Genomic DNA, 108016 nt, shown 5'->3' with positions numbered 1-108016 from the left:
CTCGCTCAAAAGTGTTGTTGGTGTTTCCGGTAACTTAAAAATGAAATTTCGCCACTTTTTAAGCAGAGAAACCTTAAACGGAAGCGCGCCGCCACCGAAGCCCCGCCCCCAATGCGACAACTCGCTCTGCTAGTGGCTATGGGGCTGGACCCCTGGGAGTAGCTGCTGTAACTGTGTTTGCCAGGGATGGGGGATGCGCGAAAGGAACTTCGCCGCTTCAGGAGGGAGGAGTAAGAAGCGCTCTAGTAGAACAAGACTTAGGAGAGGGCCTCTGGTTTTATTGGACTGGGGAAGTGGGCAGGAAGTGGCTGTTTTAAGCCTGCCCTGTAGCCATTATTTGTCTTCAGCCTTATAGCATCCCTAAGGACAAGGCTTGACAAGTACACTCTCTTGGCTCCATTTCCCAGATAACTAAAATCGAGGCCCAAGGAATTTTAAGTTGACTATCCAAGCTCCAAAACAGCATTGTCTCTCAGTGTAGCCCATGCCTCTTCCATATGCATTATCTCATCTCATTCTCAGGACAACCCTTTAAGGAGCATTAAGGCTAAGTAAGAGGTAGAGTGAATTCACTCCAGTGTCAGAAAAACGATAGAGCCAGTTTTCAAACCCTATCTTAATAAGCTCAAGGAATATTTTCTGGAGTAAGCTTTTCCTAACCACACAACTCCCCACCTGGATCTTTTCCTCTAGGCCCTCACGACACCCTATGGTCCATTCTGTCACAGCACTTAATCACCTTGCACAGCTACCATTGATTTCTGTTTCTGTCACTAGACTGCCAGCAACTTAAGAGCAATGACCAGTCTGATTCATATCGTTAGTCCCATTCCCTAATATAGGGGATAACATATATTACAGGAGTCAATAAATATTTGTTGAGTGAATGAACAAAGGGCAATACAAGAGCACCAACAGTTTAGTGACTTGTTTTTGAGAATACAAAAATAGAAATATTAGACTTATCCAATGTCCAGGGTAAAGCATACCTTTGCATCCTTAGGTTCCTCACCCAGAATTGCAGCATAATTATTTTCCCCCCAGAATTCTATAGCCTTGGAGTCATCGTCCTCAATGTCTGCAGAAAAGACCCAAAGAGATGCTTTTTCTCCTGGAGGACTTAAAGGTTACCTTGCAGTTTTTGCCATCAGAAAATAGCTCTGCAATTATAATTAAAATTTGGTGCTTTGAACTTTTCCATGCTTTGGTGGTTATTGGTTCAGGATTGAGTTCAGGACTGGGATAACTAGGACAAAGGAAACAAACCTCTTTATTGCTCTTACTTCATATTGCCAAATCACTTTCCAGTAAGAAATCGTGCCCACTTACCCTGAAGAACAATCTGAAACAGCCCCAAGGAAATACAGATCTTGCCTGTCTCAGTTGCTGGTTTTAATTTCCCCTTTCTGCAGTGGCTTGTTAATATTAGTTCTGACCTTTGGGGCAATGTGAACACATGGTTAGCCTGAAGAGAAAAGGCTCCGGGTGGCTCAGGAACTTCTTTGGCAACTACAACAGCTGATATTTCAACAAAGCACACACACACACCTCTTACCAAGGATACTTCCCCAGCCTTCCCAGGAAACCAACGAAAGGCTCCAGGATCCCTCTTTGACGCCACCCACTGGACCCGTTTGGGGGTTCTAAATAGAAGAGGACTGACTGGTGTTGGGATAATTAGCAATGGAAGAAAAAACCTTTAGGAGAACAGGTAGGTGAAACAGAAAAAATGAGTTACACAAATCCCTATCCATTCTTTAGGCTGTCTGGAAAGTTTTGGGGGTTTGTTTGTTTGTTTGTTTGTCTTTGCATAGGTGGTCACTTGAAGTGTGCATTAAAGGGTGTGAGAAAGTTAGGGAAAAGATGATACCTATATCGAATTATCTATCTATCATCTATCTCTCTACCTATCATCCTCCTGACCTGTATTTGTGGGACACTAGCCCAAAAGATAGTTCCCTAGGGCTTTCAGAAGTCTCTCTAACTTGGTCTACTTAAGTTTTGAATGACCTGGGTGATAGAGATTTTATCTTTAATTTCCCCCAGTGTATGAGGTAGGGCTGGTTTGCTGTGGCACTTGAACAAGCTTTTTAGATTCTCTGGGTTTCAATAGCCTCCTCACTAAAATGGAAATTGAAGTCTTTCACCTACTTCCCCTAGAGCATTGTCTCAAGGTTAAGAGATATGGAAGGACAGGAACCAAAGCTTTTTGGAGATATTTCAAGACTTCTATGCTCTGTCTGACACTAGTGATCCTACTTTTTCTGCAGCCTCAGCATGCTATACCATCCACAACCCTCTAGTTGCTCTTCTCCCTGAGTGACTGAGGTCTGTGAAGTCACTCCTAGAACTAGAATGCAGTGAGCCTTGGGTCCAAGGCATGAGGTTGAAAGTAGTGGGGGATGGTGAGCAAGAAAGAAATTGAATCCTAGGCTGCTGCCACAGAAGACCTGATAATTATATATAGGCACCTAACCTGTAAGCATGTGGCCAAGCTCCCCTCTCCAAATGCATTCACACCCACACACTCCAAGAATTACCAACAGGGAGACCCCATTAGTGATTTTGTTACCCATCAGTCCTATCTTGATTCTTTCTAACATACCTCATACTTCAGAAGGATAATCAGGATCTGTGGGCCTGAGGATGTCATACTATATGCTTTTCCTCCCCAGAGTTAACCCCATTTTAGAATTTGTGGCTCAGCTTTTGGTCTTGAGTGAGTCTCTAGTACTGAGTGAACCCTTGTTCTTTAACCAGTTAATTGGACCTTTTCAGGGAGGATGTCCTTCTTTTACCCATTCAAGGTTGAGAAACTTTCTAGATGCCACATTCTATCTTCAACCAAGTTAGTTCCCCCACCCAGGGCTCTGCACAGCTCTCTGTATAACATTTACCTTATTAAATGGGGATTATTTGTCCACATGTTCATCTCATCTAGGGCAAAGAGATGTTGTAGAATATACAAACATTCATTGAGCAAGTGTCTCCTCTGTGCCAAAGCCTTAGCTGGACACTGGAAACACAGATCACAGATAGCTTGAGGTCCAGTTCTCATTCTCAAGGATCTCACAGTTTAGTAGGGAAGTAGACTGGTGAAACACAGGTGGATACTTGCTCAGACAGACAGAAAGATATAGACAATATGAGAACCAAAGATAAAACCTGTCCTGAAGATACAGGGAAGCCTTCCAAGAGGAGGTGAACATTGAACTAGACCTTGAAGAATGAGTTGTATTTTGTTGAGAATGGAAAGGAAGAGAAGGCATTCCAGGCTAAGCAAAGGCCCAGAGGCAAAAATAAGTGCACAGCATGTTTTGGGCCCAGTGAGTCAGCTAGCATAGTTTAAGCATGGGGGTCAAAAGAGATACATGCTATAAAGGTAGGTTGGGACTTGAATGACAAGAGCCAGGCTGAGGCCTTTCCATAAAGCTTGTTTAGTTCTCTTGCTTTGGCGACCAGAATTGTTAACGGTGGTAGAAATAAATAAACAAACAAACAAACAAATAAATAAATAGCTTGCCAGCCAATTCCAGGCAGTTTTAAGTTGGGTTTTCAAGACTGGATCCTGGGTTTACCATTTCAGCTTGCTAGCTTCCTATATCATATTTCCTACTGCTAAAATTATCTTCTGCCTCTTGGCAGGATCATGAGGACAAAATTGTAAACAGATGAGGGTTCATGTGACTGGCTCAATTACCTTGGACAAGCCCCTTCCCCTCTCTAGACCTCAGTTTCCCTGTGAGGCTAGTGAGAATGTTTATAAGGAGCAACTAGGATAGGAAATATGTTGCTGCTTTGTCGGCCATGGAAGACATACATGTAAAGAGTTATTAAGATTATTAGCATTAGCAGAGTGATATTTATTAAGGGTCTTATTAGGATTTAAGAGAGTTATATATCTTTCAAAGTCTAGTTCTAAGACTAAAATTTCTGAGTTAATCTGAAAGACCACATTCTTAAATCAAGCTAGATTGATTAATTAACCAAAGAAAAATCCTGGACTGGGAGAAATCAGGTGCTCATTGTTCTATTCCTAACTTGGTGACTTATTTGCTACAGGGCCTTAGGAAAATACTTCCCCTCTCTAGGCCTCCATTTTCTTACCTGGGAAGGATGGATGAAACAGTTTCTAGGAGGCTTCAAAAAACTAAAAAAGTAAAAGTGAATTCACCTTTCTAGCTGATTGGCAGGAGCTCTTTATTTATTTTGTTAACCCTTTGTCATAATGTTATAAATTTCCTTTACCAAGTGTTTCCTGTATGCTCAGCATTACCTTTGCTAAAAAGATGATTGATCATTTACTTTACAAAGGGGATCACAGTGTTGGATATGTATATTGAGTATTTTCCAGGTTGCTTTACTTGTATTAACATGTTGAATCTTCAACAACAATAAAGGGGTAGGTACTCTTACCAGATGAAAAAAACTGAAGTACTGAGAAGTTTGCCTTCTGCCCTGGGTCTCATGACAAGGAGCAGAGGTAGGATTCCTTTCAGATAATATGTCTCCAAGAGCCCATTGCTCTTAACCACTGTGATCCACTGCTTCAGGAGATTCATTTATATGGGCAGGCTCTGAAATGTATTGAAAGTTTGGTACGATTTATACACAACAACTGGAGGGAATCTAACCCTTGTGTAGACTAGGACACTGGGACTGTACTTTAGGGGACTTCTTAAAAGGCAAAGTGGATGTAAGAGCATTGGAGGGAAGGGACTAGAGATTTCTATCCCTAAGAGATTGCCCCTCTATAGCTCAGCTCAGTAGAAGAAAGTTGAGCTTTCTTGTAGCCAATAAACAGAGTTTCATCAGGGGGTGGGAAGGTTGCAAAAGAATGAAGTAAGAAACATTTGGACATATTCCAGGTAAGCTGTGCTTTTAAATGAGTTCTACACATAAAAGCTTCAGTACAATACAGGGGGAGAAGGAGGGTAAAGTAGAGATATCAGGGTGGTTATCCTACTTTGAGTTGATTGCTTCCTGCTCCCTACACTCAGCCTGCTGCAGATTCCACTCTAAACCTCCATTTCTACGGCTTGACATGAGGAACTTTATCCAGGTTCTGAATCAGGTCCCATCTGATAGCTGCTGGCAGCCATGTGGGCAGCGCTTGCCATCTCTCCCCCAGCCAGGGCTGCACTCATTCCTCCTCCCAGAGGTGTCAGGTTTACTCTGATTTATTTAGCCTAGGCTGGAGAGAGCATAAGATAGAATAGTGCCCATCTCTCCAAGAGTGTCCCAGGCAGCACATTTTAGGAGGAGAGTCCCTCCAATAGTAAAGGCAGAAGAATTGGGGGGAAGACAGGTGTTGCAATGCCGTTTTGTAGGGGAGGTTGGGGTGGTAAGGCAGTGGATCTTCCACTTCCAGTTTGGGCCTTTGATTGCTAGATCAAAACATTGCATTCTTCATTACTTGGGAACCTTGCATTTCTGATGTGGATCTCTGCTTTCAGGTTGAAACCTGACATTCTACTTGGGCCCATATTTTATTTCAAAGTGTGAAAGCTACTGAGACCTGCTTCCAACACCTTTGCCTCCCCACCCTACACAGGGTGTAAGCACATGATCTTTGGTCTTTTATTTGCATACTCTAATAGTCCTGTCTTCATTGGAGGGAAGTGGCTGGCCAGACCTGGGCTGTCTTGCTGGCTGCCCTCCTTTGCTGGAAGGAACTTATCTCCTATGTACACAGCCCTTGGAGTTCAGAGGCCTCTGCTGACCTCTGCCCAACCTCTCCCTCTCTGCACTCAAGCCCTCACTGGTACATACAGGAGCAAAAGCAGGCAAGGACTAGGAAAAAGGAGAGGAGGCTGGAGACAGGCTGCCAGAGGGCTCAGAAGCCCAGCTCTTCTCCCTACCCCAACTCTCTCCACCTGCTTCTGTGGCCACAGCAACAGAAGACAGTTAGCAAGACAAGAAGCCCTGGTCCATAAGGACCGGTACCTTATGGAGAGTGGTGTCATTAGCTGTGACACCTAAGATGTCTCAAGAGATGGAAGAACTCACCCAAACCAGGTTGCAGAAGATCTGGATTCCACACAGCAGCGGCAGCAGTGGGCTGCAACGGAGGAGGGGCTGTAAGTGGGGTTTGCTTCCATAGGTTTCAGTGTGGTGGTGGTAAAGTGGGTATAGAAAAAGAGCAAAGACATGGCCCCCCATCTACTCTCACCCCAACCTGAATATTGGAATAGATGAGCAGTTAGATGAAGTAGCTGTAAGATAACAAGAGGATAATGTCAGAAAAGGTAGAGAAAGAATGACAGAAAGACAAAAAGTGAGAGATAAAGACAAAGAATGAGAATTGGATCAAGATAATTTCATCAGAGGAATTTTTGACTAGGAACTTTTCTTCCTCATCTCGACCTTATTTAGAAAGGTTCTTGTTTGAAATTTGACACTGCTAGTTTGGAACTATTCATTGCTTAGCCTAGAATGTTTCATTTTGGTGATCTCAGTGAAGTGTCTGAAAATTGGTCCTGTCTGATAGTGCGTGAATAGAATTAGGTGATGGTTCCTAAAATTGATTCTCAGGGGATGGGTGCTGGGTACATAACAGTACCATATCATTGGTCAGTTTTGCTCCTCCCCTTTCTCAAGTCTCTTCTAATAAATCTATACCTGACTCAGTTGGGAAAGGCTGGGTATCCTGTCTCCTGCATTGCATTCTTGTCACATATAGACACTTGCTGCTCTCACCAGAGAGGAAGAAGACACTAAGTCTTCTTAGGGACAGGCTGTTGGTGTAATGTTCACTTTGAAAATTAAAGAAAAAAGAGGGGTGAAGGAAAAGTAAATGAAACCTGTAAAAAATTTTTTTAAAAAAAACTGCAGTATACCATTTCCCATAGATAATAGGGGACAGTGTGAACCAAGGTGCTTCCAGCCCAAGGATTATGGCCTAGGAGCCATAAGGTGGGCAGAGATAAGACAGTTGTGGACTGTTGGACTGAGACAACTCAAGGTCAAGCTGACCAAGCTTCCACTATGCTAATTCTACAGAAGGTCCAGGGTCAGGGATAGTTGGTTGGGGGGGGTAGTTGCTTAGAGGATTAAGGAAGATATAGGGTGTTAAATAAAGTATATAGGATGTAGGGTATAGATGGAGGAAGAAGAGAAAGAGAGGAGAAAACCTCATGTTTTCCTCTCTCCTTCTTTCTACCAGCAGTTTTACTTACTCATTTGGAGATCTAGGAACCTGGATGAGACAGAATTACATCTCACTCCCACCCACCCAGACACTCTTGATCCTTTCTAAGTGACTGTTGGGTTTAGCTGGCATGCAGGCAAGCCACTCTCTGCATACCTGTGTTCTCCAGAGTTAGGATCCTTATATTTCCTGGAGCTTTTTTCAGGTTGAAGAATTCATATACATCAATCACCTAATATAGTATCTGTCTCATAAAGGATGCAAAATAAATATGTGTTCACTTTAGTTCTGAGCCTCTCTTTCCTCATCTGTAAAACAGGATTAATACCTACCTTCCCATATTGTTGGGCTGATTCAGTGATCCAGAGGTTCTGGATTTAGACTGCCTAGGTTTGAGTCCAGCTCCTGCCTCTGTGACTGTGGACAAGTCTCTTTACTTCTTTGTGCTTCCATTTCCTCACCTGTAAAAATAAGTTAGTAACAGGTGTTGTTGTGAAGATTAGAGAGCTAAAGTATATAAAATCCTTAGAAGAGTGTCCAGCTTATAGTAAGCACTCACTAAATGTTATTATTATTTAAATAAAAAGGTAGGTGTGTGGTCTTTTTCCCATTGTATCCCCAGCATCAAGCCCAGATAGATGTGTTCAGTAAACAGTCATTATGTTACTTTCTCTACCACTCACCAAAGCCAAGCATGGGGCCCTGTGTGTGCAAGACTAAGGCATTGATTGTGTCAGATTGCAGACACAAAAAACTGAGATAGTGTTTGCCACATCCTGCCTGAGCAATGTCTGCCTCACCTTTTTACTGAGAGGGGCAGATTATTTACCCTGGAAATATTTTAATCATCTTGTGCTTGGAACATCCTCTCCAGAAGACCTGCCTGGCCCCAAAAAGGGTGGTGGGGGAGGGGAGGTACACAATCACTTAATGAGATTGTTCTGAGGATTAAATGCATTAACATGTATAAACTGCTGGAACAGCTGTGTATATTCATCTATGACTTGTTTTTCTCACTCACCATTGTATTTTCTTGGCCATCTATATTATCATTGCATGCAATTGTAGTTTGTTTATTCTTTCTTGCTTTGTAATATTACATTTTGTGAATATCCACAGCTTATTTATCCATCTTAATGTTCATGAGCATTTATGTAGTTTCTAGTTTTTGGTTATAAAATATAATTAAATAAAATTAAATGTCGTCCCCATAAATTTTGGAATCAGCTATTCAAGTTACACCAAGTTGTACACTGACAAAATTTTGGGGATTTTGATTGGAGTCACTTTCAATCTGTAGATCAATTTAAGGAGAGTTAACATCTTTGTAAAGTTGAGTTTTCTGTAAACATGGTACGTCTCTCCATCGATTTAGACTTTTTTCATGTTATTTGAGTAAAGTTTTGTAATTTAAAAGGGCTTCCACATCATCATAAGAAGTTTTTGTTTATTTTTGTTGCCATTTTAAAAAATACCTTTTCAGAAAATTACATTTTACAGAAGTTTATTGCTAATATATACAAATATAATTGAATTTTGGATACTGCATTTGTAACTAGCAAACCTGACCTAATACTTAATTTTGATAATTTGTATGTAAATGACAGTTTTCTTTTTCCCCCTCCAATCCTTATTTTTGGGGGTCACTTTTTCTTTTTTTTAAAAATTTTATTTATTTATTTTTAGACAGAGGGTAAGGGAGGGAGAAAGAGGAGAGAAACATCAATGTGTGGTTGCCTCTCCAGTATCTCCTACTGGGGACCTGACCTGCAACCCAGGCATGTGCCCTGACTGGGAATTGAACCGGTGACCCTTTGGTTCGCAGGCTGGTACTCAATCCACTGAGCCACACCAGCCAGGGCTGGGTCACTTTTTCTTATATTACTGCACTGCTAAGTCCTCCTACCTCCAATACACACATATCATTTTTAGTACAATGTTGAATAGAAATGTTAATAGTGTACATTATGTTGATCCTAATTTTAAAGGGAATGCTTTTAAAGTTTCACCATTGAGTAAATTTGCTGTAGTTTTTTTGTAGATACCATTTAACAGGGTAAAGTTGTTCAGTTTATTCTTAATTTCCCAGTAGGATTATTTTCAAATGAGTAGATGCTGAATTTTATTAATGGTACTTTCTGTATCCACTGAGATGACACATTGATTTTATACTTCAATCTGTTAAGGTGAATCACATTAGAGATTTTTTTATTGTGTTGAACTAATCGTCAGTCCCATGAAAAATAAAAACTGCTTGCATTTAGTTCATTAATATTTTCTTCAGAAATTTGGAATTTTGCTCATAAATGAGATTGATCTGTAATTTTTTCACTCCGTGTTTCCCTATTTGATTTTGGTATCATTAAATGAAGTGGGAACTATTTCCTTTCATTCCATGTTACGACAGGGGTGGTCCAAAGAACTATCTGTTCATTAAATATTTGGCACAACTTTGGGGCCTGGTGTCTTCTTCATAAGAGGTATTGTAACTGATACAATCTTTTAAATACTTATTGAATCACTGCACTTTGCTATTTCTACTTGTCAGTTTTGTTAAGTTATGCTTTTCTAGAATTCTATTTCACATCACTTTTCAAATTTATTTGCGTAAAGTTCCTATCTTTATATTTTTATATTTTTAGAATCCATGTTGCATTTGCAGTTATTTCCTCTTTTGTTCTAATATTGTTTATTTGTATCTTCTCTTTTTTTCTTTCTGATCAATCTTTCCAGAAGTTTGCTACTCTTACAAGTTTTTTTAAAAATAATTGACTTTTGGATTTTTTATTCTTTCTGTATGTCTTCGTTTTCTGTTAAACTATTTTTCTTGTCATTATCTTATTTCTTTTGTTTTCTTTGGATTTATTCTACTGTTCTTTTTTAATCTCTGGAATTGTATGCTCAGTTCATTAATTTTCAGACTTTATTTTTTTTAATATAAGTTTCTAATGCTATAATTGGTCTACTAAACAGAACTGATATTCCACAGATGCACAGTTGTATGGCCATATAAATTTGTAAAATATTTCCATAAAATTAAGTAAGTAAGCATGGCTCCAGGTTTCTTAGTTTCCCTGCCACTTAGCCAGTTGTCCTGACAATCTAAGTCCCTTTTTCAGGATTGCTGGGACCTACTCTTTATTATTTTGCCACTAAAGGGTTAATTCCTAGCACAGCAGGAGGCCTCCTGTAATCTCTGCCAGACCTTGGGCCAGGGCAAGCTTCTGTTTGAACAGATCAGTGCCCTTGCCATTTCCAGTCTGATTTCATTCTCTTCTCAGAACAAATTTTGTATGATTTCAGTTCTTTGAAATCTACTGACATTTGCTTTATGGTCTAACATATGAAAGTTTTTGGTGAATGTTCCACAAGCACTTTGAAAAAATATACATTTTACAGTTAAGTTCACTGAAGTATATACTTGAGTCATGTTTGTTTATCTGGCACAAATGCACTATATTTTTCTGCAGTTTTGGCTGCATAATATCAACTATGCAAATTTTGTTAATATTGCCTTGTAACTATGCCAATTTTGAAGCTTTGTAAATAGTTACACATAAGTTTAGAATTGTTGTATCTTCCTGGTGACTTGAACATTTAATTGATGTATACAGAGCTTATTTATTTTTGGTTTTATTATCATTGGCATTTTGCCTTGCAGCAATTTCTTTCTAATATTAATAAACATATATTAGTTTATTTAGCTTAATATTTGCCTGATATATATTTTAATATACATTTTAAATTTTTTAATAGAAATATAGTTTACATACTATAAAGTACCATTTTAAAATGTACAACTTAATGGTTGTTAGTATATTTTTTAATATAAATTATATATTATTGTTTATGCTATTACAGTTGTCCTGATATTATCCCCTTTGCCTCCTCAACTAAGAACCCCTCATTTCCTCAGGCAATCCCCACACTGTTGTCCATGTCCATGGATCATGCATATATATCCTTTGGCTACTATATTCCCTATGCTGTCTTTTACATCCCCATGACTATTCTGTAACAAGCAATTTGTACTTCTTAATCCCTTCACATTTTATGCCCATCCACTTGTCGCCCCTCCCATCTGGCAACCATGAAAACATTCTCTGTATCTGTGATTCTGTTCTTGTTCTGCTTGTTTGTTTATTTTATTTTGTTTTTTAGATTCAATTTTTGATGTATGTATTGCCATTTTACTTTTCATATTTTTGATATCTTCCTTCTTAAAGAAGGCCCTTTAACATTTCATATCATAATGGTTTGGTGGTGATGAACTCCCTAGCTTTTTCTTGTCTGGAAAACTCTTTATCTGTCCTTCCATTCTAAATGATAGCTTTGCTGGGTAGAGTAATCTTGGTTGTAGATCCCTGCTTTTCATCACTTTGAATATGTCTTGCTAATCCCTTATAGCCTGCAAAGTTTCTTTTGAGAAATCAGCTGACAGTCTTATGGGAGCTCCCTTGTAGGTAACTAACTGCTTTCCTCTTGCTGGTTTTAAGATTCTCTCTTTGTATTTAACCTTTTGCATTTTAATGATGTGTCTTGGTGTGAGCCTCTTTGGAACTCACCTTGTTTGGGACTCTCTCTGCTTCTTGGAAGTTTTGTTCTTTTCTTTCATTTGGGCCATGATTCTTTGTCTCCTTATTTTAGCAGCTTTCCTGTGTTTGTTTCTATGTATTCTGTAGACCTGCTACAACTACCTGGTTTGGTAGAGTGGCCCTAATGTAGTAGATGTCCTGTATAGTCCAGTGGCACAGCCTCCCCTATCATCCAAGTTGGGTACTTGAGGTGTACCCACTGTGTGGGCTATGTACACCCTCCTCTTATAGTTGAGCCTTGATTGCTGTTGGTAGGTCAATGAGGAGACTTACCCAGGCCAGTCAGCTGCAAGGACTGGCTGTGACCGCTCACCACCAACCTCCAACCACTGTGGAAGATCAGCTGTGCAGGGGCAGAGTGGTGGCACTCCGATGTGGTCTATAGCTGTCCACTGTGTGTGCAGGCTCTGGGGCTTCCCAGGAGGTGCAGGCTAAGGTCAGTCACTGCCTGTGTTCTGTCTGGGGCCACCCAGCATAAACTACAGAGCAATCTGCAGATAGTTGCTACTTGTGCTGGGCTTGGAGGTGCCCAAACGAAGCCAGGCTGTGAACCAAGGCCAGCTGCTGCTAGTGGCAGGCCTGAGATCACTTAACAAGAGGTATGGGGCTCACTGAAGACTGATGCTGCTTGTTTGAGAGAATTTAGGATAATCTGAAGCATAAACCAAGACAAGCCATTCATATGGAAAAGCCACTGGAAACAGCTTGGGTGGGCCTAAAATTTGGGTGTAGTGGAGCCTCAGTGAATCACCAGGGTGGGGTAAACAGTGTGAGCCAGGTTGATGGAGTCTCAGATATGGTACCCACCTTCAGTCTCTGTGGTTTTGTTGGGGGAGGACTCAGTAAAGGAACAATGGCCTCTGCCAGCACTTCTGTCTGGGAGAAAACTGCCACCCAGCCCTTGCCCTGATGCCAGGCACTTCAGTTCCTCCCTGTATGTCTCTGATGCTTTTCAAGCTTCTGAACTGGTGCTGGAGCTCAGAGGGAGTGAGTCTGAGTAAGTCTGTGTGTGGGCCCCTTAAGAGGAACTGCTTGAGAATACAGAAGTTTATGTCTTCCACAGCTTCAATCTTCACTGGTTTTTACCACCAGAAGTTATAGGCACTTATCTTTTTGGCACTGAAACCTTGGGGTGGGGGCCTGATGTGAGTCTGGAACCCCTTGGTCCTGAGATATCCCTCTTTTCACTCACCACACGTGGGTGTTGGACAAGCCCCTTCTGCATCTCTGCCCCTCCTACCAGTCTCAATGTGGTTTCTTAATTCCATAAGTTGTAGGACTTCCATTCATCTTGATCTCTGGTGGTTCTGAATGATGGTTGTTCTTTAATTTAGTTGTAATTTTGATGTGGTTATGCAAAGAGGCAAGTTGTGTTTACCTACCCTGCCATCTTAGCTTTCTTGGTTGTTAGTATGTTCACATGGTTGTATAGCATCACCACTAATTCTGGGACATTTCATCACCCCCAAAAGAAACCACATACCGTTTAGAGTTACTGCAGATTCTCCTCTCCCCTCAGCCCCTGGAAACCACTAATCTTTTTTATTGTCTCTATATATTTGCGTAGTCTGGACATCTCATATAAATGGAATAAAAACTTTTGTACTTGGCTTCTTTCAGTGGGCATAATATTTTTAAGGTTAATCCATGTTGTAGCATGTATAGGGACTTCATTCTTCTTAGTAGCTGAATAATATTTCATTGTATGGCTATACCACATTTTGTTTTCCATTCATGAATTGATGGGCATTTGGGTAGTTTTCAATCCTGGCTACTGTGAATAATGCTGCTGTGAACATTCTTGCACAACTTTTTGTTTGAACATAATTTTTTTACTTTTCTTGGATATATACCTAGGAATGGAATTATTGAGTCATGTGGTAACTCTATCTACAGTAGTACCCCCTTACCCCCAAGGGATATGTTCTAATACTTCAGTGGATGCCTGAAACTACAGATAGTAGCAAAACCTAAATATAATTTTTTCTTACACATACATACCTATGATAAAGGTTAATTTACAAATTAATCTCAGTAAGAGATTAACAATGGCTAGAGAGAGAATAAAATCATTATAACATATATCATAATAAAAGTTATGTGAATTTGGTCTCTCTCTCAAAATATCTTATTGTACTATACTCACCTTTTCCCTTGAAGGAATCACTTTCCAGTTTCTTTTGTCATATCCAGATTGCCAGCAATACTATTCTTGTGCTTTGGGGACCATTATTAAGGAAAATAAGGTTCACTTGCATACTAGAACTTTGATACCATGATATCAATCTGATAATTGAGAGGTCTATTAAATGTCTAACAGGCAGGTAGAGTATACAGTGTGGATATTCTGGATAAAGGTATGATTTATGTCTTGGGTAGGACAGAGGTGTATCGTGTGACATTTCATCATGCTACTCAGAATAGTGTGCAAGTTTGAGCTTATGAATTGTTTATTATAGGGATTTTCCATTTAATATTTTCAGATGATGGTTGAGCATGGATAACTGAAACCATGGGAAGCAAAACCCAGCATTAGTGAGGACTACTGTATAATATATTGAGATACTGCCAAACTATTTTTCAAAGTGGGCTCACCATTTTACATTCTCGAAAGCAACATATGAGGGTTACAGTTTCTCTATAGTCTCATTAACACTTGTCCACTTTTTGTTATAGCCATCCTGAGTGTATATGAAATTTCTCATTGTGATTCTCATTTGCATTTCATTAATGACTAATGATATTGAGCATTTTTACATGTATTTATTGGCCGTTTCTATCTCTTCAGAGAAATGTCTATTCAAATTCTTTGCTCATTTTTTAAAAAATTAAGTTATTTGTCTTTTTATTTGTGTTGATTTGTAAGAGTTCTTTATATATTCTGGAAACTAAACTCTTAACAGATATATAAATTGCAAATATTTACTCCCATTCTCTGGGTTGTCTTTTTATGTTCATGACTGTATCTTTTGAAGCACAAAAGTTTTTAATTTTTATGAAGTGCAATTTACATATTGTTACCTTTGATGTTTTTGCTTTAGGTGTCATATCCCAGAAAACATCTAATCCAAAATCACAAAGATTTATGTATAGTTTTAGCTCTTATATTTAGGTCTTTGACCCATATGGTGTGAGGTAAGGGTCCAACTTCATTCTCTGCATGTGGATAGTCAGTTGTCTCAGCACCATTTCCTGAAGATTGAAGAACTGAATTGTTTTTGGACCCTTGATGAAAATTAATTGACCATAAATTCGAGTTTATTTGAGGACTCTTAGTCCTATTCCATTGGTTTATATGTCTGTCTTTATGCTGGCACCACAGTGTATTATTACAGTTTTTTAATTCAGTTTCTAAATTGGGAAGTGTTAGTCCTCCAATTTTGTTCTTCTTTTTCAAGATGATCTTGGCTCTTCTAGGCCCCTTAAATTTTCATGTGAATTTTAGAATCCACTTGTCAATTGCTGCAAAGAAGTCAGCTGGGATTTTGATAAGGATTTTGTTGAATCTGTAGGTCAAAGAGTACTGAAATCTTAACAATTAAGCCTTAGGTCGCTGAACACGGGATTTTTTCCCATTTTTAAGTCCTTTCACCCCTCCTCACCTGAGGATTTTTTTAAAATTGATTTTAGAGAGAAAGGGAGAGAGAGAGAAAGAAACATCGATGTGTGAGAGAAACATAGATCAGTTGCCTCCTGCATGAATCTGCAACCTAGGTTCCAGTACCTATGTGCCCTGACTGGAAATCAAACCCACAACATTTTGGCTGATGCTCCAACTGAGCCACCTGGCCAGGGCCTCTTTTTTTTAATGTTCCATTATGGATCAGTTATTTTATTTTTTAGCTTTATTCTTATTGTTACTATTTGCCTACCTCCACCCAATTCCCATGCCCCGCTTCCCTCTTGCCATCATGTTTTGTAGCTTTTCAACATTGTTAGAATCATTTATTAGTCCTAATAGGATTTTTAGTGGACTCCTTGGAGTTTTCTGTATACATGATCATGTCATCTGCAAATAGAGAGTTTCATTTCTTCCTTTCTGCATGCCTTTCATTCCTTTTTCTTACCTTATTTCCATAACTAGAATCTCTAGTACAATGTTGAAAAGATGAGGTGAGAACAGCCATTCTTCTTCTGTTCCTGATTTTAGGGGGATGACATTCATTTTTTCACCATTAAGTGCCATGTTAACCATGGGTTTTTCATAGATGTCCTTTATTAGGTTGAGAAACTTCTGTAGTGTATTACATTACATGATTTTCAGAGATCTAATCATTCTTGCATTCCTATAAAAAAGCTAATGTGGCAACAGTGTATAATCTTTTTTATACTTTGCTAGATTCAATTTCTAGTATACTATTAAGGATTTTTGCATCTATATTCATAACATATTGGTCTATAATTTTCTTTCCCTCTGATATCTTTATCTGCATTTGGTATCACAGAAATATAGTCCCCAAGGAATGATGTGGAAAACATTCCCTTCCTCTTCTATTTTTTTTAAAAGAGCTTTTGAAGAATTGTGTTAATTCTTTAAGTGTTTGGTGGAATTCATGAGTGTAGCCATCTAATCCCCAACTTTTCTTTGTGGCAAGTTGTTTTTGGAGGTTTTTTGTTGTTATTGTGGGTTTTTTTTTTTTAATTACTCAATCAGTCTCTACTTGTCACAGAGCATTTCAGTTTTCTTTTCTTCTTGAGTCCATTTTGGAAGTTTGTGTTATTCTAATAATTGGTCCATTTAATCTAAGTCATCTATTGTGTTGACATACAGTTGCTAATAATATATATTTCCTTATAATTCTTTTTATTTCTGTAAGGTCAGGAGTAATACTTCCTCTTTCATTTCTGAATTAATTTGAGTTTCTCTTTTTTCTTGGTCAATTTAGCTAAAGGTTTGAGTTTGCTAATCTTTTTAATGAACCAACTTTCTGTTTTATTCATTTTCTCTAATGCTTTCCTATTCTCTGATTATTATATCTTCCTTCTGGTTCACATTTGTGAATTTCCAAAAGATCGCTCTGATATTAACTTTTACTTTTACTCCATTGTGATTGCAGAACATACTTTACATGATTTCAATTATTTCAAATTTATTGAATCTTGTTTTTATGACTTAGGATATAATCTATCCTGGAAAATACACAATGTGCACTTAAGAATAATGTGTATTCTGCTGTTTTGAGTTAGAGTGATTTATAAGTATCTATTAGGACTGTTTTGTGTTCAGTGTTTTTAAGTCTCTATTTCTCTGTTGATCTGTGTAGTTGTTATATTCATTATTAAAAGTAGAGTATTGAAGTCTCCAACTATTGTCATTAAATTGTCTATCCCTGAACTCTATCAATTTTTGCTCCACATACTTGGGGACTCTGTTCTTAGGCATATATATTTGCAATCACTATATATATTGGATGAATCAACCCTTTTGTCATTATAAACCATGCCTACTTATTTCTAGCAATATTTTTATCATCTAATTCATGTAATATTAAAATATGTATAGAACTCCAATGTTCTGGTTGCTGTTTGCATTATTTTTTTATCTTTCAGTCTATTGTATCTTTGAACCTAAATTTTAACTCCCACAGAAAGCATACAGTTAGATTTTGTTGGAATTTTAAAAATCCAATGACATTTTTCCACATTTTGATTGAATTCCTTAATCTGTTCACATTTAATGTTGTAACGGATGTCATTGAATTTTTATTTCTCTTAATTACAGTTGATATTTAATATATTAGTTTCAGGTATACAGCATAGTGGTTAGACATTTATGTAACTTTCAAAGTGACATAAGACCCAATAAGTCTTGCACCCACCTGATGCCATATATAGTTATTACAGTATTAGACTATATTCCCTAAGCTGTACTTCACACTTCCATGACTGTTTTGTAATTGCCAATTTATATTTATTAATCCTTGACCTTTTACACCCAGCCCCCCAAACCCCCTCACATCTGGCAACTATCAATTTGTTCTCTGTATCTATGAGTTTGTTTCTGTTTAGTTTGTTTGTTTACTCTGTTTTATAGATTCCACATATAAATGAAATAATTAATATGGTATTTGTATTTCTCTATCTGACTTATTTCACTTAGTATAATACCCTCTAGGCCCGTCCCTGTTGTCTCAAATGATTTCATTCATTTATATGGTCACATTTTATATATATACATACACATACAAACACACACACACATCTTCTTTTCCATTCACCTTTTGATTAGAGCATTAGAGCATTCAATCCACTCACATTTAAAGTAATTATTGATAGTTATGTAGTTATTGCCACTCTATTAATTGTTTTCTGATTATTTATGTAGTTCTTCCTTGTTCTTTTTTCATTTTATTGCTCTTGCAGGTTGATGTTTTTGTAGCATTGTGTTTGGATTCCTTTCTTTTTATTTTCTTGTATATTTGTTGTACATTTTTGGTTTGTAGTTATCATGTGCATCATATATACCAAGCTATGTTTATAGCAGTCTATTTTAAATTGATGGTTGCTTAAGTTCAAACACATTCTGTAACCACTACCATTTTGGCTCACCCCCTGCATATTTATGTTTTTGCATTATTTTTTATTTCTTTTATGTGTGTGTCTGTGTGTATTTTTTGATCTACTATTGTAATTACACACAGTCTTCCTATTTTTGCCTTTTAGCCTTTGTACTAGGTTTAATGTTGTTTGAGTCACTGCTTTAATTATGTGTTTACCTTTGTCAGTGAGAATTTTTTCTTTGCAATATTTTCTTATTCATATTTTTAATATTTTTCATCTTCTTAAAGAAGTCCCCTTAACATTTCTTGTAATATTGGTTTGGCAGTGATGGACTCTGTCAGGTTTTTCTTGTCCTAAAAGCTCTTTATCTTTCCTTTGATTCTAAATAATAGCCTTGCTGGGTAGAGTAATCTTGATTGTAGGTTCTTGCTTTTCATCACTTTGAGTACTTCTTACCAGTCCCTTCTCACATGCAAAGTTTAAGAAATCATCTGATAGTTCTATGGGAGCTCCCTTGTAAGTGACAAAGTGTTTTCTCTTGTTGCTTTTAGAATTCTCTCTTTGTCTTTAACCTTTGGCATTTTAATTATTATGTGTCTTGATGTGGGCCTCTTTGGGTTCGTCTTGTTTGGGACTCTCTGTACTTCTTTGACTTATGTGTCTTTTCCCTTCACCAGGTTAGGGAAGTTATTTTTCCAACTAGGTTCCAGATCCCTTGCTCTCTCTCTTCTTCTGGTAACCCTATAATGAAGTTGTTGTTGTACTTCATATTGTCCCAAAGTTCCTTAAACTATCCTCATTTCTTTAAATTCTTTTTTTTTCTGTTCTGATTGGGTGTTTTTTTTCTACATTGTCTTCCAAATCACTGATATAATCCTGTGCTTCATCCAACCTACTTTTATTCCTTCCACTGTATTCTTCATTTCTGACTGATCCTTTTTTTATGATCTCTATGACCTTTTTCATGCTCTTGAGCATCTTTATAGCCATTACTTTGAGCTCTAAATTCCTTTTCTCCATTTCATTTAGCTCTTCTACTGGAGATTTCTTTTGTCCTTTATTTTGGGCCTTTTTCTTTTTCTCCCCATTTTGACTGCCTGTTTGTATTTGTTCCTATGTATTAGATAGATCTGCTATGACTCCCAGTCTTCATGGGGTAGCCTTATGTAGTAAGTGTCCTGTGGGGTCCAGTGATGCAGTTTCCTTGATCATCAGAGCTGGGTGCTCCAGGAATATCCCTTATGTGGTTTATGTGGGCCCTTCTTTTGTAACTGAGTCTTGATTTCTATTGGCCCATTTTTGCCTGGCTTCAACCCTCAGGCTGGCTGACTGTGAGGCTCACCCCCAATCACAGCATGTGAGCTTCTAAGCAGTTGCTGACCACATAAAACAGAGTTTGCTGCAGCATGGTTTGGTGCCTGCCAAGATCTCCCTTTGGATATACTGCTTGTGAGGCTTATTGGATCCTGCTCTGAAGTTGTCTGAAGCTGGACACTCCATGTGTTAGTTCTGTGTCTCTTGGGAGGCACTCTGGTGAGGCTAATGTCAGACACTGCCTGTGATTGGTCCTGAGCAACTTGTCTGATGCTATAAGTGATGCACAGTTTGTGGCTGCCTCTGCTGGGCCTGGGTGCACACAGGAAGGACCAAAGTGTACACCAAGGCTGACTTATACCAGCACCAGGACCATAGACAGATCAGCAAAAGTTCCAATGAACTCTGAGATCCACCCTTATCTGCCAACACCCGCTGACTGCTTATAAGTCTCAGTTACTGAAAGAGCCTCTGGCAGTGCTCAAGTTGCATGAAGCAGGTTCACAGTAAGTCACCAGGTAGGGGCAAGTAGTTGTCCTTTGAAGGGGAGGTGCTGGTCAGGCTTCAGGGAAGGTGGGAGGTATGGCCCCTGCCCAAGAGCCACACAACTTAATCTGTTCCAGATTTTTCCCTGACCTCGGTAGTGTGTAGGGACTAGGAGTCAGGTAGGTATTGCCTCCAGAGCCTGGAGGGTGGTCTGTCCAGAGAGTGATTCTAGTAGATCCCCCATGAGGAGGAAGTGCCAGTCAGGTTCACAGAAAAGTAGGGGGAATGGCCCCTACCCCAAAGCCACACAACTCAGTCACTTATACCCCTGAGTCTGCCCAGACCTCTACACCTTGGTCAAGGCAGGTGATCCCTCAGCAGGGCCTAAGCTCTGCATGGTGGAGTGAAAAGGATGTCCAAAGGGTAGAGCCACTGCTTTCCCCAAGGCTGATACCACACAGAGGGGAGTGATCCACCAAGAAAGATGGCATCTGCAATATGGGAGAATGACTTAGCACAGGGATCTTGGCAGCTGTCCCTTCAGCTCTCTCCCCAGAGCCATAGACCCCAGACTCTCCTCATGTGACTCTCATTCACTCTGCCCTCTTTCTGCCAGAGTCCAGGGTTAGTGGTTGCAAATGAAATTTTGTGTTTTGGCTCTTTAAGAGGGTACCTGTGTCTCTTGTGGACTCCTGCCTCTACCTAGTGGGAAAAAAACCTGCTGCTTTTTAAAATGTCCCCACCCCAGGATATGTTTATTGATTTTAGAGAGAAAGGAAGGGGGGCAAGAGATGCAAGAGATAAACATAGATTGGTTGCCTCTCATACGTTCCCCAGCAGGGAAGTCAAACCTGCAACCCAGGCATGTGCCCTGACTGGGAATTGAACCTGCAACCTTTTGGTGTACAGGCTGATGCTCTAACCAGCTGATCCACCGGGCCAGGGCCCCACTACTTTTCACAGCCCAGTGCTACGTGGTACTCTGGGCTGAGGGGCCAGGCTTGGGTTTTAGACCCCATACTTCTCAGGGGGAACCCCTGAAGCTGAGATATCTCTTTGGAACCTCTGCTGTCCCCATTTTGGAGATGCAAAAAGGGAGTGGGGTCAACCCTTTTTGCATCTCCCCACTTCCTACCAGTCTCAATGTGGCTTCTTCTGTAAATCTTGGGTTATAAGACTTCTATTCAACTAGTCTTCAGTTGGTTGTTCAAGATTATTGTTCTATACTTTAGTTGTAATTCCAATTTAGTCTTGGAAGGAGGTGAGTGTATGCTCCACCTAGTCTGCCACCATCTCAGATTATTTTTAATTTTTTATTTTGAAGTAATTTTAGATTTACATAATTACTATATACAATTTATCCAGTTTCCACTAATGTTAGTAGCCCTTTATATAAGCATAGTTCATTTGTCAAATCTAAGAAATAAACATTGGTAATGTCTACTAACTAAACCACAGAATTTATTTGGCTTTCTTTAATTTTTCCACTAATATATTTTTCTATGTCCCAAAATTCAATCTAGTATACCACATTGTATTTAGTTGCCATGTCTCCTTAGAGTCTTCAAGTCTGTGACCGTTTTTCAGTCTTTCCTTGTTTATCATAAATTTGACAACTTTGGTCAAGTTTGTTCAATCAGGTATTTTGTAAAATAACCCTCAATTTAGGATTATCTGATATTTTGTCTTGTTTAGGGTATCGGTTTTAGGAGGAATAGCATGGAGATGAAGTGCCCTTCTCATCACATAATATCAATAGGAACATGATATAAATATGAGTTTTTTAACTGTTGTTCAAGTACAGTTGTTTCCATTTTCCCTCCACCACTCTACCCTGCCCCGCTGACCCCCACCTCCCACCCTTAATCATACCCCGCTTTGGCTCAATCCGGTAATTCCACTGCTGGGATTATACCCTAAGAACCCTGAAACACCAATTCAAAAGAACCTATGCACCCCAATGTTCATAGCAGCACAATTTACAATAGCCAAGGGCTGGAAACAGCCTAAGTGCCCATCAGTAAATGAGTGGATCAACAAACTATGGTACATTTACACAATGGAATACTACACAGCAGAAACAAAGAACTCCTACCCTTTGTGAAAGCATGGATGGAACTGGAGAGCATTATGCTAAGTGAAATAAATACGAGTTATTTCTGATAATGTTATATATTTGGATTAGGTGGAATGTGCCAGATTACGATTTTTTCCTTTTCAGACACTGTTCTTTGGAATTGAGTCTCTAAGTCCAGCATTCACTTAAGAGAAGGGGACTCAAATACCACCTCTGAGTGGGAAGAGCATTAATTTGTAGAAATATATTAAAACCACCACAGTAATTTGGGAATAATTATTTGGGGATATGCAAATATCCAGGTATTCAAAGTTTAACTCACCAATTTTAGCAATGCCTGCAGCAATTATTGCTTTGGTGTTCTAATGATGATTTCCTGTTTATCTTCATTTCTTCTTCATTTATTATTTGGAATCTCTCTGTGAATAAGATTTGTCCCTTCTCCCCTATTTGTTTATTCAATTAATTATATATGATTGTATGGACTCATAAATATTTAGTTTATTCTTTAGGTTATAACTCTATAATAATTTATTTTCTTCCTCAACTTATTTCAGCTTTAGTCATTAGGAACCCTGTTAGGTCAACTCCTGTGTCCTTTTGACATGCCTTCATTTTCCTAGTCCCCTTTAAAAGCACTTCTTACTTTATCACACTACAAGGTACCCCAACAATTTCCCCAAAGATTCATTGTTCTTTTCATTGAAGAATGGTATTTAGAAACCAAGATCTTGGTGTCAGATGTGCTTTTTACTATTGGAGGGTCACTATTTCTAGTCCTCTCAGCAGACAGGGCTAGGAAAAATATGTGTGCATACTAACACATGCATACACAACTATATTTCTTTATCTATTTGTGAATATATTAAAATAAACAGGGCTTAATACTGATATTTCTGACTTTAATTCAGCAGTACATGGTTCATTCTAGACTTTCTCCCTTTTTTATTTGTATCTTCTTTCTTGGACAGTGAGATATCAGGTTTCCTTTATTTATTTATTTATTTATTTATTTATTTGATTTCAACACCACCATAGTGGTAGTTTCAGAATCCTTCACCCATATCCCTGTTAGAAATAAATTTAATGATTAGCATATAGTGTCTATGTACAGTTATTTTCTGTCATTGGCCTTACAGTATCCAGTCAAAACACCACATTCCATAGTTACTTATTTCAGGTTTTCTATCTCTAACACATCCAGTGAGGTTATACTATATACTTGTAATACAGTGACATTCATTTGTCACAAATTGCATTCAATACCATGTTACACAGATTTCTTAAAATTTTAATACAATAAAATTCAGTTCTGTGGGTTTTGACAAATACATATTATCAGGTATCCACAGTACCATCCAGAACAACTCTACCACCATAAAAATTGTCTTGTACAGCCCATTATAGCCAACACCTATGACCTCCACCAAACACTGAAAACTACTGATCTGTTCTCGTTTCCTATAATTTTGTATTTTCCAGGATATCATATAAGTGGAATTATATTAGATATGTCAGTCTTGGACCTGGCTTTTTTATTTTAGCATAATGCATTTGATATTATCCTAGTTGTTATGTGAGTCAATGGTTCACTTAATTGCTGGATGGGGTTCTATTATTTTTTTAAAGGTTATCTTTATTTTTTTATTTAATTAATTTATTTTTTGTTCAAATACATTTGTCTCCACCTTCCCACCACCACCTTCCCCCTGCCATCTCCCTCCCTCAGTCCTTCCTGGCTTTGGCTTTGTCCATGAGTCCTTGATATACATTCCTTGACTGGACCCTTCCCTTCCCTTTCCCTGCCCACCCCTCCTTCCTTCCCTCTTGACTCTGTTGGTTTCTTTTTTCTTTTAATGTTGCTGGTCATATTTTCCTTGCATCTTTGTTTTGTTGGTTAGGTTCTACTTATAGGTATAGTGTTCTACTTTGTAAATGTCCCACAGTTTGTCCATTCACATATTGAAGGACATCTTGTTTGTTTCTAGTATTTAGCAATTTTTTATAAGACTCTATAAACATTCTCATATACATTTTTGTATAAAATTAATTTTTCAATTCACTTTCCTTTATGCCTTTCATTCCTAGTGGAAATGCTTGGTCATATAATAATCATTTGTTAAATTTTATAAGTAACTGTCCAACTGTTTTTCAAAATGCCTGTACCATTTTATATTTCCACTAGGAATGAATGAGAGTTCCTTTTGTTCCATGTCTTTGCCAGCATTTGGTATTGTCATATATATATATATATATATATATATATATATATATATATATATAAAATAAAATTTAGCTGTTCTAATAGTTATGTCTCATTCTGTACTCATTGCACTTTCAATTTGCACTTTCTTAATGATTGATAATATTGAACATATTTTAATATGCTTCTTTGCCATCTGTATAGGGTTGTTGGAATATTTATCCAAATATGTTGCCAATTTTTAAAATTATATTTTCTCTTTTACTGTTCAATTTTAAGTGTTCTTTACCTATTCTGGATACACAGATGTGTAATTTGCAAATACATTCTCCTAATCTGAAGCACTTACGTACCTTCTCTTAACAATGTCTTTCACAGGTAAATATTTTAAATTTTTGTTGTTTATTAATTTTTTCACGGATGGTTGTTTTTGTAATGTATCTAGCAACTCATTGCCAAACATAATATCATGTAAATTTTTCCCTATGTTTACTTTTACAAGTTTTATAGATTTATATTTAGACCAATGATCTATTTTGTGTTACTTTTTGCATAAGATAAAAGATATGTGATGATGTTCATTTGTTGCATATGGACTTCCAATTGTTCTAGCACCATTTGTTGAAAAAACTCTATATTCTCCAATGAATTGCCTTTTTCCAAAATCTGTTGACTATATTTGAGTGGGTCTATTTTAGGGCTCTCTATTCTATTCCATTGATCTATTTGCCTATGCTTTTGCCAATACCACACTATTTTGAGAAAATTAGTCCCTCATTATCTGCAGGGGATATATTCGAAGACTTCCAGTGGGTGCCTGAAACGGCAGATAATACTGATCCTTATATATACTATGTTTTTCCCTAAACATACATGCATGCCTATGATAAAATTGAATTTATAAATTAGGCACACTAAGAGAATAGCAAAAATAATTAATAAAATAGAACAATTATAAGAGTATACTGTAATGAAAGTCATGTGAATGTGGTCCCTCTCTCAATCGGAGGATATGTTATTGTACTGTACTCACCCTTCTTTTTCTTGTGATGATGTGAGATGACACAATGCCTATGTGGTGAGGTAAAGTTAGGTGAATGACATAGGCATTGTGACATAGGTAATCTTCAAGACAATCTCCTTTTTTTAGTTTTTAGCAATTTAATTATTTTATGTCTGAATGGATTTCATGGTTTTATCCTATTGAGAATTTACTCAGACTCTAGAATCTCTGAGTTTGCGTTTTTTATCACCTTGGGAAGTTTTCAGTCATAATTTCCCAAATAATTTTTTAGGCCCTTCTCTTTCTCCTCTCCATCTGGAACAACAATAACATGAATATTAGTCTTCTTTTACACAGGCCCCTGAATCTCTGTTCTTCTTTTTTTCCTTTACATTTTATTTCTCTGTTGTTCATATTAGATGATTTCTTTTGGTGAGTCTTTGAGTTTTCTGATTATTTATCATTTTTTTAATTGTTGTGCAATTACAGTTGTCCCCATTTCCCTCCCACATTCAATCTTCTCCACTCTGTTGTCTTTGTCCATGGGTCCTTTATACATGGTCCTTGATGACCCTTCCCCTCTATGCCCCGTTATCCCCCTCCCCCATACCCTCTGGTCACTGTCAGTTTGTTCTTTATTTCAATGTCTCTAAGTATACTTTGCTTAGTTGTTCATTGTTGATTAGGTACCACTTACAGGTGAGATCATATGGTATTTTTCTTTCACTACCGGGCTTACTTCACTTAACATAATAGTCTCCAGTTCCATCCATGTTATGGCAAAGGGTAGGAGTTCGTTTCTTCTTTCTTTTTTAAATATATATTTTATTGATTATGCTATTACAGTTGTCCCATTTATTTTTCTCCCCTTCATTCCCCTCTGTCCTGCATCCAACCTCCCTCTAGCACCCCCCCTTAGTTCATGTCCATGAGTCATACATATAAGTTCTTCGTCTTCTCCACTTCTTATACTATTCTTAACCTCCCCCTGTCTATTTTGTACCTACCATTTAGGCTTCTTATTCCCTGTACCATTTTCCCCCATTCTCCCCCTTCCCCTTCTCTCTGATCTCCATGTCTGTGATTCTGTTCCTGTTCCAGTTGTTTGCTTAGTTTGTTTTTGTTTTCTTTAGGTTCAGTTGTTGATAGTTGTGAGTTTGTTGTCATTTTCCTGTTCATAGTTTTTTATCTTCTTTTTCTTAGATAAGCCCCTTTGACATTTCATATAATAAGGGCTTGGTGATGATGTACTCCTTTAACTTTTCCTTATCTGGGAAGCACTTTATCCGCCCTTCCATTCTAAATGATAGCTTTGCTGGATAGAGTAATCTTGGATGTAGGTCTTTGCTTTTCATGACTTTGAGTACTTCTTTCCAGCGCCTCCTTGCACACAAGGTTTCTTTTGAGAAATCAGCTGATAGTTTTATGGGAACTCCTTTGTAGGTAACTGTCTCCTTTTCTCTTGCTGCTTTTAAGATACTCTCCTTATCTTTAATCTGGGGTAATGTAATTATGATGTGCTTTGGTGTGTGCTTCCTTGGGTCCAACTTCTTTGGGACTCTGAGCTTCCTGGACTTCCTGGAGGTCTACTTCCTTTGCCAAATTGGGGGAGTTCTCCTTCATTCATTTTTCAAATAAGTTTTCAATTTCTTGCTCTTCCTTTTCTCCTTATGGCACCCCTATGATTCAGATGCTGGAATGTTTAAAGTTGTCCTAGAGGTTCCTAAGCCTTTCCTCATTGTTTTGAATTCTTGTTTCTTCATTCTATTGTGGTTGAATGCTCATTTCTTCCTTCTGTCCCAAATTCTTGACTGGATTCCCAGTTTCCTTCCCTTCACTGTTGGTTCCCTGTTTATTTTTCTTTATTTAACTTTATGTAGCCTTCATTTTTTCCTCCATTTTGCAACCATACTCAACCATTTCTGTGAGCATCCAGATTGCCAGTGTTTTGAGCTGTGCATCTGACAGGTGGGCTAACTCTTCATCGCTTAGTTCTATTTTTGGAGCTTTGATCGGTTCTTTCATTTGGGCCATATTTCTTTGTCTCAGCGTGCCTCTTATGTTGGAAGGGGGGAGCCTTAGGTAATCGCCAGAGCAGAGCAACCCAGGTCACTGTGTTGTGATGCTGTCTGTGGGGGAGGGGTCCGAGAGGAAGCAATGCCGCTTGCTCGACTCTCCACTGGGTTTCAGTCACTTCCCCCCACTACCCACAAGTAAATTGGGCCCTTCTGGTGCTGATTCCCAGGTGGGAGGGTTTGTGTACATTCTAGGACCCTGTGGGCCTCTCCAACGAACACTCCTGTGAGGCTGGGAGTTTCTCCCATTGCTTCATCCCACACAAGTTTTTACAGCCAGAGGTTTTGAGGCTTTCTTTTCCTGTACTGGAACCCTGGATTGCACGGTCTGTCTCGATCCCCAGCTGCTCCTCCTGGTTTATACACACACAAATGTGGAACCACCTGGTTCACCAGCCACCACCTTGCCCACCTGGTCCTCCAGGTGCCACCTTGCCACACATCCTCTCTGCCCCGGCTGCCCATCTCTGCCCCTCCTACCGGTCTGGATGAATGTTTCTTCTTTAGCTCCTTGGTTGTCTGACTTCCATACGGTTTGGTTTTCTGACAGTTCTGGTTATTTTTTGTTTTTAAATTTGTTGTTGTCCTTCTTTTGGTTGTGCGAGAAGCCAAAGTTTATCTACCTACACCTTCATCTTGGCCAGAAGTTCTCTTTCTTTTTCTTTCTTTCCTTCCTTCCTTCCTTCCTTTCCTCCTTCCTTCCTTCCTTCCTTCCTTCCTTCCTTCCTTCCTTCCTTCCTTCCTTCCTTTCTTTCTTTCTTTCTTTCTTTCTTTCTTTCTTTCTTTCTTTCTTTCTTTCTCCTGCATAGTATTCCATTGTGTAAATGTACCCCAGTTTTTTGATCCATTCATTTACTGATGGGCACTTAAGCTATTTCCAGCACTTGGCTATTCTGAATTGTGCTGCTATGAACATTGGGGTGCATAGGTTCTTTTGAATTGATGATTCAGGATTCCTAGGGTATAGTCCCAGCAGTGGAATTGCCGGGTCAAAAGGCAGTTCCATTTTTAGTTTTCCCAGGAAATTCCATATTATTTTCCACAGTGGCTGCACCAGTCTGCATTCCCACCAACAGTGTACTAGGGTTCCCTTTTCTCCACATCCTCACCAGCACTTGTTGTTTGTTGATTTGTTTATGATGGCCATTCTGACTGGTGTGAAATTGTATCTCATTGTGGTTTTAACTTCTGTCTCTCTGGTGGCTAGTGATGCTGAGCATCCCTTCATATGTCTCTGGGCCCTCTGTATATCTTCCTTGGAGAAGTGTCTGTTCAGGTTCTTTTCCCACTTTTTAATTGGATGTTTGTCTTCTGGTATTGAATCCATTCAGTGAGGGTATTGTTTTTGGGGGTTTGTTCAGTTTGGTTTGGTTTGGTTATTGTACATTTCAGTTTTAAGATATTTCCTTCACCCATTTTTCCTGGCTGCCTTCAATATTTTATTTTTGCCTGATTTTCTGCAGTTTGAATTTTATATGCCTGGGTGTGATATGATTCTTTTTAAAATTTTATATATCCTGTTTGGTGTTCTCTAAGATTCTTGGTTCTGTGGCTTGGTATCAATAGTTAATTTTGGAATATTTTGGCAATTACTTCTTCAAATGTTTCTTAGTCCCCATTCTCCATCTCAAAATCTAATTACACCTATATTACACCATCTAATAATATTCCAAATTTCTTGAATTTCTCATTTAATTTTTTATTCTTTTTTAATCTCTGCATTTCAATTTGTGTAATTTCTACTGATCTATCTTCAAGTTCACTGATTCCACAGCTGCCACTGATGAGCCCATTAAAGGCATTCTTCAGATGTGTTACTGTTACTGTTTTTTTCTTGTATTTACATTTAATTCTAATACTTTCCATTCCCCTGCTGAAATTACCATTTTGGTCTTGCATTCTGTCTACCTTTCCAGTAAATCCTTTAACATAGTAGTCATAGTTATTTTAAATTCCTTGTCTAATAATTTCAACACATGTGTTATAACTAAGTCTGACTTGTCTCTTTAGACTGTGTATTCTTCTTGACTTGATTCTTCCCTTTGTGCTTCTCTCTGGAGACAATTTATTTCTTGAATCCTTTAAAGATATAGTCTATTATTAATTATTTTACTTATTTTTTTTAGCCTGGTATTGGGAAATAGGGAACTAAGGACATTCTATGCTACTCTGATTGAGCATAACTCTTAGACAGGCTTATCCTGAGTTTTAGTGGTGTGACCTTCCCAAGTGTTCTGCCCTTCCTCTAAATTTAATGGTGGGCTTAGCACATATTCCTGTTCTTCCTGGATTAGAACATTTTTTTTCTAGTTTTCTTCTCCAGCTGTATTGAGTTTCCACCAGTGCCCTCAGTTCCTGTTGTCCTTCCTTCTGCAGATTAAAACTTATTTTCCTTAGGGGAGATAGAGAAATTTGGACTGGACAGAGTTTCAGTGGTGTTAGCCACTCCTCTCTGCCAACTGCAGTGAATTTCCACCAGCGCTCTCATGCTAGAGTTTTATTGTCTTTCCCCATGATGATTACGTCTTTTGTTCCATAGGGTATGTAGGGAAAATGGTCTGGGAAAAATTTCAGCAATGGCTGCTGTTTTGTTTCCCTCTCAAGGCCAGAACTACAGGATATCTTTCTCAATATTCTTCTCAGTCTTCCCTGTTAGCACTTGGTGGAATTCCTAAAGGAAAAATCTGCAAGAATATGCAAAACCATCCATGTCTGCAGCCCCCAGGATCTCTACATTCTTACACTAGCCAACAACCAACATTATACAATTCCTTAACCATTTTTAGCTGAATTTATTATGAGTTTATATGTTGTTCAGTAGTATCTATAAAAGATAAACAAATATCCGGGCACTGTTGCTCTCTGAAGATGCTTGTCTCTACAGATTTTGGACTAACTGTTTGCACTGTAGTCTCAGTTTGTTGTTGTTGTTGTTGTTGTTTTGATGAATTCAAGAGAATCACTCTGCAATTTCAAGGGGTTTTTATATAGAGATAATGGTGGGAGAGATGGTCCTTCCAATTCTTTTTTTTCTTTTTAAAAAGTAATGTTTATTGATGTTTAATTTACACAGTAAAATTTACTTTTTAATGTAGTTGTATGAATTTTGATAAATCCATACTTTTGTATAACTACAACAGTCAACAGAACATTTCTGTTATCACCCCCAAAAGTTTCATTGTGCTCCTTTGCCCTGAGCCCCCAGTCTCTGTCAAATACTGATCAGTTTTCTGTCCCTATAATATTTCCAGAATGTCATATAAATGGAGTCATACAGTATATAGCCATTTGAGTCCACCTCTTTCATTTATTAAAATGCAAGATATATCCATGTATTGTCTATCACTTGTTTGTTCCTTTTTGTTGCTGAATAGTATTCCCTTGTATGGATGTAACAGTCTGTTTATCTATTCAGCAGTCAAAAGACATTTGGGCCTATTCCAGTTTTTAGTTATTAAAATAAAGCCACTATATACCTTTGTATATGGAATGTATGCTCCACTTGGTCCTTCCAATTCTATATCCCTGAGCTGATACCAGAAGATCATGTGAACCTAGCGATAAGATTTTGAGGCTCTGTTTGTCTTCCAGCATCCATACCCCAGTTTACCAATTCCCCCACAATGGTGATTATGGTGGGTTTACCAGCTCGAGGAAAGACTTACATCTCTACAAAGCTCACCAGATATCTGAACTGGATAGGAACACCAACTAAAGGTAAGTCTCTGAAACCTTTGTTATATAGCCCCCTACAGGCCACTGACTGAAAACACAGTAAGGTAGCAAGTCAGCAGGGACAATGTCCTGAGTACCAGAAAAGTCTCAACTATCCAGAATGTGGACTATTGCTGCTGCTGCTGCTACTACTACTACAACTACCATCACCACCACCACTACCACAACACTCTTATGAATTTTAAAATTTCTTGAGCACATACACTGTGCCCAACCCCATGTTAGGTAGGAAAACTAGTAAGGTTATATTTCTTTCCTGAGGAGCTCCATTTTTGCAAGACCTCAAGACAATCCAATGAGTAAGATACTATTTTCATTGCTATTTCTATTATTACCACACCAATATTACTATTTTTATTAGCATCACCATTTCTTCACAACCTTAAGGTTACCTTCCAAACTTAGCAGCATGTGGAATCAAACACATTGAAGCTGCAGCCAGAAGAGACCCACAGAGTTTTCACGAAAGCTGTGCACCTTAGCTCACCTTGTCCTTTTGAATCCAGAAGGCATCTGCTCTCTCCAAGCCTCTCCTTGGGTCTAAGCCAGTCCACGCCCCCTTCCCAGCCGGAAGTGGGCCTGCCTCATTCCGCCTCCAGAGGGGTATTCTTCCCTGCCTGTCAACCTCCTTCCCGCTCCCTGCTTCCACCTTTCCTTTCTCCTCGATGTGGTCTCTTTTCTGCTCACTGCCTCTTATTCAGCAATCAGTCTCTCCTATTTTCCAGTTGACTTCTCTGTCCCCGACCGTGTATCCCCATTCCTATTTGATTCCTCGGTTCCCGCTCAGGGGACTGTGCTCCTCTGGGCTCCACTCAAACCCTACTCTACTGTGCCTGCTTACTGTCTGCTCCAGTCCACTCCATTCCCACAGAGGCTCTCACAGTCACATTTCAAAGCACAAAGCTGACCATACCTACAGTCTCCAAGGGATCTCTTGGCTTGAAGACTTAAATGCAAGCTCCTTAGCCTGTTGTTCAAGGCCTTCCACGATCGGCCCTTGCCAGTCTCTCAGAGGCCTCAGTCACAGTCGATGACTTACCATCCCCCAAACATGTTCTGCCTTCTGCCAATGCCATACCTTTGCTCACGCTGTTCCTCTACCTGCAATGCCTTTCTTCTCCACTCCAGCCCCCACATGCCTTCCTGTAAGAGGTGTGCCCTCCTAAAAGGACTGGTTCAAATGCTGCTTTCTCCAAGAAACCTTCTCAGGTCACCCCAAGTTAATTAGTTTTTTCTTCCCCCTTACTTTGTTGCATGGTTCTGTCAGAGTACTTAACAAACTGGGCGAGAACTCTCTGTTTACTGGTTTATTCTCTGTCCTATCTGCTTGATTCTGAGCTCTTTGAGAGCCCCATCACGCAGATATAGTTCAGCTCTGAGACCCCAGAACTCATGTCCTGGTTCACAAAGTGGGCATCTGAAAATATTTAGTGGTTGAATGAATGAAATATTATATTACCTATTTCATTATTTCCTTTTCTTTCCTTCCCTCCTCTCTGTTTTTTCACCATTACAAATGATAAAGTATGGCCTAAATAGGGCATAATAAATTTAGATTCTCTGTCATGATACAGAAAAATGTAATAACATTGGACTATGTTTCAGAAAGCCCAAACTAGTTCTGACTCAGTGTTGGACCCTTGGTGATTGATATTACTCCCTGAATCTCAGCTTATCCTTCCAATGCAGTAGGGCATAAAAAGGGTTGGAGTTTACAATAAGGTAGAATAGTGGAAAATCCACCAACTTTGGAGCCAAATAGCCCTGGGCTTGAATCCTAGCTCCCCAGTAATTGCAAATGTTACTTACCATCTCTTAACTTCGGTTTTCTCATTTGTAAAATGGGAATGGTAATTCCTACTTTTCAGGATTGTTGTAAAAAATAAATGATCTGGTAGCCATAATTTGAAGCTTTGTAAGCACATTATATAGCTACAAATTATACCTTATTCTACCTTCCTCTAAAATCCCTCCCAACAAGGACATGGGGTTTTTGTTTTTGTTGTTGTTGTTGCCACTGAGATCTTTCCAACCTCTTCACCAGTGTTCTCTGCTTTCAGTGTTTAATTTAGGCCAGTATCGAAGAGAGGTAGTTAGCTACAAGAACTACGAATTCTTTCTCCCAGACAACATGGAAGCCCTTCTTATCAGGAAGTAAGTACCTTACATTTTAGGGACCTGTGCTGCCCCCTGGCTGAGGGAGGGCTTTGTTCAGATGATGAGACTCTAGGGCAGAGCCACTAGGGTTAGAAAGGAGGCCCTCTAGACCTTCAAATGATGGTTTGGATAGCCTTTGTACCATCTTACCCAAAGCCCATTTCTAGTCATAGCTATCTCCTGTGTAAGAACTTCAAACAGTTTCTCTGACAGGAAAAAATGGAAACTTCTCAGCCTAGCATTTGAGACAAGAGTCTTAATAGTTTGGCATACTCCAGTCTATCCAATCTCATCCATTCAATCTCAAGGTGTCCCTCCTCTACAAGGCTCTGAACACTTTGAGAAGAGAGCCTGTGTCTCATTTATTGATCCATGCCCACGAGGATAATAGAACCTTGAAAAGAGTAATCACTAAATAGAGTTTTGCCAAAACCATAAAACATTGCCAATGTCATATCTGTGCTTGAACTGTTACTCATGCCAGGAATGCCTTTTACTTAACAGATCATATGCTCAGCCTCTAACTGAATTCAAGAACCAGTTCAGCTTGATGAGCTCTATTAACTCAAGGGTTGAAATCTTTAATATTATAACATTTGTCAGTCAGTATTTCCTGGGTATGACACTTTATACTTGATCCTTAGATGTACACACAGATCCACTATCACCTGTGTGACCTCTCTGTGCTTGTCATGTGTAAATGTTTACTAGGTGAATAATGTAATGTAGGACATGTGAGAGATGGTGCCAAAGATACTGCAGAAAAACTGAGAGGAACCAATCTTGGGGATAAGTCTTATCTGGTTTATCTTCTCCATCTTTTTCAGGCAGTGTGCTTTGGCAGCCCTGAAGGATGTCCATGACTATCTCAGCCATGAGGAAGGTCGCGTTGCGGTAAAGAAATTTGCATTTTCCCTAGGATTTCTGCTGGGATGGAGGACAGCAAATATGTATTGAGCATTCACTATGTTCCATGCATTATTCTAAGTACTTTGTACATATTAATTTAATTCCATCTTACCCCATGAGAAAGGTATTATAATTATGCCCCTGTTTTATATCCCAGAAGAATGATACACATAGAGATTAAATAATTTCCCCAAATGGTGTAGTATGTATCTGGCACAGCATAACTGAAATCCATGTTGTGTAGCTCCAGAATCTGCACTTTTAACCACTATACCTACCATTCCACTCCCAAGAATTTGGCAAGACTACACTAGAATTTAAAATTAAAATACAAACTTTTAAAGATTTACCTAAACATCTTAGTCAATTTAATCTCATAGGCCCTTAATATAAAATTTGCTAATTCTAAAAATAAAAAAGATCTTTAGATATGCAAATTGTCCCATCTAAGGTGCAGAGGATAGGGAGTTGTTTCCTGTTCTTAAAGAGCTCCAAATTGATAGGGAAGGAAGGAGCCTCACCTAGGAGTTGAGAAATCAGTTCTAGCTCTGCTCTGTCAGCAACTCTCAGTGACCTTGGTTAAGGCAAATCCTTCCTCTAAGGCTCAGCTACTTTACCTGTATAATGACCCTACTAAAAATCCACAATTCTTCTCTTGTATTATTATTCCTACAGAACCTGCTACACTTTTGGATAGATAGCAGGGCTCAATGAGTGCTTGAGAAATTGATACAAGCCAATTCCAATTTTGCTATCCTTCATCACCCAGTCCAAGTTCTATCCCCATCTAGCAGACTCCAAGTAGATGACCACAGGGATGGTCAAATAGTAGGCCTTATATCAACACCAGACTCACAGTAAGCCAATCTCATCTTCTGCCTCTAGGTGTTTGATGCCACCAACACTACCAGAGAACGACGATCACTAATTTTGCAGTTTGCTAAGGAACATGGTTACAAGGTACAATAACACTGCTTCTTTTATCTAGATCCTAATTACTCAGGCACAAATCCCAAACAAAAGTAAACCAGAGGATTCATAGATGTCAAATCAGCTACCATAGCCTCAATATTTAAATTTGGTTGATATGGCTTTCAGGATCATGTTTAGAAGCAACGAAACAGAACAGAACAGGAAAGGAGAGGTTCCACATTAAGCAGTGGAAGATGATTGCTGACAGGCTGACACTGTAAGGGGAGGGTGAGGAAAGAGGAGAGAGATCCACTACAAAATGCATATAGAAGAACTAAAAACCAGTAAACACAGCAAAGGAAACCATTATCAAAACGAAGAAAACAACCTACAGAATAGGAGAAGATATTTGTGATATATCTGATAAGAGGTTAATATCCAAAATACAAAGAACTCATACAATTCTAACATTAAGAAAACAATCCAATTAAAAAATGGGTAGCGAACATGAATATATATTTCTCCATAGGTAACATATGGACAACTGATACACATATGAAAAGATACTCAACATCACTAATCATCAGGGAAATGAAAATCAAAACCACAATGGGATACAACCTCACACTAGTCAGAATGGCTATCATCAAAAAGCTAACAAATAACAAGTATTGGCCAGGATGTGGGAAAAAGTGAATTCTCATGCATTGTGGGTGGGATGGTAAATTGGTGCAACCACTATGGAAAACAATTGAGATTCCTCAAAAAATTAAAAACAGAATTGCCATTCAACCTAGCAATACCACTTCTGGGTATTTATCCAAGGGTACTAATTCAAAAGATATATGTTTATTGCAGCCATATTTACAAAAGAAAAAACAACCTAGGTGTTCATCAATAGATGAATAAAGAAGATATGGTAGATAGAAAACAATTAAGTTCTTTGGAAGCCGTAATGTTCCAAAAAGAACGTGTATACCCCCATATATATATATACACATACACATGTATACACACAATGGAATATTTCTTAACCAAAGAATGAACTCTTGCCATTTGCAACAACATGGATGGATCTAGAGGGTTTTATGCTAAGTGAAATAAGTCAAACAAAAAGAGACAAATACTATATAATTTCACTTGTTTTGGGGATCTAAACAATGAATAAATAAAACAGAAAAAGACCCATAGATACAGAAAACAAACTGATGATTGCCAGAGAGGAAAGCGGTTAGGGAGATGGGTGTAAAAGGTGAAGGGGAATAAAAAGGTGTTATTTGTATCCATCCAAAATGGAGGCATAAGTAGATACACTTTGCCTCCTCTCACAACCAAAAGAAGGACAACAACAAATTTTAAAAGTATGGCCCAAATGAAAGAACAGATCAAACCTCAAAAAAGCCACCAGAAAATAAAACTGTATGGAACTCTAACAACCAAGGAGTTAAAGAAGAAACATTCATCCAGACTACTAGGAGAGGTGGAGATGAGCAGCCGGGGCAGAGAGGACACGTGGCAAGGCAGTGGCTGGAGGACTGGGCAGGTGAGATGGTAATGGGTGGTCCCACATTCGTGTGCAAATAAACCAAGAGGAACAACAGGAGAGCAAGACAGACCATGCAATCCAGGATTCTAGTGCAGGAAAAGAAAGCCTCAAAACCTCTGGCTGTAAAAACTTGTGTGGGATGAAGCAATGGGAGAAACTCCCAGCCTCACAGGAGTGTTCGTTGGAGAGGCCCACAGGGTCCTAGAATGTACACAAACCCTCCCACCTGGGAATCAGCACCAGAAGGGCCCAATTTACTTGTGGGTAGTGGGGGAAGTGACTGAAACCCAGTGGAGAGTCGAGCAAGCGGCATTGCTTCCTCTCGGACCCCTCCCCCACAGACAGCATCACAACACAGTGACCTGGGTTGCTCTGCTCTGGCGATTACCTAAGGCTCCCCCCTTCCAACATAAGAGGCACGCTGAGACAAAGAAATATGGCCCAAATGAAAGAACCGATCAAAGCTCCAAAAATAGAACTAAGCGATGAAGAGTTAGCCCACCTGTCAGATGCACAGCTCAAAACACTGGCAATCTGGATGCTCACAGAAATGGTTGAGTATGGTTGCAAAATGGAGGAAAAAATGAAGGCTACATAAAGTTAAATAAAGAAAAATAAACAGGGAACCAACAGTGAAGGGAAGGAAACTGGGAATCCAGTCAAGAATTTGGGACAGAAGGAAGAAATGAGCATTCAACCACAATAGAATGAAGAAACAAGAATTCAAAACAATGAGGAAAGGCTTAGGAACCTCTAGGACAACTTTAAACATTCCAGCATCTGAATCATAGGGGTGCCATAAGGAGAAAAGGAAGAGCAAGAAATTGAAAACTTATTTGAAAAATGAATGAAGGAGAACTCCCCCAATTTGGCAAAGGAAGTAGACCTCCAGGAAGTCCAGGAAGCTCAGAGTCCCAAAGAAGTTGGACCCAAGGAAGCACACACCAAAGCACATCATAATTACATTACCCCAGATTAAAGATAAGGAGAGTATCTTAAAAGCAGCAAGAGAAAAGGAGACAGTTACCTACAAAGGAGTTCCCATAAAACTATCAGCTGATTTCTCAAAAGAAACCTTGTGTGCAAGGAGGCGCTGGAAAGAAGTACTCAAAGTCATGAAAAGCAAAGACCTACATCCAAGATTACTCTATCCAGCAAAGCTATCATTTAGAATGGAAGGGCGGATAAAGTGCTTCCCAGATAAGGAAAAGTTAAAGGAGTACATCATCACCAAGCCCTTATTATATGAAATGTCAAAGGGGCTTATCTAAGAAAAAGAAGATAAAAAACTATGAACAGGAAAATGACAACAAACTCACAACTATCAACAACTGAACCTAAAGAAAACAAAAGCAAAAACAAACTAAGCAAACAACTGGAACAGGAACAGAATCACAGACATGGAGATCACATGGAGAGTTATCAGAAGGGAGGTGGAGGGGGAGAATGGGGAAAAAGGTACAGGGAATAAGAAGCCTAAATGGTAGGTACAAAATAGGCAGGAGGAGGTTAAGAGTAGTACAGGAAATGGAGAAGCCAAAGAACCTATATGTAGGACCCATGAACATGAACAAGGCGGGGGGAATGCTGGTGGGATGGGGGTGTAGGACAGAGGGGGTGCAGTGCAATAAAGGGGAGAAGAAAAGGGACAACTGTGATAGCATAATCAATACAAATATTCTTAAAAAGTTTTATTTGCAAAAAAAGAAAGAAAATAACTAATACTCTAGAAAATGATCATTTTAGTTTAATTAATTAGGTGAAATGGTATCAGGTGAGCTAAATTCCCATCACCACCTAGCATGCTACTTACAACAGGTTGTCCATCTCTCTTGGAGTATTATGTCTTTCTAAGAACCGAATTCATTTTGTAGACATTATTTGTAGGATCCCACTTTAAAAAAAAAAAAACAGTAAAAACACAAAGCAATAATCTTGAGCCGTTCAATTTAGAGCCAATCTGCCTCATAAAACTCAGAATCCTAAGGCACCACGGTATGAAATCACATTGTCAGACATGCCTGTAGGGATGACTCAGAGACATTTAGAAGGAGTCAATCTATGTTTGGCTCCTATCAAACACAATTCCTTGCTGGAAATATCTTTTTTTTCTCTTATAGGTGTTTTTTATTGAGTCCATCTGTAATGACCCTGGCATCATTGCAGAAAACATCAGGGTAAGGAGCACCAAGTTACCTTTCCTCCTTACTTTGCCTCAGGCTTGGATCATGACTAAAAATACCTCTATGAAATTAAAGAAGGTATTCTTCTCCAGGATTCCCCTCCCACTTTCTATAGGAAGCATTCCCTGACAATTGTGGCCTACAATTTTCCTATGGAATTAAATGAAGCCAACATATATAGAGTTATTAATATGCACCAGATACCAAGCTTGACTCTGATTTTTCACAACAAATGTACATGTTAGGAATAATTTCATTGTTGGAACCAAGAAACTGAGGTTCCAAGAAGGGGAGTGAGTTGTCAAGGGTTTATATAGTACAGCCAGAAAGAAGTAGAACTGGAACTGGACATCAGGTTTGGCTATCTGCCTCAACAGCTCTTTATTCTGCCGCAATTCATATCACAACTATCACTGCTGTTAGATTCTAGGCATGTGGTCTAGAACTATATCACTTAACATATTTTATTTTTCCTTATTTCATCAAATTACTGGAGCTCAGGGACAGAAGAAACTTTAAAGCTCATCTCCTTCAGTGCTTCATCAGATACTTGAAATCTCAGTTAAATGTTTGTCTAGATTTTTTCTTCATACCTTTTGTGATAAGAGGCTCATTGCCTTCATCAAATACAGCCCAATCAAGCGGAAATCTGCCTCCTTGTAATTTCTACTTATTGGTCCTATTTTTGCTTCTAGTGGCAAAGAACCCTCTCTTTCCTCTTCATCTGTCCATCTATTCATCTGTTTATTGACTCAACAGAAAATGAATTTATATACCTGCACCAGGCCATTCTGGGTATTAGAGACTTAGAAATGGATAGAGAAGAGTCTTGCTCTTGAGCTCACAGTCTAGTGAGAGATACTGGCAAGTTTATAGGCATAAATCTGTAAAATCAATGCTAAGATGAGGGAATAAAGGAGGCTTGAGGACATAACTTTGCATGGGAGGAATAGGGTGTATCAGAAAGGTTTCTCAATGAAGGTAATAGCTGGCATGCACCTTGAAGAATGCATAGGAATTTGGCTGGCAAAGAATGGAAAATAAGGAAACAGCATGTGGAGGAATAGGGGAACAATGGGAGATGAGGATGAAAAAAATTATTTGGGGCCCAATCGTGACAAGCCATGAGTCGCCTACTAACATATTTCATATTTTGTCCTAAAATATATGAGGAAATGTGAAAAGTTTTAAGCAAGGGAATTCCATGGTCAGATGTGCATTTCAGAAATATCCTTCTGGCTGCTGGTATGGAAAATACATCAGAAATCACAAGATTTTAGACACAGTGATCAGTCACAAAGCTATCATGAGCATCTAGGCAAGAGAAAATGAAGGCCAATTGGAGAGAAGATATAGTGGAGAGGATTTTGGTGCCTGCTAAGAGGTGGAGAATATTAGAATGGGACACATATATTGTAAGATGACTTTCAGATTTCTTTAGCCTCAGGTAACTGAGTGGATGATAATACCACTCACTGAGATGAGTGAAAATGGTAGGCATTGAGGGAATTGGAGATGTCAGTCTTTCAGAAACCTAAACCCAATGTGCCATGTTCTTCCAGTAAACACTTGATACAGGAAATCCATTATGACCCCTGGCCAAGATCTCCTTTTCCTCTTCTTCAACCATTTCTGACATCACAATTTCCAGCCCTCTTATAAACATTCTTCTTAAATATTGTACACTGTAGAACTGAATATAATGTAACATACCTTGTTTGACCACACAAATATATAAGTAATGAGGAATTACACAATCCAGATTTTCAACAGATTCATTTTATAAACTTAAGCAAGACCCTTTCTCCAAGTCTCAATTTTGCCATTTTTATTAAGAGGTATGTTGTACTCAATGATCTCTAAAGGCCCTTCCCATGGGCACTGTCAAAGTCTCTATCTTCCATGGTCCCTCTGTCCTTCTCCCTTCTCCCAGCAAGTGAAACTTGGCAGCCCTGATTACATAGACTGTGACCGAGAAAAGGTTCTGGAAGACTTTCTAAAAAGAATTGAATGCTATGAGCTCAATTACCAACCCTTGGATGATGAACTGGACAGGTAAGAGCCCAGAACCCCAAAATCCAGGTCTGGATCCTTAGCCATGTTTTGATGTCCTGTAGGACCGAGGGAAATTTCCTCCCTCTCTGGGCCTCAACTTCTTTATCGGTAACATCAGGGAGTTGTCTTCAAGGGAGCTCCTAGCTCTACTTATCAATGAGGTGGTGATTCCTTGATGTGTAATGTGTTCATGAGAGGATTGAAGGAGTGCTTTCCTGAGCAATATGGACAGATCAGGGACCTGATCTCAGGGTGAAGGCAGGGAAAGCCTCCCTCCTGTCTTTACTGCTATTATTTTTTGAAAAGTGTTCTTTACCCATGGATGGTATTTCAGTTTTCAAGCATGTTCATCTTCTTTCATTGAATCCCCTCAGTACCCCTGTAGAGGAGACTGAAATAGATCTTATGATCATAGATTTTCAAGTGGAAAATGAGTCTTAGAGAGCTGAAGACACTTGCCCGAGCTCCCACCATAAGTCAATGGTAGACCTAACAACATATTCTGTCTTCTGGCCATGTGTTTTCTTACACTGCCCACATATACCTCTTCAATCCATAAGTATTTGGTCCCTCTTGGCTGTGGTATACATAAGGAGTGTAAATAAGGGCAAGAGAGGTAGATTCTATCCTCAGGTAGCTTTCATAGTGCCTTGAAATATGGGAAGACACATGAAAAATGTGAAACTTTTATTCAAAATACCAGGCAAAGATAGAAATGTTAGCTGACAGTACAGGAAAGATGTTACATTTTAGACATAAGGTATTCCCAGGGCCCTACTCTCTTTCAAAATGGGTTGTGATGAGAAGAGACTCAGGTTACTCAAACTATTTGGAACCCAAGTGAGAAGGGTAAGGAGGTTTAAACAGTCAATACTACCCTAGGAAGTTCAAAGAACATCCTTCCAGCTTTGTCTAACTGAAGTCCTAAGAGGTGAGCATTGTTACTGCCTTACTCCTCAAGTTGGGAAATGGAGACCCAGTGTAGGGCTGGGGCTTACCTGAGACCACACAATGAATCAATAGCAGAATATATACTCAAACCTTATCTTCAAACTCCCAGCCTGGTTCTTCCCTTCCCACATATCTATGTCATAAAAAGTGTTACATGAGGCTTAGACACTCAGTGCAGGAAACAGGACCTTATCTACAGTTGTGAGGACTGTTCTCTGTGCATACACATTTAGGTCAAGGATGCACTTGCTTCTCACTCCAAGGCATGTATGCTGGAGTGGAGCTGTTTCTGCCCTGAAGAAAGTGTAACTTTTTCAAATTTCCACAAAAGCACCGTAAGGGCTAGCAGCATATGGGGAAAGAATTTTGAAGGAGAGGAGCTCAGGGGAAAGAATGACATTGAGAAGCCCCTAGCCTTCAACCTGCAGGTGCTCAGATAGTGTTTGATGAATCAGTTTGATGAATCAGAGCATTAAGATGACTGATTTTGAGGGTTGGCTTTATTTAATCATTTTTTTCCATCAACAGACATTTATAGTCCATGCCTCAGGGCCCATCCCTAATCTGTGCCCTAGGAACCCAAAGAAGAAAGGTCTGTCCCTGCTCTGATATAGTGACCATGTGGCTAGGGAAGACAATTAGTATGCAGTTGACCAGAATAGTGGGGATGGTAAAACAAGTGGGATGGAGGAATGCAGAGGAGGGGACCCAGCCCATCTTGGTGGAAGAGGTCTAGAAGAGCAAGTTTACCCAAGTAGGTAGACTAGACATGTGTTTAGGGCACTAGCAAGGCAGAGCCTACCAAAAACAAGAAGAAAATAATCTTGAAATCTTTTAATATTTTATGTTTCCAACATCAAGGTAGTCAAAATGGAAAAAATGAAACCAGAACTTGGTAGAACCTCCTATTATAATATCCTTTATAATTTTATTTTAAATTTTATGTGGTGAGTATGGGTATCAGCCACTGTACTGCTTTTGGTGTGAAGTACCTCTAAATGACTTCACATGATTCTGGGCTCAAGGAAGTCTTCCTAGAGAAAGTGAGCGTACTGGATCTTGAAGGATGGAGGAATAGGACCTTAACTTTGGAGAGCAGGCAGGGAACACTTTTTCAAGCAAAGAGAATGGCATTTCATAATGGCCTAGTTAAATCTGAATAAGAGTAGAAGAGTACAGAAAATATCCCAGCAAAGGTATAAAGGCTACAGTGAAATAAAGAAGTCATGAGCATGAGTATGGAATAATAAGGTAAGGCCAAGTGGGACCAGTGTGTGAAGGCACCAAGAATGTCAGACTAAGCTGAGGAATTTGGAAATTATCCTAGGGCCACCAAGAACCTAGTGTCAGGAACATACAGTAACCATGGAACAATGCTACATCATATATTTTCTAACCCTAAGCTCTGAGAGTCCTTGGAGAAGTTGACCTTAGGCAAATCACTTCCTCTCTCTGTTTCAGTTTCCTCAACCATAAAACAGAGATAATCATCTCTGCTTCCTAGGACTGTCACATGGATTCATGTACTTGGAAGTCTGCATTCCCTTCCAGAAGCCCCTAAAATGTTCAGCAAATATGAACGCCCTATGGGAACCATTAGGCATGAATGATAGGGATGGGCATCATGAGCATGGTGCAGATAGAAATGCCTTATTTGGGAACATCAGAAATTTTCTGAAACCAAACTATCAGCCACTGCCTTACCTGTCTTGGGTTAGTGCATCTATTTCCATTCACTGGGTTTTGTTACTGTGCACACAGGGTTCCTGATGTGTCACCTCATTGCCCCAGCTTCTCCTACCTCTTTCCAGGGGTCACTCTGAACCTTACAATCAGACAACTTAGGAATTAATGCCTGGCTCAGCAAGTGCCTGAGAAGTCTTGCTCCATGGCTCTAGTCTTCTCATTAGTCATTGTCCCCCATCTTGAGCTCCTCTGCAAACAGGTTGTTGAATAATTTGAATATCATTCCATTTATAGCTGTTAGTTCATGACAAAGCACAGAACTGAGGGGATTGAAAAGGGGCTTTAAGCAAGGACCACAAGTTTCCCACTGATGTTGTAAACCACCTCTGTATTGCCACAGTCCAGTACTTGGCACACCTTAGAATAAGTGACTAATGACTGTGGAATGGGTGTTGAGCATTGACTACGCATTTCTAAGTATATATTCCTAAGTGGCCTAAGAGCTCCCAAAGGGCAAATGCTGAGTCCTCAGCCCAAGCATAATGCTTAGAACAGGCAAGGGTATATTTGCTGACTTCATGGAAGATAGGGAAAGAACCCAACTCACTCTTCTTTCTGAGTAAGGAGACAAACACACAGAGACACAAGCACACAAAGACATAATCTGGTAACTGCCTGCAGAGTGTCAAGTACAATATATCATAGCAGAGGTTCAAAGAACAGAGAGACAGAGTTCAGCTCATTATTTGAAAGGGCAAGGGAATGAACAAACCTGGAGCTGCCAATGATATATTGGAGGTATCCAGGGACACAGAGGATTACTGCTTCTCTCCAAGTTCAGGAGTGTGAACCACAGAAAAGAGAACCCCAGATGCCTGGAGTGTGATTAGTGAAGGTGGAAAGACAACTTAGCTCAAGTAGAGACTGAGAAAAGGAGACAGAGGGAGATGGTAGCAGGCAGTGAGCTCCTGAAGTTGGCCAGGAATCAAGTCTTTAGAACAGGTACCCAGGAAAGGACAAGGGATGGCATCTTGTTAGAGGAGAGGTGAGAGCTGTGTTGTTGAGGAAGCTTAAAGTCGGGTGTGTGGTTGGAGGTTTCTCTTGGGATTAGCATCTCCACCATCAGCTCCTGAACTGTCCTTGCTCTTGCTTGGACTGGCCCAGCCACCTGTCCTACATCAAGATCTTCGACGTGGGCACGCGCTACATGGTGAACCGAGTGCAGGACCACATCCAGAGCCGCACAGTATACTATCTTATGAACATCCATGTCACACCCCGCTCCATCTACCTATGCCGGCATGGTGAGAGTGAACTCAACCTCAGAGGCCGCATTGGAGGTGACTCTGGCCTGTCAGCTCGGGGCAAGCAGGTAGGGAGGGCCCCATGCACCCAGAGGCACTGGCTGAGCTGAACCAGGTGGGCCATGGGCAGTGAGAGTAGCCACTGCCTGGGTCCTGAGGGTGGGGGGACTCAGTGACAGGTCACTCCCACTCTTCTGCCCTGTCAGCCACTCAGCCTTGACCCATGCTCAAAAGACTATCAGGTGCCCACACAAACTGCAAGTCTGAGAGCTTGGTCCTGGCACCCCAGGCCTGCCCATACCTGGCTGCTCCTCCAGCCCCAGTGTGATAAGCTCCTTTTGCCCCCACCTGACTAGTCCCCTAATCTTTCTGACAACTCTGTGCCTTCACTTGTGCAGTTTCCCCACATAAACTGCCTTCCTCTGTCAGCTAGTCGTCATTACTTGCACAGAAAGGGAAGTGCCCCACCCTTGAATCCCTCTTTTCCTTCCTTACTTAGGGCTGATGTTATACCTTCTCCACCCCATTGCAAGTCATCACACTGTCAGCAGTTACCCCCTACCAGTTACTGTTTCTTTCCTCCCCTATCTTCCACACCACCTAGCAGAGTACAGCTCCTGCTCTGCAGTCTGGTCCAGGAAGCCTTCCCCTGTCCTCCCCTGCCCGCAGGCAGGTCACCATGCCCTGGGCTCTGTCTCTCCCAGTACTGGTCCATCTCTGACTCCATGGCATGAGCCCCTTCTATCCAGCCAAGCATTATGGGTGCTACACATTATGGGTGCTGGCTCCACAAAGAGACGCATTCTCCCCAGGGTTCACCCTGTGCCTGGGCATGTTAGCACAGGTCCTTGCTGGGGGGAATCGCTTGGGGATGGGACAAGCGGGGGGTGGAGTGCAGGACGGAGGGAGCACCCTCTTTTGGTGGACACTTGTGCGCAGTCCCGGCGCCATCTGCTTCCACCTGTGCGGCCTCATTTAATCTTCCCGGCAGCTCGGTGGGCTGGGCAGTACTGTCACGAGTTTCCGGATGGGGAGGCTGAGGCCCCGACAGGAGCAGAGAGCAGCCCCAGGTCACACACAGCTGGAGCCAGGACTGAAAACCAGGCCTTCCTGCCAGCCCCTCAGCATCCCCCACTGCAGAGGTGGCGGTGCCACAGGCAAGGCACCTCACCAGAAGCCGCATCCTCGTGGCCAGCCTCCTCTCCAAGGGGACTCTGACCTCTGACTCTCACCTCTCTCACTCCTTAGAGCAGAGTCAGAGGCCACCAGAGGCATCCACCCCACCTCGCGGCACCACCTGCAGCCAGGGGTCTCTTGGTTGGGACTGGCGACGGCCTGCCTCCCCCAACACAAGCGTGAGCATGTGCACACACCACCGGGCCCAGCCTTCACGCTCATGGGCACAGTGCACCGTGCACTTTCCCATTGACTGTCACCCACATCAGTCACAGCAGCTCTCACCTACTGTGTGCCAGGGAGTGCTCCAGGCGCTCCCCATCCACTGTCTGATCTCCACTCACAGGGACCAGGAGATCCAAGGCCAGAGAGGGGAGGGACGCATCCCAGGCACATGGGGACTGTGTAAGGGAGCTGGAGCACTTTAACCCCATCACCTACCTCCCAGTCAAGGGCTCCTTCCACCAGAGCACACTGACTGCGGACTCAGAATCCACCATTAGAATGTGTGTGCACAACGTCCACATTTGTACATACAAATGTGTGCCTGTATCTACGCATTTGTGCAGATGTTCCTCACATACCACCTGTGACTAACATGCCTACAGGCAGAAGGAGAGTGAATCCCTTGCTCATCGGGGCTCCCACAGGCCTGCGTGGTGTCTCCCGGTGCTGTCATTGCTTCCTTCACTGCACTGATTGTGTCTTGAGAACAGGACACCTTATTACCTAGCAGAGGTACACATACACTCAGTACATGTTTGAATGCTCTTAGAACCTGGGTATCAGGACCCCTAATAAAGCAATGAGAATTCAAAGGATCAAAAAAGAAACATCCCCAAAATCCCCACCACATATGCACCACACTCTGAGTACCCAAAACCCAGAAATCCCTGTCCTTGTGGTCTAGTGTCTGTTTCTAGTGTCTGCATGGCCTTATCCCAGCATCTGTCCATGTAAAAGCAGGTCTTATAACAGGAGTGTTCACCCTTAGGTGAAGGGGTGTTCAAAGAGTCAGTTTGTGGATCAGGGGGAATCGGTGAACAAGTGGTATGGACAGAACTTGGTGATAGAACTCAATTATCTACAAACATCTATGAGTGGCAGGATGAAGACAGAAAGAGAAGGGAGGTGGACTATATGTGGAATGCCTCCATATGTCCTCTTGTCCCAGTCCCCACAAATGTTACAGGTGGGCTGTTTGAACAAATGAATAACTGAGTAGGGGGTTCAGTGACCAAGCATCAGTGAACAAACATACACACATATACACATATAAGCACACATACTCTTTTCTATTCTCTTGGGAAAGAGTATGACCTTTTTATAAATTTAAAATATTTAAACTCTATATTTGTGTTTGTACATCATCATTCTATCATTTGTGACAGATCTGAACTTGTTCTCATGGCTACCCTGTATTCTCTCATCTCTCTCTTTCTCCCCTCCTATCTTCAACTGTTACCCCCCCCCCCACTTTCCAGTATGCTTATGCTCTGGCCAACTTCATTCAGTCCCAGGGCATCAGCTCCCTGAAAGTGTGGACAAGCCACATGAAGAGGACTATCCAGACAGCTGAGGCTCTGGGCGTCCCCTATGAGCAGTGGAAGGCCCTGAACGAGATTGATGCGGTGAGATGTAGGGGAATGGATTTCCTGGTGGATGGTGGGATTTGACTCTGGGATTATGCCCTGGGTAGCCTCTGTTCTGGCCTTTATGGTAACCTAATTAATTCAACAAACATTTTTAACAACCAGCCATTTGCTGGACACTATTCTGTATGTTAAGGATCCAGTGAAGGCCAGAGCAGACAAGTTTTATTTCCTCATGGAGCCCAAAGGCAGACAGTAAATAAGACACTGAATCTCATGTGACAAAGGATTGTGAGAGGGTAAGTACAAGGGACTGTGGGATCTCAGAAGGTGAGGGTGCTCCTGAAAAGACTTGGTGGCGGAAGATTTACAAGGAAATCTTCCTACATGAAGCTAGAAGTGAGAAAAGAAACAGGCAAAATGGGCTGGGAGTAAGAGGATAAATTTTAATTTCAGTGGCAAGGAATAGCTCATGTGAAGGCCTAGAGGTGAGAAGAGAGCATGGCATGTTCAGAGAACTGAGGATATAATAGCAGAGAGCTTGGGACTGTGATTGTGAGGTCTGCAGATAAAAGGGAAAATTGGAAAGGAAGACAGCTCATAGGGCTTTATATCATCTTGAGGGATTCAGGTGCTGCCCTATAAAAAGGAAGCCATTGATGTGGTCTAAGTCAAGGAGGAGTGACTTGATCATGATCCACATTTTTTCAACTAAAAAGACTGCTCTGGCCATTTATGGAAACTAGGTAGGAACAAGGCCAGAATGAGCATGCAAACCAATATGGAGACAGCTGCATTAGTCAAGGCAAGAGGTGATGGTGGCATTGGAGATGGGAAGAAGAAGAAAAACTTGGGGAATATTTCATCTGACCCTCATGATATGGCAACCTCTCTTCAGGGTCAGGTTTTCTCATGAGCTCTTTGAAAAAACGTTGTTTCCTCTCCATTGTTGTACCTGCACTGTATATATGCTGACATCAGGTAGCAGTGCACAGGTTATGATTGCTAGACCCCAGAATAAAAGCTTCACCATAGGTGTAGATAAACTGAATGTAAGTAGGTTAACTTGCTTATTGTCTACTAAATATACTTTTACAAATACAGACAAGTATGTATGTATACATACATACATACATACATATATATGTACTCAACTACAGATGCACAGTGATACACATACTTAGAAAAGGTATATACAGAATTGTTCTAGATATCACATATATTTGCTATAAAATACATGCTAGAAAGTATGTAAATGCTTCATCATAAAAGTATCATTATGCTTTGTTTATGGCACATACATGTTGTAAACATTTATTGAAAACCTACTTTGTTTCACCACTGGGGTGGTGCTAGAGATGGAGATTGGTTCCTGTCTTCACTGAGTTTTCAGGCTAAATGGGGCCAGCAGAGGAATACAAAACAGTGTGTGTAATACAGGCTCTGATAGGCTAGACTATAGGTGCACAGATGTCAGGGCAGGGCATCTGATTCAGCCAGGATCTTCCTGGAGGAAATCATGCCAGTGTTAACTTGGAGGGTTAATACTGAACCAGGTAGAGGAGATCAGGAATGGTATGCCAGGCAGAGAGAAGAGCTTAAGCAAAGAGGGTTTCATTGCGTGTGTGTGTGTGTGTGTGTGTGTGTGTGTGTGTGTGTGTGTGTGTGGAACTGCTAAAGGTGTAGCAGTGGAGAGTAAGAGGGAGGAAAAAGGAATAGATGTGAGAGAATTTTAGAAGGTAGAATCTCAGCAATCCATTATGTGGGGGTGGGTTAGGAAGAAGCAAGAATTTAGAATGATGCCTGGGTTTCTGGTTTGTTTTCCATGATCAATAATATATTAATAATTAGTTCCAGCGACTGAGTCTTTAGTATGTGCTTTGAACATCCTGTACTAGTCTCCTTTGCACATACTATTTCTAATATTTAAAACACCTTTGTAGGGTAATTGTAATTCTCCTCATTTTGTAGATAAGGAAAATAAAATTCAGAGAGGCAGGTAACAGGTTCCCCAAAAGCCTCAGAATAAGAAGTTGAAGCCAATCTGGAAGGACCTTGGGTATTCCATAGGGTACACTTTGTCTTATGGGCACTGTCATTTGTAGAAGTTTGGCAATGCAAAGCTGTTTGTGGGCTGGGGCAGAGATGAGCTTCTCTCCTAAGGGAAACCTGGTAGATTGCTCAAAAGACAACAGCCAAAGCCTTCTCCTTCCCCTATAGGAAGTTCTAATCCTTGGAATCCACACAACCAGAAGGAAAAAATAACTCAACATCACTTTCCTCCTCCAGCAGTAGCCACTTCACTTCTGGGTACTTCTCAGTAGACTTGGAGCTCTCATATGCTCTTGCAGAATAGTCTCTGAGCTCCCAATTTCTTCTTTGGGTGAGGAGAGTATCTCCCCTAGGCCCACTCTGAAATCATTAGGGATTTACTAATTCTTGCCTTCTGCGATTTCTGTAGATAGCTGTTTTCTTTATCTGCCCAAGGTCCTGGAGAAGAGGTAGGGGCAGAAAGGATGAGAAATGCTATAAAATGGGAGAACCCTGTTGTGGATGGCATAAACTTGCATGCACAGTAACAGACACACACCCCACGTACTCTTACAGTCACAGACATGCACTTCACAGACACATGGACCCACTAGTCAGACACAGGCCCTCTCTCAGACCTATCTACCAATAACACCTACACCATATACATGCACACATACACACTTACAGACACATCTAGAGATACATATAGACACACTCACAATCACTATAGACACACATGCAGTCTTTGCATATTTCTATATTACATGAACACAGAGGCATACCATAAACACATACACAGTACAGACACATAGCCTCAAACATATTACCACAAATTCACACAGAGCTCAGACATAGGCACACAGATGTTCACACATATATACCAGAGACATAATCAGGGACATATAAAGTCACAAATACACATGCCACAGATACACTGAAACGCACATGGAAAGACATACCACAGAAACACCTATGCAGACACATTGTCAGATGGTCAGATACCCTGTACACACACACACACACACACACACACACACACACACACACACATAATCACACAAGCACACTACATATAATGAAATAAATACACTAACAAAAAGCATAGGTCCCTCAACATACCACAGGCACACATCATAAGCATGCTGCACACACACATAGAAAGTCACAATTCCTTAAGCCCACATATTGATAGAAATCCATACATATATGTACAATGTATACCTACAAACCTATTAGGATAATCATATAGAAACATCAAGAGACCTACCATATATTCATCCTAAACACACCTATACCCATGCACTTACTCTCACATGTGCACAGCCACACACCTTGTGAACACACACACTCAGACAGCAGGCACAAACCAAGAGAGCTGTGTTCGCAGAAACCTAGGTTCTACTGTTCTACAACCATTTGACCTCAAAACTATGCTAAAGGCTGTGTGGATTTCACCTTGTAAATGCTTTTGTCCACAAATAACTTTTTTCAGGGTGTGTGTGAGGAGATGACCTATGAAGAAATTCAGGAACATTACCCTGAAGAATTTGCACTAAGGGACCAAGATAAATATCGCTACCGCTATCCCAAGGGAGAGGTAAGGTTTGAAGGGTGGACGGATTCATAGAACTCCTCCCTGATGTCTCCATTCCAACTGTTACGTTCCATAGTTTCCTAAATTGCTTTAGAAACAAGATAAAGCATATTTTGCAGCAACTGCCATCCCACAAGGCACATGATTATTCAGCCCTTGGCTGTCTCAGGTTCTTGCCTGTATGCAAGAGATTCCTCTGTTTTAAAAGCTACATATTTGTCTGCTTATTTCCTCTCTGCTTTCAGGAGGACTTACTTTATCCTATACTGTATCTATGGTATCCTTTCATTAAAGGCATTTGAAATAGTTCAATATACTCTAATTTCCTGACATTTTATCATCAAGTTGTCTAAAGCTCCAGCCTCTCTGGGCTGTGGGTTGGAATCCAAATGGACAATTGCTAACATTTTAATCTACTTCTTTGCCACCACATGAACCAGACCTGATGGTTCCCTATCATATGAGGCAAATCCTCATTGCTTTCTACCCAGTCTCCATTTAGACAGTTCTACATTTTAGAGTATTTATTAGTCATATTCCATTTCTGATACAAATTCCTGAAAACAATTATAAGAAAAGGTAGACATCAGAAAAGATAAAACAATTGATATCCTGTGTTACACAGCATTTTCACATTTTTATCTTCCTCTTCAGAAATGACATTATAGCCCTGGCTGGTGTGGTTCAGTGGACTGAGTACTGGACTGTGAACTGAAAGGTCACCAGTTCGATTCCCAGTCAGGGCACATGCCTGGGTTATGGGCCATGTCCCCAGTTGGGGACCTGCAAGAAGCAACCAATTGATGTCCCTCTTGCACATCAATGTTTCTCTCCCTTTCTCCTTCCCTTCTCCTCTCTCTAAAAATAAATAATTTTTTTTAAAAAAAGGTTTTGTGGGGACTTATACCTAGAAGACACTTTGGGTATAAAATTCTAGTTTGATGGTTGTTTTCTCTCAGCACTTTGAAGATGTTATCTCCACTGTCTTCTGACTTCTAACGTAACTAAGAAGCTTCCTATCAGTCTAATTGATGTTTCTCTTCTCTTGGCTGTTTTTAGGGTCTTCGTATCTTTATTGCTTTTAAGTTGTACTTTGATATGTCTAAATATTAATTTATTTTCATTTATTTTGCTTGGGTTGGGCCCCTGAATCTGAGTATTGGGATTCTTCATCAGTCCTAGAAAAACTCTTAGACATTATATCTTTAACTATTCCTCTCTCACATGCTCTCTATTAGCTCCATCTGGAAATACAATTAGATGTGTGTTAGTCCTGTCTCTATTCTTTAGGTCTCCTTTTTTTCCCTCTTATTTTTGATCTGTTTGCTACAAGTGGAGTAATTTCTTCATCTCTGTCTTCCAAGTCCCTATTTCTTAAGTTGTAGCTAAACTTCTGTTTACTCCATCCATTGAGTTTTCAATTTTAATGAATATTTTTTGTTTCTACAATTCCATTTAGTCTTGTTTCAAATCTACATCATTTGTTGGTAGCATCTTGTTTCTTTCTTACATTTTTTACTCCCTCTTTTATTTCTTTAAAATTTTTAAACATATTTGTTTTATATTTTGCATTATTTATCTTAAGTTTTAAGGTACCCTTTGGGGGGGGGGTTCCTGCTTATTTTCACTTAGGATAGTTTATTTTCCTTGAGTACTATGTGAGCTTCAGTTTGGCAAAAATTTAACTGTGGGAATCCCGTGCAATCTGAGTTGAGAGACACCAGAGAAAATTTCTATTTGCTTCTTCCAGACGCTCTTGTGTGCTAACAACTTGAAATCACTTCTTACTAAAATCTCAACCTAACATTTTCTAAAACACACAGATGGTGTAACGCTTAACCACAAACCCACTGGATGGTAGACTTGTGGTTGTACATTCTTGTAGGAGGCATTTCCTAACTTTTTGTACTAGGAGTTAAGCAGATACATGTTCTTATTGTTCCTCTTTGCCTATACTTTTTTCTAGTTTACACTTTTATTGAAGATGTAGTCATTTGAGGGTCTCAGGTTTATTTGGGAATTTCAGTTGCAACTCTGTAACTTATGCATACTTAAGGCCTTGTCTCCTGTCTCTATAAGGTTTTAAAAACTCCCATGCCTTGATTGATAAGTGCCCCCAGAGTAGTTGTAGCTTCCACATCCACTTATCACTCTTTTTTCCCAAGGTTTTCTTCATTTTTGGAAGCTTATATTTGTTTCTTTTATTTTTTATTTCTTATTGTATTTTTCCATTACCATTTATTCCCCCTATACCCTCCTTCCTCTCACAATCACCACACTGTTGTCCATGTCCATGAGTTCTTTTTGCACAATCCTTCCACCCCCTAACCTCCCCCTTCCACTTATCTGCCATCCTACTCTCTCTGAGTCCATCTCTATTTTGCTTGTTAGTTCAATTTGTTCAATAGATTCCACATATGAATGAAATCATATGGTATTTGCCTGTCTCTGACTAGCTTATTTCACTTAGCATAACGTTCTCCAGGTCCATCCGTACTATTTCAAAAGGTGCAATTTTCTTCTTTTTTACTGCCAAATAGTATTCCATTGTGTAAATGTCCTATAGTCGTTTTATCCATTCATCTACTGATGGACACTTAGGCTGCTTCCATATCCTGGCAATTGTAAATAATGCTGCAATAAACAGAGGGGTGCTTATGTTCTTTAAAATTAGTGTCTTGGTGGAAATCTATATTTATGATGTTTCTTTTATTTTCTTGGTTAGTCAGCAGTGCAGGGATTTATTGTTTTTAGATTTTCTAGGAATTTTTTGTAGTGGGAAGTTTTATTATTGTTATTGATACCTAGTTGAATATATTGATTGACCCCCCTTTCAATAGATGAGAAACTAAGACCCTAAGAAGGTAGTGCATTGCCCAAGGTCATCCTGCTAGGTCAACAGCTGAACTGGCACGGCAACCAATTTTTCCTGATTCCTAGTCTAGAGTTCCTCTCCTCTAGGTAAATATGCTTCATCTCCCTTTATTACTCAAGTATTTTTCTTATTTTTAGTCCTATGAGGATCTGGTTCAGCGTCTGGAGCCAGTTATAATGGAGCTAGAACGGCAGGAAAATGTACTGGTGATCTGTCACCAGGCTGTCATGCGGTGCCTCCTAGCCTACTTCCTGGATAAGAGCTCAGGTACCACTGTTCTCTCTGTTCCTGGCAAGGGGAGTTGGGTGTGATGTGAGATCCTGACAGTAGCAATTGGTGGTTTATATCTTAGTAGTCAAGAGCATGGTATCTAGAACAAAGATGCTTGAGTTTAAGTTTTTGCTCAATAACATACTAGCTTTGGCAAAGTAATCTAAACTCTCTGACCTCAGTTTCCTCATCTGTAAAATGGGGAGAATAATGATGAAGTTTAAATAAATCAACATTTGTTAATAGTTTAGAATATTTCACGACACATATCACGAGCTACATAAATGTTAGGTGCTATTATTAGTATTACTACCATTCTTAGCTAATGTCTTCAAAGCCAACCTTAACAGTATGCCTCATTCTGGAAAAGCTGAGCCAGTATTTCTCTGAAGCATGCTGTCATCAGGTGGTAATGGACCTTTTGTGGCCTCATGATTTTGATTATATTTTTCTATATTTGCTATAGAGATGATTTCCTCAAAATACTGTTTTCATTTTTAAAAATTTAAATGATTTCTTTTTAAAAAATATGTAAACATTGTAATTTACAGAGTATTTATACATTGACTACATATACTGAATCACAAACTAGGGCAGATGGCCTGGCTAGGGACTGTTGTGCCATCCTTGGGTGTGAGATTACACTTCTGATGTGGATGCTGTGGTATTGGCATCTCCCGGACACTATGAGGGTGTGTAAGGATAGAGCAAAGCCATATCTGAAGTGTGCAATGTTTGCAGATGTGTATCATTTCTACATTGTTCCAGAATTGGAACCCAGGGAACTCGAGAACTTGACAGTGGACAAATCATTTCCTCTGCCAGGTCCTCAATCTCCTCACTGGAAAAAGGTGATGGGGATTGAGGTGGGAGTCCTTTTGTTAGCAGATTTCTGATACTATTCACATAGCTACTGCTTGGTGCTGTCTTTGAGACTGTGAGGCAGGCACTGTAACCCAACTGTGCAGATGAGGACATGGAAGCTCTGAGAGGTAAAGTGACTGACCCTACCTAGGTCATGGGGCTCAGAAGGGCTGGGAGGGACATCAACCCCAGATAAGTTCTAGATGTGTTTCCCCACCCCTACCCCCAGCCATGCAATGAGCGTGTCAGCAGCAGGTGCACATCCTGTTTATTTGCACACTACTTTACCCACTTCCTACTTGTTTTCATGCGGGGGCCACACACCAGCTGCTCACAGCTGCCCTGGGAGCTGAGCCCAGCAGGCTGAGCACATGCTCCTACCCCTATTACCCAGGTGAGGAAACTCAGGCCCAGAGAGATGATGTGACTAAGAATGCTGGCCCACCGGACCACAGAGCTGGGACACCCTCAGAGTAGCCTAGTCCAATCCCACGCTGTGAGAGGTGGGACCTCTAAGGGCCAGAGAGAGAGAAGGCAGGGCCAGGCCACTTGTGGAGGCGGTGGCTGAGCGGGGCCAGAGACCTCAGGCAAGTGGGTTCCCTATTGTGAGTCTGTTCCGTCATGTGTGCCACGAGGAACAGTAACTAGGTAATCGCAGAGTATCGGCGAGGTTGGAAGGAGACAGTGCACCAAAGTGCCGGGCCCAGGGCCTGACGGTGATGGTGACAAAGACGAGGAAGAGGAGGAGGAGGAGCAGAATGGATGCCCAGGAAAGTGCCAAAACAGATGTTTCCAGGGGCTGGGACGGATGGCATTGGCAGGACCCTTCACCGTGTAGGGGGAACCTCAGGGGTGGGAAGCCATGAGCGGGGGGGGGGGGGGGCGGGTTCTGGCTCACTGAAGGGAGATGGGGAGTGGTGTGGGCAGTCTGGGAATGCGGGCAGGTGGGTGTCATCGGAGAGTGAGGAGAGGGGGAGGTATCACCCCCAAGACACTGTTGAGCCCCTTGGAGGCAGTGGCGGCAGAGTGCAGTGAGCAGAGCACACCTCTGAACTCAGAGGGTTCTGGGTGCCAGGCCCAGCGCTGCCTCTTCCCGGCTGTGTGCTTGAGGGCGGGCGTCTTCGCTCTCGGAGCCTCTGTCCTCATCCGTGGAATGGGCCTGATCATCCCCTCCCCTCAGGGATGTCTGGTAAACAACACATAGGCCCGTACAGGACATGGTAAGGGAGCAGTCGGAAAACTGTATGCGTACTAGTCAATAACTGGAAACAAGTGAACCGAGGAATTCTTGTCCACCGCCAAGAGTGAGAGGAGTCCGAGGGCACAGGCCTGTGTGGGGAAAAACGCTGTGGAGCTGCCCAGGTGCCCACACACCTCATCTGAGGGCCCGGTGCGCAGTAGGTTCTCAGGAAACACTTGGGGAGCCTGTGGAAGGCCCGGGGCTGGGGGAAGGTGGGAGGCCTGCCTTGGTGTCACGGCAGCCCTGTGAGGGAGGAGGTGGGCCACCTCCAAGGTGACGAGCCTGGCTGTCCTGGGGGACCCACAGTCTGGCTGCATTCCCCAGGGCCCTCCAGCCTCCTCCCTGCTCTCTTCCTCCCTGACTGCCCTGCAGGATGTTGGGGGAGTGGGCCCCTGGGGGGACGGCCGTGGGGAAGGGGTGTGGACAGGGGAGAGTGCTGTAAGCCTACAGGCCTGGGGACTTGGTGACCTCCCTGGCACCCTGTCTCTGATGGCTGCCTTCTCCTCCTTTCCAGATGAACTGCCATATCTCAAGTGCCCTCTGCACACAGTGCTCAAACTCACACCTGTGGCGTATGGTGAGAGTCTCCACCTTCATCTAGGAAAAGGCACTTAGAGGCTATAAGTATGCCTCCAGGTGTACCATTTGCCCAGTAGAGTCGTGGTGGAGGTTTCCTGGGTGGGTAATTGACTGCTAGTAGAGGTGGGACTGGTGGTCGCAAGATAAGAATGGGGAAAAACTGGGGTGGCCACTAAAGAAAGTGGGTCCTAGCCCCTACTTTCTCTGTCTCTAGCAGAGCACTGAGCATAGAGCACCAAGCTGTAGCTGGGGTGGGTTATTGCCAGATGGGATCAGAGGAACAAGTGTATGTTGGGGCCAGATTTAAGATAGGTTTCAAAGGCTAGCCTGAGTACTTTAGATTTTCTCTTGGGGCATTAGTTAGGTGTGAATTGTTCGTGAGCAGGGAAGAGACAGTCTCAAATCTCTTCTGGACTGTGAACAGGGCAGTTGGTGTACTGAAGCCCAGAGTAGAGTGCAATCCAGAGACAGATTTATACAGAGGGGGTTTCTATAGGCATTGGGCCTCCTCTGCCAGCACCAGGCCCCGATGATACCACCTTCCTCTTGCTTTAGGCTCCCCAAAACTCCCTTATGACATTCCAAACCTCTGATGTTGCCATAACCATTGTCCTCTAAATAAACTTTACCTGGACTGATGGTCCCAAGGCAGTGGCCCCAGGACCCTTCCACCACTTCACCACCTGACTCAGCTTGGAGGATCCACAGAGCTCCATCATTATATACATTATAGATCGCTGTGTCCCAAACCACAAGAGTTGGGGGAGGCCCAAGAGATGATCTCTTTTCATCTTCCCACCGACAATTGAGCAATGGGAGCTCAGAGAATGCTGAGGCTACTAGGGGAAGAGCTAGGAGGATGTCCCATTGGCTGCTTCTTAGGCCTGGTGTCTTCCCCACACATCACACAGCTGGTCTACATTCCCCTCCCCACAGGGAAGTCACAACTGCATGCAGCAAGGAGCTGGGGGTGTGGGTGGTCATGGAGGCTGTAAGGGAGGCTGAAAGCTCAGGGGAGACCTGTGCTTTCCTAAGGGTTTATGGGTAGACGGGTTGCTCTTTTTGAGGCTGCAAAGTGGAGTCCATCTACCTGAATGTGGAGGCCGTAAACACACACCGGGAGAAGCCTGAGGTAAGTGAGGGACTTCGTGGCCTAAGCGGGCATATGGCAAAAGCACCCTCCTGCACTGAGAGGCCACCCCAGTCCCACAGACCTTGGGTGTTTCGCACCATCAAGCAGATAGCCAGCACCCAGAAATGCTGGAACCACAGCCCAGACTTGGAGGCACCATGGAGATGCAAGGCTAGAGCAACCCCTGCCAAAAAGGCCTCAGGCTAATTCCCCCAGACTTGCCTGAGAAAAGCGTCAGGATCCAGGGTTGGCTGGAGGAGAGCCTAGTAATGAGGAGAACAGACCCGGGATGTACTGGGGCTCCACACTGCTGTCTCCTTCCTATTAATGTTGGGCTTTCTCCTCTCAGAATGTGGACGTTACCCGAGAACGTGAGGAAGCCCTGGACACCGTCCCTGCCCACTACTGAGTCCTTTCCAGGAGGCCAAACTACCTCTTTCCTCACTGTATTCCACCTCTAGAAGCTTCTACCTTTGTTCTTCTTCTACACTGAGAAGACTGGATTTGGCTTCACTGGGAGAGTCCTGCTTTCAGTGAAGAGGCCCTCAGCAGTTCTAAAACAGGTCTTGATTTCTAGCTACAACCAAGGAGCTGTCTAGTTCTGGATGAAACTTTTTTCTTAATTTGCATTCCCTGAGCAATGAAAACTTCTCTTGCTGCCTTTAAGAGGGGAGAGATGGTCATTCTGAGGCTTCTCCCACAGGATCTTCTTAAGATCCTGACCCTGTAAAGTGTCTCTAGTACTGTGGGGGTGTGGAATGGGAGAGAGCTTCCTGGCAGAAAGAGTCCTGGGGTAGCACCTCCAAAAGTGAGGTAGGAGATAGATCCCTGTAACTGCCTGTTGGCCTTGTTCTTTGGTGAGCAGTGTGGCTGGGGGCTTGGCACCATCATCCCTATACTCAGAGAAGCTGTTCTTGGACCACAGTACTCCTCTCTTCTCCAATTCTTGCTGCCACTCTGAGTGTTATCACTGTCCATATAAATAATCCAAACAATACCCTGGCTTCCCAGCCCCACTCAACTCCATTGATCACCCATTCCATGGATGTTGACATCATGTAGACTTCTCCCAAGTCTGACTTCTTAAATATAAGCATACCAGTGTCTGACCACTGGCCCCTAGTCCTTACACCTTTCTGTGTCATCCACAAGATCCCTAGCAGCATGCCTCCTACACAGTAGGCATGCACATAGTATTCCTGGGCAGGTCCCAGCAACCCAGTGCTGGAAAAACATTCATACATTCACTGCCTTTGTTCCTTTGTCCTTACATCACAACCACCAGCAACCCAAACCTTGTATAATCCACATGACTTTTTTTGGTTGATCACTGCTTGAAGAAAATCTACATTTAGCTGCTTCCACAGCCAGCCTTAAATCCTGTTCAAAGTCAGAGTCATCCTCTATTTTCTGGCACTCTATGCCATCCCACCTTCTCAGGGATGCACTACTTCAGTCAATTCCTGACTATTCCTTTTCTATCTACTGTCCTTCTCTGTTGACCCCATGGTCTATAAAATATGGTAGAGCCTCTCTCCTATCCCAATAAAACCCTCACTTGTTTCTATGTCCACTTCTAGTTATCTCCCTCTTTCTCCTTCCATTCTTATAGAAACATCTCTAAAATGAATCTATAATTACTATCCAGAACCTTCTCCCTCTGCATTCTGTTCCAGGCCTTCCCCCTCCACATCTTTGTTCAAGCTCTTATCCCCTTGCATGCCATGCTTTCCCCAGGTCTCTATCCCACTGAAGTCATACTTGCCTTTTAGCCTAACCTGGCCTTTTAGCCCACCCTTCCCTCAAGAGTTATGCTGATCTCTAGCTCTTCTATGAACCCAAAATATTACTCACAACCTAAGCACAATTATAAAAAACTCTAATTCATTTTGCAAATTTAATGTAACTCTGATACCAAAATATGACAGTACACAAAAAGCAAACAATAAAGCAGGATTGGCAACCAAATTTTTCATAGCATGCCAACTTCAGCTGATTGGTAGTATTTGCTTTTTGCTTAGACTGCTTGGTGAACAAAGATTCCAAGGATGTACCTTGGCTCCATGGGAAGGAAGGACTGCTGCAACTCACTAGTGATATCTGTAAACATGGGAAATAAACCTGAACACAAAACACCAAAAAGGAATATATATTAGCACCAAATGTACAGTTTTCTCATACTTCTCCCATTGTCCTCATTTTCCCAGCCTGCCTTCCCACCTTGGGGTTTCTTATAACATCTCCCAACACTTATATTAATACCCATGGGCCTTAGCTGTGGAAATGCTGTAATTACCTGAAACCTCACTAGCCATAGGAGAAACTGCAGGCACCAAGGCTGGTGGCTCCACCACCAAAGGCAGCACTGTTGCTCAGTCCACCGCTGAAGCCAGCACTGGTGTTCAGTCCACCACTGAAGCCAACGATAGAGCTGGGTCCACCACTGAAGCCAATGCTGGTGCTGGGTTCACCAGTAAAGCCAATGCTGGTGTTGAAACCACTGCCAAAGCCAATGATGCTACTCAATCCTCCATCGAAGCTGGTATTAGGCCCACCACCATAGCCATCACTGATGTTGAGGCTACCACTAAAGCCAGCCCTGGTGCCAAGTGTGCTGCCAAAACCAGCATTGACGCCCAGTCTACCATCAGAGCCATCGCTGGAGATTAGTCCACCACCAAAGCCAGCACTGGTGCTCAGTCCACCACTGAAGCTAGGACAGGTACTTAGTCCACCACCGAAGCTAGTGCTGGTGCTCAGTCCACCACCACCAAACCCAGTGTTGGTAGTTAACCCATTGCCAAAGTTAAAACCCACACTGGTGCTAAGTCCATTAACAAATCTGGCACTGGTAGCTCCACTGAAGCAGGTGCTGGTGCCAGGAGGGCCACCGAAGCATAGGTTGGTGTTAGACACATTGCCAGAGCAGAGGCTGGTGCTGGGATCTCCACCAAAGCCAATGCTGGTGCTGGGAGAACTTGCAAAGTCAGTAGTGGTGCTAAGTGCTCCACTGAAGTCAGCACTAGTGTTGAACACACTGCCAAAGCCAGAGTTGGTGGTGGGTACACCACTGAAGCCAGTGCTAGTGCTGACAGCACTACTGAAACCAGCACTGGTGTTGAGTGCACCACCAAAGTCAACACTGGTCCTGATTGCACCACCAAAGCTGCCACAAGTACTGGGAGAGCCACTGAAGCAGATGCTGGTGCTTAGTATACCGTGAAAGTCAGTAATGGTGCTGGACGATCCAGTGAAGGAGACACTGGTGCTGAGTATGCTATCAAAACCAGCGCTGGTGCTAGAAGAACGACCGAAGCAGATATTAGTAGTGAGTGTGCCACCAAAGCTGGCACTAGAGCTGGGAGGGCCACCAAAGCAGACGCTGGTACTGAGTGTGCCACCAAAGCCAGTGCTGGTACTAAGTGCACCACTAAAGACCACGCTGGTGCTGGGTGCACTGCCAAGGCAGGCACTAGTAATGAGCACACCACTGAAGCCAGCTGTGGGGCTCAGTGTGCCTCCAAAGCCAGAGCTGGTTCCATCACTGAAACTGGTACTGGTGATCAGTGGGCCACTGAAACTAGAACTGACCCCACCATTGAAGCTGGCACTGGTACAAGGTGTGCCACCAAAGCTAACACTGGCTCCACCACTGAAATTGGAGCAAGTGCTGGGTGTGCCACCAAAATTAATGCTGGTTGCACTGCTGAAGCTGGCACTGGTGCTGGGTGTGCCACCAAAGCTAATGCCAGTTCTGTCACCAAAGCCACCACTGGGACTGGGTACACCACTGAAGCTAACACTAACACCATTGTGGAAGCTAGCTCTGGTGCTAGCTCCTTTGCTGAAGTCGATGTTGGTGCTGACATCTGCATTTTCTTGGGCTATGGCCTCAGTTTCAAATGAAAATGTGCTCCAGGCCTGAGCATCATCGCCTAACTCTTCCCTTGTTAGGTAGTCGATATCCATGTCATCCCAATTCCAGGGCCCAGCCACAGCTTCCTCTCCATTTCCCATTTGGGATCTTGCCTCAGCCCTGGCCTCAGCCTCAGCTACAGCCACAGCTGCAGCCTGGACGTCCATCTCCACTGCGCCCTGGTACTGAGCAGCCCAGTCCTTGGGGTCTCTTTTCTGCACCTGAAATGGGAATGATAATCATTATAAGGAAAATAACATTATAATGACGTATTAAGTACATATTATGGGCTTTGTATAAAACCAATAGCAGTACTTTTTTTTTATTCTTCATTTCTGGGGCTCTTTCATGGATCAGTCTTGAGATCCAATTTCAGCTTTAATAACTTAGGTGCTGGGTGACCTTGAATAAGTCACTTAACCTCACTGAGCCCGTCTTCATCTGTAATTTGGGAAATGGTAAGAGAGTAAATATACATTATGGATTAAATGTTGTGCCCTTCCCCCAAATTCATATGTTAACGTACCACCCATCACTGTGAATGTATTTGGAGATAGGGCCTGTATGAAGGTGAAGTTAAATGAAGTCATAATGGTAGAGCTCTGATCCAATAGAATTAGTGTCCCCAAAAAAAGAGGTTCTCTTCCCACCATGTGAGGACATAGCAAGAAGGACATAGCCAGTGGAGAAAGAGGTTTCACCAGAAACTGACACTGCTAGACCCTGATCTGGGACTTCCAGCCTCCAAAACTATGAAAAAATAAATTTCTGTTGTTTAAGCCACCCAGTTTGTTTTGTTATAACATTCTGAACATACTAATACAAAATATGAAGAATGAATAAAACAATGTACTTTATGCTGAGCAGCATCCTCAACATAATGACAAAATGAACTTCCATATGTTTATATAGGAACTGAAGGCTTCCCTGTACCTGCCCATCCTTGCACATAGCTTGCCCCCATAAGGGGCAACCCCTACCTTTAATATATCAAGTCACAGAAGGTCTCCTATTACCTTGCAGGCAAACTTCAGGACTTTCATCTTGCTAGTCTCATGGTAGGAGCGCAAACCCCAGAAGACCTCATATTCAGGTGGTCTGCTGTTGGGGACTTTCCTGTACTCCAGGTACCTTGGAGAAAGGAAATGAAACTTCCTTCTAAACAAACAAATCTGTTGTCTAACCACTGTATACCAGTGGCAACCTCCTTCAAACAAATACTAAACCCAGCTCCTGGAGAAAGATTTCCAACACCTTCCCTCCTCAGATTCACTCCCAAACACAGTTCATGGTCTTGACCTCCAATATGAATCCCTTTCCCATTAGCTACATGCAAAGTAGTCGCTTAGTATTGCAAGGGAGGCATGTATAGGGCATGATGTCACAGGAAGGCCAAAGTATCCTGCCACCTGTGAGGAGTAAACCCAAGTTCCTGTTGGGTGTGTTGTAAACAGAGGAGCCATTCTTCAGGCACCCTGCTCTGAGTACACCCGGTAATAAAGGCCTTGTTTTTTATCTGGCCCAGCTCTGGAATGGTCACCCATGAGAACTGTGGACAGGGCTCAGTTTTACAGCACAGGATGCTGATACCTGTAAAACTAGTGTAAGGAAAGGGCTTATCAAGCACTTTCTGAACAAGACCAACACACCCAAAACACTTCAGGGACTGACGATGCCTTAAAACACCCCTTACTTCTGCTTCACAAATTCATCCACAAACTCATCTGTGATGAGTTTCCTCACTTTCCCAAAGAGTCGGTGCCTCACTATGACGAGGGGAAAATAACCCATGAACTGAGATCAGAACTTCCAAGATGAGGGCAGAGGCATTTTCTAGCATGGAAGAGACCCTTCTAGCATGTGTGGCTATCTTAATGAAACCAGAAAAGTAGTAAACTTATACATGGTCACTAGAAGCAGGCAGCTGAAGCCAAATGGCTCTTTGTCAGGGATGTCCTGAATGTCTATCTTATATCTCATCTTAAAATAGACAGGGGACATAGTGAAGAGAGGGAGCAGGGAGGTCAGAATGATTTCCTCACCCACCCAGGTCAGAGCCATGGGCCCTCTACCCAGTCCAGCACCCCAGCCCGCTCCACCAGACCACCAAGCTGATGCAATCCTGAGACCATCCTCTCTTGCCAAAGGACAACATGGATAGCAAGCACTGAGAGAGCCCAATCATACCGAGGGTGCAGCCCCAACTTGCACAACACCTCCCAGATGACAGCTGCAAGGGGGGCAGAGGAGACAGGGATAGAAAATGAACACGTGGAATTCCAACAGTAGCCACCCATTCAGCTGCATGCCCGGCCACTCACCCTCATTGGCCTTGTTGCCATTCATAAAAATGACACTCAGAATCACCATGAGAAGACCTAGTTTGGGTGTATCCTTGGTCCTAGGGAAACAATAGGACAAAGACAGTATTTATGTCCTGCACACATCTGAAAAAAAAGAAAAAAACAACACACACCAGCCAGCTCACTAGGCTAGACTCTCCCAGATTCCTCAGGTACAGGAGAGTTCTGCCCAGTCTATTCTTGAAGCTCTATGTGAACCTGGGCAAGACACTTAGACTCGGTCTCCTACTCAGTAAAATGGGAAAATCACATCCTCCCCTCCCCAGGTTGCTGAAGAGGATGGAAGAAATCCTAGCAACCTGGTATGACACAGGCACTCAGTCAATGTGAGTCCCTCCTTTCTCTCCCAGAACTCTCAGCCACAAGAGAATTCTGGGCATAGCCCACTGATGATCCTGCTCTTTGAGCATCATGACCCACCCACACCAGAAAGCCCTCCCTTGAGTACTACTCTACCAAGGCCAGTAGGAAAAGACAAGCAATGACAGGTCTGCTCTGCTGGGAAGCTTCTGGACAGACGACCTGACAGTAGGAATGCCCCACCCCAGCCTTCTACACCCTTCAGTCAATCATAATCAGGCACCACTTTTGTGCGCAGGGTTCCAACTACATGCAGGAGCTAGAACAGAGGCTTTTCAGGCCCTGTCTTTCCTGACTCTCCAAGAAGGTGTGTGGAGAGAGGACAGGGATGGGGTAGTACCATGGACAAAAACAGAAGCCTCCCTCCCACCCCAGACCTTCCCCAGCTTACGTTCCCAGTATGCCTGCGGAGGATTCCTGAGTGCTGATGAGAATATACAAGCTACTCTGCTTATCAATTTCCTTCAGATTGACTCGAAACATCTGCCAAGTAAAAGAATAACCTGTGAGATTACAAAATCAGCCTACGCAATGAGCTTCCTGAGCACCCTACACCTCCCTGTGTACCTGGGGGGAGGAGTTGTGGGGGGGGAGAAATTAGTGAGATAATGTACATAAAGTACTTATCTATGAGGCCAGTACACAGCAAACAGGCAACAAGTGTGCTATTATAATCAACACTACCTTTGTAATTAGTAGGAATGCAGGCAGAGAGAGAATGGCAAATGGAAGGAAGAGGTGAGCATCTGAGATACATTCCAGGACATGTCCAGAAGCAGACAGAAGCCAGGACTAAGTTGGGTGGCTTAAGTCCTAGCTGTGCCCTTACCCCTGACTTGTTGTATGACTCTTGGAAAGTCTGTACATCTCCCTAAGCCACCATCTGCCCATCTGCAAAGTGAAAGGGATGGCTTAGTGAGTCTCTGTGGTCCCCACAGAAGGGACATTTTACACCTTTGCTCAATTCAAGTCTTCACCATTGTGCCCATCCCCCAGGGCTACTCCTTCACCATTTCCAGAGCATAGCTTGCTCGTTCAATGATCTCTGGGAAATATTCATCATATTTTTGGATGACATCCTTCAGCATGTCTGCAGGAGGGGGTAGATGGGAGCAACTGGACTTACATGAGGCAACAGAGCAGCAGCCCTATGCTAGCACTGTGGGGTCAGTGTAGTCTGAGTCTTAAACTGTGTTCAATGGGAGATGCCATTAATACAGTGCGAGTAGAGTAGGGGAAGACATATGAGAGAGAAAGGAGGCCACAAAGGTAAATGATTACCCCCAGGCCATGGGGAAGAGGGGAATGGAGAAGAGAGTTCAGGGAAGAGGGTTGGTATTATTCTACCTGAGCACTTGATGGGGATCTTTGGTCCTTAACCAACAGATATTTCACCAACTTATTTGTCTGGGAGAAAAGAAATACATGGGGAAATCTCAGTATGTTTTCAGAAAAGTTGGAAGAATGACAGAGAAGAGAGCAGGTGAAGAAAAGACTGGGAAGCATAGGATTCTTATCCTTTCTTGAAAAATGGCCACATATCAGGGTGATGGAGGCCTCTGGCCCCATGGGATCAACCTGTAATTACGGCAACCTCTCTCATCCCCATTCAGATGCTTGAACTGCATCATCAGAAGGAAGGTCCAGAGGCACCAGGTGAAAGAGATGGCTCTGTCTCCTTACGCTGCCTCTCCTGAAAGTCCCCTAAACCCTCCCTGTTGTGGGTCCTGATCTTACTTTTGGCCACCCTGAGTCTTAGATGTGTCTTTCACTGCCTTCCAGGCAGGAATTTCATTTCCTTGCTAGGAAAGGAGCAATCCAAAGGTGGAGCCTGGAGTTCCTTTTCTTCTTTTGGCCACCACTAACTCTACTAGCTGTACCCCTCAGACAAGTCTTTTCTTCTCTATGTGGCTAAATTTTCTTATCTGTGACCCCTAGCTGGTAAGAGTTACTTTCAAAACATAAAAACATAGCCTGTGTGACTGTACCCAACCCAAAGCCTGGCATATGGTAATTACTATGTAAATTAAATACACACTGCATTATTCCCAGGTTGTATCTAAGTGTATGGATGTCTTATTTTCCCATCAATCTGTGAACTGCCAGGGAGCAGAAACTACAATACATCACATTCTTCTCAGCATCTCTCACAGCCTATCTGAAGACGAAGACTGTCTCAGAGTAAAAACACTCAGTAAAACTTTATAGAATAAATGAACAAACTAAGAGGACAGGAATAAAAACCAAATGTGAATTTAAGGATGGTGATATTAGACATCTCACCTTTTGGTTCCTCTTGCCCCGGGTCCTGGTTGTGGGCTCCAGACTCAACTGAGCCAGGCAGTCATCTGCCAGGGCCTGGAGAGCAGCAGCAACCTGAGTCTCAATGGCACTTATATTGGTCTGAGAGCTGGCCATCTTGGCCTGGACTCCTTGGTCAACAATTTGAGTCCTGTTTTCAGCTGCCCAGGCCTTGGTGGCAGCCTCCCAAGCCCTAAGCCCTCTTTTGACCTAGAGGGTAGCTGCTAGAGCTTTTCTTGGGTTGTGGCCTCAGAAAACTCATAGGCAAAATTTATGCAATTATTGGCAGCCTTCTTGCTTTTGGATTTTTTGGGTCTGGATAGCTGCTGCTGAGGTCTCAATCTGCCTGATATCTCTCTCAATGGTGTTTGGGGCCCCTAGAAGCTCAGTGTCAGTATTTGTGCCTTTAACTGTTGACTTCTTGTCTTTAGAGGCTTTCTTAGTTCGAATGAAGGCTGCTGTGACCTGAGTATTGGTTGTCTCATTGGTAATTTGATCTTGGGTGGTAGCTACGTGGGTGGTGTTTGAAGCCAGTGAGATCTCAGCAGCACTATATATTGCTTTATTGGCAGCCTTCTTAGCCTTCAAAGCTTTCTTAGGCTTGGTGAAGGCTATTAAGGTCTGGGAATTGGTTGACTCACTGGCAAGTGGAACCTGGATAGTCTGTTGGATGACTGGTAGTTATAGGGCCTGCAAGAGTGACTTGATCTGTGTAGTGACACTCTCGCTGCCAGTTGGAGACTGAGGCCTTTGGGGTGTCTTAGGAGTAACTCTCTTTGCCTCGTTGGCTTTCTTAGGCTGAGTGGTGACTGAAGACGCCTGAATATTGGCTGCCTCTGTGGTAGCTGAAACTTGGTTGAACTGGGAGTTGATTTGCAGTTTTAAAACCTGCAAAGGTATTTTGGGTTTGTTGATGGTAAGCACATTGGAAGATGGGAGTGAAGAGGCAGCAGGTATTGTCTTCATACTAGCCTTAATAGGGGCCTTCTTGGTCTTGCTTTTCTTAGGCCGGTTGGCAACTGAGGGATCCATAGTCAGGGGGTTGTTTGTTGCCGTCAAGAGGGTATGCATCAGCAAGACACTGTCTTCTTCAGTGGTCTCAGCCTGTACATCCTAAGGGAAGTGAAGCCCCAAGCCCCCATGGGGAGGCACAGGGCCCTACACACTTAGTATTATGATCTGCTGATCCATTTGACCTCCCTACAGCCCACCCCTTTCCATGAAGGTCTCCCCTTGTCTGAGCAGTGATTGAAGAGGAGGGTGAGGAAAAAGGGAGAGAGCAACAAAAGACCCAGGGTGTATTTTTTCTGTTCTTCCTCCACCATGCAGGGGAAGACTGAAACACGCTAAGCAGGAAATTATGCAACTATGGAATGGTAGGAGACTCAAAGCAAGAAGTGAACTCAAGATGCGGCAGCTGGCCTGGCAAGAAGGCAGAGAAGCCTCACCTGGAACGCGGACGTCCTATAACCGTAGTTATTTCTCCTATCCATTTTTCTGGGAGGCCAAATAACAGCTGAACCTGAGAGGAAGGGGTCTGAGTTAGGGGAGAATGAGAGGGAGGGGGAGACTCATCAGACTTTCTGAATTAGAGAGAAACTTCATCTAATCTTGGGACCCAAACCCTTTGCCTAATGGGTTTTCATACCTAGAAACCCAGACCATTTGGTTTCTAAAATCTACATCCTTCTGCGTCTAAAAAGCCATGAGTCAGTTCTACCACCCCGCCCCCTTACCCTACATTCTACCGCAACTCGATACTGCGCATGAGCAACACCTATGGCCCCGCCCATCTCAGGACCTCAACGCACAGGCGGCTTCGGTGAACCAGACAGTCCGACCACCTCAATCCCACAAGCTCCACCCCACTCCAACAGCCAACACCCTCCGATCTGCAGTACCTCTTTGCACTGCCCCTTGCCCAACACCGCCCACCTCTCCTCAGCCACACAGCTACTCACCCCACCTTTCCTATATGCCCCCTCCCTCCGCTCTGCAGTACCTCTCTGCACTTCCCCTTTCTTTTAAAATGCCTCCTCCCTCTGTTCTGCAGTAAGTCCCTGCACCGCCCCTTCCCCCAAAAGCAATCCCCCAGGGACCAGTCCCAACCTTTCTGCAACAGATACTTCACCCACAACGCCAAAGATATTATGCGTTTGTGTGTTCCTTGTTCCCAAAACCTACCAGGTTCTGTCCCTTCCTTTTTCAAACAAGAATCTACTGCGTATAGCCCTTCTTCTCGCCTGTCTGACCCTGCTCCTTGCAGCTGTTCAAAAGCTGTTCATTCAGCCCCATCCTTTCTCCCAAGTCCTCAACCCTACTTTCTAACCCAAATCATTCTGACCTTTTTTTTTTCTCCAGGCTTAAGGATTCCTGCCATCGCTTATCTCCCTCCAGAACGGGGTTCTGCTCCGTCCCTTCTACCGCCTGAATTATTTCTTGATCTCTCCTTTCTGCAATACCAAACAAGTCTGCATCCCTCCTTTCTGTGGCCTGAACAGAGTCCAAGTCTTTCCATTCAGTGGCCCAAAGGAAATTCTGCCTCCCCCTTTCTCCCTTGCGAAACGGATCCCGGCATCTCTAAACCCAACCACTTAGATGCTGTTAGCTCTCAAACGCCTAGGATGTTTCCTTCCAAATTTAGCAGCATGTGGAATCAAACACATTGAAGCTGCAGCCAGAAGAGACCCACAGAGTTTTCACGAAAGCTGTGCACCTTAGCTCACCTTGTCCTTTTGAATCCAGAAGGCATCTGCTCTCTCCAAGCCTCTCCTTGGGTCTAAGCCAGTCCACGCCCCCTTCCCAGCCGGAAGTGGGCCTGCCTCATTCCGCCTCCAGAGGGGTATTCTTCCCTGCCTGTCAACCTCCTTCCCGCTCCCTGCTTCCACCTTTCCTTTCTCCTCGATGTGGTCTCTTTTCTGCTCACTGCCTCTTATTCAGCAATCAGTCTCTCCTATTTTCCAGTTGACTTCTCTGTCCCCGACCGTGTATCCCCATTCCTATTTGATTCCTCGGTTCCCGCTCAGGGGACTGTGCTCCTCTGGGCTCCACTCAAACCCTACTCTACTGTGCCTGCTTACTGTCTGCTCCAGTCCACTCCATTCCCACAGAGGCTCTCACAGTCACATTTCAAAGCACAAAGCTGACCATACCTACAGTCTCCAAGGGATCTCTTGGCTTGAAGACTTAAATGCAAGCTCCTTAGCCTGTTGTTCAAGGCCTTCCACGATCGGCCCTTGCCAGTCTCTCAGAGGCCTCAGTCACAGTCGATGACTTACCATCCCCCAAACATGTTCTGCCTTCTGCCAATGCCATACCTTTGCTCACGCTGTTCCTCTACCTGCAATGCCTTTCTTCTCCACTCCAGCCCCCACATGCCTTCCTGTAAGAGGTGTGCCCTCCTAAAAGGACTGGTTCAAATGCTGCTTTCTCCAAGAAACCTTCTCAGGTCACCCCAAGTTAATTAGTTTTTTCTTCCCCCTTACTTTGTTGCATGGTTCTGTCAGAGTACTTAACAAACTGGGCGAGAACTCTCTGTTTACTGGTTTATTCTCTGTCCTATCTGCTTGATTCTGAGCTCTTTGAGAGCCCCATCACGCAGATATGGTTCAGATCTGAGACCCCAGAACTCATGTGCTGCTTAACAGAGTATACATTGGAATGAAACATTACATTACCTTTTTTTTTTATTTTTAATTAATTTATTTACTTTTTAAATACATTTGTCTCTGCCTTCCCCCCCCTCTTTCCCTTGCCCCCTCCCACCTTCCCTCCCTCAGCTCTTCCCCTTTGGTTTTGTCCATGAGTCCTTGCTATATGTTCCTTGACTTTCCCCTTCCCTTCCCTTTCCCTGCCCCCCGCCCTCCTTCCCTCTTGTCTCTGTTGATTTCTTTTCCTTTCAGTGTTGCTGGTATTATTTTCCTTGCATCTTTGTATTGTTGGTTAGGTTCAGCTTATAGGTGAGATCATATGGTATTTGTCTTTCGCCCCCTGGCTTATTTCGCTTAGCATAATGCTCTCCAGTTCCATCCATGCTGTCGCAAAGTTTAGTACTTCTTTTTTTCTTTCTGCTGCGTAGTATTCCATTGTGTATATGTACCAGAGTTTTTTGATCCAATCATCTACTGATGGGCATTTAGGTTGCTTCCAACACTTGGCTATTGTAAATTGTGCTGCTATGAACATTGGGGTGCATAGGTTCTTTTGTATTGACGTTTTGGTGTTCTTAGGGTATAGTCCCAGCAGGGGAATCCCTGGATCAAAAGGCAGTTCCATTTTCAGCTTTTTGAGGAAATTCCACACTGCTTTCCACAGTGGCTGCACCAGTCTGCATTCCCACCAACAGTGGACTAGGGTTCCCTTTTCTCCACAGCCTCGCCAGCACCTGTTTGTTGATCTGTTTATGATGGCCATTCTGACCGGTGTGAGGTGGTACCTGATGGTGGTTTTGATCTGCATTTCTCTGATGGCTAGTGATGCTGAGCATCCTTTCAAATGCCTCTGGGCCCTCTGTATCTCTTCCTTGGAAAAGTGTCTGCCCAGGTCCTTTGCCCATTTTTTGATTGGATCGTTTGTCTTCTTGGAGTGGAGTCGAGTGAGTTCTTTATAATTCTGGGAAATCAAACCTCTATCTGATGTATCATTAGCAAATATATTTTCCCATAGGGTTGGCTCCCTTTTCATTTTTCTGATGTTTTCTTTTGCCGTGCAGAAGCTTCTTATTTTGATGAGGTCCCACTTGTTTATTCTTTCCTTTATGTCCCTTGCTTTAGGAGACATATCAGTAAAAAAATTGATGCGTGGGATATCTGAGAGTTTCCTGCCAATGTTCTCCTCTAGGACTTTGATGGTGTTGTAACACAACTTTTATTAGAAAAGTTATACATAACATAGCATCAAGTATTTTCAGGAACAATATTAAACCCAATAAGCAACAAAAACCAGACTAACAAAATGTGTAACAAGGAACTAATGACTTTTCTATAATCAAACATTCAATTATCTACAATGTCTTTTTACAGAGGGAGAAAAATGGTTTCTAGGCACATTATATTGAAAATAAAGTTACCATTCTCAAGAAAATGAATCATTAAAACAGTTACCATTCTCAAGAAAATGAATCATCAAAACAGTAATTATGTGTTCATAAATTTAAAACATTTCACTTAATTTTAAATTACTGGGTATACACTAAAGTCTGAGTTTCAAAAGTGATTTTTTCCCCCACAAAAGTGCCAACACTTAAGCTGGAACTTTAGTGTAATTTTGCCCTAAAAGTTAAGACATTTTGATAATCATAATTTCTGTCACATGATTTCTGGTGCTATCTGGTCTGTTAATAATAAACCCTTTATTTGGATGTTTCTCTTCACTTGAATTATAGGAAACTGGATACAAGATTTCTGTTGCAAAGCTATTAAAGTTCCAAACACAGAGTATGCAGTGTTGGAAAAAGAGGTCAGTAATGAAACTTATAATAAATATCAGAGAAGTCATTATTTTTACAGCATTGTCTCCCTAAAGGTTAAGTTAACCAGGTGTATGATTTCCCATCAGTCTGTCCTTTTAGCTGGCATAGCAATTTCTATTTCCATGATTCAGATACTCAAATATATCCAAACATCTTTTTAAAACTTTTATTTATAGTTCCTGGAAAGTTATAAATGTTTAAGTTCATTCTGCTCTAAAAAAAGTCTATTTCTGCTCATTTTAGAGTCTCACTAAAACAACAGATTTCAGGATAGTAAGGTTCATTAAAAAGATTCATGGAATGATTTATAAAATATAACACTTCTAACCAAGTCCTATCATTTTGTAGCTGAGGGGATGAGTTACAACACAATTTCTCACACCCCTTGGTCATGATGGAATTACACTTTAAAAACAGATCTCGAGGACAATCTCTGGGCACCAGGCCTGAATATACAGGTTACCAAGAAGATTGCCAGTGTTACTGATGGGGAAAAGCCAATTTCCTTCTAAGACTCAAACCATAATTCTTAAACTGTCAGGCATTTTTCCTGAGAAGTTTTCCTTTCCAATGGAGAACAAAGATTAAAATCCCGACTTTTGACTGCTACTCAACATTATTACATGTGCCAATATTGCACACATCGGTTCTGAACTGTTGAAATAATCTTCTGAGTCCTTGGGGTACTTGTTTTCTCCATCAGAACACAGTCTATATAAGAAGTTTCCCTTAAAGATGAAACTGATAAAATTAAAATACTGGAAAAAATGAAAAAGGCAGAGACTTCGTACAGACAAAAATTAGGACTTAAAGAGTTTTGTGTGCCCTACGCACAGGGGCAATTTGTGCACACTAGTGAAATGAACACTAGCTACAGTGCTTCTAAGCTGCTCAAATAATGTGGAACCTGGGTCCAGGTGTTGCAGTGATGTCACTGTACAGTTCTTCCTGTGTCAGCTCAATAGCTTGCTGCTTTTTAAGAACCAAGAAACTTTGCTGCGACTTGCTTTCTGTTAGTGTTTCGGCATAACTCAAGGAAACTGATAGATTCAGCTCCAGTTTTAGCAAGAGCTTGCTGAAGACCATGAAACATCTGCTGAGTCCTTTTGTTCCATTTTCTTTCTTCTTGATCTTGATCACCCTCCGAAGCATCTTCATCCTCCTCCTCTTCATCATCTTTCTCCTTCTCCTTCTCTGGTAGAAGATCTAACTCTGGAATTAACTGACAGATATTTGGAGGCTCTTCTGGGGGCAGCTCTACAGGAGGTATTTCCACCTGCTCTACCTGCTGAAGAGGGATCACAGTCTCTGGGTCGATCTGTCCTGCTTTTCACTTAACTCCCTGAGGTGGTGGTGGGGGCATGGCCAACTCATCCAAGTTTGTTCTGCTGGTCTCCATCACTGACTCCTGCAGGCAGCTTTGCTCTTCCAAAATGGGTTCATCGATAACATCACGCTGCTGATGTTGCTGTTGCTGGTCTTTTCGGGGAACCTCTGGATTTTCAAATTCTTTGAGGAATTCATCCAAATTATCAGCCTCTCCTCCCTTCCTCCTTTTTCTAAGATCTTCTGGAACTAGAGGTGTAAGACAGTGTATAAAGAGCCTCAGTTATCCCACAAAGGCTGGGCAGGTAAGGAGAAGAGCTTTTCCACTCCCCGTGTCCCTTTCCACATCATCAATTTCTTGGTGGTCGGTGCCAGGTCTAAAGTGGTAACAATGTCAGAATAATCACTAAATTGGGCTCTAATCATCTTGCTATCCAACTCTTTGACACTGTCAACAATTAGCTTCCTCGTCCTCTTGGCTTTTGTTTCTTTGACAGTGATGTCAGTAAGTTCCAAAGCAAAGGCTTCTTCCTCATTCAGAACAAGTGTCATTCGATCAGTCATAGATGGCATTGGTTCAACAGGATCCACTGAATCAGGACTGTCAGGCCCACGCATTGATATGTTATCATCCTCATCCATATCATCATGTGCAGGCTGTTTTGGCAACATAACCCCTGTCTCAGACAGGGCGGGAGGATCATCGAAGATACTGCCATCATTATTACTAATAAGATTGTCATCTAATATGCCACTATCATTTCCTTATCTAAAATTGTCATCCTTATATTGGTCTTCATATTCTAAATGGTTAATTTTTGCATTCAGATTGCTGGTGCTCTGTTCTGGCTCCAACAGGAGGTTAGAAGCACTAGTGCTTACTAACATGTCATCATCCTCAAAAGCTATTCCTTCTCTCATTATCTCACGATCATCCGTCCCGAAGTCACCAAAATCATTTTCTTGTAGAATACTGATGTTCCTAACTTCTTCTCTCATGGTTATCCCTTCCACCCTACTCTGGTTCAGGCTGAACAGCTGGGCCACATCGATGTCATCTAAGTCAGGCAGTGGCTGATCAAAGTGACGAAATTCTTCAGGTAAAGTAATGGCATTGTAAGAATCTTCTTGGTTTTCTTCTGGAAGATCAACAACACCTTGCCAAAAGGCCATCTTTATTTTAATGAATGCTTCATTACAGTCTGGAAGGAGGCATTTGGCTTTTCTGTGGTAGGTTCAACCTACTCCCAGTAAGAGGTGTCCTGATGTTCAGAGTGCCATGTTCGCCTTTGGTGAGATGATGCTCTCCACACTGCTCTCTAAATTGCACTCAACACATGGGCTTTGGTTAGCTTCTTATCTTAGTGGGCTGCTAGCCAAGTTTTGTCTAGAGGCCCTCTTTTACTGAGGACAAAATGTGTGTAGAACATTGTTCTGGTTGACCATGAAACAGGAGGAAACCCAGCTCTCCACTGGGAGTGGAGCTGGCTGGGTGGCCTGGGGAGGGGACAGGGCCAAAATTTTTAAGTTTTAAACACTTATGTAAGAATATACAACCATAAAGTCTTTGAGGATATCTTTATTATAGAAAATATATTATGATTTTTGAGATGGGAAAGAATTTGTTAAAGATTCAAACAGCACAATCCATTATTATAAAATGTATGAAAATGTATCAAAATTAAATATTTTTGGTGGAAATAGACAAAGAAAACAGAAGGGTACAAGACAGGCAGAAAATTGCAATGTCTCTAAAAAATGACTGATATCTAGAATACATAAAGAATTCCTGAAAATCAGCAAAAAATGCACAAAATCTTTTTCCTGCTAGAAAAATTGAGTAGAATATAAGTCAGAACTATCAATAGACATTTCACAAAAGTATATAACCTAATAATTAATAAATATAGGGAGAAACACCCATTATCACTGGCAATCAGGTAAATGCAGATTTTAAAAATAAGACCAGTCAATATCTATCAAATGGGGGAAATTAGCAAATCAGATAATATAAGCTGATGGTGAGGATATGAAGAAATGGGAACCTTCAATTACTTCAGTTGAGAATATATACCAGTGAAGTCATTTTAAAGGACACTCTGACAGTATTAAATGCAATGTAGAATCCATTGCACTGTAACTGAGCAGTGCTACTCCAGAGAAGCTCTCTTAGGCCTATCAAGCAATATGTACTGTATATTTATTACAGTATTATTTGTGGTGGAAAAAGTTAGGACAACCCAGGAATGTATAATATAAATGATTATACATATATGCAAGCCCTTGTAGGCCCTTGCTTTTTATCAATTTGAATATTTCTTGCCAATCCCTTATTGTATGAGCATTTGATAGAACCCTATGCAATGGAAAGAGAGAATCAAAACCTGCATATAACAACATGGAGAGTTATGAATATAATGTTAAATAAAGAGTAATAAATAGAATGAGACTTAAAATACAGTGCCCTTGGGAGATTCCACTTAGCAATGGCAGCGTAAACCCCGCAGAAGACAACCATCCTTCATTAATTATACCTATAAACTCTGAACAAATTTTTAAATTATATTTTCTTTATTATGCTATTATAGTTGTACCAATTTTTCCCTTTTATCCCCCTTCAACCAGCACCTCCTACTTGCTCAAAGCAATTCCCAAACCTTTGTACGTGTCCATGGGTCATGCTTATAAGCTCTTTGGCTTCTCCATTTCCTATACTGTACTTTGAATCTCCATGACTATTCTATAACTACCAAATTGTACTCCTAAATCCCTTTACCTGTTCACATATTTCCCCATTCCCCCCTCTTCCTACCTGGCACGATGAAACCATTCTCTGTAGCTATGATTCGGTTTCTGTTCTACTCATTTGTTTAGTTTATTATTTAGATTCAATTGTTGATAGATATGTACTTATTGCCATTTTAGAGTTCATAGTTTTGATCTTTTTCTTAAATAAGTCCCTTTAACATTTCATATAATACTGGTTTAGTGATGAAGGACGCCTTTACTTTTTTTCTTGTCTGGGAAGCTCTCTATATGCCCTTCGATTCAAAATGATAGCTTTGCTGGATAGAGTAATCTTGGTTGTAGGTCCTTGATTTTTACCACTTTGAATATTGCTTGCCAATCCCTTCTAGCCTGCAAAGTTTCTTTTGAGAAATCAGCTGACAGTCTTATGGGAACTCCCCTATAGGTTTTAGATTTAATAATCTAAATTCTTAAGAATCTAGATTTAAGAATCTTGCTGTTTTAAGATTCTCACGTCATCTTTAACCTTTGACATTTTGATTATGATGTTTCTTGTAGTGGGTCTCTTTGCATCCATCTTATTTGGGACTCTCTTTGCTTCCTGAACTTGTAAATCTATTCACCAAATTAGAAAATTTTTCTTTCACTATTCTTTCAAGTAGATTTCCAATTTCTTGTTCTTTCTCTTCTCCTTCTGGCATCCCTATCATGTGAATGTTTATATGCTTGAAATTGTCCCAGAGGCTTCTTACACTATCCTCATGTTTTTGGATTTTTTTCCCTTCTTGTTAACCTGGTTTGTTGTTTTTTGCTTCCTTATGTTCCAAATCACTGATTTGATTCTCAGCTTCACCCACTCTACTGTTGAATTCCTGTAAATTGATCTTTATTTCAATTAGTATATTCTTCATTTCTGAATAGATCTTTTTTATGCTGTTGAGGTCCTCACTAAGTTCCTTGAACATCCTTATAACCAGTGTTTTGAACTCTGCATCTGATAGATTGCATATCTCCATTTCTTTTTCTGGAGTTTTGTTCTGTTCTTTCATTTGGGCCATGTTTCTTTGTCTTCACACTTTGAGAGCCTCCTTGTGTTTGTTTCTATGTGTAGGTAGAGCTGCGATGACTCTCTGTCTTGGCATCAGGGCCTAATGTAGTAAGTGTTCTGTAGGGTCGAGTGGCACAGCCTCCCCTATCACCCAAGCAGGATACTTGAGATGCGCCCTTCTCAAGTATCCTGCTTGGGATGTGGACTGAGTACACTGTCCTCTTATAGTTGAATCTTGATTGTTGTTGGCAGGTCAATGGGAAGGATTTACCCAGGCCAGACTGAGGCAAGGACTGGTTGTGAACACTGACCACCCTCCACCTTCCATGGAGGATCAGCTGTGCAGGGGCCCATTCCACAGAGCAGGGCTGACTCAACAGGATTCTGGTGCCCACTTGTGCTCTGTGTGGAGCCACTTGGCACAAGCTATAAAGTTATCTGTAGCTGGCTACTTCTTATGCTGATCTTGGAGGTGTCCTAGCAAGGCCCCACTGTGAATCAAGGCCACCTGCTGCTAGTGCCAGGCCTGGGGCCACTTAGCAAGGTATGGGGGCTTGCTAAGGCCAGATGCTGCTTGTTTGAGAGGATTTAGGAAGATCAGAAGCATGAGCCAAGACTGGTCATTCATATGGAAAAGCCACTGTTAACCACTTGGGAGGGCCTGTAATTTGGGCGGAGTGGAGTTTCAAGGAATCACCAGGGTGGGGCAAACAGTGTGATCCTGGTTGAGAGAGTCTCAAATATGGTGCCTACCATGCTCTGTGGCTTTATGTGGAGAGGACTAAGAAGAAGAACAATGGCCTCTGCCAGCAGTTCTATCTTGGAGAAAAATGCCCCCCAGCTCTCACCTTAATTCCTGACACTTCAGGTTCTCCTTGTATGCCACTGGTGCCTTTCAAGCTGCTGCCCTTGCACTGGATCTCTGCTGGAGTGAGCCTGGGTAAGTCTGTGTGCAGGCCCTTAAAAGTAACTGCCATGGAATCCAGCAGTTTTTTCCACCGACTCATTTTCCACTGGTTTTTGCAACCAGAAGTTTGGGGGACTTATCTTACAGGCTCTGGAACCCTGGAATGCGGTGCCTGGTGTGGGGCTGGGACTCCTCGCTCCTAAGTTGTCCTGATTTTTATCCTCAATACATAGGTGTGGGACCAGCCCATTCCATGTTTCTGCCCATCCTACCAGTCTGGATGGACATGGTTTCTTCTTTAATTCTGTGGTTGCAGGGCCTTCTTTCAACTTGATTTCTGCTGGTTCTGAGTGATGGCTGTTCTATAGTTTAGTTGTAATTTTGATGTGGTTATGCAAGGAGGTGAGCCATGTTTGTCTAGGCCACCGTCTTGGAGATCTCCACTGAAAAAAAAAATTTAAAAGGTAAATAATTCTACCTGAGGACTGTGAGGTAACAAAAAGGAGGCAGATGGTTGAGCAGAATTAAAACATAGACAAGTGACCTGCATAAGTGTAACTTACCTAGGATGTTTTTCTTTCTTAGCCTTACAATGACAGTCTGTCCCACTCATGGATTGGAACAGTATAGGTAACTAAAATTATGATGCAAACTCTGCTGTCTTTCTGGCCAGTGGAACCATAAAAAGGAGCCTGGGAATGATGTAGTGCCAATGAGAAATCTCAGGAAGAAAAGAGATGGAGAAATAATTCCCGTATCTGGGAGAATCAAGATGGCAGAAGAGTGAGTGGAAGTCACACTGACCTCCCCCCCAGGATGAACCTGAAATTACAACTAAATTGTGGAAAAATCACCTGGAAAAAACAAATAAACAATAGTGAGAGAGATGCATTATAACCACAGAGGCAGAAGAATCAGCTTTAGCACAACCAAACTGGTAAGGAGTGTGGTAGAGAATCAAGAAGGCGGGTGGGGGCGTCCATGGGTGGCAGCACCAGAAGGATATTGAAAGGGCCAGTTGGATCCCCCTGAGAAGAGTGGAGTCTAAATAAAAAATGGGGATCTCCAGCCTAGAGAACCAGAGCCCAAAAAGTACACAGAAAACAGCCAGCTGCAAAAAGTGGCAGGGTTGCTCTCTGCCAGAGACAGGTGGCTGAAAACACAAAGAGCCGATTAAAGGGCCAACACATAAATTTTTATTTGCAGCCAGTTGCCCTGGTCTCTGGCAATGGCAGGAGCATAGTGGACTGGGGACACTTGAGGAGAGACTGGGGAAGGAGGCTCCGGAGAAAGAACTGAGAGAGTAGCCAGTGGGATCCCAGTACTGACTCATCCTCCATGCGGCAGCAGCCATATTGCTCAGGCAGACACCATGCCCCCTGAGTGGCAGCAGCATCAGAGGACCCAATAGCCCTGCCCCCAGGTGGGATTCCACCCCGCTCCTTGCTGTTTAAGCTACCTGGTGAGTGTAGAATGACAGCCAGAGATAGTAGATCCCTGGCTAAAGGGGGCACAGAGTGGTCTGGAGAGACTTGAGGAGAGACTGGGGACAGAGGCTTTGGAGAACGGAAAGAGTATCTGGTGAGATCCCAGTGCTGACTCCTCCCTCATACGGCAGCAGCCATCTTGCTCAGGCAGACCACGCCCCTGAGTGACACAGCATGAGACCCAATAAACCTACCCTCAGGAGGGACTCCACTCTGCCCTGAGCTATCAAAGAAGGCCTGCTGAGCGCAGAGTGACTAGATTAACACCTGAAGGAGACAACCACAGACAGTAGATTCCTGGAAGTCTTGAACAGACTACCTAAGCTAAGAAAGGGACAACATTTAACATCATCAGAGGCAGATCCAGAAAGTAAAAACGGCAGTCTCCTATCATAGAAGTTCACACCACAAAGTCAGGAAATCGAGACAGATCAACTTAAGAAGCAGAAGCAATAAAGAGTCTCACAAATAATGGGAAGACAAAGAAATACCCCCCACTCAAAGGGAAAGGAAGAATCCCCAGAAAGAAAACTAAATGAAATAGAGGCAGGTAAACTATCAGATATTGAGTTCCAAACAACAGTTCTAAGGAAGCTCATTGAGCTCAGTGAGCTCAGAGAGAATTACAAAACACTACAGAGAAACTACAAGGAACTACTGCAAACTATATCAGCATGAAAAAGGACATAGAAACTATCAATAAGAGACAAGAGGAAATGAAGAATACAATGTCTAAATTGAAGAACACAGTAGGGAGAATCAAAAGTAGGCTCGATGAAGCAGAGGATCAAATCAGCAAGCTGGAGGATAAGGTAGAAAAACACTCCCAGAAAGAGCAAGAAAATGAAAAAAGACTCAAAAAGAATGAAGAGGCATTGAGGGACGTGCAGGACAACCTGGAATGTAATAATATCTGTATAATAGGAATACCAGAAGGAGAAGAGGAGGAGGAAGGGATAGAGAACCTGTTTGAAAAAGTAATGATGGAAAACTTCCCTAATTGGAGGACAGAAAAAGTCACACAAATCACAGAAGGTCCCATTCAAGAGGAACCCAATGAGGCCCACTCCAAGACACATCATCATTAAAGTGGCAAATATCAAAGACAAACAGACAATCCTAAAGCAAGCAAGGGAGAAACAGGCAGTAACATACAAGGGATCCCCAATACAGCTAGCAGCTGACTCCTCAACAGAAACACTGCAAGCCAGAAGGGAATGGCAAGAAATATTCCAAGTCATGAAAAGCAAAGGCCTGCAACAAGGCTGTTTTACCCAGCAAGTCTCTCCATTAAAACGGAAGGGGAAATAAGGAGTTTCTCAGACAAAAGAAGGCTAAAACAATATATCTCCACCAAACCAGCACTGCAAAATATGCTAAAGGGACTGCTTTAAGATGAAGAAAAAGATTCTATGAATACCCAATTCCTTTCACAGTTGCCAATACTTGATATTACCAATATTTTTAATACATATTAATCCAATTGTGACAATGATGTATTTTAATTGTCCCTTTATTACTTTTTGAAACTAAACCTGTTTTTGTATATTTCTTGCTTATTTCTATTATTTTTAAAAAACTTTAAATGACTTTTTGGTATTCTTTATCCATTTATTGATTAAAGTTTTGTAGAATTTTTTTCCCTAAAAAAATATTAGAAAACAACAACTATTAACCACTTTTTAGATGTGTGGCAAATACTTTCACATTCTATTAATTGTCCTTTAACTTTCTGTATATGTATATTACTACATAGTCTTTGTTTAATCTAGTTATATTGTCAGTATTTTACTTTATAGCTTCTGGGTTTGAATATTTTACTTCAGGGTAAGAAAAATATGAGTTTGTATTTTCTCCTAAAACTCCTTAGATTCTACATATTGATTTTTAACTGACCTGAATATTCTTTGTATAATGTGTGCAATAGGGCTCTATATTTGTTTTATTTCAAGTAATAGTGGTCCATGAACCTTATTTGTTGAATAAACCTTATTTAACCCATTGATTTGAAATATCAGTTTAATCATATATTACATTGTTAGACAGATATATACATTTCTTTCTAGAATGCTCATTTTGTTTCATTGATCCACTTGATTATTCCACTTTATTATATCCACAGATATATACATTTCTTTCTAGAATGCTCATTTTATTTCATTGATCCACTTGATTATTTCTTTGCTTCATAAACCAACTTGGTCATGTTGGTTTAATTGCTGGGACTTTATAATGGTTTTAAATTTTTTAATATAATTGATTTTGACATTTAAAAAAATAAATAAAAAGAAAGGAAGGAAGGAAGAAAGAGAGAGATAGGAAGGAAAGAAAGAAAGAAAGAAAGAAAGAAAGAAAGAAAGAAAGAAAGAAAGAAAGAAAGAAAGAAAGAAAGAAAGGAAGGAAGGAAGGAAGGAAGGAAGGAAGGAAGGAAGGAAGGAAGGAAGGAAGGAAGGAAGGAAGGAAGGAAGGAAGGAGAAATAAACTCCTACCTTTTGAGACAACATGGATGGAACTGGAGAATATTAAGCTAAGTGAAATAAGCCAGTTGGTGAAAGACAAATACTGTTTGATCTCACCTCTAAGTGGTATCTGTTCAACAAAGCAAACTAAAGAACAAAACAAACCACAGTCATGAAAACATGGAGCAGACTGAACATGACCATAGGGGATGGGGAAAGAGGACAACGGTGGAAAGAAGGGGAAGGAACTAGACAAAGACCATGTATGAATGACCCATGGACATGGACAACAGAGTGGGAATTGACTGTGGGAGTGGGGGGTGGGGGTGGTATAGGGGGAGGGGGACAAAGAGGGAAAAATTGAGACAACTGTAATAGAATAAACATGACTTAAAATTGAAAAAAATAAAAAACTTATAAAAAAGGAAATAATCCCCATATCTGTGAATGAAATCACACAATCTACAACCTAACCATGGAATAATGATTATTTTTATTTTAGTGTGTTAGAAACACTTAACATGAAATCTATCCTTTAACAAATTTTAAGTTTTCAATACATTATTGTTTCACTATAGATACAATGTTTTACAGCTCAGATCTCCAGAGCTTTTTAATCTTGCTTAACTGAAACTTTGTGCCCTTTGATTAGTAACTCCACAGTTCGCCCTAACCTCAGCCCTTATCAACCACCATTCCACTCTCTGATTCTATGATTTTGTCTATTTTAGATATCTTATATAAGTGAAGTCATGTAGGATTTGTCTCTGTGTGATTGGCTTATTTCAATAGCGCAATGTCCACACAAGCTTCATCCATGTTGTCACATATTTTAAAATGTCTTTCTTTTTGAAGGCTATTATTCTATAGTGCATATACACATTTTTAATCCATTCATCTGGTTATTCTGAATAGTGTTGCAATTAACATAAGAGTGTAGATATTTCTTCAAGATAATGATTTTTACAAATAAGATAATGATTTTGTTTCCTTCAGATGTATACCCAGAAATGGGATTGTTGGATTAAATGGCAGTTCTATTTTTAATTTTTTAGCAATCTTCATATTGTTTTTCATAGCAGCTACATAATTTTGCATTCCCAACAACTGTTCAAGGGTTTCAATTTCTCCACATCTTAACCAACATTTGTCTTTTTTGTGTGTGTATAATAGCCAGTCTGACAAGTGTGAGGTAATATCTCATTGTGATTTTGATTTGTGTTTCCCTGATGGCTAGTGATATTGGGCATTTTTAATATGTCTATTGGTCATTTGATGTCTACTTTGAAAAAAAAAGTCTATTCAATTTTTTAGACCATTTTTAATTGGTTTATTAGGGGTTTTTTACTGTTGAGTTGTGGAAGTTCCTGTATATGTTAGATGTTAATCCTGTAAGGTTTGCAAATATTTTGTCACATTTTGTAGGTTGTCTCTTCACTCTTGACTGTTTCCTTAACTTGCATTCTTGGAGTAAAATTCTCTTGGTCATGATATATTATCCTTTCCATATATCATGGGATTGTTCAATTTGCAAGAAGTTTATTTATAATTTTTGCATGTTCTTGAAAGTTAGTAACTTACATTTTTTTTACTTGTAGTGTTCTTGTCATGTTTTGGTATCAGAGTAAATCTGGACTCATAAAACAATTTGGAAAATGTTTCACCTTCATTGTGTTCTCTGAAAGAGTTTACATAACATAGGTAAATAAATTTTTCTTAAATGTTTTAAAGATATTACCAGTGTATCCATCTACATCTCGGTTTTCTTGGGGAAAAAAGGATTCAGTTAAACATTCAATCTATTTAACATATAAAAAATTATTTACACTTTTATTTTAAACTTCTGTCTGTTTTTGGTAAGTTGTATTTTTTAAGAAATTTGATCATTTCATTGAAGTTGCCAGTTCTACAAGCATAAAGTTATTCATGAGTACCTTTTATTCACTTACTTTATTTGAACTAGGTAAAAGTTACTATTTTTGATCTATAATTTTCATATCTTTAATAAATACATATGGTAATGTAGCTCAAAACAAAAGAAAGATACAGAACAATTCCATCACCTTAAAAACCTCTCTTGTATTGCCCTTTTGTAGTCAACTCATCTACCCATCCCAAGTCCTAACAATGGCAGACCTGTTTATCAATAAAACTGCCATTTCCATAAAGTCATATGTTTGGAATAATACAGCATTTGTCCTTTTTAACATGTATTCTTTCTTTTAGCATGAAACATTGGAGACTCATCAATGTTGCTGTATGTATAAGTACTTTGTTTCTTTTTTATAATGAATAGTATTCTATTGTATGGCTGTATCACCATTTATTTATTTATTCACAAATTGAAAGACATTGGAGTTGTATCCAAGTTTTGGCAATTATAAATAAATCTGCTATATGTGTGTACAGGTTTTCATGTGAACATGAGTTTTAATTTCTCTAGGGTAAATGCCTACCATTCCATTGGATGAATGTACCACTGTTTATTTAACCATTCATAAGTTGAAGGACATTTGAATTGTTTCCTTTTAATTGGTGATTATGAACAAAGTCACTAAAAAGATTTCTTTACAAATTTTTGTGTGAATTTAAGTTTTGCTTTCTATGTGAAAAAATATCTTAGGAATAATATTTCTGGCTGATAGAATAAATTTATTTCTAAATTTATTTGAAACTCCCAAACTGCCCTCCATAGTGGCTATAATATTTTGTATTCACATGAATGATATATGAGAGTATCTCTTCTTTTGTATCCTCACCAGTACTTAGTATTGTGAACTGTGTTTTGCTTTGGTTTGGTTTTGTTTAAGACATTTCAATAGATGTGCACTGTATCTTGTAATTTTAATGTGCATTTCTAAAATGATTTTTAAAACAACATATTCCAGAATGTGTACTTAGAAAGAATGTGTATTCTGAAAAGGGATCCGATATGGTGTCAGAGTAGGTGGAAGCTACCTTAATCCCCTCCCAGTGCCAAACCAGAATTACAACTAAATTATAAATCAATCAACCTGAAATAGCCAACTGAAGACTAGCTGAAGAGAACTTTTATAATCAAGGATCCACAGAAGAAGCCATGTAGAGACTGTAAGAAAGGGCAGAGATGCAGAAATGGCTGGCTCCAAACCCATAAGTGGTGGTTGAAAATCCAAAGGGATATCTCAGTTCCAAAGGTCCCCCTGAAAAACAGGGGTTCTCAACCCCACACTGGGACCTCCAGCCCAAAGCACCAGAGCCAGGAAGAAGAGCCCACATAATATCTGATTGTGAAAATCAGCAAGGTTTCTATCTGCCAAGGAGAGACAAGAGTCTGCTAGGAACCCAGGCACCCTCTTAAAGTGTCAGTGCACAAACTTCTGTTATCAACCACTGGCCTGGGGCTCCAGCAAATAGAAGATGACTCAGAACTAACTGAAGCTATACAGAGAAATACTGGGTTATGTGACCTTGAGGAGAGAACTGGAGGGTCAGCCACCAAGGTCCCTATGCTTAATTTCTACCACACATTGACAACAGACACCATCTTCCCTGGGTCAAGCATCGCTATCCATACAGCACTAGCCTGGGAGAGTGCACTAACCCTGACCTTTTGGCTCCTGGTGACACCACCCTACCAGTCTCACACCCTGCAAAAGAAATTCAGCTGGCTGCACCCAAATGGGGCCAAAGTGTACTCTTAAATATCCCATTTACTGTTGCAACAAGAAAAACAAAATACCTAGCAATAAACTTAACCAAGGAGGTAAAAGACCTGTACTCAGAAAACTACACAACACTGAAGAAAAAAATTAAGACACAAATAAATGGATGCATATACCATGTTCATGGATTGGAAAAATTAACATCATCATAATGACCATATTGCCCAAAGCAATTTATAGGTTCAACGCAATCACTATTAAAATACCAAAGATGTATTTCACAGATATAGAACAAATATTCTAAAAATTTATATGGAATGATAAATGACCCCAAATAGCCTCAGCAATTTTGAGAAAGAAGAAAGTAGGAGGGATCACAGTACTTGATATCAAACTATATTACAATCCCACTGTAATCAAAACAGTCTGGTACTGGCATAAGAACAGACACATAGACCAATGGAACAGATTAGAGAGCCCAGAAATAAACCCATGTCAATAGGGTCAGTTAGTATTTGACAAAGGGGGCAGAACATAAACTGGAGTAAAATAGTCTCTTCAATAAACAGTGCTGGGAGATCTGGACAAGGACACACACACACACAAAAAATGAAATTATATCACCAGTTTACACCATACACCAAAATAAACTAAAGATGGATAAGACTTAAATATAAGTCATGACACCATAAAAGTCCTAGAAGAGAATATAGGCAGGAAAATTTCAGATATTCCATACAGCAATATTTTCACTGATACATCCTCTAGGGCAAGGGATATAAAGGAAAGAATAAACAAACAGGACTACATAAAACTAAAAAGTTTCTTCACAGCGAAAGAAAACATCAGAAAAATGAAAAGGGAACCAACCATATGGGAAAACACATTTGCCAGTGATACTTTTAGATAAGGGTTTTATCTCATAAATATATAAAGCACACATACTACTCCACACCAGGAAGTCAAACAATCCAATTTAAAAATGGGCAAAGGATCTGAATAGGCCCTTCTCCAAGGAGGACATATAGAGGGCACACAGACACATGAAAAAATGCTCAGAATTACTAGCCATGAGAGAGATGCAAATTAAAACCACAATGAGGGCCGAAAAGATGGCAAGGAGTGAATGGGAATCACGCTGACCTCCTCCCAAAACCAAACTGGAATTGCAACTAAATAATGGAGTAATACCTGGAAAGCAGTGGAGCAATAGTGGGGAGAGGAGCCTTGGTGCCGCGGACAGTGGATTCTACTCTCACACATCCCAACTGGTAAGAATTGCGGTGGAGGCTCGAGAGGGTGGGCTGGGTGCCCACGGGCACTGGCACCAGAGGGACATTGAAACTGCCAGTTAGCTTCCCCCAAGAAGAACGGGGTCTGAATCATAAACAGGAACCCCTAAACTACAGCAGCTAAAGCCAAGAAAATACAGACAAAATGCAACCCCAAAAAGCTTAGGGGTGCTCTCTGCCAGAGACAGGTGGCTGGGGATGCAAAAAGACATTTAAAGGGCAAATGCAAAAGTTGCAGCAGCAGCCACTCTCCTTGATCGCTGGGTAGAGGTGGCAGCAGGGTGGGCTGGTGCCTGGGAAAAGACTGGTGAGGAAAACTTTGTGAAGAGAACTGACTCTGCGGCCGGTGGAGCCCGGGTGATAACGCACTTCCCACTCTGCAGCTGCCATCTCGCTCAGGCATAAGGGAATCAATTAGCCTGCCTTTTGTGCGCTCCGCACACAGCTTGTAGCATGTGAGCTGCGGGGCTGAGTGCAGACTGGCTGGGAGAGCCTTGAGGAGAGACTGGAGACAGAGGCGTTGGGGAAAGAACGGGAGGAGGAACCAGGGAGTCCCGACTCCCTCCCCGTTCGGTAGTCTCCATTGTGGGCTGGAAAGGCCCGACCCCACAGCGGCAGAAGCGGGGCGCGCAGGAACCAGACTGCCTGCGATTGAAACGCAGACCGCACAGGGGGTGGATCCTTGGCTGAAGGGGTCACAGAATTGCCCAGAGGCCCCTGAGGGGAGACTAGAAATGGAGGCATTGGGGAAAGAACGGGAGGAGGAACTGGGGAGTCCCGACTCCTTCTCCTTGCTGTAGTCTCCATTGCCCGGGAAGAGGCCACACCCCCAAAGAGCCAAAAGCTGAAAAGCAAACATAGACACCCCCAAAACACCCAGAGCAGGCACGCACACTTGCGCCGAGTGACCAGCGAGGGTTGGCGAGCGTGTGTGTGACCCACGCGGGCTGGCGAATGCTTGCACCTGCCGGCAAGGCCTCACACAGACTGGCACCCATACGGCCTGCGAGGGAGTGCACAGAGGGGCAAGGGCAGGCGTAAACTGACCTGCCCGCCGCGATTGTGGAGCAGCCCACAAAATAAGTAGAGCTGCCCAGAGTCCCTGGAGGAGAGACCAGAAACAGGATTAACCTGAGAGTCCTAGAGCTGATTTCCTCCCATTTCCGTAGTCCCCATTTGGCGAGGGCAAGCAACACACCCAAAGAGCCAAAAGCGGGGAATATACACAATAGAAGACCCTAAACTGACCAGTGCCGCGAAGCTCGCGTGCCAGGGGGGCCAGATGAGTACGCGAGGTCGCCCAATAGCCCCCTGGTCTGGGGCAAGCACATGCGAGCCCAGGCAGGTGGGGGACCCTGCCGCGCTGAGAACGCGCTCAAGGAGCCCGCGTGAGAGCGCAGAGAGATCCCAAAAAATAGCCCAGCCCTGACCGAAGGGGTCACAGAGCTGCTCCAAGCAGGAGTCAGACACAGGCATTAGACTCCTGAAAGGAGTCAAACAAACAACCCAAGGCCCTGTAGGGTCAACAACTGACATCATCAGAGGCAAGCCTAGAAAGAAAAGTAAAGGACAAAAATACTTAACAGACTCTCACAAAAATGGGTAGAAAAAGAAGTTCCCCTCAAATAAGTGGAAAAGGGGACTCGCACAGAGAGAGCTAAATGAAATAGAGGCAAGGGAACTATCAGATATGGAATTCAAAACAATGGTTCTAAGGAAGCTCAAAGTGAACAATGCCAGCTCAAAGTGAACTATGAGAAACTTCAGAGAAACTATCAGGATCTTACAGCAAACTATATCAGCCTGGAAAAGGACATAGAAACTATCAAGAAGACACAAGAGCATATGAAGAATACCATTTCTGAATTGAAGAACACAGTAGAAGGAATCCAAAGCAGGCTGGGTGAAGCCGAGGATCGAATCAGTCAGATGGAGGACAAGGTAGAAAAAAGCTCCCAGAAAGAACAAGAAATGGAAAAATGACTCAAAAAGAATGAGAGGCATTTAGGGAAATGCAGGACAACATGAAATGCAATAATATCCGTATAATACGGATACCAGAAGGAGAAGAAGAGGAGCAAGGAATAGAGAACCTCCTCGAAAAAGTAATGATGGAAAATTTCCCTAATTGGAGGAGAGAAAGGTTCTCATGGATCCAGGAGGCACAGAGGACCTGACTCAAGAGGGACTCAAGGAGGGCCACTCCAAGACACATCATCATTAAAATGGCAAATGTCAAAGACAAAGAGAGAATCCTCAAGGCAGCAAGGGAGAAGGAGAACGTAACATACACGGGGGCCCCGATACGCCTAGGAGCTGACTTCTCAACAGAAACACTACAAGCCAGAAGGGAATGGCCACAAATATTCCAAGCCATGAAAAGCAAGGGTCTACGGCCAAGGCTGCTCTACCCAGCTAGGCTCTCCATTAAAATAGAAGGGGAAATACGAAGTTCCCCAGACAAAAGAAGGCTAAAAGAATACATCTCTACCAAACCAGCACTCCAACATATGCTAAGGGGACTGGTTTAAGCAGATGAAGGGAAAGAATGAGACAGAGAGGAACACAAGTACAAAGAGAAAAGATGAGTAAGTTTCTATCAGTAATATCTCTCAATGTGAATGGACTAAATGCCCCAATCAAAAGACACAGGGTAGCTGAATGGATAAGAAAACATGACCCACACATATGCTGCCTACAAGAGACCCACCTCAGAGCAAGATACCTACACAGATTGAAAGTAAAGGGATGGAAATTAATATTCCAAGCAAATGGACATGAGAAAAAGGCTGGCGTTGCCATACTTGTATCAGACAAAGTAGATTTCAAAGCAAAGGCCATAAAGAGAGACCCAGAGGGGCACTTTATCATACTTAAAGGAAGAATCTATCAAGAAGACATCAACATTTTAAACTTATATACTCCCAATATAGAAGCCCCCAAGTTTATAAGGAAATTGTTGGATGACTTCAAAAAAGATATAGACAGCAACACACTGATAGTAGGGGATTTCAACACCCCACTGTCAAAAATGGACAGATCTTCCAAACAAAACATTAATAAACATATCGTGGCGCTGAATGACACACTGAATCAAAGAGACTTAACTGACATATATAGAACCTTCCATCCCAAAGAAGAAAAATACACATTCTTTTCAAATGCTCATGGCAGTTTTTCAAAGATAGACCACATGATAGGACAGAAAGCAAACCTCAGCAAATTCAGGAAAATTGAAATAATACCAAACTTTTTCTCAGACCACAAGGCCTTGAAACTCGAATTCAACCTCAAAGAGAAACTTCAAAAACTTGCAAACTCATGGAGACTGAACAGTACACTATTAAACAATGAATGGGTCAATAATGAGATAAGAGAAGAAATCAAAAAATTTCTGGAAACAAATGAAAATAAACAGAAAACTGTTCAAAACCTATGGGACACAGCAAAGGCGGTCCTGAGAGGGAAGTTCATAGCAATACAGGCTTACCTAAAAAAGATAGAAACATTTCAAATAAAAGACCTAACACTACAACTTCAAGAACAGGAGAAACAACAACAAATAAATCCCAGAGCAAGTAGAAGGAAGGAAATAGTCAAGACTAGAGCAGAACTGAATGACATAGAGACAAAAAGAACAATTCAGAGGATCAACCAATCCAGAAGCTGGTTCTTTGAAAAGATAAATACAATTGACAAGCCTTTAAGCAGACTCATCAAGAAAAAAAGGGAGAGGACCCAAATTAATAATATCAGAAATGAAAGAGGAGAAATAACCACGGATACCACAGAAATACAAATGATCATCAGAAACTATTATGAACAATTATATGCCAAGAAATTTGAAAATCTTGATGCAATGGACAAACCTCTAGAAAAGTATAATCTTCCAACACTGAAGGAGGAAGAAACAGAAAGCTTGAACAGACCGATAACAGCTGGGGAACTTGAAGCAGTAATCAAAAAACTCCCGGCACACAAAAGCCCATGGCCAGACGGTTTCCCAGGAGAGTTTTAAAAAACATTTAAGGAAGAGCTAACCCCTGTCCTTCTCAGACTATTCCAAAAAATCCGAGAGGAGGGAAGACTCCCAGACTCCTTCTATGAGGCCAGCATCACCCTAATCCCAAAACCAGATAAAGACACTACAAAGAAAGAAAACTACACGCCAATTTCGCTGATGAACATAGATGCTAAAATCCTCCACAAAATATTGGCAAACTGCATCCAGCAATACATTCAAAAGATTATCCACCACGATCAAGTGGGGTTCATCCCAGGGATGCAGGGATGGTTCAATATATGCAAATCAGTAAACCTGATACATCACATAAATAAAAGAAAAGACAAAAACCACATGATCATCTCGATAGATGCAGAAAAAGCATTTGACATGGTACAGCACCCATTTATGATCAAAACACTCAGCAAAATGGGAATAAATGGGGCATTCCTCAACGTAATAAAGGCCATATATGAAAAACCTACAGCCAATATCATACTCAACAGGCAAAAAATGAAAGCTTTCCCACTAAGATCGGGAACACGACAAGGATGCCCGCTCACACCGCTTCTTTTCAACTTCGTATTGGAATTCCTAGCCACAGCGGTCAGACAAGAGAAAGAGATAAAAGGCATCCACATAGGAAAGGAGGAAGTAAAGCTATCATTGTCTGCAGATGACATGATAGTGTACATAGAGAACCCTGTAGACTCTCCCAAAAAAACTCCTCAACCTAATAAGTGAATTTGGCAAAACAGCAGGATACAAAGTCAACATTCAGAAATCAAAGGCATTTTTGTACACCAGCAATGCAATAGAAGAAGAAATCAGAAAAAAAATACCATTCGATATAGCAAGAAAAAAGATAAAGTACCTAGGGATAAATTTAACCAAAGACACAAAAGACCTGTATGCAGAAAACTATACAACATTGAAAAAAGAAATTAAGGAAGACACAAATAAATGGAAGCATATACCGTGCTCATGGATTGGAAGAATTAATATCATCAAAATGTCCATACTATCCAAAGCAATTTATAGATTCAATACAATCCCTATTAAGATACCAATGACGTATTTCACAGAAATAGAACAGACATTTCAAAAATTTATATGGAACCATAAATGACCCCGAATAGCCTCAGCAATTTTGAGAAAGAAACACAAAGTAGGAGGGATCACATTACCGGACATCAAACTCTATTACAAAGCCACCATACTCAAAACAATCTGGTACTGGCACAAGAACAGACCCATAGACGAGTAGAACAGAATAGAAAGCCCATAAATAAGCCCAACTCTCTATGGACATCTAATATTTGACAAAGGGGGCAGAAGCATAAAATGGAGCAATAATAGCCTCTTGAACAAATGGTGTTGGGAGAGCTGGACAGCTACATGCAAAAAATTGAAATTGGATCATCAGGTGACACCATACACAAAAATAAACTCAAGATGGATAAAAGACTTAAATATAAGTCGCAACACCATAAAAGTCCTAGAGGAGAACATTGGCAGGAAACTCTCAGATATCCCATGCAGCAATTTTTTCACTGATATGTCTCCTAAAGCAAGGGACATAAAAGAAAGAATAAACAAGTGGGACCTCATCAAAATAAGAAGCTTCTGCAAGGCAAAAGAAAACATCAGAAAAATGAAAAGGGAGCCAACCGTATGGGAAAATATATTCACTAATGATACATCAGATAGAGGTTTGATCTCCAAGATATATAAAGAACTCACTCGACTCCACTCCAAGAAGACAAACGATCCAATCAAAAAATGGGCAAAGGACCTGGGCAGATGCTTTTCTAAGGAGATACAGAGGGTCCAGAGGCATTTGAAAGGATGCTCAGCATCACTAGCCATCAGAGAAATGCAGATCAAAACCACCATGAGGTACCACCTCACACCGGTCAGAATGGCCATCATAAACAGATCCACAAACAACAGGTGCTGGCGAGGCTATGGAGAAAAGGGAACACTAGTACATTGTTGGTGGGAATGCAGACTGGTGCAGCCACTGTGGAAGGCGGTGTGGAATTTCCTCAGAAAGCTGAAAATGGAACTGCCTTTTGATCCAGCGATTCCCCTGCTGGGACTATACCTTGAGAACACCAAAACACCAATACAAAAGAACCTATGCACCCCAATGTTCATAGCAGCACAATATACAATAGCCAAGTGTTGGAAGCAACCTAAATGCCCATCAGTAGATGATTGGATCAAAAAACTCTGGTACATATACACAATGGAATACTACGCAGCAGAAAGAAAAAAAGAACTACCAAACTTCGCGACAGCATGAATGGAAGTGGAGAGCACTATGCTAAGCGAAATAAGCCAGCGGGCGAAAGACAAATACCATATGATCTCACCTACAAGTGGAACCTAACCAACAATGCAAAGATGCAAGGAAAATAATACCAGCAACACTGAAAGTAAAAGAAATCAACAGAGACAAGAGGGAAGGGGGGGCAGGGAAAGGGAAGGGAAGGGGAAAGTCAAGGAACATATAGCAAGGCCTCATGGACAAAACCAAAGGGGAAGAGCTGAGGGAGGGAAGGAGGGAGGGGGCAAGAGAAAGAGGTGGGGGGGAGGCAGAGACAAATGTATTTAAAAAGTAAATAAATTAAAAAAACAATGACGATTAGGTAAGAAAATAAAATATCGCTGAAAAAAAAAATAAAACCACAATGAGATACCATTTTATACCAGTCAGATGGCCATCATTAATAAATGAATAATCAACAAGTGCTGGTGAGGTTGTGGAGAAAAGGGAACCTTAATACACTGTTGGTGGGAATGCAGATTGGTGAAGCCACTGTGGAAAACAGTATGGAATTTCCTCAAAAAACTAACGATGGAACTGCCTCTCCATCCAGCAATCCCACTGCTGGGATTATGCCCTAACAATCCTGAATCACTGATTCAAAAGAACCTATGCACCCCAGTGTTCATAGAAGTATTATTTACAATAGCCAAATTATGGACACAGCCTAAGTGCCTATCAGTAAATGAGTGGATCAAAAAAACTGTGGTACATTTACACAGCAAAAAGAAAAGGAACTCCTACCCTTCACAGCAGCATGGATGGAACTGGAGAGCACTTTGCTAAGTGAAATAAGCCAGGAAGTGAAAGACAAATACCATATGATCTCACCTATAAGTGGAACCTAATCAACAAAACAAATAAGTGGGCAAAATAGAACCAGAGACTTGGAAATTAAAAACAAACTGACAGTGACTAGAGAGGAAGGGTGAGTGGGATAACAGGGGAAAGAAGGAGAAGGGTCAAGCCAAGGAATACGAATAGAGGACTCAGGGGCATGGATAATGGGTGGGGATTGACTACGGGAGTGGGGTGGACAGAGCAAGGGAGGGCAATGGGAAAAATGTGGGACAACTATAACTGCACAACAATAAATTTTTTAAAAGAATAGAAAGAACATGTATTTTTAAAACTTACAAGGAAACATTGGTCTTAATGGCACATTAGACCAGATGGATTTATTTGATATTTTAGAGCATTACACCCTAAAAGTCTAAAATATACATGTTTTTTAAAGTACACATGGAACATTTTCCCGCATGAACCCCATATTAGGCCATAAAAGAAGCCTCATTAAGATTGAAATCATTTTAAGCATATTCTCTTATGACAGTGGTGCAACACTAGAAATCAATGAGAAGAAAAATACTGAAAGCCCTGGCCAGTGTGGCTTCATTGGTTGAGCGTCATCCCGTAAACCAAAAGGTCACTGTTCAATTTCCAATCAGGGCACAGACCTGGGTTGCAGATTCTATCTCAGTTGGTCAGTTGGGATGCATATGAGTAGCAACCAATCGATGTTTCTCCCATCAATGTTTCTCTCCCTTCTTCCCTCCCTTCCCCTCTCTATAAAAAAATCAATGAGCCTGTCCTCAGCTGAGGATAGATAAATAAATAAATAAATAAATAAATAAATAAATGTTTAAGAAAAAAACTAAAAGCACACAACTATATGGAGACTAAATAACATGTTGCTAAACAATAAATTAGTTAACAGTGACATCAAGGAAGAAATCAAAATATACCATGAAACAACTGAAAATGAGAACACAGCAACTTAAAATCTTGGGACACAGCAAAAGAAGGTCATAAAGGGAAGTTCAGAGCAATACAGGCTTACCTAAATAAACAAAAAAAAAACTTACATTAATAATCTAAACTTTTTCCTAAAGATACTTGAAAAAGAATAATAAAGCCCAAAGTGGAGGGGGGAAAAAATTAATACCAGAGCATAGCAGAAATTAATGAAATAGAATTTTAAATACAAAAGATCACTGAAACAAAGAGGTGGTTCTTTAGAAAGATATACAAGTTTGATAAAACTTTAACCAGACTCACCAAACGAAGAGACAAAAACAAATAAATGAGCTCAGAAATGAAAGAAAAGAAGTAACAACTAATACCACAAAAATACAAAGGATTATGAAACAATATTATGAAAATTAATATACCACCAAATAGGAAAATCTAAAAGAAATGGGCAAATTCTTAGAAACATAGAAGCTTCCAAGACTGAATCAAAAGAAATCAGAAAAACTGAACAGACATATAACATCCAACAAAATAGAAGCAGTAGCTAAAAATGCTTAACAAACAAAAGTCCAGGACCAGACGGCTTCACGGCTGAATTTTACCAAACATTCAAGAATTAACACATGTCCTTCTCAAACTGTTTCAAAAAATACGGGAGGAGAAGGGAATCCCAAACTCATTTTATGAGGCTAGCATTATCTTAATCCCAAAACCAGATAAACACTACAAAAAAATTATAGGCTAAAATCCTGATGAAGATAGATGCAAGATTCCTCAAAACAGTATTAGCAAACTGAATTCAGCAATACATTAAAAAGATCATACACTGCAAAGATGGTTCAATATCCACAAATCAGTTAATGTGATACGCCACATAAACAAAATGAAGGATAATATTCGTATGATAATATCAATAGATGCAAAAAAAACTTTTGACAAAATCCAGCACTCATTTATTATAAAAACTCAGCAAAGTGGGAATGGAGGGAACATACTGCAATGTAATAAAAACCATACATGACAGCCCTGACTGATGTGGTTCTGTTGAATGTCATTCCACAAAGTGAAAGGTTGATTCCTTGTCTGGGCACATGCCTGGGTTGCAGGTTCAGTCCCTGGTCAGGACATCTACAATACATAGCTGATTGATGTTTTTCTCTTGCATCAATGTTTCTTTCCCTCTCTTTCTCCCTTCCTTCCCCCTCACTAAAAATAATTTTTTAAAAAACCATATATAACAAATCCACAGCCACCATCATACTCAATAGGGACAAACTGAAAGACTTTCCCTGAAGATCAAGAGGAAAACAGAGATGTCCACTTTCAACATTCTTGTTCAAAATAGTACTAGAAGTCTTTGCGACAGAAATCAGACAAGAAGAAATAAAAGGCATCCAAATTGGAAAGGAAGAGGTAAAACTGTCATTATTTGCAGATGACATGGTACTGTATATAGTAACCCTAAAAATTCCACAAAAAAACTACTAGAACTGATAAATGAGTTCAGTAAAGTAGCAGGATACAAACTATAGAAGTAGACAAATGTACGTTAATAAAATAATTAATACATTAATTGATAAATAATAATACACAAATAAATTATGTGTTTCACATACTCACAACTGTAAACCTACTTTTGCCAACCCCTGTAAATATTCAGAAATTGGATGAATTTTTATACACCAGTAACAAACTATCAGAAAGTCAAGCTAAGAAAACAATCCCATTTAAAATTGTATCACAAAAATAAAATACCTAGGAATAAATGTAACCAAAAAAGTAAAACACCTCAACTCAGAAAATTATAAGACATTGAAAAACAAATCAATACCAAAAACATACCCTTGGATAGGAAGAACTGGCATCATTAAAATGTCCATACTACCTAATGCAATCTATAGATTCAACATAACTCTTACCAAAATCCAAACTATGCATTTCACAGAATTAAAGCAAATAATCCAAAAATTTATATTGGAACACAAAAGACATTAGATAGCAATAACAACCTTGAAAAAGAAATACAATGTGGGAAGTATTACACTACCTAATATCAAACTATACTACGAGTTTATAGTAATTAAAACAGCATGTTATTGGCATAAAAAACAGACACATAGAGCAATGGAAACAAATACAGACCACCGAAATTAACCCAAAACTATATGGTCAATTAGCCTATGAAAAAAGAAGCAAGAATATACAATGGGATAAAGACAGTCTGTTCAACATCTCTACCAAACCAGCACTACAAGATATGCTAAAGGGACTGGTTTAAGAAGATGAAGAAAAAGAATGAGAAAGAGAAGAACACAGGTACAAAGGGAAAAATGATTAAGTTCCTATCAATAATAACTCTCGATATAAATGGACTAAATGCCTCAATCAAAAGACACAGGATAGCTGAACACAAACATATGCTGCCCACAAGATACCTACCTCAGAACAAAGGACCTACACAGATTGAAAGTAAAGGGATGGTAAAAAATATTCCAAACAAATGGGCAAGAAAATAAATCAGGGGTAGCAATACTTACATCGACAAAATAGATTTCAAAACAAAGGCCATAGAAGGAGACACAGAGGGACACTTTATAATACTCAAAGGAAGAATCCATCAAGAAGACATAAAAATTGTACACTTATATGCACCCAACAAAGGAGCACCCAAATATATAAGGAAAATCTTGGAGGACTTCAAAAAATATATAGACAGCAACAAACTGATAGTAGGGGATTGTAACACCCCACTGCGAAAATGCACAAATCTTCCAAACAAAACATCAACAAGGATATTGTGGAGTTGAATGATGTATTAGATCAAATGGACTTAACTGACTTATATAGAACCTTTCATCCCAAAGAAGCAAAATACACATTCTGTTCAAATGCGCATAGAACTTTTTCAAAGATAGACTACATGATAGGACACAAAGTAAGCCTCAGCAAATTCAGGAAAATTAAAATAATATCAAGCATTTTCTCAGACCACAGGGGCTTGAAACTGGAAACCAACCTCAAGGACCTACCTCAAACACTTGCAAACTCATGGAAACTGAACAGTACACTATTAAACAATGAAGGGGTCAATAATGAGATGAGAGAAGAAATCAAAAAGTTCCTGGAAACAAATGAAAATGAACATGCAACAGTCCAAAACCTAGGGACACCGGAAAGGCAGTCCTGAGAGGGAATTTCATAGCAATATAGGCGTACCGTAAAAAGAAATATTTCAAATAAAAGACCTAACACTACAACTTCAAGAACTGGAGAAACAACAACAAATAAATCCCAGAGCAAGTAGAAGGAAGGAAATAATCAAGATCAGAGCAGAACTGAATGACATAGAGATGAAAAGAACAATTCAAAGGATTTTACATCATTTACATCAAGAGTTATTATTGATAGAAACTTAATCATTTTTTCTGTTTGTACCTGTGTTTTTCTCTTTATCACTTTTTTTTCTTCATCTTCTTAAACCAGTTCCTTTAGCATATCTTGTAGTGCTGGTTTGGTGGAGACCTATTCTTTTTACCTTCTTTTGTCTAGGAAACTCCTTATTCCCCTTCTATGTTAATTGAGAACCTTGCTGGGTAGAGCAGCTTTGGTTGTAGGCACTTGCTTTTCATTACTTGGAATATTTCTTGCCATTCCCTTCTGGCTTGTGGTGTTTCAGTTGAGAAGTCAGCTGCTAGCTGTATAGGGGCTCCCTTGTATGTTACTACCTGTTTCTCCCTTGTTGCCATTAGGATTCTTCATTTGTCTTTGATATTTGCTATTTTAATGATGTGTCTTGGAGTGGGCCTCATTGGGTTTCTCTTGAATAGGGCCCTCTGTGCTTCCTGGACCCGTGAGACCTTTTCTCTTCTCAAATGGGGAAATTGTCCATCATTACTTTTTCAAACAGGTTCACTATCCCTTGCTTCTCTTCTTCTCCTTCTGGTATCCCTATTATACAGATATTATTGCATTTCAGGTTGTCCTGCATTTCCCTAAATTCCTCTTCATTCTTTTTGAGTCTTTTTCCCGTCTCTTGTTCTTTCTGGGAGCTTTTTTATATCTTGTCCTCCAACTCACTGATTCAATCCTCTGCTTCAACTAGTCTGCTTTTGATTCCTTCTACTGTGTTCTTCCATTCAGAAATGGTATTCTTCATATCCTCTTGTATCTTCTTGATAGTCTCTATGTCCTTGTCCAGGTTGATATAGTTTGCAGTAAGTTCCTGATAGTTTCCCCGCAGTTTCTCATACTTCTCTTTGAGCTGACTGAGCTCATTGAGCTTCCTTAGCACCATTGTTTTGAATTCAATATCTGATAGTTCACTTGCCTCAATTTCATTTAGCTCTCTCTGTGGGGATTCCTCCTTTCCTGTCATTTGGAGGAACTTCTTTTCCTTCCCATTATTTGTGAGAGTGTTTTTTGTTTGTTTGTTTTTGGTTTTTTGTTTGTTTGTTTTGGTTTTGGTTTTTGCCTCTGCTTTAATTGATCTGTCTAGACTTCCTGACTTTGTAGATTAAACTTCTATGATAGTATGTGGGTCTTTATTTATTTATTCTTTTCTTTCTGGGTCTGCCTCTGATGATGTCAATTGTTGACTAGGTCTGACTGTAGGCTGGCTGTTTGAGCCTTCCAGGAATCTATTCTCTTTGTCTGTCTCCTTAAATTGTCAATCTGGTCACTCTGTCCCCATCTGTCAGGCTTAGGCTCCACAGGAAGGAGCAATGCCTTCTGAAGGCAGGACTATCTTGTCCTTATAGGCTGCTGCCACTCATGGGAGTGGTCGACCTGAGCAAGATGGAGAACGTCACCTGGGGAAGGAGTCAGCACCAGGATCCCCCCTGGCAACTAATCTAGTTCTCTCCCCAACGCCTTTACCTCAAGTCTCTCCTCAAGAGTCTCTACGCAGCTCTGTGACCCCTTTGGCCAGGGATCCTCTATTTCTTCTGGCCGCTCTGCACCAGCACCCCAGCCCATGCACACTCAAACTCTGGGAAGAGTGTACAGAAGGCAGATTTACTGATTCACTTATGCCTGAGTAAGATGGTAGCTGCAGAGTGGGAGGTGAGTTATCACCGGGGCTGCGTTGGCCACTGTCTCAGCTCTCTTCACAAAGTTTTCCTCACCAATCTTTCCTTAGGCACCACCCCACCTTCCTGCCGCCTCTACCCAAAGACCAAGTAAGGCAGCTGCCACTGCAAATTTTTGCGTTGGCCTTTTAAATCTCTCTTTGCATCTCCAGCTGCCTCTCTCTGGCAGAGAGCACCTCTAATATTTTCGCAGTTGTGTTTTCTCTGTGTGATTTTCTGGTTTTAGATGTTGTAGTCTAGGGGTCCCTGTTTATGATTCAGACCCTGTTCTTCTCAGGGGGATCCAACTGGCCGTTTCAATGTCCCTCTGGTGCTGGTGCCTGTGGGCGGCCAGGCCACACTCTCAAGCCTCCACTGCACTTCTCACCCATTAGGATGTGTGAAAGTTCATTCCACTGTCTGTCTGTGTCTTCAAGGCACCTCTCACACTTTCGTTGCATTGTTTCCCAGGTGATTTATCCACTATTTAGTCACAATTCCACTTTGGTCTTGGGAGGAGGTCAGCATGACTCCCATTCACTCCTCTGTCCTCTTCCATCCCCAAATCAACAAGCCTTTCAGCAGACTCATCAAGAAAAAAAGAGAGAGAGCCCAAATAAATAATATCAGAAATGAAAGAGGAGAAATAACAATTGATACCACAGAAATACAAAGGATTGTAAGAAACTACTATGAACAATTATATGCCAAGAAATTTGAAAATCTTGATGCAATGGACAAACCTCTAGAAAAGTATAATCTTCCAACACTGAAGGAGGAAGAAACAGAAAGCTTGAACAGACTGATAACAGCTGGGGAAACTGAAGCAGTCATCAAGAAACTCCCGGCATACAACAGCCCTGGGCCGGACGGTTTCACAGGAGAATTTTAAAAAACATTTAAGGAAGAGCTAACCCCTGTCCTTCTCAGACTCTTCCAAAACCTCCAGGAGGAGGGAAGACTCCCAGACTCTTTCTATGAGGCCGGCATCACCCTAATCTCAAAACCAGATAAAGACCCTACAAAGAAAGAAAACTACAGGCAATTATCACTGATGAACATAGATGCTAAAATCCTCAACAATATATTGGCAAACCACATCCAGCAATACATTAAAAAGGTCACCCACCATAATCAAGTGGGATTCATCCCAAGGATGCAAGGATGATTCAATATACACAAATCAATAAATGTAATACATCAAAAAAACAAAAGGAAAGACAAAAACCACATGATCATCTCGATAGACACAGATAAAGCATTTGATAAGGTACAGCACACACTTATGATCAAAACACTCAGCAAAATGGGAATAAAAGGGGCATTCCTCAACGTAACAAAGACCATATATGAAAAACCTATAGCCAACATCATACTCAATGGGCAAAAACTAAAAGCTTTCCCACTAAGATCGGGAACACGACAAGAATGTCCGCATTCACCACTTCCATTCAACATAGTATTGGAAGTCCGAGCCACACCGGTCAGACAAGAAGAAATAGAAGGCATCCAAATTGGAAGGAGGAAGTAAAACTATCATTGTTTGCAGATGACATGACAGTGTACATAGAAAACCCTGTACACTCCACCAAAAAACTACTCCTCATACTAAGTGAATTTGGCAAAACAGCAGGATACAAAGTCAATATTCAAAAATCAAAGACATTTTTGTATACCAGCAATGAAATAGGAGAAGCAGAAATCAGAAAAACAAATACTATTTGATGTAGCAACCAGAAAAATAAAGTACCTAGGAATAAATTTAACCAAAGAGGTAAAAGACCTGTACACAGAAAACTACATAACATTGAAGAAAGAAATTAAAGAAAACACTAATAAATGGAAGCATATACCGTGTTCATGGATTGGAAGAATTAATATCATCAAAATGTTCATACTACCCAAAGCAATTTCTAAATTCAACGAAATCCCTATTAAAATACCAATGACATATTTCACAGATATAGAAAAGGCATCTCAAAAATTTATATGGAACAATAAATGACCCCGAATAGCCGCAGCAACTTTGAGAAAGAAAAACAAAGTAGGACAGATCACAATACCGTACAATAAACTATATTACAAGACAACTGTAATCAAAACAATCTGGTACTGGCACAAGAACAGACACATAGACCAGTGGAACAGAATAGAAAGCCCAGAAATAAGCCCAGGTCTCTATGGGCATCTAATATTTGACAAAGGGGGCAAAAGCATAATTTTAGGTAAAAATAGCCTGCTCAAGAAATGGTGTTGGGAGAGCTGGACGGCTACATGCAAAAAATTGAAATTGGATCATCAGCTGACACCATACACAAAAATAAACTCAAGATGGATAAAAGACTTAAATATAAGTCGCAACACCATAAAAGTCCTAGAGGAGAACATTGGCAGGAAACTCTCAGATATCCCACACAGCAATTTTTTCACTGATATGTCTCCTAGAGCAAGGGACATAAAGGAAAGAATAAACAAGTGGGACCTCATCAAAATAAGAAGCTTCTGCAAGGCAAAAGAAAACATCAGCAAAATGAAAAGGGAGCCAAACATATGGGAAAATATATTCACTAATGATACATCAGATAGAGGTTTGGTCTCCGAGATATATAAAGAACTCACTTGACTCCACTCCAAGAAGACAAATGATCCAATCAAAAAATGGGCAAAGGACCTGGGCAGACGCTTTTCCTAGGAGGAGATACAGAGGGCCCAGATGCATTTGAAAGGATGCTCAGCATCACTAACCATCAGAGAAATGCAGATCAAAACCACCATGAGGTACCACCTCACACCGGTCAGAATGGCCATCATAAACGGATCAACAAACAACAGGTGCTGGCGAGGCTATGGAGAAAAGGGAACACTAGTACATTGTTGGTGGGAATGCAGACTGGTGCAGCCACTGTGGAAGGCGGTGTGGAATTTCCTCAGAAAGCTGAAAATGGAACTGCCTTTTGATCCAGTGATTCCCCTCCTGGGACTGTACCCTAAGCACCCCAAAACGCCAATTCAAAAAAACCTATGCACCCCTATGTTCATAGCAGCACAATTTACAATAGCCAAGTGTTGGAAGCAACCTAAATGCCCATCAGTAGATGATTGGATCAAAATGCTATGTTCCATTTACACAATGGAATACTACACAGCAGAAAGAAAAAAGAACTACTAAACTTCGCGACAGCATGGATGGAACTGGAGAGCACTATGCTAAGCGAAATAAGCCAGCGGGCGAAAGACAAATACCATATGATCTCACCTATAAGTGGAACCTAACCAACAATGCAAAGATGCAAGGAAAATAAGACCAGCAACACTGAAAGGAAAAGAAACCAACAGAGACAAGAGGAAATGAGAGAGGGAGTGGGTGGGGGGAAAGCAAGGGAAGGGGCAAGTCAAGGAACATATAGCAAGGACTCATGAACAAAATCAAAGTGGGGAAGGATTGAGGGAAGGAGAGTGGGGAGGGGGCAGAGGAGGTGGTGGGGGGAAGTCAGAAACAAATGTATTTGGAAAAATAAAACAAAAAATTTAAACACCTTGATTTTATTATAAAAGTAAAAAGAGAAAAAATAGCTATGATCATTTTAAATGCACTAAGTTTTACACAACTTCTCACACTATCCAGAGAAGGGGAAGAAGTGCCTGTCCCCCTCCTAGTCGTGCAGACATCATCCCAACAAGATATTGTTTGGATCTATCTTTCCAAGTCCTGGATACCCTGCCCCTCAGTTCCATGGGGTGGGAGGGAGAAAGAGCTACTTAGAGCTGGGACATTCAGAGTGTGAGTCCCTAGGAGGCTACTTTCCAGGACCAGGACAATGTGCTTCTCCCCCTCCTGCAAGCTGGGCCTGCATCACCCCCACCTGGAGATTCTTTTGATCTATGTTCCTGAGCCTGGTGCCTCCACCCACCTTAGCTTGCTCCTATTAGGGATGGCTGGCTGCACCCAACCTGAACCTGTGGTGCATCCCGTCTGGGGGATCTAGAGTTGGAGACTCAGGCAGAAAATGTGTGGTTTGGCTATGGAGTAGGGGCCACTTTCACCTCATTGAACGCCTAACCATGTGGTCCCAAGTAAGTGATCCAATTGCTCATTCCTCCCAACCCCAGTTGCCCCACCCTACTGAGCTTGCAACCTGTGGAAAGATCTGTGGATCACAACCTACCTGGGCCCACTCTGCAGTTGTTCTTTGGAAGGCTCTGTAAGAAGACCAGGCAATCTCAGGGAAAGGTAGAGTAGCTGACAGGTAGAGGCAGAACTCATGGACCCTTGGTCCTTTTACAGATCTACCTCCAGCTCTAAGCTGGAGGAAGCCAAATCTTATACACAGATTGGCCCCTCCTAGGCATGCCCAAGTCTAGTAGATACAGCCACAAATGGTGAACTGTGTGGTAGCTCCAGATACATTTCCCAAGGCCAGTTACACACAATATCTGACATTGATCTGTACCTGAACCCCACCCAAGTACACAGAACCAAGACGACCAGTGGTGGACTTCATACTACACCAGAGCTTGACCCAACTAGCCACACATGCAACACACTCAGAAGGGGATTCCTGCAGGCACTGGACCCTGCTGGGAACAACTCAACTTCGAGGTGGGGGTCAGCTCCTGCACAACATCTCATACGTTGTAATTGAGGTTTATCCTTATAGTCAGCCAGCCTGAAGGATTAACCCCACCCATGAAAAACCAACAGCATTCAAGACTCAACTACAACAGGAGTATGTCCATAACCCACAAGAAACAATCTTGGAGCACAGAGTTCAAGTGATATTGAAGATTGTGCCACTGAGCCCAACAAGACAGCTTCATCATAAGCCATCATAACAAGTTTGGAAGTCATAGAAGATCTACCTAATACACAAAGACAAAATGGGGAGACAAAGAAGTATGCCCCAAATGGAAGAACAAGAAAAATCCTCAGAAAAGAATTAAATGAAAAGGAAGCAACAAAAATACCAGATGCAGAGTTTAAACAATGGTTATAAGGATGTTCAAGAATCTTAGGGGAAAAATCGATGATCTCAGTGAGAACATAAACAAAGAGATACTAAGCATTAAAAAGGAAATAAAACCATGAAAAAGAACCAGTCAGAAATAAAGAATACAATATATGAAATGGAGAATACGCTAGAAGGAATCAACATCAGATTAGATGAAGCAGAGGATCCAATCAGCAATTCAGAGGACAAAATAACAGTAAGCACTCACACAGAGCATCAAAAAGAAAAGAGAACTTTAAAAATGAGGAAAATCAGCCTGGAATCAAGGTGGTGGAGGACTGAGTGAAAGTCACACTGACCTCCTCCCAGGACAAACCTGGAATTACAACTAAATTGTGGCGAAATCACCTGGAACAAACAACTGAACAATGGTGAGAAGGCAGGCGGGGTGCCCACCGGCGGCAGCACCAGAAGGATATTGAAATAGCCAGTTCAACCCCCTGAGAAGAGCAGGGTCTAAACCAAAAGCGGGGATCTCTAGCCCACAGCACCAGAGCCCAAAAAGTGTACAGAAAACAGCCAGCTGCGAAAAGCAGCAAGGTTTCTCTCTGCCAGAGACAGGTGGCTGGAGACGCAAGGAACTGTTTAGAGGGCCAACGCATAAATTATTTGCAGCCACTTACCCTGGTCTCCAGCAAAGTCAGGGGCAGAGTGGGCTGGAGACACCTGAGGAGAGACTGGGGAAGGAGGTTTTGGGAGAGAACTGAGAAAGGAGATGTGTTGCAAATACTTTTCTATTCTATTCATTGTCCTTTAACTTTTTTTATATGTATATTACTATATAAATGTTTAATATAGTCATAGTGTCAATATTTACTTTACAAATTCTGGGTTTGAATATTTTACTTCAGGTCATGAAAAATATTACTTCTATTTTCTTCTAAAATTCCTTAGATTCTACATATTGATTTTTAACTTACCTGAATATTTCTTGTATAATGTGTGAAATAGGGCTCTATATTTGTTGTATTTTAAGTAATAGTGGTCCATTCACCACATTTGTTGAATAAGCCTTATTTTACCCATTGATTTGAAATCTCAACTTAATCATATATTATATTGTCAGACAGATATATATGCATTTGTCTCTAGAATGCTCATTATATTTCATTGATCTATTTGATCATTTCTGTGCTGATGTCATGTTGGTTTAATTGCTGAGATTTTAGAATGGTTTTAAATTTTTTAAATATTTTATAATTAACTTTGACATCTAAAAATAAATAAAATCAATTTGCATTTAAGAAAGAAAGATAGAGAGAGATGGAACTCCAACCTTTTGTGACAACATGGATGGAACTGAAGAATATTAAGCTAAGTGAAATAAGCCAGTTGATGGAGGACAAATACCATATGATCTCACCTATAAGTGGGCTCTGTTCAATAGAATAAACTAACAAACAAAATAAACCACAGGCACAGAAACATGGAGCAGACTGAAAGTGACCAGAGGGGATGGGGAAAGAGGACAATGGTGGAAAGAGGGGTAAGGGAATAGACAAAGAACATGTATGAATGACCCATGGACATGGACAACAGACTCGAAATTGACTGTGGGAGCGCGGGGTGGGGGTGGAATGGGTGGAGGGAGGTAAAGGGGTAAAAATTGAGACAACTGTAATAGAATAAACATGATTTATAAATTTAAAAAAAGAAAACAAAAAATGAGGAAAGTCTAAGAAACCTCTGGGACAGCATCAAGCAAGATGACATCTGTACTATAGTGGTATTAGAGGCAGAAGAGAGTGGGCAAGGCATAGAGAATCTGTTTGAAAAAATAATGACTGAAAACTTTCCTAAAATGGTGAAAAAAAGTCACACAATTTCAAGAAGCACAGAGAGTCCCAACAAGGTAAACCCAATGAGGCCTGCACCAAGACACATCATAATTAAAATACCAAAAACTAAAGAAAAAGAGAGAATCTTAAAGGCAGCAAGAGGGAAGCAATTAGTTACCTACAAAGATGTTGCCACATGGCTGTCAGTTGATTTATCAAAGAAACTCTTCAGGCCAGAAGGGATTGTCATGAAATATTCAAAGTGATGAAAAAGAAGGACCCACAGCCTAGATTACTCTATCCAGCAAAGCTATCATTTAAAAATGAAAGTGAAGTATAGAGCTTTCCAGACAAAAAAGAAAGCTGAAGGTGTTCATTACCACCGAACCTGTATTACAATAAATGTTAAAGGGCCCGCTTTAAGAAGATGGAAAAACAAGAGGGGAACATAAGTATAAAGAATACAATGGCAATAAATACATACCTATCAATAATAACTTTAAATGTAAATGGATTAAATGTCCAATCAAAAGACACAAGTTAGCTAAATGGATAAT

General features: G+C 41.2%; 2 protein-coding genes, 1 non-coding gene and 1 pseudogene across 6 annotated transcripts; 1 reads left to right on the top strand and 3 right to left on the bottom strand.

Moving 5' to 3' along the window:
* The first annotated feature begins 1454 nt into the window (after positions 1–1454).
* PFKFB1 (6-phosphofructo-2-kinase/fructose-2,6-biphosphatase 1) lies at positions 1455–62931 on the top strand. 4 transcript variants are annotated; one of them, XM_054565742.1, is made up of 15 exons: positions 6001–6080; positions 24606–24704; positions 30996–31121; positions 33200–33293; positions 34124–34190; positions 35091–35165; positions 38784–38840; positions 40780–40901; positions 44703–44910; positions 47503–47649; positions 51137–51241; positions 54251–54380; positions 57002–57064; positions 58134–58198; positions 58548–62931. In XM_054565742.1, exons 2-15 carry the CDS (start codon positions 24692–24694, stop codon positions 58605–58607), a joined length of 1332 nt encoding a protein of 443 aa, XP_054421717.1. In that variant the 5' UTR covers positions 6001–6080; positions 24606–24691; the 3' UTR covers positions 58608–62931. The 4 variants fall into 4 exon arrangements, with proteins under 4 accessions (XP_054421716.1, XP_054421715.1, XP_054421718.1 ...); XM_054565741.1 differs by lacking the exons at positions 6001–6080; positions 24606–24704 and adding an exon at positions 1455–1711; XM_054565740.1 differs by lacking the exon at positions 24606–24704 and having other exon boundaries at positions 5473–6080.
* LOC129064600 (trophinin-like) lies at positions 60506–68631 on the bottom strand. Its single transcript, XM_054565737.1, is given in 14 exon segments — positions 60506–62335; positions 63131–63245; positions 63808–63876; positions 64302–64344; positions 64436–64515; positions 65229–65320; positions 65848–65927; positions 66185–66208; positions 66211–66244; positions 66334–66459; positions 67121–67374; positions 67377–67455; positions 67457–68296; positions 68587–68631. Coding segments are annotated over 14 exon segments (3711 nt in total).
* Positions 63479–63607, bottom strand: LOC129064617 (small nucleolar RNA SNORA11). The gene has a single exon (XR_008528510.1). It is a non-coding gene; the product is annotated as a small nucleolar RNA SNORA11 (small nucleolar RNA).
* A 4868-nt stretch (positions 68632–73499) lies between the features above and the next one.
* On the bottom strand, positions 73500–75364 carry LOC129064555 (double-strand-break repair protein rad21 homolog; annotated as a pseudogene).
* Between the last annotated feature and the right edge of the window lie 32652 nt (positions 75365–108016).

Source organism: Pteronotus mesoamericanus, unplaced genomic scaffold (assembly GCF_021234165.1).
Source record: "Pteronotus mesoamericanus isolate MK-2021 breed Mesoamerican mustached bat unplaced genomic scaffold, CSHL_Meso_final contig_166, whole genome shotgun sequence".
In the NCBI taxonomy this organism is placed as follows: Eukaryota; Metazoa; Chordata; class Mammalia; order Chiroptera; family Mormoopidae; genus Pteronotus; species Pteronotus mesoamericanus.
The sequence above is the reverse complement of the archived record's forward strand: the minus strand, read 5'-3'. Positions and strand labels throughout refer to the sequence as shown.

Excerpts from the sequence above, each read along its gene's own strand:
- PFKFB1 (XM_054565740.1), top strand. The coding sequence starts at position 5,984 with ATGTCTCAAGAGATGGAAGAACTCACCCAAACCAGGTTGCAGAAGATC. Across the intron at positions 33,294-34,123 it reads GAAGCCCTTCTTATCAGGAA|GCAGTGTGCTTTGGCAGCCC; the intron begins GTAAGTACCTTA and ends CATCTTTTTCAG. Across the intron at positions 38,841-40,779 it reads TCATTGCAGAAAACATCAGG|CAAGTGAAACTTGGCAGCCC; the intron begins GTAAGGAGCACC and ends CCCTTCTCCCAG.